This window comes from Chanodichthys erythropterus, chromosome 4 (assembly GCF_024489055.1).
Source record: "Chanodichthys erythropterus isolate Z2021 chromosome 4, ASM2448905v1, whole genome shotgun sequence".
Classification (NCBI taxonomy): Eukaryota; Metazoa; Chordata; class Actinopteri; order Cypriniformes; family Xenocyprididae; genus Chanodichthys; species Chanodichthys erythropterus.
The window spans coordinates 36,693,172-36,836,108 of record NC_090224.1 but is presented as its reverse complement, the minus strand read 5'-3'; the positions used below and the strand labels follow the sequence as shown (position 1 = coordinate 36,836,108).

The following is a 142,937-nucleotide window of genomic DNA, read 5'->3' as shown; positions in this document are numbered from 1 at the left end:
AGTGGGGAGAATAAATGAATTGTGAAGAACTCTAAGAATAGCATGTAATCAATATATATATATATATATATACATAAAAGTAGTCTGATTACTAGCACTGTCTACAGCTCACTAGTATCAGTGTAATTTCTGAAACTCAAACAAGATCATGCTGAAGTAGCAGCTTGTCAAATATACTGCAGGTGGCAGTATAGCATCTGGTAAACTGGACACAGCACTCAGTGAACACTTCAGTCCTCACTGTCAGGGAAACCCCAGAATAGACCAGATAAGGTCAGAGGAAGCTGAATGTTCTCTTTTGTTTTGGATTTTCCACAAGCCTTTCTAGAAAATCATTTAAATGCAGAAAGCACCTCGTCAAAGCAAAGGGAAGAAACGGTGTGTCACTATGCTAAAAAGTAAACAAATGACAGAATACAATAGTTTTGTTGTTTTTTTCTTGCATTTTTAAAACACAATCACAAAATAGGAATTATATTGTATGTTGGATTATTGAGCTTTTTTAATTAGTTCTAACAACTTACAGTCATTAGAGTAATATCTTATATAAATAAATTCGGCACACGATGGCATACACTGCCAATCAAAGTACTGGACAAACTTGACGGAATTGAAGTTTATGATGATGAACCTAAAAAGCCTTTTTTCCCCAATTACTTTTTTAAAAATTAGCTCTACAGACAAATGTGAATTGTGCTTATATGAGTTTCTTCACAAAACTGTACAGTAATTGTAATGATTTTTTGATGAGTGATACAAAGAAGTGGCCAACACTTGGGAACTTCTTTAATAATCTAAAGGCAGCCACTCTATAGAATATAAAATATGAGCTTGGGCTAATTGTTTTAACATTATATAATTCCCATTCTTCTATTTGTGTGTTGTTGTTGTTTTTCATAGTTTCGAAGACTTTGCTATTATTCTAAATTAAATAAATACTAAAAATTATGTTTGTGCAGACTTTTATCTGTACACTCTTAAAAATAAAGGTTACAAAAGCAGCTTTTCAAAGCGAAGACCATAGAGCTGTTTTTTGGTTCCTCGTAGAACATTTCAGTGAACAGTTCCTTAAAGAACCTTCTTTTCTTCAATTTAAATAATCTTCTAAATCATTATACTCTTGATCCACTAAAGAATCTTTAGTGGAATGGAAAGGTTTCATCCGTGGATGTTTAAGGTTCTTCATGGAACCAGTGATGCAAATAAAGAATGTGTGTATTAGATGTCATTTCAAACAAAGTAAAACAGCTTCAGTCAATTTTACTGTATCGGTCTCAAGGCAACAAAAATCAGCACAGACTCAGGTTCACACTTCCATTATAATTGATCAAAGATTCCCTTCAGTGTCACAGTCAGTGTTGAGGGAGGCACTGTTGAGTCACTGTAAACAGATCATGTTGTTTAGAATAATTTGAGTGAAGAACGTCATCGAGGCTGAGGACACTGAAGGACTGACAGTGATGAAGAGACGACACTGACACATTACATATCATGACATATCGAGCAGCCACCGAGATGATGCTGTAATACATGTCTGATACATCAGAGAAAAGAGGTTTTGTTTAGGTCTTATTAAGATCTATTTGGTGCTCTCAAAACATGCTTAATATTGCTTAATATTTTAATGGAAGCTGTGATTTTTTCCCCCCACCAGGATACTTAATTCATAAAATTCCTTTTAAATAAAATCTTACAGTCCTTAAAGGGTTAGTTCACCCAAAAATGGAAAGTGTGTCATTAATTACTCACCCTCATGCCGTTCCACACCCGTAAGACCTTTGTTGATCTTCAGAATGCAAATTAAGATATTTTTGTTGAAATCCGATGGCTCCGTGAGGCCTCCATACACTCTTAAAATGGATGTGTTAAAAACAACACAACATGTGTTATATCTTAACACACCCGTTTGTCTAGTTAAGGACAACACATTTTGTGTTACTTTTAACTCAACCAGTGTGTTATTCTTCTTAACACAGGGAGTGTGTTAAAATATTTAACACACTAATGTGTCATAAATCACACAATTTGTGTCATAGATGTGCTATTTTTGACCAGTTAAAATAAATGCAAAACAAAAAAGCATTTTTAAAAAAATATATTTATTAAAACTTAACTGCTACATTTTCACAAAGTCAACATTCGCATGTCATTTGGATTTCATAAAGACATTTTTAAACAATTTTATATCTTGGATTTACAAAAAGGTTTTCTTTGTAGGAAATCATGTGAAGAGGTTTTACATCAGCAGCATTGCTCAAATTAATCACTTTGTATTCATTTGTTCTTTGGACTGCATAGGCATACAAGTGTGGGTCAAAGTACATTTGTGATAGAACTCTAAGAAAAACTAAAACAATTTTTTTTTCACATTGTGGAACTATGTGTAAAACTCCACCAAAGAGACGCTCTTCTCTTAAGTCACAGTTTAAAGCAAGTACACAACCAGTTTGAAAAGTCTGACCGAACACACCAACAGAGTGAGAAACATGAACAGTGCTACATGTGTCAAGTTCATAGCCAAAGTCTCTCATGTTCTCAACAAAATGAACATTTTTTTCCAAAGATCCAACCATGACTGGAAAAACATTTGGGACAGTAATTTTTTCTGTTAATGGACTTCCCAGTCTCCAATGAAACATAGTCTGAACCTGACTCTTGTAGGCTAATGTCTTGCTTATATTTACAAAATTACAGACAACTTGTGCTTGCCTTTTTAGAGGACCATGCTTTGCCTCAAATCTCATGCACCAAAATTTAGACAGTGGGCCAAATTTTATCATCATTCGCCAGTAATGAGTCATAAAATGATGCTTTGGTATTAGTGATTTGTTTGGATAGAGAGTCTTAAACAAATTATGGTGATCAATAACTAGCTGCTTTAAAAATACAGCTAATCCTTTGGTAACAACTGGTGCAAAAACTATACTACAAATTTCTCTAAGGAGAAGGAACAATTTCCAGTGACTATCACCTTCACTTATAAAATTTCCAATCAGGAAAGGCAAAAAAAGAATGAGACACCACATTTGACTGGCATTTTGCTTAATGGGGTTGTCTGATGTTCTTAAATTATGAATGGCACTAGGCTTGTTTTTCTCGTTTGTCACACCATAGTCAAAGCTAATCATTCGGTCATTCAACTGTTCTAAAGTGAAAAGTTTTTGCTCATAGATGAAATGTTGCAACATTAGTTTGATCTCGAATGGAGCCACACCCTCTAAAATGTCATGCATAATGTCAACGCAGACATTATCGGTAATATGAAAGTACTTTAGAGAGTTTAGGCAAGAGTCTGCTTTTATGCCTGTTAAACTAGGATTTTTAAGCATGACATGTTCGTTGTAATTAACTTCATTGCGCAACTCCAAACAATCGTCATCAAATATACTCTGCATCTCATGTTTGTCAATCAGACAGAAATGACACGATTTGTTGGCTGCAAAACTCTCCAAATATCCTCCAAGTGAATGGCAGGCCAGATTATCAGCAGTAAATAAGCATATTGTGCCAAATAACACTGAACTTTGGCCATTTATCTTAACTTCTAACCCTCTGGTTTCAAGAAATTTAATATCATCCAACAATGGCTCAAATATTTTGTTGAAACCATAAACTTCTTTGTCAATGGAATTAAAAAGCAAACATAGGTGGATGTTTTCAAGAGACGAGTTAAATCTAGCAGGTAAATTCCTCAAACAAAAATAAACTGCTCCCATTTTGTGAACTTTGGTTTTAGAGCCTAAAGGATTTGTTGTTTCAAAATCATCAAAATAAAGTTGAATTTGTAAAGCTTGAGGAAATCTACTGTACAATTTGTGATTTTTAAAATGTGAGCCATCACAGTAATCACGCAATTTACCATGACTTTCAGTTGAATCCACAAAGAGCTTTTGCATTTCTTCATTGGTAAAAAGAAACTTCAGGGTATCAATAATAGATATGTATTGACACGTATCTGCTATTAACACTTGAGTTAATTTACCTTGCTTTCTTGCAGTGTCACCTCTGTTTCCAAGGAAGATTTCTGTTGGCTTGATAAAAGAGTGATTTTCAGCAAAATACTTGGTCATTTTGTAGGAGGTATCAACTTCCTCAAACATATTTCGTCCTCTTTCGAATTCTTTCATCAAAGTCTGCAATTCATCATTGGGTATAGAGTAACGATTAAGCAGAGATGTGGTTCTCTCTTGCAAACAGTCCAGGGTTTCACAGAGTAGTTCTTTTGTGCATGTGATGCTTCTTTGCACATCGGTCAGGGTACAATTTGAAGAGGAGTACATTTTTGCAACAAATGCTGCAGCACAGCTTTGGTAGTCAGAAGTGCTGCAATTACTGGAGCCATCAAAATTAGTCTCTAGAATATCAACAGCAGCAGAGCAAGATGCAGATGAGAAGTCCTCACTCATGCTGGTGTCAGAGTCTTGTTCTAAATGTACTGGGTTTGCAGCTTGAGCATGCTCTCTATTGAGATGTTTAGCATAAGAATTGAAGTTATGGTATGTTCGTTGACAGTTGTTTTGACTACAAACAATTGTATAATCCTGTCCATCAGAAAGTGCATGGACATGCCTAAGATGACTTAAAAGTTTCCGGATGTCTTTTGATGTTGATTTTTTGCACTTCGGACATATATACATGGCGGTACAATTTAGGAAAGTGCTTGAAGCTTTGAAATAAGCTCCACAACTTTAGATCTCTTCCCACCAGAGAAAGGAATGTCATACACATTTTCAAAGAAATGAAAGACAGATTTGAGTTGGACAGGATATTCTACATTGCAAGCCCAATACATTTTAAACAGCTTGTCGATGGCACACGTCAGACTGTTATCCTCGAGTGGAATGGTGACTTTGTCATTCTCGGCCACAATGATGTATTGCGCTGTAGAACTTGGGGCTCCTAAACAGACAATGTGGGGTTGTTGGCTTTCCACCATAGTCTGGGCATTATCCAGGAGGCTGGAGATGCTGGTTCCAGTCTGTAAAAATAAAAGTAAATTTTATAAAATCCATTATCAACACAGTTCAAGTGACTGAAGTTTCTCTTAAAGGGATTGTTCACCCAAAATTTGAAAAAAATATGCCGATATGCCTTGCAGATAATACGAAAAGCTCACATGTGCTCAGGGTGTGCTAGTGATAAAATCACATCAGCAGTGTTGTCATTCTTGAAGCAAACTTTTGCCTGAATGATGATTAGCTTTACCGTTTTGGATCACTGCAATTAATTTGAGAATGTAAATACTAGTGGTGGGCATAGATTAATTTTTTTAATCTAGATTAATCTAGATTAAAATGGCTCATTTGAATTCTGCCGAAGACATTCAGAATATGTGAGATACCCAAATTGTCCCTGCGTCCCAATGTCCGTACTATCCATCCTAAATAGTATGTGAGATTAAAATAAGTGTGTCCCAAAGCATAGTATGTTGAAAAGAGTATGCCAAAAGACCCCGGATGGTCTACTATTTCCGGTAGATTTTCAGAGTGTGGATCCGTGCACACTATAGAGGCTAATATTGCCCACAACACATTGCGCGTTGTATGAGGATTCAGTTCAGAACTACAAACACGAGTAAAAAGTGTTAAAAACTACAAAACATGGCGAATATGCACGATCGACGTTGAGAGGTTGTTTGAGTGACTAATAATCAGTTCAAACTGATAGAAAATATTTATTTAATGTTATATGTGTTATTTTTCATCTGCAAATACCAATGTGGACTTTTATAAAGATCCGAATGGCCATTAACTTTTAAATGCATCATTATGCATTAATATGAGGAGAGTTCTCCACATGAAAGACCCGCGACTGCAGATCAATGTGCTGCATTTCTCTCCGACACGGAAGGAAATTAGCTAAATGAAATGTGGAGGATGTAAGATGATTGACAGGCCAGTTTACGGTGACTGGATGCGACAGAGAGCAAAGACGCAATTGTATGGCGTGATAGTATGTCCCAAAGCTTGTCTACTCTTTTGCTACACACTCAAAAGTAAGTACTTTTTGTTCACAGAAAGAATACTTTTAGGGCGTAGTATAAGTAGGCGAATTGGGACGCAGCAAATGACTAAAAGTAATCCGCCATTTTGTCCGACAAAGCAGATAGGAGTTAGAAGATTAACCTAGGTGGAGTTAAACTTGAAAAATTGTGTATATTGACATCTTTCCGCGTTTGAAACAACATTGATTCTCATGTTCATTCATGTTTATTTGATGCTATAAATGGACTCGTAGTAAAATATGATCAGTTTACGAGCCTCTTGAGCTGAGGCGCTACAGCAATCTTTCACGATCATGGTCACGACACATTAAAGAAAACGGGTTTTATTGATTGAATTTCTTAAAAAAAAACTACACAGTTTTAAAGCTGGGACTTTGTTTAATATCATAAGTAACCTGCTCTGTCTTGTCTGTCGACGTGTTGTCAGTGTCCTCTTTGCTCCACGATGCATTTATCACTGTGTGTGGCGTGACAGCGCCACGGCTTGTCGGACAAATCAACAGTAACTAAGGGGGCCGGGTCTTTGCGAAGGGTCAATTCGGCTAGGTATACAGCTAAACTATCAAGGTGAAAGTCATCATAGCTTGCGTAGTATAGACCCAGCTCCCAACCCAACTTTGAGAATAGATTAACGGCTATATTTTTTTATCGCCCGATAAGAGTCTCACGTTAACGCCGATAACGGCCCACCACTAGTAAATACAGAATAAAACATCAGCATCCCCTGGGTCCTAATGCCCATTCGGTAATAAATAAAATGAAAATACACAAATAACCTTAAGACACTTGGCCAAAATGATTTTAAAAATATCTGCAAAAATCTAATATCATGTATACCTAAAAAACAAAACAAAATTAAAACAGTATAGTTTTATGCAAATCAGAGTCATAATTTAAAAATATCACAAAATGCTTGTACAGAAAACTGACAAACAAAAATAGAGCTAACATATAAGGACAATTAAGTTGCTTACCGGCTTAACGTCCAAGAGATAAGCAAGGGCCGACTTGGTACTGCATTTGGCCCACCCTTTGATCCTTCCTGATGCAGTTGGGGGCAGCAATGTAATAAGAGTTTGAAGAGCTCTGTAACATGAATCTGTAGTATGATAGAAAAACTAAATATAATGACATTTTTCATGGCTGGTATAATGGCTGACTTTAAACTCCAACCTTGCCTTCAGAGAACTACTAAACTAATGGTATCCACTGAAAGAACAACAACATTTTGACAAAACGAGCAAAGTAGCCTACCTTCACTCTCATTATCGGTTGGCATGACCAGAGGATTTTTCACTGTGGAAATCTTTTGCAATTTTGGAACAATATTTCCTTCCCATTTTCGAAGAAAGAGGTCAGCCTTCCCAGGAAACATTTTTCCAAACTCAGTGTCAAGCTACAACACAGGATAGAATACACAATTACAACACTACTGTGTTTCCTCAGTATGTTCACAAAATATTGAGTCTTTTCGAGTCAAGTTTATGCAATCATAACTTCAGAGAGGCATTGTGGCCTATTCCAGGTTATGAATAACAGTAAAAAACGTTTTTTTAATTTATGTGGACTTAATATCTACCAGCCATGCAAAACACAAGTCCTTACCAAGTAAGGCATGTCTACAAATCGAGGATATTCTTCAAAAATCTCTTTCAGTGTTGGGGACTTGTTTGCGACCCATAACCTGCGATTACTGTATGTTTTCTCCATGCCCACTTTGATGGTATTGAGGTTTTCTGGAGATGGTTTCATCCTTTTGATCACAGTCGTCCACTCCCGAGTGGACTCCTCCTCCCCTTCAGGAGTTAATTCCAAAGTGATAGACACTCCAGAAGAATCACTGATTCGACTACGTTTGCTCTGGTAGCGACGCTGATCATCATGAAGTTTCCTCCGTAGATTTCGAAGTCTCATCTCAATAAATCCACTGTGGGAGACTGGGTCATAGAAATGTTCCTGGATGAAAGGGGGAGGATAACAATTGTAACTTTTACAAGAACCCATGATGTGTGACGAGCAAACCAGCAGAGTGGATGTAGTTTTGGTGTTATTGTAACTGTAATATAGGTAATTTAAAAAATAAAAATAAAACCAATTACAGTCACTAAATTTTCAATTGATTTGTAACCTGTTAACTAATTAACATACCACACTTACTATTCCCATTTGCATTTATTTAAAGTGGGCTTTGTGTGTTTTAATAAGTGCAACTTACAAATCCTTCATTCTCTTCTCCAATCTTGATCTTCAGAGAAGGAAACAGTGTTACCATACTTTCTGCCAACATCCGTTTCTCTTCATTACAAGGGTAACTATAAGCAAAACAAAGACAAAACATGGAAGAATTACCCAATTCAACTCATACATAATACATTAAAATAAAATACAGGAACCAAATTCAGTCAGTTTTCTCTGCTGCTGATCAGCAGTTTGTTTTACACGTTTTTTCCACAATTAGTTTCAAATTTTTAAAAGTAATCAGTGTGTTTTCAAAGTATTCAACATCTTTATATGTTATCACATTCACAGTTATTTTAGTTAATTTCTCAACTGTAAACTTACAATCCACTTTGTTCCACCAACGCACTGACTCCTATCTTCACGAGGAGCTTTCTTGATGTCTCTGAAAGCATTCCTGAAGCTTCATAATCCTTATATATACTCGGACCTTTGCTTTCAATTAGTGCTCGCATTGTGTCTACATCAATTATAGTACGTTGATGCTGGAAATATAAAAAGCACAAAGTAGTTCTTATTAGATGACTTAGTGATTCAGTTCCTCAAAGTCACTCACTTATATTGCTCCAGAATGAATCAGCAGTTGAATGATGAATGATTCACTCACTCATGAAGACAGTCAACATCTACTAGCAAAATGTACAGATGTATTGTACAAGTGTAAAGACTATTAGTTTCTGTGGAATGGGCAAACAAATTCAAACAGTGATACAAATATTGAAAAGAGTGCTGTTATTTCAGCACTCAGTTATATATACAAACCTTTTGTTGACTACTTGGACCAGCTTCATGTGTGTTCTTTGGTGCAACCTTCCAAAAAAAAATAAAAATAAGGCAGTTAAAATATGTTCAAGTATATTACTTGTAATTATGTATACACAAGTCCTCCATGAACATACATTCTGTTGATGACTTGGACTGGCTGCATCTACATCCAATTTTTCAACCTTAAAAGGACAACAAATGTAACAAGAAGTAGAATAATAAAGATATGAAATAAAATGAAACTGCATCTACTCCTTTGTTATGCACAAAAAGGTTAAAGTAATCTTTTATCAATGGATATGTTTAATTTATAAAGTTGTCTGTTTCTGGTCCAAATAGTGCTCCTTGCAAAAAACAGATGGGCTAGATGGCATGGTGATTTTTTTATTATTATTTTGTTTTAATTGTGTTTATGAAATCAGGATTACAATGTACGTGACAAAAGTTTGATGTGCAATACTGTAGGCAAATGCTGAAGCTTTCTATGGTGGATGATCATATAATATATTCAAAGTTAAACAATCCCAAACTAGTACAGTGTGTTTACTATTGACATGTTAATATGAGTTATGTTACTGAAAAAGGAAATTACATACCAGTGCATGTGATCCACTTCTCTTTATCGCCTTAAACAAAACTTGAAACTTGTCCAAGGCTTCCACTTTCTCAGTTAGGTCGGTGTCAATAAATTCATTAAAATCAGCGTTAAATTTTAAAATTCGGTGGTACTCTGCAACACAGGGGAGGAGACATTTGGAAGCCTCAATTATTTCTGCTGCACTCTTGAGATGCTGCAATTTTTTGCATATCTCCTTTTCATCAAGTAGTACAGCCACTAGTGTTTTTGGAGTGTCCTCCATTTGAAGCTGCAAAAGGGCAAACAAAAACACCAATCTGTTATATATAATGTTACATATACTGATTAAGCATAGTATTCACATTCATAATGTAAAAGAGTAGTTAACAAGCAGTGTCAGAATGAACAATATCTATTTATTTACGAAAACATCAAGCTAGCATAATAAACTTCCAAGATAAACCTAAAGCAATCTTTTGATCTCCGAAAACCAGTCGGCCATTTTCAGTGAAGAGTCTTCCTAAATGTGGTACTTCATACTACTTTTACTATTTCTGCCATATATTGGTAAAAATATTAAAAGTAGTGTGCTAGTACGCGGTTCCGAATTCCGAATCTGTTTGTCTCCTATTACAATGCACTCTCAGTGCCAATACCGCGAGATCCTGAGCACCCCCGTGATCGGCGCTTCTCTTAAAAGGATGTTGAAAACAACACAGCCTGTGTTGAGGACAACACATTTTGTGTTACTTTTAACTCAACAATGTGTTATTCCTGCTAATTTTCTACACACCAATGTGTTATTATAACACAATCGTGTGTCAATTACGTACACGAAATGACACAAACTGTGTTAAAATAGTCAAATTGACACGTCCTTTTTGAGAGGGAGACGTTACTCGAATGTCGAAGTCAAATTTTTACCGTTACCTTGATAAATCATGTTATTTTTATGAGCATTTAATAAACATCAACACATTCTGTTGTTTAATGAAAGAGAGGCAACAGATAGCAATGAAAGTGGTACCACTTTCTCAAATTCGTTAACGAGCTGTAGCGTTTTATCAGACATCATGCCATTTGCAACAAATCAAACAAAGAAAAACATAACTCGATAAAAATTAGTTCTCTCCAGAAAGTGAGGGACAAACTTACCAAAGTGTATGAGGAGAAACAAAAATCATTTGTGAAGCACTAACGTTAACTATCAGACGCGGTTGCTGCCTTTTTCAACTGCCTCTCGCGTCAACGGAAAGTACCCATACACAGTAGAGGTCGCTAACTAAATGCACATTTTGACCGTCTAAAAAAATAACAATAATAAAATACATTTGACAATTTATATTTGACAATTTCTAGTAAAAAATAAATCAAAATACCTGACGTGTGCATCCAAGTCATCCATCGATGGAAAAAGAGGCGCGAACTTGCTGCTTGAGGCGTGGAGTGACGTTGCAGCAATGTGATTGGATGATAGTTAACACATATTGTGTTGGACACACTGTGTTGTTTCTCTCTCTCTCTTTCTTTTTCTTTTTACACATGATCAACTTAAAATTACACAAAATGTGTTAAAATAGCCATAACACAAAAAATGTGTTATTAATTAACACATCCTTTTTGAGAGTGTAGGGAGCAATGACATTTCCTCTCTCAAGATCCATTAATGTACTAAAAGCATATTTAAATCAGTTCATGTGAGTACAGTGGTTCAATATTAAAGGTCCCGTTCTTCGTGATCCCATGTTTCAAACTTTAGTTAGTGTGTAATGTTGTTGTTAGAGTATAAATAAAATCTGTAAAATTTTAAAGCTCAAAGTTCAATGCCAAGCGAGATATTTTATTTAACAGAAGTCGCTTACATCGAACGGCCAGTTTGGACTACATCCCTCTACTTCCTTCTTTAATGACGTCACTAAAACAGTGTTTTGACTAACCTCCGCCCACAGGAATACACAAGAGTTGCGTTTGTAGAGTGTGTTTGTCGCCATGTCGTCGAAACACTGTTATTTTCATCCCGCAGTCCAATCACCGGTTCTGATTCCGGCTCAAATTGATACGGTAAAATTAAAGACATGTTTACAATACCGCTGGCACAATCAGAACTCGTTACGTATTTCTGAAGGAGGGACTTCATAGAACAAGGAAGTCATCAGCCCGTTTTTATGACAGTAGAAACAGCGGTATACAGATAAGTAAATTATGTGAAAAATACTGTGTTTTTTTACACGCGAAACATGAACACATGTTATATTGCACACTATAAACACAATCAAAGCTTCAAAAAAACACGAAAAACGGGACCTTTAATATTATAAAGCCACCAGAATATTTTTGGTGCACCAAAAAAACTAAATAACAACTTATTTAGTGATGGCTGATTTCAAAACACTGCTTCAGGAAGATTCTGAGAGTTATGAATCAGCGTGTCGAATCAGCTGTTCGGAGCACCCAAGTCACGTGATTTTAGCAGTTTGACATGCAATCTGAATCATGATTCGACACAAAAGATTCATAACGCTCCGAATCTTCCTAAAGCAGTGTTTTGATATCGGCCATCACTATATAAGTCGTTATTTTTTTATTTTTTTTTTGGCACACCAAAAATATTCTCGTTGCTTTATAATATTAATATTGAACCACTGAACTCACATGAACTGATTTAAATATGTGCCATCGGATTTTAAAAAAAAAATAATAATTGTTGGTGTGGACGCAAATAGAGTTATCGTTATAGTTATTGTTCTTGTGAACGGGCCTTAAGAGCCGAGCATGAAGGTTGAATTAGCCGAGCTGTGTATGAAATATTGCAATCCACACACTATAATGTGAGACATATGAGAGTTCAAAAGAGGACTTTTTGGTGCAATTATCTCAAATTGTTGGTGCGCATATCACTGGATCATGACCAGGACAGCAAGTCTTTGTGGTGTATTGAGAGCATAGACTGTAAAAAAAGATGGACGACGCGACGTCGCTTCCTTCCATTGTATTGAACTGAAGCCAAAATGGGCTGATGAATGGGCGCTGACACGTTACGCAAAACGTCAAAAAAAAAAAAAAAGTTTGGAGCCTGGGCATGCGCAGAAGGAATCGTCAGTGGAGCCGGAGGCGGAGTCGCGACATCAAACTTCCGCCCAGACGACTGCGTCATCATTCATGTATTTTAAATAGACTATAAAAATTATACACAATTTAAAAGTCTACCTATAAAATAATAGGCTATTCTGTTTCTAGAGCAATAATATTTTTGAAACAGCAAATTCAGTAGATAAAATCAATATAATATGCCACTACTCTAAATCGTCAGAAACGGTCCTGCCATTTTAAATCAAGTTCAACTAACGTTACAGGAGATCGATTGCTGTAATTAGAGTAAGCTATCATTAGTTTTGTCCTGCTAATTATTATTTTATACCCATAAAAATAATAAGTAACTGCCAGATAACGATCACCTGCTTTTTCCCGACATGGTTAACATTAGGTGTGTTATCTTAACTAATAACATTTATTAATTAGCTTATAACGCCCACATTTGATGTTACAGAAAAAAAGTTCAATGATCCGTCAGATCCTGTAGGTCGGTTAGTACAGTTTACTGCTGAACAACTCATTTTGTTGGTGTTAAATAACAAAGAAATCGAAAATTAACAGTTAATACATCTTCAATCTCCCCTCGAAGCTCCGACAGTCCTCCAGACAACCTGTCAATCAACTTCGAATCATGACGACACGCCCCGTTTTTATAGAATCAAATTGCTAGCTAAAATCTAAATCATCACAAAAACGAACAATTGAATATATATCAGTGTGATAACAACTACCTTAAATGACCAAAACCATCTTTCAGAAAGTTTTATTTGAAGCAGAATTTATTTTTAAGTTTTCACTGAAGTCTCATTCGACTGCATTGAGAGGGCAGTGTTTATGACCTGTACTGCATCCAGCCTCCAGGGGGCGATCAAAGAGCCCGTGGCTTCACTTTTCAGAACGTATGAGACACACCCGATTGAGAGCTGCTATTCAGGGTAATGTTGGCAAACCACCATGAAGGATGAACCACACAAGAGGAAGCTGTCTGATAGCAATGTCCGGGTACTAATCTGGATTGTATCCAAAAATCATAAAACCACAGCTACCCAACTCACTGCAGAATTAAATTCAAACTTCAACCTCCTGTTTCCATCTAAACTGTTCCACAGCAGGGGCGTCACTAGGCCCTTTTTAGGGGGGCTTCAGCCCCCTAAACTTCTGCCCAGCCCCCCTAAAAAATATATTTGATTAATACATTTTTGATCGCTTCAGTCCCCTTTCGTTATGTTCGTGGATGAAAACATCCACTAAATTAAACTGCTGTAAAAATGTATCAGATAAATATTTTTTCAAAATTTTTTTGCACAAATCTGTTAATCAACCTCAGTCCTGATCAAAACTACTAAATGTTTAAAAAAAAATCCGTGATTTTTACTCTTTAATTGCCAAATTCCTAAATGATGTCACTGACTTTGGGAAAAAAACACACAAAATGACTTATTTTCAATATAAAAAATAATTGTGGACTGGATTTTTTTTTACCTTTTATCACAGTCTTGGACATGTCAAAGATTAGTACTAACATTGGTTTTGATGCATTGTTAGTTTTTGTGCAGCATCAGATTTAATTTTTTTCTCCCTCATTTGTTGTTCGTGGCTGTTTTTGCCCCATTGACTTCCATTATAACCACATTTTTTGATTGCAAAGCCGTGACACCATATAATCATGCATTCTTGATTGTTTGTGGTTTTCCCTGTTGGCAAGAGGTAAAATTTGTAATTTTTACTGTTGATCACCACGTGGCACCATTAACCCTTTAGATAGGCCTGTGCAAAAAAAGCTTAGTTTCTGGCTTTTATATGGAGTTATATGGAGTAAAACAGTATATTATAGTGTGTGTGTGTGTGTGTGTGTGTGTGTGTGTCTGAGAGAGAGTAAGACCTTTGCGCACTTACTTTGATGTGTCTGAGAAAATCAAAACATGTACCTCAGCTCTCAGAACTACATGGAGTAAACAAAAACAAAGTAAGTGTATTTATGCACCTGCTGCCTTTTGATGGTGAGAAGTACAGACGGCCTATGCGTGAAATGCTTGTCTTTTTGTGATGGTAAAGCCAGTTTAAAGCCTTAAAATCCTTCAGTGATACACTTTTCCATTTTTTTTCTGTAAAAATTTTTTTCCGGAGTGAAGAGTTGAACATGCAAGTGGTGCACAGGACAAAAAAAAAAGAACAGTCAGCACTTGCATCTGTTGTGGTGGACACATTTGCAAAGAGCACCAAGTGACATGCTGCAAGTCCTGCTGGAAAGACTGAACACACACACACACTCTAAATAGTTAGTTTAATTGTTTAGTTCTCCATCCATCCTCAACTCTTGCACCATTGTTCAGTTTATTTGAAGTTGTTGTTGCATTTTGGCTCGTAATAAATTGTTCATAAATCTGATCCAGAGTAGATTTTTTACAGAAAAAAAATGGAAAAGTGTATCACTGAAGGATTTTAAGGTTTTAAACTGGCTTTACCATCACAAAAAGACAAGCATTTCACGCATAGGCCGTCTGTACTTCTCACCATCAAAAGGCAGCAGGTGCATAAATACACTTACTTTGTTTTTGTTTACTCCATGTAGTTCTGAGAGCTGAGGTACATGTTTTGATTTTCTCAGACACATCAAAGTAAGTGTGCAAAGGTCTTACTCTCTCTCACACACACACACACACACACACACACACACACACACACACACACACACACACACACACACACACACTATAATATACTGTTTTACTCCATATAACTCCATATAAAAGCCAGAAACTAAGCTTTTTTTTGCACAGGCCTATCTAAAGGGTTAATGGTGCCACGTGGTGATCAACAGTAAAAATTACAAATTTTACCTCTTGCCAACAGGGAAAACCACAAACAATCAAGAATGCATGATTATATGGTGTCACGGCTTTGCAATCAAAAAATGTGGTTATAATGGAAGTCAATGGGGCAAAAACAGCCACGAACAACAAATGAGGGAGAAAAAAATTAAATCTGATGCTGCACAAAAACTAACAATGCATCAAAACCAATGTTAGTACTAATCTTTGACATGTCCAAGACTGTGATAAAAGGTAAAAAAAAATCCAGTCCACAATTATTTTTTATATTGAAAATAAGTCATTTTGTGTGTTTTTTTCCCAAAGTCAGTGACATCATTTAGGAATTTGGCAATTAAAGAGTAAAAATCCTGGATTTTTTTTAAACATTTAGTAGTTTTGATCAGGACTGAGGTTGATTAACAGATTTGTGCAAAAAAATTTTGAAAAAATATTTATCTGATACATTTTTACAGCAGTTTAATTTAGTGGATGTTTTCATCCACGAACATAACGAAAGGGTAGTCAATTTGCCCACAGTGTACTGTTGAGTTTTTGAAAATTTTCAAAGCATTTTCCCAAAATATGTGTAAAAATAAGATTTGTCACCAAAAATCATTCCATTTGCTGAAACACAGAGAAAGTTGTGGCCAAATTAATACTCAAAATCACCCCATAGTGGATGAAAACATCCCCAACAACACATAAGGGTTAAAAAAACTCATTTGAAACGGCTGCAAGCTGCGTCAAGTTTCGGCTCCTCCCCTTATCTGATTCTGCTTGGATTTAGCGCATTTTTCAATCTGCAGGGGCGCCAATCTGCAGAGCGAACATCAGAAAGCACAAGGTGTGTGTCGTGTGTGCGTGCATTTATTGATAGATTGCTAATGCTATTATATATGGCGTTCGGACGAGCTCATTAATATGACGTTGCAACATGCACTCGTCTCACTGAACGTCACGTCTGCGTCTGCCGAACGTGACGTCTGCGTCTGCCGAACGTGACGTCTGCGTCTGCCGAACGTGACGTCTGCGTCTGCCACATTACAGTTCGACTGCCTGGACGTGACGTCTACGTGACGTCTGCTTTGCTGCAAGGGTTTCCAGCACATTCCATACACTAATTAGAGCTTTATTATACCTATTCATTCTCTATTATTGTTTACACTTATCCTCAATTATGTTTAATTAGCAATTAAGTGCTTTTTACCTTTTTTATGTATAGCTTTTTATTCCAAAAAGTAAACATTTATACAAATGATATAAACAATTCTGTATGCAATTGCTACTTCCACATATCCACGACTTCGGTAAAGTTGGTTTTATATTCGCACATTCGCACATCCGTATTCAATAGCCTTGTTAATCACACTATATTGGACATTCAGTGGACATTCACAAGTAAATATGCCATTAAAACAATGCTTGCCTATTTTGATCGACTGTGAAAAAAATGTTGTAAGTTGACAATCGTTGGTTGTCAATATCATGTCGCTGCTTAAAATTTGCTAACATTAATTTATTGCACATTTATTGGAAAGTCTGAATTTATCAGAAGTCTGAATGTGCGAATATAAAACCAACTTTACCGAAGTATATCCACGGATGTTTTGAAGAAATCATAAAAAAGTTGTTCTAGCATGTATTCACCACTAGGAGTCTCTAGACCAACACCAAAAGAACGAATGTTTAAACACTGCTATATTATGGGCTAATTTTACTAAAATAAACAATATTTGCAATCTTTTATTTTGGAGTTGTAATATTTAGATTTATAGTTTCGCCAAAGTGATTGACAGGCGATCTGTTAGAATACTATAAAACATTTACACCTCAAAAGACAAAAGCGAGCACATTTTATTATTATTTTTTGTTTTTATTTATTTATTTTAATCAGTAGTGCACATTTATCTAGGGTAATTTTTTTTTTAATTAGTATGGTAAAATGCATGACATGTTTTTTTTTTTCTTTTTTCTTTTTTCTCATCCATAAATATTATTTTATGCAAGTCGTGTTGATTTGTGAAGAAGGCTAAATTGATCAAACATATGCTCATTGCGCTTCCTGCGGCTGGCCGCTCATTGTTCCTTAAAAAAAAAAAACTTGATTTTAACAAACATAGAATGTTCCCAAAATATTTCTAAATTAACTAAAGAAACGAAAAGAAATTGACCACCTTGCCATTAAAAACAAAACTGAAATATTGTAATGGCTGCACATCAGCTGTGTTTGGGAAAGAGAGAGAGAAAGACAGACTCAGCTAAAATATAGTCTGATTATGGTTATGGCTAAAAATCCCAGAAAATATCGAGATATCATTTTTGTCTCTATCGGACACCTTTATATAGCCTATTCAATTAATCTTTTCTTGTTTGGTACACAATCCACTGATCATAAAGCTTAAAAAAACTTATCTTTTCTCAACGATATCTGGTTGCCCTGCATCTTCAATAAACAAGTTAAAGTTAGTCCATAATGCAGCTGCTAGAATTCTTTCCAGTAGTTTTTACTTCTATTCATGACTTCTTTGTTAACTTATCTGTTTTCTTTTCTTCTTGTGGCTACTGAAACTATTTATTTATTTACATACTTGTATGAGCACCCAATCATTTATTTCTGTTGTCGGATAAAATGAATTAAACATGGGCCAACGACGCCATCTATTGGTGAGCGAGTGCCAGCGTCGTTGTTTAGCTCTATTTTCATTTCACGCAACGATAAGGATCGAGGACACGACAAATAAATAAATAAACAAACAAATAAAATTGGTGAATCATTTATATAAGGTTTTATTTATTTATATATTGAAGAGGCGGGGTCTGGTTTATAGTGTTATTATAATATTGTTACAATTTAAAATAATGGTTTTCTATTTTAATATACTTTATATTTATTTCTGAGATGCAAAGCTGAGTTCTCAGCATCATACTCCAGTCGTCTTTGACGCATGATCCTTCAATGTCAACGTCGGAAAAAATCGTGCTGCTTAATATTTTTCTGTGATATTTTTACAGGATTGATTGATGAATACTGGCAGATTATTATTCAAAATATAGAAATCTTATCAATTTAACATTATTGCTGAATAAAAGCTAACATTTTCTTTTTAAAAAGAAAGGAAAACATGATAAAATAATATTAGAATCCTAATTTATATTTTAAATGTAAAATATAAGAAGAGAGGTGCTTGAAAAACTGAACATTAATCAGGCATAATGCATTTTTCCATGTATTTTATTATTATTTACAGCAACAGTCTCAGATCTAGCAGCTGATTGCGATCGATGGGTTGGCCATCAAGCATGTAGGCTATATTAAAAATGTAAAAAGATAAAAAAAACAATAACCCCCAAATGTAAAAAATTTCAAAACGGATTTCATTAAACTAAACGACATGAGTATACCTAAGAGCAACACAAACTTCGCTTTTAGGCTTTATACTTTTTATGTTATCTTTATACTTTTACAATTTAAAAAAGTAAAAAAAAAAAAAAAAAAAAGTCTAAATTGTTATATATTAATATATGTATATTTAATATGCACGTAATTAATGTATATTGAGTTTGCCGGGGAAAAGTTGCACTAAAAACTGACAAAAAAAATTAAAAAAAAGTCAGACGCAGACGTCACGTTACAATTCAGACGGAGATGTCACGTCCATTGAGAGCAGTGAATGAAGTGCAGGTAAATACTGCATTGGCTCACACACTGCACTGAGCCGTGTGAGGACCGTGTTCTGATACGTGTTAGCGAAAAAATAAATAAATAACTTCACTGCTACACGTGAATCACGCGTGAACGTCTGACTCGACACTTCACTGCCACACGTGATTTACGTGACGTCTGCGTGACGTCTACGCCTCGTCTGCGTCTTAAAATGAATGGATTTAATAGCAAAAAATTAAGACGTCAGTGAGACGTTCAGTGAGACGAGTGCAAGTTGCAACGTCATATTTTTGACCTCGTCCGAACGCCATAATGCAGTATTTACCTGCACTTCATTCACTGCTCTCAATGGACGTGACATCTCAGTCTGAATTGTAACGTGACGTCTGCGTCTGACTTTTTTTAAATTTTTTTTGTCAGTTTTTAGTGCAACTTTTCCCCGGCAAACTCAATATACATTAATTACGTGCATATTAAATATACATATATTAATATATAACAATTTAGACTTTTTTTTTTTTTTTTTTTACTTTTTTAAATTGTAAAAGTATAAAGATAACATAAAAAGTATAAAGCCTAAAAGCGAAGTTTGTGTTGCTCTTAGGTATACTCATGTCGTTTAGTTTAATGAAATCCGTTTTGAAATTTTTTACATTTGGGGGTTATTGTTTTTTTTATCTTTTTACATTTTTAATATAGCCTACATGCTTGATGGCCAGCCCATCGATCGCAATCAGCTGCTAGATCTGAGACTGTTGCTGTAAATAATAATAAAATACATGGAAAAATGCATTATGCCTGATTAATGTTCAGTTTTTCAAGCACCTCTCTTCTTATATTTTACATTTAAAATATAAATTAGGATTCTAATATTATTTTATCATGTTTTCCTTTCTTTTTTAAAAAGAAAATGTTAGCTTTTATTCAGCAATAATGTTAAATTGATAAGATTTCTATATTTTGAATAATAATCTGCCAGTATTCATCAATCAATCCTGTAAAAATATCACAGAAAAATATTAAGCAGCACGATTTTTTCCGACGTTGACATTGAAGGATCATGCGTCAAAGACGACTGGAGTATGATGCTGAGAACTCAGCTTTGCATCTCAGAAATAAATATAAAGTATATTAAAATAGAAAACCATTATTTTAAATTGTAACAATATTATAATAACACTATAAACCAGACCCCGCCTCTTCAATATATAAATAAATAAAACCTTATATAAATGATTCACCAATTTTATTTGTTTGTTTATTTATTTATTTGTCGTGTCCTCGATCCTTATCGTTGCGTGAAATGAAAATAGAGCTAAACAACGACGCTGGCACTCGCTCACCAATAGATGGCGTCGTTGGCCCATGTTTAATTCATTTTATCCGACAACAGAAATAAATGATTGGGTGCTCATACAAGTATGTAAATAAATAAATAGTTTCAGTAGCCACAAGAAGAAAAGAAAACAGATAAGTTAACAAAGAAGTCATGAATAGAAGTAAAAACTACTGGAAAGAATTCTAGCAGCTGCATTATGGACTAACTTTAACTTGTTTATTGAAGATGCAGGACAACCAGATATCGTTGAGAAAAGATAAGTTTTTTTAAGCTTTATGATCAGTGGATTGTGTACCAAACAAGAAAAGATTAATTGAATAGGCTATATAAAGGTGTCCGATAGAGACAAAAATGATATCTCGATATTTTCTGGGATTTTTAGCCATAACCATAATCAGACTATATTTTAGCTGAGTCTGTCTTTCTCTCTCTCTTTCCCAAACACAGCTGATGTGCAGCCATTACAATATTTCAGTTTTGTTTTTAATGGCAAGGTGGTCAATTTCTTTTCGTTTCTTTAGTTAATTTAGAAATATTTTGGGAACATTCTATGTTTGTTAAAATCAAGTTTTTTTTTTTAAGGAACAATGAGCGGCCAGCCGCAGGAAGCGCAATGAGCATATGTTTGATCAATTTAGCCTTCTTCACAAATCAACACGACTTGCATAAAATAATATTTATGGATGAGAAAAAAGAAAAAAAAAAAACATGTCATGCATTTTACCATACTAATTAAAAAAAAAAATTACCCTAGATAAATGTGCACTACTGATTAAAATAAATAAATAAAAACAAAAAATAATAATAAAATGTGCTCGCTTTTGTCTTTTGAGGTGTAAATGTTTTATAGTATTCTAACAGATCGCCTGTCAATCACTTTGGCGAAACTATAAATCTAAATATTACAACTCCAAAATAAAAGATTGCAAATATTGTTTATTTTAGTAAAATTAGCCCATAATATAGCAGTGTTTAAACATTCGTTCTTTTGGTGTTGGTCTAGAGACTCCTAGTGGTGAATACATGCTAGAACAACTTTTTTATGATTTCTTCAAAACATCCGTGGATATACTTCGGTAAAGTTGGTTTTATATTCGCACATTCAGACTTCTGATAAATTCAGACTTTCCAATAAATGTGCAATAAATTAATGTTTGCAAATTTTAAGCAGCGACATGATATTGACAACCAACGATTGTCAACTTACAACATTTTTTTCACAGTCGATCAAAATAGGCAAGTATTGTTTTAATGGCATATTTACTTGTGAATGTCCACTGAATGTCCAATATAGTGTGATTAACAAGGCTATTGAATACGGATGTGCGAATGTGCGAATATAAAACCAACTTTACCGAAGTCGTGGATATGTGGAAGAAGCAATTGCATACAGAATTGTTTATATCATTTGTATAAATGTTTACTTTTTGGAATAAAAAGCTATACATAAGAAAGGTAAAAAGCACTTAATTGCTAATTAAACATAATTGAGGATAAGTGTAAACAATAATAGAGAATGAATAGGTATAATAAAGCTCTAATTAGTGTATGGAATGTGCTGGAAACCCTTGCAGCAAAGCAGACGTCACGTAGACGTCACGTCCAGGCAGTCGAACTGTAATGTGGCAGACGCAGACGTCACGTTCGGCAGACGCAGACGTCACGTTCGGCAGACGCAGACGTGACGTTCAGTGAGACGAGTGCATGTTGCAACGTCATATTAATGAGCTCGTCCGAACGCCATACTGCATTGGCTCACACACTGCACTGAGCCGTGTGAGGACCGTGTTCTGATACGTGTTAGCGAAAAAATAAATAAATAACTTCACTGCTACACGTGAATCACGCGTGAACGTCTGACTCGACACTTCACTGCCACACGTGATTTACGTGACGTCTGCGTGACGTCTACGCCTCGTCTGCGTCTTAAAATGAATGGATTTAATAGCAAAAAATTAAGACGTCAGTGAGACGTTCAGTGAGACGAGTGCAAGTTGCAACGTCATATTTTTGACCTCGTCCGAACGCCATAATTATATTACATCTGCATCGGTGCAGTTCTTTGTCATAAATGCATTGCAGTTTACATAATGTAATGTTACTGGAGCATTGGGAGCACATGGGACGGCTCGGCTTCTCATCCAATACCAATACGTTTCGCTGCGTTCACCTTCAGCCCTTGTGTGATAGTTGTTTTTTATTCCTACAAAAATGAAGTGATTAACACCCATGAAAACATACTTTAGATTCAGAAAACGATCATGATTTATTTTAATTTAGTTTTTACAATTACAGACATATTATAATGTATTTTGACATTACATTATGCAGCCATGCACAGAAATGACACACATCATTGTCTGAAAGCACTAGATGGCCCAGAGAGAGAATGAGGAGTTATTTTGTTTTGTATTATTAAATATAGTTTTGTATTAAGTAATAATGAATCAGGAGGAGTGTCATGATACATAAATTAGAGTAAGCGTAGAGTAAAGGGATTTTTGATTTTCTTGATTTATACTATTTATACTAGATTTGTACTTGATTTATAGAAGTGGCAAATTGATAATTCATGTTGTTATTTTTAATAAATAGAAATAAATATAGAACATTAATCATATTGCCAATAGACAATTACATTAATACATGGTTTGTCTATATTCTTAATGAATATTAGCTGGTTAGTTAAAATACTTAAAATGACATCAATTTTCATGGGGTGACTTTATGAATATCCAACCGTATTGTTGATTATAAAGGCTATAAAGCTAAAAAACTAAAATAATTTATATTTCATTGTAGATGGATATACAAAATTTTTTCTTGTAGTGCGGGAGTAGGTCTGCAAATGAGCAACAGTCAGTCAAACAATATTTTTTTAATCATACCCTTATTGGGGGCTGAGCCCCCCTAAAATCAAAATCCTAGAATCGCCCCTGTTCCACAGAGTCAATATTCATGGTTGTGCTGCTAAAGCCAAACCTTCGGTCCTCATGCCAACGGCAAATGTGAGTTTCATTGGTGCTAACAGTGCAAATCTGCATGTATTATTCTCTGATGAGTCCACCTTCACTGTCTTTCCCATATCTGTCAAAGTTACATTGTGGAGAAACCCCAAAGAGGCTTAAAGGGTTAATTCACCCAAAAATGAAAATTCTGTCATTTATTACTCACCCTCATGTCGTTCCACACCCGTAAGACCTTCAGAACGCAAATTAAGATATTTTTGTTGAAATCCGATGGCTCAGTGAGGCCTCCACATTTCCTCTCTCAAGATCCATTAATGTACTAAAAACATATTTAAATCAGTTTGTGTGAGTACAGTGATTCAATATTAATATTATAAAGCCATGAGAATATTTTTGGTGCGCCAAAAAAAACTAAATAATGACATATATAGTGATGCCCAATTTCAAAACACTGCTCCAGGAAGCTTTGGAGCGTTATGAATCAGTGTATCGAATCATGATTCGGATCGCATGTCAAACCGCGAAATCACGTGACTTTAGCGCTCTGAACAGCAGATTCGACACTGATTCATTTTGCTCCGATGCTCCTCGTTCCTCACAGTGCAATTATCTTAAACGGTAACCCCTTCCCTTCACTGCAGACAAGCTGAAATGGGCTAAATCCTTGATTGCAGTCTTTATGTCTCTGAATCATTAGGAGAGAATTAAAGCAATGTAAGTATTAAAATGTAATCTGGCATAATTTAGTTTACAGTTCAACTGAAATGTGTGAATATGCTGACAAAGGGTTGTTACTTACAAATATATATTCTAAAATATAGTATGTTGGGGAATAAAAACAATTTGACACTCTCTTGATCACAGGAATAAATTACATTTTAACTATATTCAAATAGAAAAGTTATTTTAAATTGTAATAATATTTTATAATATTACTGTTTTTTCTGTATTTTCTGTATCAAATTAAAGCTTTGGTGAGCAAAAGTGCTTAATATTTTACAAACTTTTGGCTGCCAATGTACATCAATCCAACAATGTTTGGAAATAAGTAGGTAGGGACGGGTTATGTGTCATGTTGCCTAATGGGGTTGAAAAGAACTGTTTTGTCCTTTGTTAAAATTGTATTGTTATATTCTGCATTGAATTTAATTATTGATATTTTATTGTAATAAATTTTGACAATAAGAAAAACAACCAATGACTTTACTTTCATTTTTTTTTCAAATGCTAACGTATTCTTTAGGATTTTAGATACCTTTTATTTAACACAATGTGCACTCTAAAAAATGCTGGGTTAAAAACAACCCAAGTTGGGTTGAAAATGGACAAACCCAGCAATTGGGTTGTTTTAACCCAGCAGTAGGGTTAAATGTTTGCCCAACCTGCTGGGTAGTTTTATTTAACCCAACTATTGTTTAAAAATGACTGTATTGCATAATTAAAATTAACCCAAAGTATGTTGGAAATTAACATTTATTAATGTTCAATGAATAATTATTAAACAATAAACATTTATTAAATTGCTTATTAATACATTTATATTAATACAATATTAAAGCTTATTAATAAACATTCACCTTTTGTCTGTTATTGTTGTCTCTAATTGCATCTGGTTTTTAATTTCCCAACTATTTTGGGTTCATTTTAAGCTATAGCAATTTTTAAATAATAGTTGGTTTAAATAAAACTACCCAGCAGGTTGGGCAAACATTTAACCCAACTGCTGAGTTAAAACACCCCAATCGCTGGGTTTGTCCATTTTCAACCCATCTTGGGTTGTTTTAACCCAGTGTGTGTAGCCAAGGATAACACAATGATACACATCTTTTACACATCTTTGTGTTAACCTTTCAGACACATTTACTGTGTTAAAATCATTAACACAACATTATCAACACAACAAACGTTGTCCCTAAACTCACCCATTGATGTGTAAGAATTTAACACAGTTTGAGTCAGTTTAACACATCCTTTCTAAGAGTGTAGGTCCACCATAAATACATGAATGCCAGTGAAACTGTGTGTTATGTGATCAAAATAACATGTCCAGTCATTTATGAGGGTGGAGCAATCGTCAAACAGGAAGCACCTTGTGTGAACACCACCCAAAGGCCAGCGATATAGAGCATGCCTGTCAAAACTCCTGTTTTTTTTCCCCAGAGTCTCCCGTATTTTACACCCATTTCCAACACTCCTTCTGTTTTGTTATTTGTCCCGGGAAACTTCAGTAATTTGTATGGTCCAAACCTCGTTATATGAATAATCACATCAATATATTATTCCAAGGTTAATCATCAATATAATATTGTCCATTTCTGTATTCAGGTTACGGAGAAAACGAACTGGCGTTGTGTCAGTTAAGCTTTTTCCCTAAGTTGAATAGGAAATAGAAAATAAACAGCAAGAGGCGTTACACATTCTTCGTAACTTGAATACAGAAGGTGGTCTGGCAGAAGCTAGATATTTTACCTCATTATTTTTGCACAAATGCATCGCTTCACTTCAGAAGGCCTTCATTAACCCCCCGGAGCCGTGTGGAGTACGCTTATGATGGATGGATGTGTCAGCTGGTATCACTCACTGCAGTATAAAGCTTGGCTGTGTCAGGATATTTATTAATTAAGTCATATACACCTACAGTAAGTTGGCTTGAGGGTGAGGAAAGCTTGGGCTAATTTTGATTTGAAAGTGAACTAATCCTTTAAGTGAAAACACCAAATGATCAAGCAATGGGATAAAATAGCTTCTCTTCTCTGCAAACGATAACATGAAGAGTGTGAATATTTAACCAAGTCAAAAACAAAAAAGGTAAGCAGATATCCATATTAATTTCAGTATCAGCAAATGCAAAACATTAATAAAGGTGACAACATAGGAAAACAGGAATTTTGAGTTTGTGATAGCGATTCCTATATAGAAAATCACCTCCAGCTGCTGTTTCTTACCCTCATGTCATTCCAAACTTGTATGCAATGTAGGGAACACACCCTAGGAAGTAAAATTAGCTCAAATGAAATAATTTATTAGGGAATTATAAAGAGTTGTAAGTTTACGGCCGAGCAACTGATTCGTCCAGCGTTCATTTGCAACAATCCTGAAAACACTGATTAAAGCACGGTAACTTAAGATCGCAGTTTAAGACATTAAATTATAGAAGCACATTATACAAGACACTTTCTTTTAAAAAACTACAAGAGATTTTATTTATTCTAACAAAAACACACACACATACATTCATGCGCGTTGCAGTAAGAAGGAAATGAGAGAGAAAGAGTTTTAAGAGAGAGAGAGAGTGATATGATTAACAGAATTCCTATCAATGCATTTCAAAGACCCGAACGAACCATGAATCATTCATTTAAATGCACCAGTTCAGTTTTCATCTGGAGGCTTGCGTTGACTTTAAATGTGAATTTCCCTCGTCGTGCAGAGAAGGGTTTCCCAAGTCGATGATTTGTCCAGGGTCAGGTCCGTGTGGAACAAAGTAATTAAGTAATTAAATCATAAATATTTTTTAAAAATAATAAAATAAAATAATAATAATAATTTTAAAATAAAAACAATCAATCAAAATAATAATAATAAAAAAAAAGATTTACCTGCATGTCATGTAACCAACATCAGAGAACCATGAAATTATTATTATTATTATTATTATTATTGACATAATTTTATCATTGACCTAACTTCTCAGGGGGTCTTCAAATAAATTATTTTGGAGGTTCAGTTGACAAAAAAGTTAGGGAATCTCTACATTGTAAATATGAAATGATGTGAATTTGACAAAAGCCTTCTAGAGACAGTAATTCATGGTTAAACGACTCACTGAGTGGTAATTCAAATAGTAATTAATGTGTTCGTCAGGAGCTGATCAGATGTTGCAATGTTGAGAAAACACTTCTTAAAAGTGAAATGATTTCCAGTGATCAAATGCGGGTCACAGTTTTCAGTGACAGTGGCTGGTCTGTGTGTGTGTGTGTGTGTGTGTGTGTGTGTGTGTGTGATTCCATAAACCTAGAAGACATTCTGAAGGCCTATATGCTGTAGGATTTTGTAGAAAAGAAAATTTAAAAGAGAAAAAAAAGTAGTAGCAGGGAGAATCAATGAATTGTGAATACTTAATAACATGTAATCAAGTCATCAATAAAAAAGTAGTATTACGAGTATTTTAAAATGTAATATGATTTAATTACAAGTACTTAATTTTTGCAATCTGATTATGTAATCCAGATTACATATAATCAGTTACTATACTGTTAACAGCTCACTATCAGTGTAATTAGTATAAAACTCAAAGAAGATCATGCTGAACACTAAAGTAGCAGCTTGTCAAATAAACTGCAGGTGGCAGTATAGCATCTGGTAAACTGATTTGGACACAGCCTGGAAACCCCACAAAAGACCAGATAAGGTCAGAGCCCACTCTCAATGAGGCACTTTTTCCTTTGGCTGGAAGTGAAACTAGAAATAAATTGAAATTGAAACTGAATGTTTGCTTTACTTTTGGGTTTTCCACAAGCCTTTCCAGGAAATAACTTGTGCATGCAGATCAGTAAAGCACCTCGTCAAAGCAAAAAGAAACGGTGCGTCACTAACAAATGACAGCATATTTTTATTTTTTACTTGTATGCTTGCAGTTTTATAATAAAATCACAAAAATAGGCATTATGTTGGATTATTGAGCATGTTTTTTTTTATTGTTTTAAATTTGTAAAATGCTACATTAACATAAACCATTTGTGTTGGGAGTACATGAATCATTTATGTTGCATTGATTGAAACTGGGCAGTGGATTTCTAGTTCCCAGCATCCTTTGCTTAGGGATAGATCGGGAGAGTAAATGTTGAAATTAAGTGCTGTTTGATGTGTTTTTTTTTTAGTAAAGGGAAAAACCTTTTAAAGTTTGATGTTCAGTTATATTGAACATTTAAAAGAGTTTATGTCGATTTTTTTTTTTTTTTTGAGGCTTCCATTAAGCTGAAGTGTAGACCTCGTGGTTAGGCTGTGGGTGGCTAAATAAAAATAATCTATGCTGTTCTCAACAAGCTTTAAAGGGTTAGATCACCCAAAAATGCTCACCAAAATTACTCACCCTCATGCTGCCTTATGATTCAGTGTGTCGAATCAGAAGAGCGCCAGTAACGTGATTTCAGCAGTTTGGCGGATTGACATGGGATCCGAATCATGATTCGACACAAAAGATTCATAACGCTCCGAAGCTTCCTGAAGCAGTGTTTTGAAATCGGCCATCACTATATAAGTTGTTATTTTTTTTTTTTTTTGGTGCACCAAAAATATTCTCGTCACTTTATAATATTAATATTGAACCACTGTACTCACATGAACTGATTTAAATATGTTTTTAGTACATTAATGGATCTTATTATCCATTGCTGGCTATGGAGGCCTCACGGAGCCATCGGATTTCAACAAAAATATCTTAATTTGTGTTCTGAAGAATAATGAAGGTCTTACAGGTGTGGAACGGCATGGGAGTGAGTAATTAATGACAGAATTTTCATTTTTGGGTGAACTAACCCTTTATTGAGTCCGGGAAGTGGGTTATGGGAAATGAAGTCCCAAAGTGTGGTAAGGAACAGTCCGGGTTGGAGTTTTTTGGAGTGCACTTCAACTGGTGATCATAAGTGGGTTGTACACTCAGAAACCCTCATTAGATGAACTGCTTGTTAAAAGTTTGCTGCTTTAGTTGTGGTGTTGATCAGATGCATTTTACATACAGTATTTGCAAAACGTAGTGAAATATTAGTGTATTAGTGTAATATTAGTATAGAAGCTTTTTTTAAACCCATTCTGTTCGTTTTTGGTGATAATTGTAATATCAATTGTATTAACTTTATGTCCTCCTCAGATTCTAATAAAGATCAGGGCACTGACAAGAATCCATGCAGACTGATGTAGATGCAATTAAAACAAATGTTTTTCTTTATTCATGCTCCAATAAACATTCTCAAAACAACTTGTTATAAGTTTTCCTTGTTCACAAACATGTATAAACAAAGTCCATATCTTGAAGACACAGAATATAATCATTCTTAAAATAAAGGAAGACCATAGAGCTATTTTTGGTTCCTCAAAGAACATTTCAGTTCAACATTTCTTCAATTAAAATAATCTTGTAAGTCATTATAATCTCTTGATCCACTAAAGAATCTTTAGTGGAATGGAAAGGTTTCATCCGTGGATGTTTAAGGTTCTTCATGGAACCAGTGATGCAAATAAAGAATGTGTGTATTAGATGTCATTTCAAACAAAGTAAAACAGCTTCAGTCAATTTTACTGTATCGGTCTCAAGGCAACAAAAATCAGCACAGACTCAGGTTCACACTTCCATTATAATTGATCAAAGATTCCCTTCAGTGTCACAGTCAGTGTTGAGGGAGGCACTGTTGAGTCAGGATTTTTGATTAATAAAAAGTTTATATTTCTTTCGAATAAAATCTTACTGACCTTAACATTTGATCATTAGTTTGCAAAACATACCAACAAATTCCAGTTACAAACAAGAGTAAATACTGATTGAAGGATTTTAATATTGTACTGTAATATATAGAAACATATATTACAGGGGTTGGACAATGAAACTGGTGAATCTTCACTGATTTTACATTCATCAGTAAAGGCCCGTTCTCACCAAAGACAATAACTATAAAGATGTAGTTCTAAAAATCGTTCTAAATATAAAGGAATAGCACTGTCCACATCACAGCTATAACGGTAGGGAAAAATATCTGTCACGATCACTGTCTGCTCCTGTCAGACTACACTTCCCATAATCCTCCCTGCCAGTCACATGTTCACTCCAAACCAATCACCTGTTGCCACATGCACACACTCCTCACTAATCACCACACCCAGCTGCAGCTCATTATCAGGACTATAAAGGACTCTCACTCACACCACCAGTTTGCGAAGTCGTGATTTCCCAGTGTGTCATTTCTGAGCGTTTCCTTGTTTCCTGTGTTTGATCTTGCCTGTTCCTGTTTATTGAGCCGTTGCTGCCTGTCCTGACTCTTGCCTTATATACTGTTCTGTGAATGATATCCGCCTGCCTCGATCTACTGCCTGTACTCTGACTACGACTCTGCCTGTTCCTTGCTGTTCCTGTTTGCCCCTGTTCGACCCAGCCTGTACGACTATGCTCACTTTGAATAAAAGCTTGCAAATGGATCTCTGCCTCAGTCCCGCTTCATTACAATATCGTTGGGATCACTTTCAGTTAACACCCAATGAAGCACGGTGGTGAATCAGTGATGGTTTAGGCTGCAAAATCATGGAATTCCCTACTGTGCATCAATGCCAAGGACTGGGTTCTGGAGGACCATGTGCACCTGATGCTTCAAACATTGTACCCTGAAGAGGGTGTTGTGTATGCATGATAATGCACCAATACACACAGCAAGACTGGCGACAGAATGGTTTGATGAATATTAGGCAATTTTATTTGTATACCACATTTCATCCACAATGGTAATTCAAAGTGCTTTACATAAAGAAGAATCAAATACATAATAATAAAAATGGAATGCATAAGAAAGTGCTGCGTCCCAATTCGCCTACTTATACTACGCCCTAAAAGTATGTACTCTTTCTGTGAACAAAAAGTACTTACTTTTGAGTGTGTAGCAAAAGAGTAGACAAGCTTTGGGACATACTATCACGCCATACAATTGCGTCTTTGCTCTCTGCCGCATCCAGTCACCGTAAACTGGCCTGTCATTTAGCTCATTTCCTACCGTATCGGAGAGAAATGCAGCACGTTGCACGTTGCAAGAATTTGCAGCATCTGCAGTCGCGAGTCTTTCATGTGGAGAACTCTCCTCATATTAATGCATTTAAAAGTTAATGGCCAATCAGATCTTTATAAAAGTCCACATTGGTATTTGCAGATGAAAAATAACACATATAACATTAAAATAAATATTTTCTATCAGTTTGAACTGATTATTAGTCACTCAAACAACCTATCAGCGTTAATCTTGCATATTCGCAATGTTTTGTAGTTTTTAACAATTTTTACTCGCGTTTGTAGTTCTGAACTGAATCCTCGTCCAAAGCGCAATGGGTTGTGGGCAATATTAGCCTCTATAGTGTGCACAAATCCACACTTTGAAAATCTACCGGAAATAGTAGACCATCCGGGGACTTTTGGCATACTCTTTTCAACATACTATGCTTTGGGACACACTTATTTTAATCTCACATACTATTTAGGATGGATAGTATGGACATTGGGACGCAGGGAGAGAATTCCTACCTGGATGGAAGAGCTAGGAAGTTTCATGGAGTTTTTTGTTGTCCGTCAGAGTGGATCTAAACAGATCTATCCGTCAGAGCGGATCTAAATGGATCTTCCTCACACGTCAGGACTGCTGTCTAGCTCTACCTGTTAAGGCACGTCAAACTGATACACAAAGTTTCAATCTCCCCTTTTGCCAAGACACCTCATATTGCGCCACACAGTCCCCAATCCCCCTTCCAGAGATATCCTAACTATGCAATGCAGTTCAAATTTCCCCTTTGGAAATTTCCTCTTTGGAAAGTGTCCTGACTGTAATCCAGAGATGTCTTAACCATGCACCACAGCTCATTAAAGTGAAGTTGGACATCTTCTATATCATGAACACTCACCAGATCTGAATATTTTTGAGCCACTTTGGAGGAGCAAGTCAGAAAATGTTTTCTTTCACCAGCATCACATAGGCCCCGTTTCTATCTGGTATTCAGATGCGTTTTGGTCGATCAGATCACAAGTTGCCAACGCTAAATACAGGTGTAAATGGGGTGTAAAATGTTTTGAGCTTGTCCACTTTCTACCACTTACAGAGGTAGTTGAAAACTCATTCGACCAGATTGCTCTTTTATAGTGTAAACGCTCATGTGGTCGAATATGTTCAAACAGCCACAAAAGACCGCCTGCTCTCCACCTACTGGCCTTATGCGTAAACATTATGGGAAACTCGCTAGCCAGACAGGATTTAAACTTTTTCGGCTGAAAACCCAAGTTTGGTTTGAAGATGAAAAATTTACCAAGCACAATGTTCTTCACCATTCCTGATTTCTAACACACACTCACAGCATTCGTCTGGTCTTAAGGCTGTCAGAGCAGAAATTAAAGCTGATGCTCTCCGTGTTTTTCCATTGTCTATGGTCAAGTTCGTATGTAAACTGTGCATGCTTATTTTGTCTATTAGATTGAAACATCTGAAAAAAACCCCCCATACATTTACTTGCCCATAGACCCTCCCCTTGAAGAAATCAGTACAGAAGTGGTGGGAACTGTACAAAAGTGACAGATTGAAACACCAGATGTAAACGGGTATGTGTCTTCCTTGTCTACTTGTGATCAGATTGACCAAAATGCCTCTTAATGCCAGGTATAAACAGGGCCCTAGTGACCTGGACACTCTTCTGGAAAGGAAATTACTCAAAATCTCTCTGGTCACTGTAAAAAACACTGATCAAAAAAAATTAATGGAACACTTTGAAAACACATCAGATCTCAATGGGGAAAAATATCATGCTGGATATATATACCCCTACAGAGGACTGAATTCAAAGACACCCCGAAAATAAAAGTGAAAAAATGATGCAGCAGGCTAGTCCATTTTGCTGAAATTTCTTTGCAGCAACTCAAAATGGTACTCAGTAGTTTGTATGGCCCCTACGTGCTTGTATGCATGCCTGACAACATTGGGGAATGATGACGGTGGATGGTGTCCTGGGGTATTTACTCCCAGATCTGGACCAGGGCATCACTGAGCTCCTGGACAGTCTGAGGTGCAACTTGGTGGCGTCCTATTGTAATGTCCCTATTTGTAGGGCTTTGGCAGTGCTCATCCTGTTCCTCCTTGCACAAAGGAGCAGATACCGGACTTGCTGATGGGTTAAGGACTTTCTACGTCCCTGTCCAGCTCTCCTAGAGTAACTGCCTCCTCAAATCAGTTTAATTTCAGTCTCATTGTCCAACCCTTGTACGTCTAGATATTTTCTTGTATTTAAACATACTTGTACACTGTCAAAAATGACCGTGATTTTAACAGTAAAATACTGTAAAAATGCTGCGGTGAAAAACTGTTGATTGGTTTACAGAAAGTTTCCGTACTATATACGGTGAATAACTGTAATAGATCTAATGGTACATTTAATGTAATTTTACGGTAAAATACCGTAATAATTCACAGGTTTTTGGAAGTGAAAAATAACAATTCATTGTAAAATTTATAGTGAAAAACCGTAAATTGACATTCCCACAATTCCCTGCGTGACACTTCACATTTGATATATTTTTGTTGAAATAACTCTGTTTCTTCTTAGTTTTTCTCATTTTTTTTCTAATCAGTTATGTACATTAGGGTTTTATGTTACATCTAAGGTTGTTAAATTAATGTTTATTGCATTTTTAAAATTTCATGCATGTTACCATGATGGTGTTTAGTGTGTGTGTGAATGACACTGTGTGCTCCTTCCATATATTAGTATTGTGCTTCTCAACTTGTGGAAAATCTGCTCGTGATGAACTTTGAATCATCATGTGACTCTCATCACCACTGTGTTTGGTGACTGTCAGTGTATTATAAAGGTACAAAACAGATATTAGTACTTCATTAGGTTGGTAAATTAACATTATATCAGTTAATGAAATACGTTATTTTACCGTAAATTTAACAGATTTAAAATGTAAAATTCACATGTAACTCCGTAAGTATGTTTACGGTTTGATGTCATTTTTACAGTATTGTTCTGGTAACCACAGTTACCGGTATTTTTCCGTAGAAACAACGGGATTTTTTTTACAGTGATGCATTTGTAGATTGTAAGAATAATGCTTATATTTAGGGGGGACATTTTTCAGTTAAATGCTGTTAACAGTAAAATATGCAAAAATATGTAAAAAGTATATAAAAATGGTCAGACAACCTCCACTGGACCACTTGAGATGGACTATACCTATGTTCTTGACCTTGGTTTGAAGAGACATGTAAAATCATTATAGAAAAGAATAATATCAATGAGTTCTCAGTTGCAGCTGTTGTAACAGAGAGTGTCCTGTTTGATGAGTACTTTAGAGAAGAAGGCAGGGGAAGACTCAGTGTCCGGCCTGCTTCTGTTTTCACTCAAACACGCTTCGATGCTGCACAAATCTGAGCTTGAAAGGTTGTTCTTCAGGTTCAGGACAGCAAGAATTTGCTGCTCACTAGTGGAGAATGACAACAAAGATCATTGATGAAACAACTCATCGTTCATTCTGCTAAAGCTATGGTTATGGCTGTGGTCTAGTATCTGCCTCTCAATAAAATAATTTTGCCCGCTCACATCTGACTCACCTAATGTCAGGATAGTCTCTTGCCAGAGTCGCAACGTCAAGTTGCAAACTCCCAAGATCCTGCAGTCTCAGAATCTCTGATAATTTGGGCAGTATTTGACAGAGCCATTCCTTGTTGGATCCCTAGAGAAAAGAATGGTACTTGATTTAGAAAACTTATTTAAATGTTATCTTTACACAAACTACTTCTGCTTTCCCACAATTCATTGTGCTCTTTCAAACAAAGAATAGTGAAAAGAAAACGCATTAAATGGGTCCATATTTTGTCTGGGACTCAATGTCTTATTGTGTCTAAAACAATACAGTGGATATAAAAAGTCTTCACACCCCTGTTTAAAAAAACAACAAAAAAAAACAGCTTTTTTTGTGATGTTTTGTGATGTAAACATTATTAAATGCCACTGAAAATCAAACTGACACATTTCAGAGAGGTAAAAAGAAAAGCTTGGAATAACTGTGCATAAGTGTGCACACCCCTGAACCTGAAAACATTTAAAGCACCCTTTGATTTTATTACAGCACCCAGTTTGGATAGGCACTATCAGCTTGGCACATATTGACTATTTGAATATTTTCCCACTCTTCTTTGCAAAAACGTTCCAGATCTGTGAAATTGCAAGGGCATCTCTTTTCTTGTGCATGTTTCACCATGCTGTGGCAGATATTTAAGAGTCAATGAGTAAATCATTATTGCTGTGATTTTTATGTTTCTAGCAGGTTATATGTTTGGCAACAGTTCTTTTAACCCTGCTTTTTGGAGTGTGTAGCTTTTCATTTCTTAAACAACCATGTAAGAAGACACATCTTGGCCATATTCCAGGATGACAATGTCAAGATTCATCAGGCTCAAATTGTGAAAGAACGGTTGGGAGGGAGCATGAAGAATCATTTTCACACATTCATTGGCACCTCTGAGTCCAGACCTTAAAGTGATCAAAAATTGATGCACCTCTTGATTGAAATTAATGCTGTGATGTTATTTCCATCAAGAGGTGCATCAGTTTTTGATCTTGTACTGACAATTGCAATTGACAACTGCAAGAGTCAAACACTCCTAAAGTAAAGTAAGTCTCCTCCAGCAAATCCCAAAGACTTTCAATGAATTTAAGAGTCTGGACTCAGAAGTGCCAATTCATGTAAGGAAATGATTCTTCATGCTCCCTCCCAACAATTTATAAACCAATATTTTCAAACAAAACTATTGTATTGGATGCCAAAACTTGTAAGTTTATACAAACCCAATTCCAAAAAAGTTGGGACACTGTACAAATTGTGAATAAAAACAGAATGCAAAGATGTGGAAGTTTCAAATTTCAATATTTTATTCAGAATACAACATAGATGACATATCAAATGTTTAAACTGAGAAAATGTATCATTTTATTTATTAATTTTATTTTATTTATTTTTTCATCATTTTAAGGGAAAAAATTATAATTTTAAGGGAAAAATAAGTTTATTTTAAATTTCATGGCATCAACACACCTCAAAACCGTTGGGACAAGGCCATGCTTACCACTGTGTGGCATCCCCTCTTCTTTTTATCACAGTCTGCAAATGTCTGGGCACTGAGGAGACAAGTTGCTCAAGTTTAGGAATAGGAATGTTGTCCCATTCTTGTCTAATACAGGCTTCTAGTTGCTCAACTGTCTTAGGTCTTCTTTGTTGCATCTTCCTCTTTATGATGCGCCAAATGTTTTCTATGGGTGAAAGATCTGGACTGCAGGCTGGCCATTTCAGTACCCTGATCCTTCTTCTACGCAGCCATGATGTTGTAATTGATGCAGTATGTGGTCTGGCATTGTCATGTTGGAAAATGCAAGGTCTTCCCTGAAAGAGAAGACGTCTGGATGGGAGCATATGTTGTTCTAGAACTTGGATATACCTTTCAGCATTGATGGTGCCTTTCCAGATGTGTAAGCTGCCCATGCCACACACACTCATGCAACCCCATACCATCAGAGATGCAGGCTTCTGAACTCAGCGCTGATAACAACTCGGGTTGTCCTTGTCCTCTTTAGTCCGGATGACATGGCGTCCCAGTTTTCCAAAAAGAACTTCAAATTTTGATTTGTCTGACCACAGAACAGTTTTCCACTTTGCCACAGTCCATTTTAAATGAGCCTTGGCCCAGAGAAAACGCCTGCGCTTCTGGATCATGTTTAGATATGGCTTCTTTTTTGACCTATAGAGTTTTAGCCGGCAACGGTGAATGGCACGGTGGATTGTGTTCACCGACAATGTTTTCTGGAAGTATTCCTGAGCCCATGTTGTGATTTCCATTACAGTAGCATTCCTGTATGTGATGCAGTGCCGTCTAAGGGCCCGAAGATCACGGGCATCCAGTGTGGTTTTCTGGCCTTGACCCTTACGCACAGAGATTGTTCCAGATTCTCTGAATCTTTGAAGTTATCATCATCTACAGTGCATAATATCATCCAAACTCTTTGCAGTTTTTCTCTGAGAAACTCCTTTCTGATATTGCTCCACTATTTTTGGCCGCAGCATTGGGGGAATTGGTGATCCTCTGCCCATCTTGACTTCTGAGAGACACTGCCACTCTGAGAGGCTCTTTTTATACCCAATCATGTTGCCAATTGAAATTGTAAAGTGCAAATTGGTCCTCCAGCTGTTCCTTATATGTACATTTAACTTTTCCGGCCTCTTATTGCTACCTGTCCCAACTTTATGGGAATGTATAGCTCTCATGAAATCCAAAATGAGCCAATATTTGGCATGACATTTCAAAATGTCTCACTTTCAACATTTGATATATCTATATTCTATTGTGAATAAAATATAAGTTTATGAGATTTGTAAATTATTGCATTCCTTTTTTATTCACAATTTGTACAGTGTCCCAACTTTTTTGGAATCGGGTTTGTAAGACAGAATGTAAAACTATGTGGAAAAAAAGCATTTAATATGCTACTCAGAGTAAACTCAACTGCAAGTCAATAATAATTAGAATATTTAATTATACTTTTAAGTACATCTCAATCAAGTACAGTCCAAATAGACTTTTCTGTCAACATAAGTCAAGTATATTTTAGTGTAATTTTAAGTATATTTCTGAGAAGTACATAGAAAGCAGACTAAAAGTATACTTTCATATTGTTTAGTTTTAAAAAAGTATACTAATAGCACACTTGAATAAACATAAATTGCAAATTAAAAAAACTTAAATAATAGTAAATCCTGACAGTATTTTCAGCCATTCATTGTTATTTTAGTTAAGCAGGGTTCAAGTTCACCATCAGGTTGATTTGTGAACTGTGATTAAACACGCATGCACATACACAAACAATCCTTCTTGTTTTTCTACATTACATACTTTTGAAACTTTCTTAAGCACAAACTAAAAAAAAAAAATTAATTTAAAACACTTCTCTATTTTTTAATACTTACAGTATGATTCAGAAAAAACAGAAATGTAGAGGAGAGAAACTACAGGTTTCTGAGAATCCAAAACATAATGACAACCACATGTGTTTATCCACATTCCTGTGACTTCCCTGAACGTTCCAGAAAGAAGTTGGATTGTGGAAGAGGAAAATATGATGATTTGTATATTTGTGCTCTATTCGAATTTGAATGAAAATGTAGAGTATTTTTCTATGCTTGTTTTGGTTGCATGTGAGTGTTTTTTCATACTGTACATGCAAATGTGTGGGTCTGGATGTGATCTCACCACTTTGGCAAACACAGAGCAGATTTTACTGTTGTCGTGGCGAATGAACTCAGCAGCTGCTTCTTGCTGTTCTTTGTCCTTCAGTTTCAGTTTTCTCTTCATCATTCGTCTCACATACTCAACCATTACTTCTATATGCAGCTCAGCCAGCAGTTCCTATACACACACACACACACACACACACACACACACACACACACATACCTACTTAACTACAATGTGAGGACGTATGACTGGATACCCTACCTTTAGGGACTACCCTTTCTGAAGGGTCTAGAGACTAAAGAAAGACATCACTGCGCTTCTGGAGAAGCCCTTATTACAGATATCACTTGATTTTATCAATAAAACACTTCCTTAAAGACCTGACACTTTACCTTCACATTGGGGACAGTATTTTATATGTCCAATTTGGGGACATACACAAACTCTGATCTAGTCATCCTTTGAGGACTGTGGAGATACACAGACTCTGGTTAAGGTACACTTTCAGGACTTTGTTGTAACTTGTAATTTTGTAAGTTATTTATCCTAAGAAGACACAGAAGTGTAATATTACAATTCAAAGTTTCAATACTGGGTACTGGAATCAAGCTAGAGCAGAGAAACTAGTGTGAGAGACTAAACTGGGCTTTTTAACTTCTTCAAGAGCACTGAAAATGGGTAGCATACATTTTCATTTGATTTGCAGCTTGAGATCGAGTGCCTTTGGATTGCTCAGTTGGGAAATGACAATTAACATTCAGAAATATTATTGATTCGACTGTATTGACTATCAGAGAACAAAAGATGAACTGAATTAAGCTGAATAATGACATTATTGTCTTCTGCAGAACTGTTTTACAACTCAAATATAAGTCATGTCAATTGTTACAATTTGCAACAGTTATTTTAAGGTGTTTTGAAGTTAACTGTATAGTATAACACACTTTAGAAATAAAGTTGTCTTGACTTCAAGGCAGAGAACACTTCCCTGACCACTGCCTGCATCCCTCTAGTTTATTTAGTATTGACTGCAAATAATCATTACCCCAAAAACATCTTAAGATGTTTTCCTCACCAGAGTCATCTCTGGCTACTCACTGGGGCCTTAAGACATTAGGCATGTTTTCTGCAAAATGTAATAATAGTCAAAAAACTATATGAATAAAAATAGTGATACACACACTCCGATAAAATGACTCTTTGGGGACTCTAGTGATACACACACTCCGATAAAATGACTCTTTGAGGACTCTAGTCATACACACACTACGATAAAATGACTCTTTGGGGACTCTAGTGATACACACACTCCGATAAAATGACTCTTTGGGGACTCTAGTGATACACACACTCCGATAAAATGACTCTTTGGGGACTCTAGTCATACACACACTCCGATAAAATGACTCTTTGAGGACTCTAGTGATACACACACTCCGATAAAATGACTCTTTGGGGACTCTAGTGATACACACACTCCGATAAAATGACTCTTTGGGGACTCTAGTGATACACACACTCCGATAAAATGACTCTTTGGGGACTCTAGTGATACACACAATCCGATAAAATGACTCTTTGGGGACTCTAGTGATACACACAATCCCATAAAATGACTCTTTGGGGACTCTAGTGATACACACAATCCGATAAAATGACTCTTTGGGGACTCTAGTGATACACACACTCCGATAAAATGACTCTTTGGGGACTCTAGTGATACACACACTCCGATAAAATGACTCTTTGGGGACTCTAGTGATACACACACTCCGATAAAATGACTCTTTGGGGACTCTAGTGATACACACACTCCGATAAAATGACTCTTTGGGGACTCTAGTGAGACAAACTGATTAAATGAGTCTTTAATATTAACAATATCAACACATTGTGGAGAATAACAGAAATTCAAAAAGATTAGAAAAAAAAACAATTTACAAAGGACAACGATGCAAATGCAAAACTGGCACTAACTTGGAGGCTTCCGTACTTCCTCCATTCATCAGTCTTTAAATTCTCTCTAACTTCCTCCTTTACCTTCACCCTCCTCCTTCCCTTTACATTCACTCGCTCTTTTCATCCCCTTTACATTCGCTCCTCCCTCTTTTCATCCCCTTTACATTCGCTCCTCCCTCTTTTCCACAACCTTTACATTCACTCCCTCTTTTCATCCCCTTTACATTCGCTCCTCCCTCTTTTCATCCCCTTTACATTCGCTCCTCCCTCTTTTCCACAACCTTTACATTCACTCCCTCTTTTCATCCCCTTTACATTCGCTCCTCCCTCTTTTCACAACCTTTACATTCACTCCTCCCTCTTTTCCACAACCTTTACATTCGCTCCTCCCTCTTTTCATCCCCTTTACATTCGCTCCTCCCTCTTTTCACAACCTTTACATTCGCTCCTCCCTCTTTTCATCCCCTTTACATTCGCTCCTCCCTCTTTTCCACAACCTTTACATTCGCTCCTCCCTCTTTTCACAACCTTTACATTCGCTCCTCCCTCTTTTCATCCCCTTTACATTCGCTCCTCCCTCTTTTCACAACCTTTACATTCGCTCCTCCCTCTTTTCACCTTTTCATTCGCTCCTCCCTCTTTTCACCTTTACATTCGCTCCTCCCCCTTATCCCCTTTACATTCGCTCCTCCCCCTTATCCCCTTTACCTCAACAATGAAAACGGAACATTGAAAATAGGGCTGGGCGATATATCGTATGCGATTGTCACGTGCATTTCGTCAGTAAAGCCGGTTCCCTGATTACCACTAAATCGCCATCACCTGCTTTCAAATGGAGCGCCATTTAATAGACAGAGCCGTAGATCACTGACAAGCTACGCAATATCGCCTTCATTATCGAAGGCGATTCATCTGCAATAATGAACGCGATATTGCGTAGCTTGTCAGTGATCTACGGCTCTGCCTATTAAATGCCGCTCCATTTGAAAGCAGGTGATGGCGATTTAGTGGTAATCAGGGAACCGGCTTTACTGACGAAATGCACGTGACAATCGCATACGATATATCGCCCAGCCCTAATTGAAAATGAACTATTCTTTCTTCATTAGCGTTCTTATACTCTGTCTTTCTTGATGTAAAATATATTTATAAGAGCTAATATGGGATTATTTTACTTGGGATAAATGGTACAGATTAAAGAAAAGTATTTTTGATTAGTTTATGCAACATCGCAGTACAGTCTTCTGCTAACAACTTTAATGTACAGCATTTTCAATGAGCTGGTCACTAGTTGAGCCACTCTCTTCACACAAATAATACTTTTAACACTTTCCACATCATATTATATTTTTACAGTATTATTATATTTTTATATATATATATATATATATATATATATATATATATATATATATATATATATATATATATATATATATTTTTATTTTTTTTTTTTTTTTTACAGTAAAGAAGTTATAAAAGGCACTGAAGTGTTTTTGTGTTTGTGCCTCCTCACAAACCACCCTTTCTTTTAAGAGTCGTGATCCTGTTCCGCACATAATTTTTCACACCAGTCCATGTTCGCTGCTTCAAAGCTTCTGGCTCTGCGTGAATGCATCTTTCACAGTCTTGCTTACCAGGAAATTTGCATGTCTTGATGAACTCCATCATGTGTCTCTCTACTGCTTTTACCTCATTGTCCTCCCATTTCTTTTTTGGAGCATTTGAAGAACCTATGGAATAATTAAAAATGTAATTCTCATAACAACTAAATCAGTGAGTATGACCAAATCATACATATGTCCTAATGTGTAGATTTTTCTGAATTTTGAAAAGCCTTTGGATGGCTATTGCTGCTTGGAGCTAATTTATGGTTATTTGATGATTATTGTGTGTGTAGTTTAGAGATTTTTCTTACCTTGATCCTCTTGTGAAACAGATTGATCAGATTGAACAGGTGGATCAGTCTCTGCTGGTGCTGTTGTCTGAGATACGTCACTGTAATCCTCCTCATCACTTGACATGGAATCACCTTGAGCCTCAAGTTGCTCTAAACAATTGATAAAAAAATCAACAGTTTATTGATTATACTTAGCATCTGTAACATATGATAATGTACAGTTTTTGCAAATATATACAGCACAGACACACACAGACCATTCAAGTATACTCATACCATTTGGGTCAATTTCAATGTTGTCAAGTTTCTTTCCTTTGAAGTCAGACAGTGTTCCTTTCTCCATGGCCATTAGGACTTTACTCATTTTTGCCAACTGCAGTGTCCCCTCTGGTAACCGGTAATACGGTGACGGTGATGAGGTCATCACAGAGGTGGACACAGCACAGGGTGGTGATGAAGAGGATGCATCAGTTGTGGACGTGACTAAGGATGACTGTAACAGTTTGAAAATATAATTTGAATAAAAACAAGGTCTACAAGCAAAAGAACTAAGGAAACTATTAATTAATATTAAAATAATTAGCTGTTAATGGACTGAGGTGTTGATCACAGAGTATTGTGATGATGTTGACATATTACTCACCAAACAATCTTTTTGTGATAGCTGTTTAGCAATCGTATTGCATTCATTTTCAATTTCTGCCCTGTTAAAACGTTCATAGCAATCTTCATGATGTTTTCTTAATTTTGCCAGTCTTGATTGAAACCGCTTCTGTGGATATATAAAGAAGTATTTAGCATAAAGGGTTAGTTCACCCAAAAATGAAAATATTGTCAATAATTACTCACCCTCATGTCGTTCCACACCCGTAAGACCTTTGTTCATCTTCAGAACACAAATTAAGATATTTTAGATTAAATCCGATGGCTCAGTGAGGCCTCTATTCAAAGCAATAACATTTCCTCTTTCAAGATCCATTAATGTACTAAAAAACATATTTATATCAGTTCATGTGAGTTCAGTAGTTCTACTTTAATATTATAAAGCAACGAGAATACTTTTTGTGCGCCAAACAAACAAAATAACGACTTCGACAATATAGTGATGGGCCGATTTCAAAACACTGCTTCGGAGCTTCACAAATCAAATCAGTGACTCGGCTCTCCTATCAAACGGCTAAACTGTTGAAATCATATGACTTTGGCGCTCCGAGTCACTGATTCAATAGGTTGTTTGCAATCACGTGGTTCTGGTGAAGCGCAAAATTCCGGTGGAGGGCAAGCAGTGAAAATTAGAATGGAAAAGATGGAGAAAAGTCCTTTCTGTGCTGGTTTAGAAAGGTTTAAACAGAAAATCACAACATATGTTGGCGATCCTTGTGTTATGAAGAGGAGAGACTTTTCCACTGAATTGAAAGACTTGATTGCCATCGAGGAGGCAGATATAGAGAATGTGAAGCTGCCGTCACGCCGCGTTCAGTTCTAGTCTGGTTTGTTTATATCGCGCTGCCTTTCTGCTAGTGAAGTCAAGTGCAGTATTTTAATTTTTGATTGTGAAAAATGTCGCCATTGTTGGTCATTTATGCTGAATCGAGAATTGTAATAGGAACTCACAGTATCGTTCGGGGAAAAAAAATGGACGGTAATACAATTTTCGCCTTGGTTGAGAAGGTGAGGAAAGACGACTTTTAGCAAATGTAATAATGTCACTAAATAAACCCACTGCCTTTCACTTAAAAAAAAACAAAAAAAACAAACATACTTTTGAGTTTTGTATTTGGTTTTTGTGCAATAATTAACATTATGTTTGCGAGTATGATCACTCGCTTGTGAATGATTGTAACTTGCACACAGCCACTTCAAAACTGTTCACAAGCTTCTATGGGTTTGATTTTGGTCATTTGTTGAAATAAATACAAAAATACAGCGTGTCGGTGTCCATCCCTGATCGTGACCCTCCGATTCTCCTTATGGGGAAAGTGAATATTTACAAAAATAACATTAAAACTAGTTACATTTACACGCTTCCAACAAAGAAATGCATCATCTTCTGTCAGCTTGTTAAATATTTATTTTATTTGGACATTTTCTACCATACGACGGCTGAAAGCAGCAGCGCGTGACACTATTCTCGTGGTAACCAGATCAACATTGTAAACAATTCTACAAAACTGAAGGGAAAACACCCAATTATAATTAAATAGGATAAAATATCTTCTCCTCCCTGCAAACGATAGCATGTAGAATGTTAATATTTAACCGAGTCAAAAACAAAAGGTAAGTATCCATATTAATTTCAGTATCAGCAGATGCAAAACGCTATAAAAAGGCGACAACTTTTAACGTTAAAAAATGAAAAGTTATAAAAAACGGTATAAGTTATGTAAACGATATAAACACCTTCTGGGTTCTCGATTTTAACGATTTGAGCAACTATAAACAATGCAAAACCTTTTGAGTTTTTGATAGGATTCCTATATAGAAACATCACTCCCTGCCCTCCAGACTCATTCGCGCTGCTGCTGTGACGTCATGTGCAAACAACCCATTCATAAAGCTCCAAAGCAGTGTTTTGAAATCGGCCCATCACTATATTGTTGAAAAGTCGTTATTTTGTTTTTTTGGTGCACAAAAATATTCTCGTCACTTTATAATATTAGGGTTGAATCACTGTACTCACATGAACCGATTTAAATTTGTTTTTAGTACCTTTATGGTTCTTGAGAGAGGAAATGTCATTGCTTTGAATAGAGGCCTCACTGAGCCATCAGATTTAATTAAAAATATCTTAATTTGTGTTCTGAAGATGAATGAAGGTCTTACAGGTGTGGAACGGCATGAGGGTGAGTAATTAATGACATTATTTGAACTAACCTTTTAAACAAACATAAAATGTACATTAACAATATTGAAAATAAAATTGTGACAATAACTAGGTAACTAGCAGAGGTGGGTAGTAAGGCGCTACATTTACATTCCATAACTTTTGGTGCTTGAGCGGTTAATAAACAGAACTGCATGTGTCTAAAGAACACTGTAGCTGGAGCTACTTCTCTCTGTTTATGTCTATGACGAGTCACACAGATACTGTGCTTCTCCGCAGTGGTTCCTTCCAGACCGGGAAGGAACCAATTTAACTTTTACAATTCTGACAGAATATTATTTTGTACCATTTGGAGCGTTTACACAAAGTGTGCTGGATGAAGTGGACACGCACCTACAATCAACTAAAAACAAACCTTCTAATGCATCCCATGGTCTGCCAGCAATAAAGATCTTTTCTAGACACCTAAACACCTGTGCATCAGCTGTTAGTAGTTGCCTGTGTTGAATAGGGTGTTCAGTATTTTGGGGGCGGAGCAATGAAGGGAGGGGTGTGGTTGTTTGGGTGTCGATTTCAAATATCAACAGTTTTTCCCAGAAATCATCTAATAGTTGTTGCATTATGAGATAGTTACCGTTTTTCTTGATGTTCTTGCTTTGCCTGACTGCTTATGTGGACCACTGCTGTTCACCTCGTCCAATCCAGGTGAAGAAACAGGAGCAGCACAATGAGGCTGGATGCCAGAAAAGGAACCAGTGAATATAAAAATCAGAAATGTTTGTATAGAACAGAAAAACTAGTAATTACTCTAGCTGTCCTACAGTAACTTTATCTATCACTCCTTTCCTTCTGTTAACACCCAGACACACTACTCACAAAAGAGTCAATAATATAGAATAATGATACAGATGTTTTAAAGTGGACTTACCGATCTCTGTGGACCCAAACTGATGGATGGCTTTTTATCAGAGGATTCAGTTGATGCTTGATTCAAAGGCTTGAGAAATATGAGACCACAATCACATGGTAACTAATCAGATAGTAAAAGATTATCCTGAATTACTGATCAATCTTTCTATCATTTTCTTGATAGTACCTTGACTCGCCATGGCCAGTCTGAGTCTCCGTGATTGAAAGTGATTTCTTCCCCTGGTAGAATGTCTCGCACAGCAAAGAGACACAGGTGAGGTTTCCTGCTCACTTCAAGGGTTCTCATTTTGCAAGTAGGATTTCTGTGTTCGTCATTTACAAGTCTTCCCAAGGAACCGTCTTCTTTAGATGCATCTATGCTATAAAGACATAAAATTATTACTCAATACTTGTAATCTTATATATGCTAGACATGTAGAGTTATTTTTAAGTGGAAACCCACCGCTCTGCATAAGTTGTATGTCTCGTTTTTAATCTACCCGATTCAGACCATCAGCTGATCATCAGGACACAGCTCTATGAACTCAACCGAGTGTGTCAGGTTAAGGAGACAAACAGAATCTGCAGAGAGGAGGGTCTGAGAACCACGGATCTATCGGACAGTGTATGGCAACATCCTCTCAGCAGACAAATGCATCTAACATTCACCATTTTGTTCTCTTTTGGGAATACGGTTAAAAACGAATATTGATGACTCAAAGAAACTGCACTCAGCACCCTTCAAGTCAGTTCATGGTTGATTTTAAGTATTAAGGGTGTGTTCACACTTGGTATGTTTGTTTAGATTAAAACGAACCCTGGTGCCATTGCTCTTTTATGGCACTTTCTCACTGTGCGGTACGACTCAACTCGGCTCGGTTTGTTCTTCCACTGCAGTTAGTACCGCTTCAAAGTGATTGGGATTATAGTCTGATCATTACAGTTGTGCTGCCACCTCGTCTACTGACCACGATAGAGGCATTTCTTTTTTCAAGTTGCATGTGATGGTCATTTAAAACAAGTCAATTAAGAAACACGAGACAGCAAACCCGCTAGAATTAAATCTTGCAGGTTTGCGATACAATATAGTGCCTCTACTACATCAATCCAACAGGTCTGTACTCACCACCAATTTCTGCCACACCACTGAAACTCAAACAGGAACGCGTTCTCGGCCTCAGTGTAGTGTTCAGCTCGGTCAAGACTCTCTTCTGAACTCAGAAGTTCACCTCTGTATTCAAGAGCAAAATCACCTCTGAAAACAGCTCTAGTGGTGAAAACTCCACGCCCTGAAGAGGAGAAATGCATTAGATTCAGCAGTTTATTAAAAGTCAACTATCATTTTGATCATTACTTAAAGTTCTCTGCCATATGATGTACATTATATGTAAAAGGGAAATTACTGAATGAAAATAGTCAATAGCCAGGCAAATTTCTAAGTATGCTGTGCTTTTTATACATTACATTATACTTTAAAGTCTTAAAATTATATAGTTAAAATTTTTATACTCTTTCATACATAAGCAATATTATCTTGGCTTTATATAGTTTAGAATAGAGTGCTGCAGCGATGACGTATTTTTGCAGGTGATCCGGTAGTTCACACACCCCTGGTTCCCTCAACTAAAACCCTATATGTTGTTTTAACTGGCTTTTGTATTGCTGCAGAAACTAAGCTTAAGTTTGCCTATTAATACACCACAGTTGCAAAACTTCATCGTCCTCATGATTAAGCTTCAAGAAATCATCTAGAACATGTTTTTGTTATATTATTTTTAAAAGAAAATTCTGTGTTTAACATGCATCGCTTCTGGATAGTTTGTCTTTGTGGTGTATGGATGTTTATGGATGGTTTTTGGCTTTAGATAAAGAGTTTTTTTGTTGTTGATAAATGTGCCTCCAGGAACTGTAAAACTTTAAAAATCCATCTCCCTGTGTAATAAGTATAATGTTTTGCATTCTTATAATGTATGTTTGAATGGTTGTGTACAGTGTACATCCCTAAATCTACCTCTAAACACAACAAGGCTGTGAAAGTGACTAGTGAGTAGATGACTTTATCTGTTCAGGTGACGATTTTTAATGTCCCAGACAAACCTCTGTCTCCCATTTAGACACTTGTTAGCAACTGCCTTTAAAGTAAAAGCTTTTTTTTTTTTTTTAAATCACAAGAGGGTATTACTGATGTATATTGTGTCTTAGAAAAAAAAAGTGAAAAAGCAGCCCTTACTTCAGGAATTTAACCAAAACCCAATAATAAAAAAAAAAATTAAAAAAAACATTGATCATGTACATGATCATGCACAACGATATACTGATAGCTGCAAAAAAAATAATCACCTTATTGAAGGTCTAACGGGTATGGAACGGCATGAGGGTGAGTAATAAATGACATTATTTGAACTAACCCTATTATAAAAATGATCCATTGTCCTGGTTTACATACAAACCAATAACCACCTAAAAGTTCAGTTCACCCAAAAATGAAATTCTGTCATTAATTACTCTCCCTCATGTCGTTTCACACCCGTAAGACCTTCATTCATCTTCAGAACACAAATTAAGATATTTTTGATCAAATTCAATGGCTCAGTGAGGCCTGCATTGAGAGCAAAATCATTTCCTTTTTCAGTGTTCAGAAAGCTACTAAAGACATATTTAAAACAGATCATGTGACTACAGCAGTTCAATACTTTTTGTGTGCCCAAAATCACCCATCACTAGATATTATTGAATAAAGTGGTTATTTTGTTTTTCTGTGCACAAAAAAATATTCTCATCACTTCATAACATTAAGGTTGAACCACTGTAGTCACATGACTGTTTTAAATATGTCTTTAGTAGCTTTAGAGGTCTCACCGAGCCATCAGATTTTATCAAAAATATCTTAATTTGTGTTCTGAAGATGAATGAAGGTCTTACAGGTGTGGAACAACATGAGGGTGAGTAATTAATGACAGAAACTTCAATTTTGAGTGAACTAACCCTTTAAACTACAAGACTTTATTTGTAAAGCAGGTTATTCTGCATTAATGACATCAAGACCAAACCATTCGTGTATCTGGTTAGTCATAAATACTTGCCTTTATATTTGCTGATGAACTGCTCTTGAAGCCCAGGCTTATCAGCTCTACGGGTCATGTGATCCTCTGCATCCTGCAGAGGTGTTTTACGCCTTTTGCTTTTCAGCATTATTTCTGGAAAAAAAGAAATAAAAAGAAATATAAGGTGAATGGATTAAATAAGCATTTTAAAAATCTTTTTGATCTTACTGGAATTGTTCACCCAAAAATGTACATAATTATTGTACTAATCCTGTACTAAAATTGTACAAACCTGTGTTGTGTTTTTCTGTGGAACACTAAAGTTTATTTTTAAATGTAATACAGAGCTCTATGCAATGACAGCACATGTGACCAGTCTGAAACAGGCATTTAGATTAAAAAAAACAGCAATATCATTGATGCCAAAAACCATTGTGACCAGATGATTTATGTCAATCCATATTCATATTAATTTAAAAGCTACAGATTTTCAGTCAGTAACCTGATAGATTCATATGGACTATTTTGTCTGCTTTGGAGCTTGACACACAGAATAAAAAATACTATAAAGTGTCTATGTACTGTCATTGTGCAAAAAAGCTCTGTGAAGATAAATAAAAAAACATGGATACTTTTGTGTTCCACTAAAAAAAAAAGTGTAAATAATGTATTACATAAAATTAAAAATGACATCAAATAATAAAAAATGAAAATTAATTATTTCAAATTACAATACATACTGTTGACATTTTACAAAAAATGAGAAAAACAGGCTACCACTGATTAAATTGTAGAATCTAAAGAGATATTATATGAAATATAACAAAATTATATTTGCTGATCAATGCCTACAAATAAGCAATAAACTGTTTTTTTCCTTATTGCAAAAAAAAAATCAAATGAGAATCAAACTCAAATACAATCGAGAAATAAAACATTAACAGAAAATAATTTAACCACTAAAGTAAACATACATCTTACTAACTTTCATATTTCACAGTGTATTTTAGTTATCATGCATTTTCGGGACAACACTTGATCTCACCTCTCCAGCGTCCATTGATGGGGGTTGTCGTCTTTTTCGCGTCAAGCAATGCCATGTGATTGCATTTCCCGGGAAAACACATCCACAGCTGACGTGCGTGCATGACGTAGTTACGTATTTGGATTTCACGTTGAAATTGTGACTACATTTATTTGACCTAATAAATATTTTGGCAAACACCTAGATCTTTGTTTGATTTATTCACAGTACTGGTTCTTCAAACTTAAATAAAAAAATAAAAAATAAAATAAAAACGGAGGCGTACGTCTTTCTAATGGACAGAGCACATGATCACTTTTAAACGATCTCTTTGGAACACATATCTTAATTTTTACTAATTCTGTTTAATCAAATGTTTGAGTTAAAATCAGGGAGATGTGTGGATTATTTCGAGGCTCTAAAATAAACTTTAACGTGCACTTTATTAACAGCATTTTCTTTCATTTTTTTTTTTAATTTATGGTATTTTATATTAAATATAAAGGAAGGAAAAGCTGCTAGATCTTGTAAAAGTGCTTTAAAAACGCATAGCCACGACAGATTATTCCATCATTTGAGCAGCACTCGTGATCTCTCCTCAGAGCTCATCTCACTCTGCACTCAAGCTGCTGCGCTGCTGCTGTGGGGGATGGGCGGGAGGCACGCGCGATCAGAGGCCGGTGGGGGAAGGGCGGCGAGTCACTCAGTGTCAGACTGTCTGCAGCTCTCAGCTAGGGCTAGGGTTAGGGTTAGGGTTAGTGTTAGGGGAGCAGGGGTTTCACATCCAGTGCCTTTTAAAATCAAAGTATGAACAAAATAAATCTGTAAACAAACATGTAAACGTCCCAGCTTGAGTCATGATTCTTTTAAACACTTTTTATACTAAACACTGTAACTGCTCTCTCTCTCTCTCTAAATATAAAACAATGTTTGCTGTAACTGCTCTCCTATTATATATTCTCATTCATATGCATCCTTAAGATGTAAACCAGTATGTGCATTTCTTAAAACAGTTCATACAAATAACAGCACACAATGGATTACATGCAATAGCCTGTAACCAGCTCATAATCCTTATATCAGTGTCATCAAAATGACAAGTCCTTGTATCATTGTTCACAAAGACACTCTGACAGTATTTTCAGAAGTAATATGGATACGATTTTGATGTCAGTGATTGAAAATACACAAGACTGCACTTTATCTGTATGGCGTACATTTCAACAGTATGAACACGTCTCTCTAGACTGGATGAGACAGGATTCAGATATACTTTCTGGTGGTCTGTCAAAAAATTACAGTAGCTACAATGTCATGTGATATAATGACAGCCAGTGGCACAGATCCTCACCAAACCATCCATTCCAGCGTGATGAATATGATCCTCAACTGGATGGAACTGGAATAAATACTTTGACTGTTGCGATCATCCCAATCGGACTTATGATAGCTGCCTGAATTATAATAATGCTCTGTTCACTGTTGGACAGAGGAGAACTGATAACAAAGAAATGTTTCAAGGGTACCCCAAACAAGTGACGAACCTGGCTGGAACATGCTTGTTCAATGAACACTTGTCAGTGGTGTTGTCGATTACCTGAAAGTTTTCATCATCATTGTATGTGTGTTGTCTGCAGCAAGTTTCTGTATTTGGGTGAATATTTGCAGCAAGTGTGTTGTCAAACTGATCAAGATGTTTTGTTCATTTTTTCTGTTTGCATGTGTTTTCTTCAGTTGTGCGCGGTGATCTCTCTCAGCCACCGTAATATTTACTGTATAATGTAAAATGCAAGTAGACTGCAGTAACATAGCATTACATCAGTCTACAGTTTATGTAGTGAACAGTACATAGTGAACATTATCTGATTTCACACCTGTTCTGTCTACAAACACATCTCCCATCATTCGGCTCTTTTGACCCGTCTCGGCCTTAAGGTCATGACTGAGAGCATGATCTACAACAGTGGCTCTTATTTCCATCAGAAACATCTCAGTCTTGGCCTCTTCTTCCTCTTCCTCTGTTCTCCTCCGTACCCTTCCACCACACATCCTTACTCCTTCTTCTGTCTGTTGACTCTGTTTGTGTCCTTGTTGTTCATTCATGTTCAGAGTGTGTAACACTATGTTGTGCTCTGTCTGTGCCTCCCAAATGAGATGGCATCTGAGATATTTTAGAGAACTGTTGAACATTGCTTGAATTACATTCCCCTTCATTATTGAAATTCAAAATTCATCCCTGAAATTTAATAATTCAGGACAAAAAATGTATAGAAAATATGCTTGACAGTTTATGACTAGTTCAACCATTTTGCATTTAATGGCTTATGAAAATAAAAACTATTCGACACCTAGTATATTTTGATGAACATGACATAAGCAAGTGATAATGTAGGAAACATCTGACACTTGTACATCAAATGCATGAATGTACCAAAGCATTTGCAATTTGTTCAGGAGAATGAGAAACTGCATTTATGATGTGAACAAGAGACTATAATGTGGATGTTGTACAAGTAAGAATTTTAGTTGTGATTGGAGAAATGCACCAAAGTGAGAGAAACTGTTATATATAATATAATATAAAATATAAAATTATGATATTATATATAATATTAATTATTATAAATATCAAATATAAATATAAATTATTATATTATATATAAAATATAAAGAGAATGTTTGCTGTAACTGCTCCTATCTATATAATATTATATTTTTTTCACATATCTTTATTTATTATGTGAACAAGAGACTATAATGTGGATGTTGAACAAGTAAGAATTTTAGTTAACTGTTAACTGCTCCTATCTATATAATATTATAATATATTTTTTTCACATATCTTCATTTATGATGTGAACAAGAGACTATAATGTGGATGTTGAACAAGTAAGAATTTTAGTTGTGATTGGAGAAATGCACCAAAGTGAGAGAAACTGTTATATATAATATAATATAAAATATAAAATTATTATATTATATATAATATTAATTATTATAAATATCATATATAAATATAAATTATTATATTATATATAAAATATAAAGAGAATGTTTGCTGTAACTGCTCCTATCTATATAATATTATAATATATTTTTTTCACATATCTTTATTATTTATTTTTTATGTTACTATTTGTGTACTGTACTTGTCTCTTGTCTCTGATACTAATGGAGGAACAGCAGAACGCAAAGTAGGAGAAAACACTTAAAGCAAATAAAATCACTCATAAAAGCAAGCGATTTTGAAGGTTTTCAAATCTTTTTGTTGCTTGTGTATTTTATTAAATAAACTCATATGTATAAATCATCATACTTGACGGATTAAAACAGTTGTCCCTCCGCTTTTGGGAGGAAATATGTATGTTTCATATTCACATGACGTAATGTCTGTCATCCCCGCGTCAAACTCGTTCGTACATTAATAAACTGTAGTTACAGTACGCGGATATAGTCTCCGTTAGGCGGGGGCGGGGCAGCGCGATCTTTACACACACATTGATGCGAGAGCAAAACTCCGAGGATTAAAAGTTAATAATACATGCCAATATAAAGCATGAGAGCTCCTGCAAATGAGTCTATTTTTATTTAAACACAAATTATTGTGAATATTTCTCAAATTAAATGTGGATTATATGTCAATTCATTCATATTCATGATAGTTTTTGCCTCCGCCATCTTTATTGGTGACGTGTTGGTCTCTGATTGGTCAGATCCCCAGTCCCGTGCTCGTAGTATCTTCCTGCGCTCTGATTGGTCAGAATCCCAAAAGTGTGTATCTTTCCGGAAGTGCAGTTCTCCTAGAGGGCGCTGTGTTATACACACTTTAGTGGGGGGGCATACACACTTTAAGTACACAAATCACATAAAAGTGAATTTTTGGGACAAATGAGATTTTAAGCCAGGAAACCATTTTAGAGCATGCTGAATGCCACTATATGGTCAAACAAATGAGGACATACAAAATGTCCCAAGTTTTTTTGGTGGTCCCCAGTTTACTGGTGTGTATCCTGGTGAATGTACCCAAAAGTGACATAAGTAGGTACACACACACACACACACACACACACACACACACACACACACACACAGACACACAGTCTCTAAAGATTATATGTCTATTTGCATCATGTTATAGAACTGTTAGCAATAAAATTTGCAGCAAAAGTGATTCTGACCTCTCGGCAGACAGGCTTTAGCTTTTTAAATTGATCCATGTTTTCCTCAAGCGCCTTCATCAGCTCCTCCACAACCTCACGATGTCCAGCAAACCAGGCTTGAGTCCACAGCTTACGGTACAGCCGCTGTACAGATAAACAAGTCTGGTTATTGCCAAAATGTAAGATTTAATTTAGAGTAAATAAGCAACACAAAACATGGAAGTAAATCACATTATGTGATCTAAGTACAGACACTTGTGTTGACCCCTGGAACAATTTTCCTTAAAGGGAACCCCTGATATTAAGACTTGTATGGGTTCATATAACATAAATTATGTCTCTTGCTGAAATATGTAGTAGAAAACCCATGAAAGATTTACGTTATTTAAAAAATCCACATCGTTTTATACATATTTTGACAATAGACGTTTTTTTTTAGGTGCACAGTGCGCTTTATGTTGATGACGTCAAATGGTTGCTCTCGGTGAGCTACTGACACTGTCATATTGCTATTTTTACCGCAACACAACTCAGAATATAATATACAATGCCACATTGTGCGCATTTGGTTGTAATTTTCAGTCGAAGGGCAAGAGAAGCAATGCAAGACTTTACTGCTTTACTAGTGATATAAGAAGAAGAAAAACGGATGGGATGTTGTGGACTGGAATAAAGCTTCCCAAAGAACTGCATCTTTGTTCTCTTTACTTTAGCCCTGATGACTGAGGCCTTTGGTTGACCACAGCTACTGAAAGAGCTTACAGTTGCCAAAAGGATATAAGTGTGTGCTTTAACCAAATGCCGTAGTGGAGACTGACGAGGGCAGCCCATAACACATCTCAATTAAAACAGACTGTCTCAGACTGCGCTGTGATGCACGAGAAATCTGTGATCACATAAAATAGGACGATTTTTGCACAGCTTCGATGTTTTCATCCTCACTAATGTTGCGCTGTGGTTCAAATTGAAAAGGCTGGTCATGTTTTAAAAGGAACCCCGGCGGTATTAAAGGATTAGTTCACTTTCAAATAAAATTTTCCTGATAATTTACTCACCCCCATGTCATCCAAGATGTTCATGTCCTTCATTCTTCAGTCAAAAAGAAATGAAGGTTTTTGATGAAAACATTCCAGGAATTTTTCCCTTTATAGTAGACTTCACTGGCCTCAAAACGGTTGAAGGTCAAATTATAGTTTCAGTGCAGCTTCAAAGAGCTTTAAACAATACCAGACGAGGAATATGTGTCTTATCTAGCGAAACGATTGGTAATTTTTCTGAAAAAAAAAAAAAAAAAAAATGTAAATGTAAATGTATATGCTTTATATAAACAAATGATCACCTTTCAAGTGGTTCCTCCAAAAATGCACTTTCGTATTCTTCAAATAGCTTACGCTATATGTCCTACGCCTTCCCTATTCTACTAGGTAGAAAACTAATAATCCTGGAATGTTTTCTTCAAAAACCTTAATTTCTTTTCGACTGAAGAATGAAGGACATGAACATTTTGGATGACATGGGGGTGAGTAAATTATCAGGAAAATTTTATTTGAAAGTGAACTAATCCGTTAAGACTTTAAGCACTAAAACATACAGATAAAAAGTATCAAAGTCATCAAGGCTAAATTGGAGAGAACAAAGACGCAGTTCTTTGGAAAGATTTATTCGTTCACATTCAATCACTTCTCTTGTGGCTCATCGACTGAAAATGACAACCAAAAGATGCACAATGTGGCATTGTATATTATATTCTGAGTTGTGCTGCGGTAAAAATAGCAATATGACAGTGTCAGTAGCTCAGTGAGTGCAACCATTTAACAAAGAATGCACTGTGCACCTAAACAAAATACCGCCGCCCATTGTCCAAAATATGTATAAAACGATGTGGATTTTTTAAATAATGTAAATCTTTTGTGGGTTTTCTACTACATATTTCAGTAAGAAAGATCCTACTTGGATAAATCAAAGTTAATTTGCTGAACTTTTCATTGTCATATCTGAATAAAATTTTCCTAAATTGGTCATCAAATTAAATATGTTTCTGTTGGTTACTAACCTTCAGTTCTGTGTGAATTCGACTGAGGAAGTATTTGTGACAGATGTTTTTGAGGTCTGCTAATGTCGACAGGCAGGCGGTTCTAGTGTCTTCTGAGAAAAGATGTTCTGGTCTTTGTACATAATCCCTGATGATATAGAGAAATAATGGTCACTACAATTTGCTAAATGATTGTATTTTGTATATTACATTTCTTTAAGTTATGCGAATTATAAATAATTACATTAAGTTGTAATGGCATATTCAAGTGGTTTTAAAAAGACAATATGAAATACATTTTGTATTTTTCTCTTTGGTACTTGAAAGATAAACTGCTGAAAAATCAATTAAACTCACCTAAAGTGGTGAATATCAACCAGATTAGCACTGAGAATTTTAGGAATGTTTTTTGGTTTTCTTTTGACAAGTTTCTCCAGACTTGTTTTATAGCTACTATTTGGGGAAAAAAGAAAAAAAAAATGTCATTATAATCATAAGAATACAATGCTGGAATGAGACGATGATTGTGACTAGTGATTTACCTTGTTAGAAAGCTGTCTAGCTGAGTTAGAAGACACCAGGCTTTACTTTCAGAGCCTAAAAGTGCTTTGACGTCACTGACAGTTATATCAACAAGCTATAAAACACAGATAGTGACACACATTCAACACAAAAGCTGGAATTCTGATCAATTTGTGCCGAACATTCATGTTGGTGTGAACATGCCTTAAGACAAAAGAAAATAATATGCAAAACTGTAAAAAGTACTTTTCAAATTGAAATTAAATTGCAATAAGTCAAATTTAGCTACTAGTTTTACATTTAATTGAGTAAAAATATTCATTTTAAATAGCTCTTAGAGTACGTCTCATGTTGTGTATGTAAACCGTTTCCCTGAGAAGTGGAACTTCGATGATGTTTTCTTGGTCGCTATGGGGAACGACATCAGTGTGACCGGTGTCTGAAGCATGTGTAAACACATGCCAGTATTCATTGGCAGATAGCAGTCTGTGCACCTGAGTTACACTCTTTTGTTATCAACTCTTTTTCTTAAGCAGGGGTGGATCTACCGGGGTGACAACTGCCACCCGACTGTCCCCTGATCTGTCACACCAGAATTATATAAAATAAAAATGTATGCAGTGTTTCCTGTGCCTGCAATTCAAGCATACCACAAAATAATGGCAAGAAAACACGTCTTTCCTAGCAGTTTACACGTGCATGCAGCTTCATTAACAAACAGGGCCGTAACCACAATAGGTCCCTCCCAATAATTAGATATGGCCAAATTGTCCCCCCAATATTTGATATTATTGATGCTGCCCTGCTGCACTCCATTATGCACTGCTGTTTGTTGTTAGGATGGTAATTTTCTTCCTTTCTATATTATCTCACCACCTTTCACACCTTTCAAATAAAAAATAGCCCAAGCTTTACTCACCCTCAAGCCATCCTAGGTGTATATGACTTTCTTCTTTCTGATGAACACAATCAAAGATATTTTAATAAATATCCTGACACATCCGAGCTTTATAATGGCAGTGAAACAACGAGTATGAAGCTGAAGAAAGTGCTTCCATCCACATCCATCCATCATAAATGTACTCCATTCGGCTCCAGGGGGTTAATAAAGGCCTTCTGAAGCGAAGCGTTGTGTTTGTGTAAGAAAAATATCCATATTTAACAAGTTATTAAGTAAAATATCTAGCTTCCGTCAGACCGCCTTCTGTATTCAAGTTACGAAGAAAGTGTAAACTGGCGCCGCTCAAAAGTTGAATAGGGAAGGCGTAGGATGTAGCTAGGGCTGTGATGGTAGGCATAATAACCGCGCCACCGCGGTGGCAATTTCAAGTGGTCGTGGAGTGTCACCGGCGGTAGTGTGATATCATATATAATAAATATATATATCTCAGAGATCGCGTTAACTGAAAATTTTTCGTCTTTGATGGAAATTGTTTAGAAAAAAATATGCAGCCCGTCCATCATTTTGACAGATTATGTATTTTGCATGTAAGCTTGTTGTAATTCCCATCCCTGTCCAGTAGGTGGCGAGTGTGCTCCAGTGTGGCAGCAGAGCGCAAGTTCAGTCTCCAGAATAAAATGAAAACGATGCACTTTATTACACACAGACGAGCACCCAGTTTAAGTAAATTGTATAATGATAAACTTACTTATGCATGCTTACTTAAGTTTTTTTATTTTTCTTGCTGACTATAAGTTTATGGTCAACGAATGGCTTTTCTGAGGTATAATGTTAGGTGACATTGTTTGCAACACTGACTGAAGTGACGTGATACAGATTTCGGTAAGCTACTGTATCTTTCATATATCTTTCACATATTTTTTTCATTTCATTCATGTTTATTTTGTTATGTACAGTAGTAAAGAGGATGATCGCATTCACTCACAATCCCTGACAAGAGTTCAAGATGAAAACTGAAAGTGATGCAGTTATATATATATATATATATATATATATATATATATATATATATATATATATAGATATACATATAGATATAAAAAAAAAAAACTCCGCCCCCCTTCGGACCCCACCACCGCAACACCTGCGGTTGTTGGTGATTTACCACCACGGTAGTAAAAATTTTCCACCGTCACAGCCCTAGACGTTACGTAAGATTTTTGAATTATAAGAGTTTTACACTTTCTTCGTTTGTTAAATATGGAAGGTGGTATGGCGGAAGCTAGATATTTTACTTCATAAATTGTTAAATATTAATATTTTTTCTAAATAAATACACCAATTCGCTTCATAAGGCCTTTATTAATCCCCTGGAGCAGTGTGGATTACGTTTATGATGGATTGATGTAGATGGAAGCACTTTCTTCAGCTCATACTCATTGGTCCCCTTCACTGCCATTCCGAAATCCAGAAGATCGCCTGAGCCGGTAAAGAAGGATTGAGAAAGCGAAACCCCTTTCTCAGATTCCTCTGCCAGCTCAACCTGAAAGCCCTACAATCGGATCCATCTGAACGCGTGTATTCCACTCCCAAGTAAACAACGCAAAGATTGTGAGTATCCTCAGGTGTCATAAATCAAGAACATGGAAGCAAGCCCTTTATAAAACTCTTGCTGCTTGACAAAATTTCTTCAGCACGCACTACAAATTATTCAGGAGCGCTACATGTATGATATCTCAGACTTCCGCATGCCAATGATTACTGGCATGTTTACACATGCTTCAGACACCGGTCATGCTGATGGCATTCCCCCATAGTGTCAACACCAAGACGCAGCATTGAAATTACCCTTCAAAAGGGAACATATCCCTCATAGTTTTACTAAGGCCAGGACACACCAAGCTGATGTCAAAGAACTAGCAGCGATTAAAACTGAATGTGCATGTTGTCACTTCTCGTTGGCTGTGTCTCGGCCAAAAAGCAGCTCTTGAACAGGTCTAAAGGACTAAAGGCGACTGTCAACTAGCATGTGCGTTCTGCATGCAAGTAAATATCTGTCTATATTAGCAAGTATCAATAGTCTATTTTTGTCATTCAAAAAGACAATCCGAAACTAGGACTGCAGATATACAAACCGTAAACAAGGCAGGGCTTGCTTAAAGGTGCCATCGAACGTTTTTTTTAAAGATGTAATATAAGTCTAAGGTGTCCCCTGAATGTGTCTGTGAAGTTTCAGCTCAAAATACCCCATAGATTTTTTTTAATTAATTTTTTTAACTGCCTATTTTGGGGCATAATTAGAAATGCAGCGATTCAGGCTGAGGGCCCTTTAAATCTCTCGCTCTCCGCCCCCGGAGCTTGGGCTTGCCTTAAACAGCATAAACAAAGTTTACACAGCTAATATAACCCTCAAAATGGATCTTTACGAAGTGTTCGTCATGCATACTGCATGTATGCATCGGATTATATGAATATAGTATTTATTTGGATGTTTACATTTGATTCTGAATGAGTTTGATAGTGCTCCGTGGCTAAAGCTAACATTACACACTGTTGGAGAGATTTATAAAGAATGAAGTTGTGTTTATGAATTATACAGACTGCAAGTGTTTAATAATGAAAATAACGACAGTCTTGTCTCCGTGAATACAGTAAGAAACAATGGTAACTTTAACCACATTTAACAGTACATTAGCAACATGCTAACGAAACATTTAGAAAGACAATTTACAAACATCACTAAAAATATCATGATATCATGGATCATGTCAGTTATTATTGCTCCATCTGCCATTTTTCACTGTTGTTCTTGCTTACCTAGTCTGATGATTCAGCTGTGCACAGATCCAGACGTTCTGCCCTTGTCTAATGCCTTGAACATGGGCTGGCATATGCAAATATTGGGGGCGTACATATTAATGATCCAACTGTTACGTAAGAGTCGGTGTTATGTTGAGATTCGCCTGTTCTTTTAAACAAATGAGATTTATATAAGAAGGAGGAAACAATGGAGTTTGAGACTCACTGTATGTAATTTCTCTAGTTATTTAACTATGCCAAGATAAATTAAATTTTTCATTCTAGGGCACCTTTAACATTTTGAATATCAATCATACTGATCACTTTCTTCACTTCAGTCGACTCATGTTACTATGAAAATATTCATGCATTTGAATGCTCAGGTAAAACTTAGAACAGACTTCTTTCTGTACCGTCTTGACTTCTTTGCTTGCTTTCATCACTTTTGCTCTTATACTCGTTCACTGACTCGTTCGCTAAGCTGAACAGCCAATTAGAGTTCTCGCTCACCAACGGCCCGACACCAATTCTACATGTTGAATCGGACAAAAAAAAAAAAAAAACCTGACGGCATCTGACTAGAGGCAACGGTGCGGAACACACTGAAAAAAATTATCCGACTAACTCTCAAAAATGGCCCGACGGCAAACTGTTGGCTTGGTGTGTCCCGGCTTTAAAGTGATAGTTCACCCAAAGATGAAAATTTTGTCATCAATTACTCTCATGTTGTTCCAAACCAATAAAACTCCTGTTCATCTTCAAAACACAAATTAAGATATTTTTAATGAAATACAAGAGATTTTTGTCCGCCCACTCAAAGTCTATTCACACAAAACTCCATTTTAATTGAGTGGTTTAATCCAAGTTATCTTCATTTGTGTTCAAAAAATTAATGAAAGTCTGAGTAATTCATGAAAGAATTGTCGTTTTTGGGTGAACTAACCCTTTCAGTATAGTAATCAGGTATTTTACACCCCTGAGGAAATAATTCAAATTCAGGTCTGACTCAATTTGATAATCCCAAAATATATAACTAAATAGATTAGAGAGTGAGTAGAGCCATTAACCTACTGGTAAAACATCTGCAGCAAGGTTACTGGAGTAGTATCCATCCATGATCTCTGGTTCGATGCCATCACTCCATTTTTTCACTTCTTTCTCAAGAGCATTAGATAACCACTTTCTGACTTCATTCTAATCAGAGAAAGTAAAAATTGGCAGCAGTAGATATGGAAGTAATTAGAATAGTATCTAACACTCTTTCTACACCAGATGCGAGAAGCACATCAGAGTTAAATTTATTATGTACTCGGAAACAGAACAAATTACTTTAAATGTTAATTCTGAAACATCTAGTTTTGGCAGCCTCAAGACGTGGAGGAGCCCAGTGTAGACAAATCTCTTATTGTGCAATTGTTATTTTGAAATTTTGCTGATTTAATCATTTGCTAATAATACTGAATGACCTCTTTGTATGAGAAATACTGTTCCCCCAATCTCTTGAGATCTTCTTCAGGTAACAAAGGTCCAAGTGATGAATTGTTGATGTGCTCCTCTAGTTCTTTGTGCTTCAATATATTTCTAAAAACAAAAACATTAAAGAATATTAACATACCTGAGTGTCTGAATACTTAATAATTTATAATAATTGAACATGCTTGTAAAAATGATATTGCTAATATGCCCTTACTTTGGATAGTAATCCACAATCCAACTCAATATATAGAGGCAATCCTCAAAATCGACACTGGCTCTGGCGAGCTCTTGGAGTCTGGTGGAGAAGGTTTGATGGTAGAGCTGAGCATATGTTCTGCAGATGTCAAAGTCTGGTGGGTAACATTCTCTCAGATTTCGGACCACTCTGAGCAGATCTTTTTGTACTTGCTTCCCCATTCGACACACTTCTCTCTTCAGGGAGGTAGAAAGCTGGTCTACTTTATTCTCCCGTTTTTCTGCAGTCTTCATTCGTTCTTCAACAACAATCTTGAGTAGTGCCTTGATCTGTCTGCACTTCACAGGACTCCATATTGGATGTTCATCCACTACTTCATTCCAGCATCTGTCCTGTGTCTCCTCCTGAAATACTGAAGCCAAAGCACTCTTGAGGGTCTCCTGATTGTCCTCATTGAAAGAGTCATGGATGGCTATTTTCAGTCGCAAAATCTCATGGGACTCGTCTTCTGCCTTGACCACTTCATTTGAATCAAAGAGATGGTCCTCAGCTTCCAGATGCTTCTCATTGAGGTTCCCTATGAAATCCAAGCCCACTGCAGTGTGTGAGGAGACAAATCATTTCTATTTACTTATCAATATGTAGCAGGGGCTTTTAAAATTTCTGTAAAACACCTGTAAATTGTTAAAAACTTGCATCTATTGTACCTGATGGAGTTTCACAGGATTTTGTATTCCTCTTCCATCTCATTAGGAATACATTTTTAATTTTGTCTGATATTTTGATTTTGTGTTTCTGACATTCTTCTTCAGGATCATCAGAAGGATCTCCTATGCCTTCACTGGTATCAAAGTCAACTTCTAAAATACAAAACAGAAATTAGAAAATAAGAAACTTCCCCTGTTTTCCCAGAAGAGAAAGACTTTAAATTAAAAAATAAATTTGTAAAGCTATATGAGCTCTACTGCTGATGTATTGATGTTCTGCTGCAGCTGGTTTGTTCACAGTAGGCTACAATACAATAAATATCTTACACAATCAAGTATAAAATGGTGTTTATAGTGCTACAAATTGCTAAATGAAAATTCAAACTGAGCTTCGCTAATTTACAGTTTCAGAAAAGAATAATGACTAGTAAAGAAGAATGAAAGAAAAAGAGGAAAAAAAGACAAAAACACATTGTCCTATTTTACCTAAAAGAGCTGTAGGGGTGAGAGGAGCTTCAAATTTTGATTTTCTCTTGAATTTATCTTTCAAGAAGTTTTTCATTTTAATTTTTTGGGGTATTTTGAGTTTGTGCTTCTGACATTCTGCTTTAGGTTTTCCAGGACGAACAGCTAGGCTCTCATCACATCTGATGTCTTCAACGACTTCAAGGTCTTCTTCTAAAAGGAGAAAGAAATCAGAAACAACCCTCATCTGAATATTTGGGTAGAAATCCCCATCAAAATATCATGTGGGCGTTGTGATAAAGAAAGCAAACACCATGCATCATTATGGGAAGCAGAAACTGTTTTCAGCTCATCCCGACAGTACTGATGGAATGTTCCACTAATCCATGATGGGGGGGCCAGCATTTGCACAGATGTAATAAAAATGTCAAAACTTATCCTGACCATATAATATATGAAAGAAAAATTAATGGTATATATGATTTATACACTCTAAAAAATGCTGGGTTAAAAACAACCCAAGTTGGGTTGGGTTGTTTTAACCCAGTGGTTGGGTTAAATGTTTGCCCAACCTGCTGGGTAGTTTTATTTAACTCAACTGTTGTATAAAAATTACTGTATTGCTTGCTTAAAATGAACCCAAAATATGCTGGAAATTAACATTTATTAATATGTTTAATAAATGAGCATTTATTAATAAGATAATGAATAATAAACAATAAACATTTATTAAATTGCTTATTAATAAATGTACACCTTTTGATTATTATTGTTGTTGCCTCTAGTAATTATGTGTCTGATTTTTAATTTCTCACCTATTTTGGATTCATTTTAAGCCTGACATATAGTCATTTTTAATCAGTAGTTGGGTTAAATAAAACTACCCAGCAGGTTGGGCAAACATTTAACCCAACCACTGGGTTAAAACAACCCAATTGCTTGGGTTGTTTTTAACCAAACATTTTTTAGAGTGTACAGGTTTCTGGGTATTTGTTGGGGCCCCCTCTTTCCCTGGGCCCTAAGTGGCCACTTACCTCACTTATTGGTTAAGTTCGCACCCTGAAAATAATCACTGGGATTGTCCCAATACCCAAACTTGGGGTCTTAAATAATAAAATTCTACACTCTAAAAAATGCTGGGTTAAAAACAACCCAAGTTGGGTTAAATATGGACAAACCCAGCAGGTTGGGTTAAAGGGCACTTGCCCTCTTTCACAAGATGTAATTTAAGTCTCTGGTTTGGTCAAGTTTCAGCTTAAAATACCCCACAAATTTCACCTATTTGTGGGTGAGCAAAAACATGCCTTTTACTATATTACTATATTACTGGCTAAAAAAATAAATCCAAAATTGGTTGAAAAAAATTGGCTGGGTAAAAACCCAATCCCTGGTTTTGTCCATATTTAACCCAACAGTTTTTAGAGTGTAAATATGCAAATAAAGCTCTGTAAAGACTATTAAAAAAATTACTGCAAATGCATCCCATTGAGTAAAGTTATACTCACTTGCGTTCTTTATGCCCACTTGAACACTTTGGCCAAACACAGGACAATACAGTACGTCATGTAAGTAGACAAGTGCTCAGGTGCAAAGAACACAACCGCAGTAAAGATAGTTTGCGGTTTGATATTCAGATTTCTTTTGGCTATAAATACGCAGTGCGCTGTCATAGACATGCAAATAATACCGAATATCGTTCTCCATGATTTGTGAATTAAGGTGACGCTGTCCTTTGGGCTGAAATCAGGTTTTTTTTTCGTAGCGACTCTTAATTTTATAATGGCTATAGCTCCAAATGTTGGACACTTAGAGGAATGAAACTGGTGTCATCTTCACCAGCTTGATCTGTGAATTTTTTCACAGCAAACCCCTTGGTAAGACCGCCAGTAAGGAATGTGAAATAAAGGCGTTCTTCATGTTTAACGTCTATTACCAATGAACAGGCAGACTGCTGGAATAAAATAACATTGTTTTAGGTCGAGCTCGATTTGTGAAAACTTTCACAATAGCATTTTATCTCGTGGTCGTGTTTCTCTTTGCTCTGCCCCCCATTTTTATATATATATATATATATTATATAAATGACCTTGTACAGATAATGTACATCACTATTCTCATTTTTGAAACTTTCACAGTTCAGTACGGGTCAGCTGACCCATCCCAGGGTCACTAACATCGCTATTTTGATCTGTGAAAACTTTCACAGTTGAGTTTTGGTCAGCTGACCCTTCCCTGGGTCACTAACATCACTATTCTGATCTGTGAAAACTTTCACAGTTCAGAAAAGTGATGCTAGTGACCCAGGGAAGGGTCAGCTGACCCGTACTGAACTGTGAAAGTTTCAAAAATGAGAATAGTGATGTACATTATCTGTACAAGGTCATTTATATAATATATATATATATATATATATATATATATATATATATATATATATATATATATATATATATATATATATATATATATATATATATTATATCATATATTCAAAAAATGGGGGGCAGAGCAAAGAGAAACACGACCACGAGATAAAATGCTATTGTGAAAGTTTTCACAAATCGAGCTCGACCTAAAACAATGTTATTTTATTCCAGCAGTCTGCCTGTTCATTGGTAATAGACGTTAAACATGAAGAACGCCTTTATTTCACATTCCTTACTGGCGGTCTTACCAAGGGGTTTGCTGTGAAAAAATTCACAGATCAAGCTGGTGAAGATGACACCAGTTTCATTCCTCTAAGTGTCCAACATTTGGAGCTATAGCCATTATAAAATTAAGAGTCGCTACGAAAAAAAAACCTGATTTCAGCCCAAAGGACAGCGTCACCTTAATTCACAAATCATGGAGAACGATATTCGGTATTATTTGCATGTCTATGACAGCGCACTGCGTATTTATAGCCAAAAGAAATCTGAATATCAAACCGCAAACTATGGTAAGAAACCGAAGTATATATGGGACCGCTACCCTAAATCACTATTCCCTGTGATGTGAATGACAACAAGTGAGCAGGACACTTAAGTATTCTCCAGCAGCTCGCTGTTCAGTGTTATGTCATTAAAGGATTGAATGTGTGCACTCGGCGTCCATTATGATGCACTTTATAAGGTTAGGCTATGGGGGCTTTTTCAGGCTGATCCTGGGTATTGGGACAGAGCCTGTTTGCTAATACCATAAATGAATGACTAGTGCTGAAGAATATTGCAATATTGCCCTTACTCCTCTTATGAAACAGATTTTTTATTTTTTTATTTTTAAACTGAAACAGGCCTTTAGCTCACTCCAAAATAAGTATTTAATGGAAAACACGTTGATGATTCTCAGTTTTTACAAAACGTCAAAACCACATCTGGTTTAATGTGATTCAAAAGCGATACTTTGTAACGTCTTGTTGTGGTCTGACTCCGCTGCAAACTAGTAAATAGGCTAGATTTGTACCTAAAGTAGCTTCTGAACCAAATTTTCCGAGAAATGAACAAAAATATACAAAAGAAAGAACTCAACACCCTGGATGCACCACATCATATGCAAGCGCGTTCATACTGTAAATCACGATTAGAGGAAAGATAAGCTTAGAAAACTGTATTTTGCTTTCCTTCTTTGTCGTTTTTTCTTCATGTTGAAGAAGTTAAGTTCAGTAATACTCGCCGTATATAAACAGCAGCAGTGGCAAGACACGAGCGCGTAGTTTTTCTTTTATATTAGCCTATATTTTATACACTTTTCCATTCCGTTTATAGATTTGTATTCAGCAGCATCTGCAGCAGGGGCAGAATATGCCAGATTTGTCTTACCTTTCACTCTCCTAAAAGCCATTATCCAAAATAGAAAGCGGACTCGTCTTTCAACTTTAAACAGTTTGAGCCCCTCACAAATGTTCAGGGGCGCCGAAAGGGGTGTAGGGGTTAATAGTTAAAACAGCCCATCTTGTAGTTTTGGTTAAAGTGATTCGATTTCTAGCTACAATAATGGATGCTTCTCTATACATAAAGTTGACAATTCTTATTTTTATGGAATATAGCAGTATAAATTATTTATCCGTGCCCATCATTATTTTATTTTATTTTTTAAAATTCATATGTCCTGCAGCTAACAAGCGTTCTCAGAACTTTGGCTAACACAAGATTCTATCAAATTTATGAACAAACATTATTTCAGTAACATTAACAGTGCATTTAATAATATTCTCAAAAAAACATTTATGCAGGGAACATGTTTTTTCCTCTGAAACGTTTTAGTTGGATGTTCTGGGTTAGTTCACCCAAAAATGAAAATTCTGTCATTAATTACTCACGCTCCTCATGTCGTTCCACACCGTAAGACCTTCATTCATCTTCAGAATACAAATTAAGATGTTTTTGATCATTAACACTTTCAGAAAGCTACTAAAGACATATTTTATACAGTTCATGTGACTACAGTGGTTCAACCTTAATGTTAAGAAGCGATGATAATACTTTTTGTGTGCCAAAAAACAAAACAAAGACTTTATTTAACAATATCTAGTGATGGGTGATTTCAAAACGCTGCTTCGAAGCTTTACGAATCTTTTGTTTTGAATCAGTTGTTCGGAGCATGTATCAAACTGCCAAAGATTTCAGTAAACTAGGCTTCATCACATCAAGTGTTTCGAAATTACAATCGTTCACCACTGGGGGGCGTGACTTTGGCAGTTTGATACACACTACGAACCACTGATTCGAAATAAAAGATTCGTAAAGCTTCTCACAAAAGTATTCTCGTCGCTTCATAACATGAACCACTGTAGTCACATGAACTGTTTTAAATATGTCTTTACTAACTTTCTGGGCATTGAAAGTGTTAATTATCTTGCCTCACTGAGCCATCGGGTTTTTATCAAAAATATCTTAATTTTTGTTCCGAAGGTGAACAAAGGTCTTAAGACAAAAGATTGCCATCATAAAACAATCGTGGCGATTTCTGTGATTGTGGCTCTTAATCGGTGGTCCTTTGTCAAACAGTGAGAGAGGTACAAAGATGGCCGTTTTCCTGGTTTCGCGACCAAAGATAGCCTACGATAGTTTTCTGACACACTCTAATAAAGCTGGGTTAAAAACAACCCAAGCTGGGTAAAATATGGACAAACCCAGCAGGTTGGGTTAAAAGGCACCTATTATGCCCTCTTTCACATGATGTAATGTAAGTCTCTGGTCTGGTCAAGTTTCAGCTTAAAATACCCCACAAATTTGCCCCTATTTGGGGGTGAGCAAAAATATGCCTTTTATTATATTAATATATTGTTGGCTAAAAAAAATAAATCCAAAATTGGTTGAAAAAAATGGCTGGGTAAAAACAACCCAATCCCTGGTTTTGTCCATATTTAACCCAGCAGTTTTTAGAGTGCAGTGTCAGAAATTCAGCATTTTCAACGAACAGAGTGTTTGCTGTCACGACCTTCATACTGACCAGCCAATAAAAATGCGACATGGTGCTAAAACTTAAAACTGTTTACTTCAAGCTCTTTTCCTTCTTTTACCGCTTCCTTTTTATTTTCAGCACACATAAAATATACAGCTGCCAAAGTGTGATTAAACTTTTTTTGTTTACCACAAGCGCATGCTGAAGACGTTTTATTCCTCTATATTGCATCATAGACTATCGCTCTGTCCAAATACCCACACTTGCGGTCTTGGCCACTTGAGAGCTCATGCACACGACAGGAAGCAAGTGCGCAAGGGTAATAAAATATGGTAGTAAAATATAAAGTGTTGCACATTTTATTGATGCAAAGACGAGTAGGCTGTGTGTATTTTTTTAAGAAGCACCATCATTTTAAAATAGTGTCTTCTGTTAGTTACATAGCGACCACTGAACAGACATTTAGAAGTGTATTTTAGAATGCAAAGTATTGAAAATAATAATTGCATTTTAATAGCCTTGCATTTTTTTTGCAAGACTGTGTGTCCCATCGGGTAATCAAAAGTTCTACACACACTTGCAGTCTTCACGCCCACTTGAACAATTGAGCCAAATACAGGAAATACGTCATGTAAGTAGACAAGTGGTCAAGAGCAAAGACCTCAAGTATGGGTATTTGTTCAGGGCTTATGAGTCAACAGGTGTCATCATTGTACAGTCTACATGCATGTCGTACCCAAGTTTAGTAGATCCATGTCACACAGTGTGATAAAGTAACGATCTTATAGGATTGCTAAAATCGTATCCAGGGCTTTACGGGTGTGGAACGACATGAGTAATTAATGACAGAATTTTAATTTTTGGGTGAACTAACCCTTTAACCTCCCACCAGTCAAGGTCCAGAAAGGTACTAAAGACATCGTTAAAACAGTCGACGTGACTACAGTGGTTCAAACTTCATTTTATGAAGCGACGAGAATACTTTTTGTGCGGAAAAACAAAACAATATCTTTTGGAACATCTGCTCAATGATGTAAGCGGGAATCCCCAGAGAGCTCTCCCGCGAGGCGCCCCAGTGCAGAGCCAGCGCCTGGGAAAGTTCATCTCTGTCGCTGTGCTAAGCGGTGATCTGGGGCCCGAGATTCGCAGGGTCAGGGCGGGGATACATCAGGAGAGAAAAGACCATGACTATCACAACTTTCATTAAATGACAACGTTAAACTAAATTTTATTCAGCTGCTATAGGTGAAATACATTTACATTGACAACAAAGGTACAAAAAACACATTTAACATACTCTGACAGTGGGATTTCTTTATATTTACCAGTTTGCATTGATGGCTTACAGTAATTGATAGTTTGTTACTGTGAAGCAAGGCATTTGCTGCATTATGAAACATGCATTGACAGAACATTTAAATAATTGTCTTTATTTTCAGAGCTTTATTGCATATATGTTATGAAAACAGTATCAGCTAACACGCTAACTTCATTCACAATGTATTCCTACAAGCCACATGTTTTCTCTCTTGCTCTCTGAATATCTTACAGTTGCTTCCCCCAGTCGATCCCCTGCATTCAATTCAGTCACTCCACACATTCATTCAAATAAAGCTAAAACACTGTACACTAAGAGATAAATATATATACACCTTTTCACATTTGATTTTGAGAAGTTTTCTCAACTGATTTTACAATGTTAGTGCTCTAAAATCATCAACACATCCATCTGAACACGTTGTGATGTTTATCGTATTGTAATACGTCACTGATTAAATACAAATTTCCAAATATATTATTCTTGACTTTAGTTTTGGGGAACAGTGTCAACCAGCTGAGAAAAATTAACAGAATAACGCCACTAAGTTTTCTTAATAATAAATACTATAATACATCAATAATATTATATAATATTAATACTGATTACGCATCAGTCAGAGGTGTAAAGCGTACCTGAAAACCATACTTAAGTAAAAGTACAGATGCATTACAGCAAAAATGACTCCATTACATGTTACCAATTCCAATACAACTTGAATAAAAGTCTTTGAGTATCTGATTTTATGCTCAAAGATATAATAGCTAAGAGACACCCCAGTGAAAAACAAGAAACAGCTGATTCACGAGGAGAGCATTTACACTCTTATACTCTAAAATCAACATAAAACTGAACTCAATATTGCAACGAATCAAGGTTGACAACAGCCTCGTAAACATCTACAAACATTCAAGTCTCAGTTAAGCTCAAGTGCTCAAAAAGAGAAAACACTATCCTTCAGAAAGGTCTCTTTAATATAACGGATACATGAAATACTGTTAAAGGGGGATATTTTAAAATCCCCTGTTTGGAAGTTAGTCGGGCCGAGTCTAATAACAAATGTCTAACCAATCAGCATAAGGGGGCGTATGACGGTTGAAGAGAGAGAATGAGCAAGAGGGAGATTTGAAAATAATTAAAAAAAACTGCAGGACGAGAAATGTGGCAATACAAAACAGCTCAAAAGAATATCACTGGAATGAAGGTTTATGCGGGGGCAAGTGCTTTAGGACCCATTTATATTAGAAATTTTGATCCCTCCCGCTTCTCATGTCAGTAACACTGGGTTTTGATTGACTGGAGCTGCTGTGCTGTATGCAACCTTAAACAAACACTTTGAATTTACTTGTGTAGTGTACCGTACGTTCATTTTTTGTGCCTCCTTGTTGTTCGTTCATCATCTATTTTTCGTGAGGCATTTTGTTGCGCGTCAGCTGCGATAAAGAGACATCCACTCGCATTGTTTGTGCAACAGCAGATACTGATAGTTGTGCAGGTAAACCACTGCACACTGACAGTCGTTAGAGAATGAGGTGTTTAGTGTCATTGGTTGTGCATTCGGTTCGAGACCGACTCTTACTGCACCTTTAGGTCGGGGTATACTTCACTGTCGAGTGAGCGAGCCTTTCAAAGTAAACTTCTTTGGCCATGAGCACAAAGAGATGCGTTCAGCTCGTGCACACTATCTATCTGCAGTTTTGAAGCGCTAAAGTCACTCGCACCTGCCTTGTTATACAAGCATCTTCCGTGCGGTCTCAAAAATTGGGCTGCACGTGGACGGGGTGTGCGGACACTCCTGATGACAAATTATGTCATGTGGACGGCCAAAGTATACTTTGGGCTTTAAGACCCTTCATTCTCCACGTTCCGCTCTGTCTTGCGCACAGCTGAACGCACAAGCTTTTCAAAGTATACTCCTTTGGCGGCAAGAGCGGAAAGACGAATTTGGCACATACACATCTAGTGGACTGCAGTTTTCAAGCACTTAGGTCACTCGCATGCACTGTTGTATGCCGAAGTATACTTTGGGCTTTAAAGTAATTGCATTACTCATCACAAATGTACTGGAGTGAAGAGTGCATATACATGATCAAAAACTTACCCAAGTAGAGAGTAAAAGTTGCTAATATCTTTGATACTCAGTAAAAGTATGCCAAAAAGACACTTAAGTACAGTAACTAATTACTTTTACTCAAATACTTTACACCACTGATCACAGTTGACAAACGTTTGATGAGTACTTTAGAGAAGAAGGCAGGGGAGTCCTGTGTAACTTGGGTTTCAATCAAACACCCCTTGATCCTACGCAGATCTGAGCTTGAAAGGTTGGTCTTCAGGTTCAGGATAGCAAGAACATGCTGCTCACTAGTGGAGAATGAAGATCACTGATGAAACAAGACACTGGAAGATTGAATGTTTAGCTTTCTTTTTGCTAATGACATCATTACTAAAATTGTGTTATAAATAGTTATTTGTATTAAAGGTGCCCTAGAACTTTTTTTAAAAAGATGTAATATTAGTCTAAGGTGTCTCCTGAATGTGTCTGTGAAATTTCAGCTCAAAATATCCCATAGATTTTTTTTTAATTCATTTTTTTTAACTGCCTATTTTGGGGCATAATTAGAAATGAGCCGATTCAGGGCTACTGGCCCTTTAATTATCGTGCTCCACGCCCCCGAGCTCGCGCTTGCCTTAAACAGTGCATAAACAAAGTTCACACAGCTAATATAACCCTCAAATTAATCTTTACAAAGTGTTCGTCATGCATGCGTCGGATTATGTGAGTATTGTATACTGTTATATTGTTTACATTTGATTCTGAATGAGTTTGATAGTGCTCCGTGGCTAAAGCTAACATTACACACTGTTGGAGAGATTTATAAAGAATGAAGTTGTGTTTATGAATTACACAGACTGCAAGTGTTTAATAATGAAAATAGCGATGACTGTTGTCTCCGTGAATACAGTAATAAACGATGGTAACTTTAACCACATTTAACAGTACATTAGCAACATGCTAATGAAACATTTAGAAAGAGAATTTACAAATATCACTAAAAATATCATGTTATCATGGATCATGTCAGTTATTATTGCTCCATCTGCCATTTTTCGCTATTGTTCTTGCTTGCTTACCTAGTCTGATGATTCAGCTGTGCACAGATCCAGACGTTAATACTGGCTGCCCTTGTCTAATGCCTCGAACATGGGCTGGCATATGCAAATATTGGGGTCATACATATTAATGATCCCGACTGTTATGTAACTGTATTGTAGTCTGTGTTATGTTTAGATTCACCTGTTATTCGAAGGTCTTTTAAACAAATGAGATTTATATAAGAAGGAGGAAACAATGGAGTTTGAGACTCACTGTATGTCATTTCCATGTACTGAACTCTTGTTATTCAACTATGCCAAGATAAATTCAATTTTTCATTCGAGGGCACCTTTAAGAACGAGACATTTGAAAATAAGATGTCTTGCTATGGTTTCTGTCTCTCAGGTAAAACATCTTGCTCACATCTAACAAACTCACCTAATGTCAGGATAGTCTCGTGCCAGAGTTGCAATCTCAATTTGCAAACTCCCAGGATCCTGCAGTCTCAGAATCTCTGCTAATTTGGAAAATATTTGATCGAGCCATTCCTCTTTGGATCCCTAGAGAAGAGAATGGTAATTGATTTAGAAAACTAATTTTATTGTTACATAAAAAATCCCCACTGCTTTCCCTCAATTCATGGCCTTTAAAACAAAGGGAATAATGTAAATATAATACACTGAAATGGTCCATAGTTTGTCTGGGACTCAATGTCATGTTGTGTCTAAAACAATTGCAACAGACTACTGTATGTTACTGTAAGCATGTCATGCACACAAATGTTTAAATATTCCAAATAATTTCAACAAATGAACCCTCCAACACTCTAAGCCTCTAAGGCTTTAATTATTATTTTAAGTTTTCCAATGCAAACACTTGGAAATGAACATTTCACTGCCATATTCACAACCAAACATAACATTGTAGTTTGCTCATTTTGAAACATTAATGTACTCATATATAATGGCTTCAATATATAAAACATTTGTAGCATTTAACATTCAGTCCAATATCAATTTACAATTCAGAGAACAGAAATGTAAAGGATCTGAAAATAACAAAAAACACATTTGTCACTTTGTTTGAGCCAGGAATTCTAGTGTTTTTTCCAAATGTTTCCACAATAAAAGTAGGCGTTGGATTGTGTTTGCAAGCAAGAGCCAAGAGATTTGTTTTTTTCTTCTAAACTTTGACTTGTGATTTGAGCTTGCTCAATTTCAATGTGGATGATAATCCCTATTGTACGTTTTATATGCATGCTTATATGTTCATTATATGCAAACGTGTGGGTCTGGATGTGATCTCACCACTTTGGCAAACAAAGAGCTGATATTACAGCTGTCATGCAACATGAACTCAGCAGCTGCTTCTTGCTGTTCTTTGTCCTTCAGTTTCAGTTTTCTCTTCATCATTCGTCTCACATACTCTGCCATTACTTCTATATGCAGCTCAGCCAGCAGTTCCTATACACACACACACACACACACACACACACACAATCTTCAAATATATATCGATAACTGCATCTTAAATAGGGATAAATAGGGTAAATTACCAGAAACTTTCCAAAAATCTGGAAATTTTCCACTCTTTTGCATCCCTTATCTTAAACACTACATTAGTGAGCAATGTAAGATTATATGTCTATTTGCATCATGTTATAGGTAGAGATGCACCGATCGAGCCAGGGATTGGAATCAGTCGATATCCTGCATGGATCGGTGACCAGCCGGTCAGTCTTACGTCTTTCCAATCCGATCCGATCCATTTTGTTACCATTGGCACAGGAAATAACGTCAGCTGCACGTTCTCGCTCTCTTCTCTCAGACGGCGAAGTGACACACACCTGCATCATCTCTCTCACTTGTCTCATTTTTGCTCTGGTTGAATAGTGCTTGTATTGTGCATAATTTTAGTAATTCCCGCAGGTTTCGTGCGTACAACAAAAGCGCGCGCAACACTGATCTATATTCAGGGTTCCTACACATTTTCCATTTAAAAATTCCATACTTTTCCATACTCAAATTTCCAGACCTCCTTCCAAACGATTTCTGCCATTGGTGAGCCTCGGTCTCCCTTTCTCTGTTTTTTGGCGCACCAAAAATATTCTCGCCGCTTTATAATATTAATATTGAACCACTGTACTCACATGAACTGATTAATGGATCTTCAGAGAGGAAATGTCACTGCTTCATGTTTGTAGTCCGGGTCCTACAGCCTTTTAGTGATTTTTAAATTAGTGTTTGATTGTTGAAATAAAGTTTTGTATTTAGTATTCATGTCTAGGCCCTTCTCTTCTTAAAAACCACGTACCTGTGTAACTTTTGTTGGGGATAAAATCTACAAGTACTAATATATTCCGTTTAACAAGTTGGCATGACTTAGTTTGTTTCCCTTTCCGGCCATACCACTCGCTACATAGGCGTGAATATTTAATTTGTCTATTAATTCGATACATTTCCTTTATAGAGATCCTTCTGTGATTTATCCATCTGCTCTGTTCTCGACATTATATGTATCATATATTATCATATATCATATATACATATAATATATGAAACCTATAATGTTTCATATATTATATGTATTCAAAGTATTTTTATAGAGTAGCCTACGAGTATGAGTAGCACAAGCAGTTTCCGTAATATTTTAGAAATTCGTAACTCTATAAACATATTTGCAAATTGAAGAGAGGTGAAAAAGGTGACATGTAGAAAGTAGATAGTTGTAGGTTCTGGGGGCATCCTCCCCCAGGAGAAGATTTTTGTGATTTTAACATGTAAAGGAAGCATTCTGGTGCACTCTGAAAAGAAAATAAATGGAAAAAACAACATTTGCTTCAAGTAAAAAATAAAAAATAAAACATTTTGGCACCGGGGCTGAGCATTGACAAATTTCACAATCGAATGCGATTTTGATTCAGAAGCTTGCGATTTGATTTTGATTTGATTACCTTTGATTCAGTATTGATTAATTTGGGCCTATCAGGTACAGTACATGGCAAATTTCCTCAAAGAAAAAAATCTCTCAACTAATGCTGTAAACAATACAGGGAACCACAGCTGGTACGTCATTATAATATTAGGTTAAATTGATCGTAAGTTACTTACATATAGGCTAACTTACACATAAGGAAGTTTTTATTATAACGTTATAATAAAAGTGACAATTATTTTTCTACTCTTTTTATGTAGGCCTAAACATTTAAATGGTGACTGTCATAAAACAGATTTATGTATTCAATATAGAAGCACGTGTTAAGTACAAATACAATGAATATGTAATAGCCTATAGAGCATATATTTAGCAAAATGCTCCTCTCAAAGTTCATTTTTGTAGCTAAATGATGAGTTATTGGACATTGTAAGGCTTTTCTGAGGTAGGCTAAATGTGACATTTTTACAAGCTGTTTTATTGACGCCTTTCTGCGGTTGAAACGCTGATTAATCGATTGCATGTGACATGACAGATTTTGGTAAGTTGTACTGTATCTTTCAACATACCTTCAGATGTTCAATCATTTTGTGTTGTAACTAGTAAAGCCAAAGAGATGGCTGGTTCACGAGCGCTACAGCGAGCTGTCACGCCACAGAGCACAGATACAGATCGTGACTAACTCCAGTCTATGGAAAAATAGTAGCCCCATTTGCAATTCTTATGAGAATCTTGTGTCACACAGTCACTCACCCCGAAAAAATAACTCTTCGGATGTAAACAATTCACATAAATTATGTATTTTGATTCAAAACTGCTAATTTCGCCACAAAGTGACTAGTTTGCAGGTATAATAAATTAGAAAACTGAATAGAGGCAATAGTCTGGAAACACAAATATTTTTCCATACTCTGATTTCTTTTTTCCATACTTTTCCAGACCTGGAAAAAACTCAAATCAAATTGCATACTTTTCCATACTTTTCCAAACCGCGTAGGAACCCTGTATATTAGAGAAGCGCACAAGCCGCTTCTCAGTCTCAAACAGCTTGTGAGGCACAAGTACCAAAATTAGTGGCTTACTGTGCTTAAACGGTCAAATACATACAAAATTATGTAAAAATGACCCGCCGTCTTGGCGAGTATTCAGTTAAACAGTCAGTTTTGGAACGTTAAATAGTTGAGAAAGATATAAACAGTATATTGGATCCGTGCATAAACTCTTAAAGTGACAGCAGCCTAATAAACCTGCTGCTGTCTGTCATGTTAATCAAAGAACAAAAGACAAAAGCTGCATCCAAAATCATGTACTTTTGATTAGGTACTACATTTGAATTTAAATTTACTTCACAACCGTTGAAAAAGCATGTTCTATATAGTACGAATGCGTGTAGTATGAATGAAATCCAGACGTACTACATCCCTAATGTTGTTACTGTCACATGACCTACCAGCGTCAGTTACGTCCATTCAACTCCATTCATAAATCCTCTCCCGTGGCTTCATGGGATAGTAAAGTGTCCATCATATGCACACCTCAAAATCTCGCTGGAAGTAGTAAGCCATGAACTATGAATTCGGACATACTACTCTGTTCACATACTGCTTTTCGCGTACTATATAGTAGAGGAGTATTCGATTTCGGATACAGCGAAAGAAAATCACTTTCTGCTTTTGACTGAATCAGTTTTATAACTGTAATTGTAAGCATTAATCTGTATTTAATTTTTACAAGTGTTATTTTACATTTGATTACTTTAATTTCTGTAGTATTCTTACCTGAATATCTTTCTTTATTCTATTACATTTATTTGTGCAGTGTTAATTTTGACACCAAATTTTGATTTAGTTTTAGTCATAGTCTTTTGACTAAAATGCCATTTAGTCATATTTTAGTCATTGGAAATTGTTTTAGTTTTAGTCTAGTTTTAGTCGACTAAAATCTAATTTAGATAAATTGTAAGCATTTCATTAACAATACACAGATCCAATACACTGATAGATCAGATATTCCCCAAACTATTTATGTTCACCCAACTGTACTTTGCTCGCCAAAGCGGACGGTTTTTGACCGTTCAAGTGCAAAAATACAGAAAGAGAAAAAAATCTGGACTTTTCAGGGATTGACACACTTATCATTGAGGTACTATAATAGTTTTCGTTTAAAATTTTTACTAGATTTCATTTTTAGTTTTTCTGCTTTCATTGTAATTTTAGTTAAAAAGTTTTAGTAATTTTTTGTGTTTATGTCTTTTACTTTTTGCTTTTAAATGTCTATAAGTTTTTATTTCTGTTTGTTATTTTAATACCTCAGTTTAAGCTAAAGCTTAGAAACTAGATGAAATAAAATAAATTCACATTTTTTTATATATATTTATTTTTTATTTCAGTTAATGTTTATTTCAAGCAATGAAGATTTCTTTGTATATTGAAAAATGTGTCAAATAATGTTCTTAATCTTTCCTTCCTGTGACAGAAGATACAGTAGTTTACTCTGAATTAAATAGAAATTAAATTGAATACAGCTTATTGTGTAATAATTATAAACCATACCGAAATATAGACTCTTATTCTGAAATGTCTGCAGTCTGCACTGTAGCAGGCGGTTCATGAGGGTGATAAATATGCATTCATACAACCATCTAAAACATGCTACCATATAAACATTGTGTGGTAAACATTGTCATAATTCATCAACATTAATGTATAAGCAATCGCTTGGCATAAATGTGCGCTATTCATTAATTGCGAAGCAGTCTGAAGCGCTGCTGCTCGAGCCTGTAGAGCGCGCAACAGCGCCGCATTTTCCTGCGGTTAAAGCAGCGCGTTACACTTCAAATGTGCGCATCTTCCACACAGGACAGCAGTCCTGACTGGATATCTTCCCAAATTGTCCCTCTCTTTCATTTTCGTCTCGTTTTTATTCGTTGACGAAATTTAGAGTAGATTTTAGTCATAGTTTTAGTCATTCAAAACGCATTTTTATTTAGTTATCATCTCATTTTCATCCGTGAAAAAATGTCGTTGACGAAAATTATGACAAATATTATTCATCAACGAAATTAACACTGTATTTGTGCTCTTGTTTGCAATTTGTTTATTTGTTATTATTTTATTACTGACTTTTTACTATACTTTTTAAAATAGTAGATTTTTGTATGTATGTGTGGTCAATTATAGTTATTAGAAAGAAAATCGGAATCGGAAAGAAAAAAAAAAAATCGGTATCGGCAGGTCACGCCAACACAAAAAACGGAATTGGCCAAGAAAATCGGTGCATCTCTGGTTATAAGACTGTCAGCAATAAAATTTGCAGCAAAAGTGATTCTGACCTCTTGGCAGACAGGCTTTAGCTCTTTGAATTGATCCATGTTTTCCTCAAGCGCCTTCATCAGCTCCTCCACAACCTCACGATGTCCGGCAAACCAGACTTGAGTCCACAGCTTACGGTACAGCGGCTGTACAGATAAACAAGTCTGGTTATTGCCAAAATGTAAGATTTAATTTAAGATATTTAGAGTAAATAAGCATCACAAACATGAAAGTAATGCTATTTTCCCATAAGGACATCTGTGCTGGCCCTGGACATTCCTAAAATCAAAGTTCATGCAAACATCTAAATTGGCTGTTCCCAGACCAACAAGGATGTTGATGCAGGAAATACTTGGCTAAATCAAAGTTTATGAACTTGCTGTAGTATCAAATGCTGACCTCTACATTCTGTTATCTGGACAACTATATACTATATACTTTATATTAAACACTTCATCATTGGTCATCTAACAATAAATGAACTAGAACAGATGGGACAGAAAAATAAGATGTTGATCAGGGCAGTATCTCTAAGTAAACAAGGACTTTCAAGGATTTTGTTGTTTACTAACCTTCAGTTCTGTGTGAATTCGACTGAGGAAGTATTTGTGACAGATGTTTTTGAGGTCTGCCAATGTTGACAGGCAGGCGGTTCTAGTGTCTTCTGGGAAATTATGTTCTGGTTTTTGTATATAATCCCTGAGGATATAGAGAAATAATGGTTGCATGTTTGTACTGTACTGTAACGCTGTGTGCTCAGGCAGATGGGGACGAATCAAGTTCAAACACAATTTAATATAAAAATCCGTACAGGAATCAGAACAGGCATCAGGATACATACACGTAACTAGCTACGAGAACGGACAAAGAACAACAGAAAGGAAGGAACTTAACATTAGTGCAGATAACAAGGTGCTAAATGATACACAGCTGACAAACGTGAACTCATAATGACATTGACTATGGAGACAGGAGGGAACACAAACAAAGCAACATGTGACAAATGAAAACCAAACTGAATGTCCATGAAAACTGAAATTAACATGACAGAAACACTGTTGATATTTTGCTGCTTTCAAGTCCTCCTGTTTACGATGTCAAATGCTTTCAAGTCACTTTTTTTTTGTCTGGACAAGATGGCGGTGTACATTCCCTAAATTAACTACACAAAAATACAGCAAGGTTTAAAGGGTTCGTTCACCCAAAAATGAAAATTCTGTCATTAATTTGAAGCTTCGAAACTTTACAAATCTTTACGAATCTTTCGTTTCGAATCAGTAGTTCGGAGTGTGTATAACACTGCTAAAGTCACGCCCCCCCAGTGGTGAACCATTAAAAATTTTAAACACTTGTGATGTAACGAAGCCTCGTTTACTGAAATCACATGAATTTGGCGGTATGACACATGCTCCGAAACACTGATTCAAAACAAAAGATTCGTAAAGCTTTGAAGCTTCATGAAGCAGTGTTTTGAAATCGCCCATCATTAGATATTGTTGAATAAAGTCATTATTTTGGGTTTTTTGGCGCATAAAAGTATTCTCGTCGCTTCATAACATTAAGGTTGAACCACTGTAGTCACATGAACTGTTTTAAATATGTCTTTAGTAGCTTTCTGGGCATTGTCTTGCTGGCAACAAGGCCACACTGAGCCATCGGATTTTATCAAAAATATCTTAATTGGTGTTTTAAAGACTAACGAAGGTGGAACGACATGAGGGTGAGTAATTAATGACATTATTTTCATTTTTGGGTGAACTAACCCTTTAAATCTTCTTCTAGAAAAAGTTTTGCTTTTTTATGTTTGTTATATTACAGTGCTATCATATTTTGTGCAGGCATTTAGCTTATTTGGTCGTAAATAAAAAAGCCTCACAATGTCACTGCTAAATACCTACAAGTATCGTGGTATTCCACCATGTTTCTCACTGACACACACCCAGCTCGTAAAGATGGGGCCTCGAAGAAAATTCTATTTATTTACACAGAACTATGTACAAACACATTTTGTTCCAGCACACACAGAACAGACATCGGGCAAATATTCACAAAATTGTTTGTTCAGGTGTTGATTTAAATTTTCAACAGCGTTTCTTGTAAATCACTTACTGCACCTTTAAAAATATAGACATTTTACAACTGCTGAGGTAAGGTAGAAATATAATTAATCAGTCAAACTCACCTGAACAGGTAAATGTTAACGAGATTAGCACTGAGCGTTTTAGGAATGTGTTCTTGTTTTCTTTTGACAAGTTCCTCTAGATTTGTCTTGTAGCTGCCATTGAAATAAGGAGAGAACATGTTAGTCTTATTTTAATGCAATGAAAATGTGACAGAGATAGTGACTAATTATCTACCTGAGAAGAGAGCTGTCCAGCTGGCATAGAAGACTCCAGGCTTTACTTTCATTGCCTAAAATCGAGCTGACTTCTCTCACAGCCGCATCAACAAGCTATAAAACAAAAAAGATTTTTTGAGGAAATACGTTTGATTTTGTTTGACGATTCCAACAAAGATGATGGTTACAGAGTGAGTAGAGCCATTAACCTACTGGTAAAACATCTACAGCAAGGTTACTGGAGTAGTATCCATCCATGATCTCTGGTTCGATGCCATCACTCCATTTTTTCACTTCTTTCTCAAAAGCATTGGATAACCACTTTCTGATCTCGTTCTAGGGAGAGAAAATAAGCAACAGGAATTAGGCTACAAACTAAAGCAGTCACTGTTATGTGAGTAATAATAACATTAGCTACCATATCAGACACGAGCAGCTTGTCTGGTAAAAAGCTAATTATATAATCAATGATGCTGTCTAAATTGGATGCTCCACATATATCTGATGCACTACACGCATTTGTACTATTTCTGACAACGGGAATAATGGATTTTGTTGGCAGCCTCGAGCTGTTGTGGCGTGACATGGTATAAAAATCTATTATATCATGCAATTGTGTTATGCTGAAATAAAGTTTACTGCTGATTTAAAGGGATAGTTCACCCAAAAATGATAATTACCCCATGATACTTTTTTTTCAGATAAACACAATTGGAGATATATTTAAAAATATCCTGGCTCTTCCAATCTTTATAATGGCAGTGAATGGGGGGCCCGATTTTGAAGCCAAAAAAAAAAAAAAAAAAGAGCATCCATCCATCGTAAAAGTAATTCATACAACTCCAGGGGGTTAATAAAGGCCTTTTTGTAAGAAAAATGTCCCCATTTAAAACTTTATAATCTAAAATAACTAAACTTAAAGGCCTGTGCACACCGGGACGAATATCGCACGCGTTTATCGCCAGAGTTTTTCAAGACGTTTTTTGTGTTCACACCCAAGCGATTTTCACTGGCAATGAGCCGAGTGAACGTGCAAATTCACTCCCTGACAGTATGTGGCGCTTGTGCTTAACGGTAGTGCAATTACACATATTTATGATATTAATAAAGTTAAAGAAGATAAAAATGCAAATATTAAATGGCATATATATGCAGGGCCGTAAATTTCATCTGACAGCAGGGGGGGACAATAAGCATAAAATTTATTAAGAGCAATTTTTGAAGGGGACACAAATAACACAGCCAAAATTTTACTTATAAAGAATATATGTAATGTTACACAGAAGAAAACCTACTATTATTAGTGTAGCATGGAGACTGCCATTATGCTCATTGTTTCTCTTTGGTTCAATGAAAAAAACTGACTAAATTGGCCAAAATATATAAAATATATAATATATATATTTATTTATTTTTTATTTTTTTTAAGTTGTTTACAACCAAGTCACCAAAATACGATGAATACCAAAGTCCCTTTTAATCTTTGTGAATACACACTGAGCATAACCGAACACACAACAGAAAATCTATTAGCCTTATTACAGTTGACATATTCTTTTTACAGTTGTTGGTGTGGGTGACTTATCTTATAATATCCAACAAGCTATGGTAAACAAGCTAGGTAACATTATAATCGCTAAAATAGTGGACTCACGGGGGAAAAAATCATCAGTTATCTTTTTTTGTTGTTGTTATGACTAATTACTCAGCACCGTCAGCATTAAAGAGAAAATAATCACTTCATCCGATGTTTTTGAATAAAATAGCCTTGACAGCCGACTTACTGGAACTCATCTGTCTGTAGAACTGTGCTCTCCCGCCGGCGCCGCCGGACTTCTAGTACAGAATCTACACACACGGGAGTGTGACGTGCGCGGTGGACCAAACCACTGTGAGGCAAGGAAGGGGGACTCAAAATGTTTCTAAACTTAAAACGCCCGTTTGCGTTTGTTTTACTTACATAATTATTTTAAGTTTATATAATTTATGTACAATACTTAGCGTGCTTATTTAATTATTTAATTGGAAGCACTCAAATAGGGGGGTCCTGACCCCCCTGCCCCCCCCCCACCCCGCGATTTACGCCCCTGTATGAGAGATGATAGTCAGAAACAGTAGTGCAAATAAACATTTATGAAATAGACATTCTCAACTATATTTCTTGAATGTAAAAGAAAAAAAAAACAGCAAAAATACAGAAATAATACACATCTATTGGTATGGCCAAGAACTGGCAGAGCACCCATAGTGTGCGTCTAAATCAACTCCCTAGTTCACTAGTCAGGGCACTGATCAGGGAGTCGGCCACATTCATTTAACGGTAAATGGTATACTGATACACGACCTAGGAAGCTAGGGAGCTGTTTGAGACACAGGGATAGTTTGTAGAGGTCTTCCTCGTCTACTTACTTCCTCTTTGACGTCTTGTGTGCTTGAGCCATAAGCCGCCTTTCCACTGCACACGACAAACGACAGCCGTTGGACCGGAAGTCATTCGTTTCCAACGGAGAGTAGTACGGGGGCTGCGTGGAGTTCCGATCATATGCGAATGCGGAAATTTCGGATCCGATTTGAGCTTCAGATGCGTTGAAATATTTGAACTTCTGCGGCTAGACCGTATGCGACCGGCCGACCGGATATGATGTACTCTAGTCAAAACGATGAGCACGAAGTTAGAATTACCAATATTTTAACACTTTAACGTTATTATATAAACACTATTTCTTTAAAATGGTGGTTATCAATAATTATGTAAAACAAAAAAAGATATTTTATGATTATTAAATAATTTTTTACGTTGAAGCTCTATAAAATCTACTAGTATGTTTTTATTTCAAATGTATTGAGGGTCATTTGCTTTGTATGGATATATTCATACATGCATTAACGTTACATTCATTAAAATCGTTCAGTTTACCATGGTGGTTGCTTGGGTTGGAATAAGCCGAGGGTAACGGTTGCTTCACTACCAATTTCTAAGTTCCGTGCGACTGCCGCTAGGGGGCGAAATGCGACAATCGGATGCGAATGTCGTGTGCAGTGGAAAGGCGGCTATAGACTGTAAAAAAAAACCGCACCAAGTCGTGTTTTACTGTAACTTCAGCAGCTCCAGGCACGTGAACAAAAGCACCAAACTCATTGGTCGGCCAGTTTTTAACGTGGCGCGTCAAACCAAAAAAACGAACCCGAGGCGTTTTTTAAAAGAATTACGCTTTTACGTCTCGCGTTTTTCGCGTCGTTGTGCACACTCACATTGGCGCCCATTTGTTTAGTCACGAGGCATTAAACGTCGGCGAAAATCGTGCATGATATTCGTCCCGGTGTGAACAGGCCTTAAGGCAGACGGCAATATGCATACTGAGCAAATCGCCAAAAGATGAACCCATAATGCGATGTATGACATAGGATGTAGGAGTATCAGAAGCTTAGACGCCTCTCGCGGTTCAAACTAATAGGGCTGGGCAACAAACTCAAGCTTCTCTTATATCAAAATCCTCAGACATTTCTCTTTAAAAATTCTCATTTTAGATTTCTAATTCGGGACCGGTGCGTTGTTTTGCCTTATCCTCTGCACTTCCGCGCTTGTCAATGCGTTATGCGCCTCGTCAGAGGTTACGTTTCCACCATAACTCCATGCGTACGGCTGTCTGCCGAAAGCTAGATATTATAGTTAATAAAGTTTTAAATATGGATTTTTTTACTTTTTTTTTTTTAAGCTTCACTTCAGATGCATGGATGCACTTTTTTTGGCTTCAAAATCAGGTCCCCCATTCACTCCCATTATAAAGTTGGGAAGAGCCAGGATATTTTTTAAATATATCTCTGGTTGTGTTCATCTGAAAGAAGATAGTCATATGCACCTAGGATGGCTTGAGGGATAGTTTTCATTTTGGATAACCTATCCCTTTAACAATTTTCTAATAAGGTCAGCCATGTACTGAATCACCTCTTTATATGAGAAATACTGTTCCTCCAATCTCTTGAGATCTTCTTCGGGTAACAAAGGTCCAAGTGATGAATTGTTGATGTGCTCCTCTAGCTCTTTGTGCTTCAATACATCTCTAAGAAAAACAATATTAAAGAATATTAACATTTCTGAAACTGTGTTTGAAAATGTTGAATAATTTATGAAGAAATAGGCCATGATTTTGAAAATGCTACAGTAATTGGCCCTTACTTTGGGTAGTAATTGACAATCCAACTCAATATATAGAGGCAATCCTCAAAATCGACACTGGCTCTGGCGAGCTCTTGGAGTCTGGTGGAGAAGGTTTGATGGTAGAGCTGAGCATATGTTCTGCAGATGTCAAAGTCTGGTGGGTAACATTCTCTCAGATTTCGGACCACTCTGAGCAGATCTTTTTGTACTTGCTTCCCCATTCGACACACTTCTCTCTTCAGGGAGGTAGAAAGCTGGTCTACTTTATTCTCCTGTTCATCTCCAGTCTTCATTCGTTCCTCCACGATTGTCTGGAGTAGCACGTCATGCATCTGTCTGCACTTTGTGGGCCTCCATATTGGACGCTCATCCACAGCCACATCTGCCCAGCGTCTGTCCTGTGCCTCCTCTTGAAGTATTGAAGTCAAAGCACTCCTGAGTATCTTCTGGTTGTCCTCATTGAAAGAGTCATTGATGACTATCCTCAGTCGCACATGAAAGTTCTCATAGTCTGTCTGCAGCTTGTCCTCCTCTTCTTCTGCCCTGGCCACTTCATTTGAACCGAAGAGACGTTCCTCAGCTTCCACAAGCAGCTGCTGTGCTTTAACCAGACGGTTCTGTTCAAGGTTCCCACTGAAATCCAGGTCCACTGCAGTATGTGAGAAAACAGAAATTTAACCTCTGTTCCTGTTAATTCCCTTCCTTGTGTGTCGTATAGCAGGGGTTTTCTCTTTGATCCCAAGGACCCTCTAATATGACTCCTACTAAAATATATTTGGCTAAAATATATTCTTTTTAAAAAATATTCAATGCAAAATGAAGATAAATGTATAAATGGTAACACAGATAGTTTTTTAAAATATTGCTGGGATTTTAGAACCCAGTTTGAAAACCCTTGTACATTTTGAATACATGAAAAGATGGTCTATTACCTGATGGAGTTTCAGATGATTTTGGATTCTTCTGCCTTTTCATGAAGTCAGGAATTTTCATTCTTTCTGATATTTTGTTTTTGATTGTCTGTTTTTGACTTTCCTCTTCAGGAGAACCAAAGAAATCTGTTGTGCTGTCGTTGGCATCAAGGTCCAAAACTAAAGTGTAAATCAGAAAATGAAAGATAAGAAACTTGACTTATATTCTCTCATTTACAAGCTCTAATTAAAACGTTTGTTAATGGAGTCTTTAATAGACTTCATTTTACCTTTACAAAGAGGCTCTCACTGGCACTCCAACCCTACATAGATGCTGACCGACACGAGAGATGGTGCCACAACAGTGCAATATTGGCAGAATGTTATGATGAATTTTACTATTTTTATAGGTATTTCTGTTTTTTTTTTTTGTTGTTGTTCAGATCCAAGTATACTGTAGAGCTTTTCAATAATATTAACTTCTTTGCTCCTTTGACTTCTGTGTGCCCAGTGCATTAGTTAAAGCTACAAACAGAAAAGGTTATATATAGTGCTAATGATCTGTAAATGAAACTCCAAACTGAGCGTCACTAACTTAGAATTTCCTAAATAAAACATGTAGCAATGCAGACAACAAGATAACAAACCAACAAAAACATGAACAGAATTACCTAATACTGTTTCAGAGGTGGCAGCATCTTCAGGTTTGGCATTCTTTCTATGTTTCATAGGGTTTTTCATTTTAATTTGTTTGGGTATTTTCATTTTGTGGGTTTTTTTCTGGCTTTGTGATTTAGGATCTTCATCAGCTATGTTTTCATCACTTCTGATTTCTTCACTAATTTCAAGGTCGTCTTCTGGAAGCAGAAAGTAAACAACAGTGAATGTACAAATTAAAGGAACACCACTTTTTTTTGAAAATAGGCTCATTTTCCAACTCCCCTAGGGTTAAACAGTTGAGTTTTACCGTTTTCGAATCCATTCAGCCGATCTCCGGGTCTGGCGGTACCACTTTTAGCATAGCTTAGCATAGTTAATTGAATCTGATTAGACCGTTAGCATCTCGCTCAAAAATGACCATAGAGTTTTGATATTTTTCCTATTTAAAACTTGACTCTTCTGTAGTTAAATTGTGTACTAAGACCGACAGAAAATGAAAAGTTGCGATTTTCTAGGCTGATATGGCTAGGAACTATACTCTCATTCAGGAGATCGGCTGAATGGATTCGAAAACGGTAAAACTCAACTGTTTAACTCTAGGGGAGTTGGAAAATGAGCCTATTTTCAAAAAAAGTGGAGTGTTCCTTTAAGACATTAACATTATAAATACCTCAAAGAAATAAATCCTTGTGTCTGAATATTGGCGCGGAAGTGCCACAATGGTGGTTACCCAACTAAAACATTTTTGTTCTAAGAATGTTTTCTAAACATACAGATACATGTCCAGTTTTCTCGATGTTAGTTGAACGTTTTTTTAAGGTTAGTATAATGTTTCTGAAACATCATTTCAGCTCAATGTTTTACTAACAACTATAACATACTTTAGGAACATTGATTTGTAACATGCCAAGAACAATATCACCATGATGGGGATCAGGGTTTGCTTTAGTTGGGCTCCTGACCTGTGACTTTTGTTAACTGACCTCTCATTCAGCAAATGCAAGTGTTTTTTCAGTGAACATTTGTGCATCGCTCAAGAAAGATGAAAAAGCAGATTGACATGTTTTAATGACTATCGAGTGACTGCTTTTTCTGTTGTTTCACGATTATGGGTTCACGATTGTTTAAATGATGATTTTGAAGAATTAATGAACAAAAAAAGGTAATTCAGCCATTATAGAAAGATCATTTGTAGCACTGAGGAGATCTTCCAAAAACGTTATCTGGTGCAAAAGTTGAGATGCATTTAGCATTAAGGCTGGGTATTGACACAATTTTCATGATTCGATTCACATGCTTGAATCGATTCGATTTCAATTATTTTGGATGTAGTATTTCAGTTACAGTGCATGGCATATTTTCTAGAGGAAAAAAATCTCTCATCTAATGCTGTAAACTACACATGGGAGTCAGCTGGTACTACTATAATAATATTGAAGGTTAAATTAACTTATTTATATACAAACACTTAAATTACACTCGATGTTTAGTTTATTACAGTTTAGAATTACATAATCATATTTCTACTCCAATTCATTTTTTTTTTTGATATAAACATTTAAATCACGGTTGTCATAACTGATTTATTCAAACATGCATTAAATATTGAAGAACATTAAAAATTATAATTAATATGTAACGGTGCATATCTATATTTATCAGAATGTTGCTTTCTAGAGTCACTTTTCTAGCTGACTAATGAGTTTATGGTCACTGAATATGTTTTTCTGAGGTAAATGTGACGTTACGTGACATTGTTTACAAGCTGTTTTATTGATGTCTTTCCGAGGTTGAAACACTGAGCGATTACACGAGACATGATATGGATTTCAGTAAGTTGTACTGTATATTTTAACATACCTTCAGATGTTCATGCATGTTTATTTCACTGTAACTGTATTAAAGCGGAAGAAAGGATGATCACATGCTTCTCTTTAACTGAGGAGTTAAAGCGATCTGTCGCGCCACATTAAACAGCGCCAAAACGGTATTTATTTTTTGAATCTCATGATAAGATGGACGTCATTTGAAATCTGAGACTTTGATTCATATCAAAAGTAACAAAGCACAAAGATTATTGCGATTTATTGGATGGGAGGCGCTACATATTCTGCTCATTCATCAGCTGAAAACAGACTAGACTAATCGATTCTTGGGATCGATTCTTTTACGGTTCGTAAAAATGAGAATCGATTAAAATCGAGGAATCGATGTATTTTTTACCCAGCCCTATTTAGCATATATCAACTCTCATACATACCTCAACAATGGTGACAATCAAAAAATATTCAAATCTAAGTAGTAAAAGAATTCAGTTGCATAATTTATTTATGCTGCAATGCACGGTGGGAGACATGAATGATTTTTGTATGCTGGCATGAAGCATGTCACCATAGTTGTGTTTCTTATGCTGATTGTTGATGTCCGTGAGAGTTTAACTAACACCATAGTTATTTACTTCTTGTTCACAAAATGTTTTTTGTTTTTCAGAAAGTCTGATTTTCACAATAGTTCTGATCAGTGATTAGACTTCAGATCAGTGAAAGAGACTTCACAACGACATTAAGTAACAGTCAACATCAACTGATATATTATTCTGTCTCGACTTCCTCTGACGCAGTAAAAATATTTTCTGAACACACAATTAAAGCAGCAGAGAAAATCTAACAAAACAAACAAGAACCAAGAACCCATTTACGGGAAATACTGATAACCATAATGGTGACTTCAAATGTTTGTTCCGCTTAGTTAATGATACCTAATATTTAAAGGTTCAAATAAAGTTTTCTGCCAGCATTATGAGAAAATCATCAAATACTAATGACAATATCTGGTATTTTCACAAACATCGTTTCTAGCACTTGCATAACCTTTACATAAATTACAGAGAAAAATTAGGAACAATAACTTTTGGACAAGATAAAAAACTTTCCCAAGTTCCAATGTTCTTTTAAATGAGCAAACACAACATTATTAATTTGAAGTTAGTTTTCATTCTAAATGTTTTAAGGATGTTCTAAGAATGTTGTTCTAAGAACAGTAATGTATAAATAATGTTTTTGTGCTAACCTTTTGAGAACATTATTGAAGAACGGATAGCACTGAACAAATGTTCTATTAATGTTACTGGAAGAATGTTCGTTCATAACATTCAGAGAACCTTGACAGAAGGTTAGCCTAAGTTATGAAACCTGTTATCTGGGTATCTGTCAAGATGTGCTGCCCACTTTTGCAAATGTAAAATGTTGCGAATTTTATTAATTTATTAATGTTTTGCGATAACAAGCTATTTTGGCTATATTTAAATACAAATTAGCGATTTTTTTGGGCAGTTATACTCTCGCACTGGTTGGCTACACGTAGGGTGACCATGTGGTTATTGCATTGTTGCATGACATAGTTTTGCGGGGAAATGTGATATATATATATATATATATATATATATATATATATATATATATATATATATATATATATATATATATATATACTATGTAAATATTGATTGAGCGTATTTGCCATTACGTTGGATGATAACACGTTTTATAATAGAAAAACATGCATTGATCATTTTAACCGGCATGAACTCAATTTGCCAGGTTCGAGTATTCTCAGCCTCAGACGTCATGCCCATGGACCGTTGGCTGAATGTCTGATGCATATGGCACACTTAATTGGAAACACTTCAGGATTTTCAAAGTCGTCATCTGGTTGGTTGAATTCTACAGGATGTCCGTGAGACAGACGTGTCGCACGTGTGTCCCTCATGCCAAACCCCCTCGCAGAAGAAAAACTCCGTTTACAAATGTGATGATGAGCGCTTACCAGGATCAACTAAACTCTGGATTTTCAAAAGTATGTGAAGTAAACCCCAGTGGTGAACCATTAAAATTTTGAAGCAGTGTTTTGAAATCGCCCATCACTAGATATTGTCATAAAGTCGTTATTTTGTTGGGCTCTTTTGGTGCACAATATTATTCTCATTGCTTCATAACATTAAGGTTGAACTACTGTCACATTAAAAGGTTAGTTCACCCAGAAATTAAAATTCTGTCATTTATTACTCTCCGTCATGTCGTTTCACACCTGTAAGACCTTCTTCAGAACACAAATTAAGATATTTTTGTTGAAATCTGATGGCTCAGTGAGGCCTGCATAGCCAGCAATGACATTTCCGCTCTCAAGATCCATTAATGTACTAAAAACATATTTAAATCAGTTCATGTGAGTACAGTGGTTCAATATTTATATTATAAAGTGACGAGAATATTTCTAGTGCACCAAAAACCAAAATAACGACTTATATAGTGATGGCCGATTTCAAAACACTGCTTCAGGAAGATTCGGAGCGTTATGAATCTTTTGTGTCGACTCATGATTCAGATCGTGTGTCAAACTGCTAAAATCACGTGACTTTGGCGCTCCGAACCGCTGATTCAACACAGAAGATTCATAACGCTCCAAAGCTTCATGAAGCAGTGTTTTGAAATCGGCCATCACTATATAAGCCGTTATTTTGTTTTGTTTTTGGCACTCCAAAAATATTCTCGTCACTTTATAATATTAGTATTGAACCACTGTACTCACATGAACTGATTTAAATATGTTTTTAGTACATTAATGGATCTTGAGAGAGGAAATGTCATTGCTGGCTATGCAGGCCTCACTGAGCCATCGGATTTCAACAAAAATATCATAATTTGTGTTCTGAAGATGAACGAAGGTCTTACGGGTGTGGAACGACATGAGGGTGAGTAATTAATGACAGAATTTTTAATGACTTGTGATGAGGTCCACACTGATTCCTTTTCTCCATTTGTCATCAACAAAAATCAATCCTTTCTACACTGAACTGTATTCCCGCTCTGCGCAAATGGATTTGTAAATGTTTTACTATCTTATTTCTTAATTCTTACTGTGGTATCTTAAGGGGAAAAAATTAATATAATTAAAATAATAATATATAATTAAAATGGACACTGCTTACGTCTTGCGGGACGCTTGACAAAGCTCCCAATTTCGGGACTGGTCACCCTAGCCACACCCTGACGTGATTTTACTTTCGTTCTCATCAACCCATGGCCATGAGCATCAGTACACCTGAAGAGCCTCTCCAAATGTAGAGCTGCATGGGGGAAAAAGTTATCAGAGAGTCTGTACAGCAACTAATTAGTTAATTATTTATAAAGCGAATTTTCCCGGTCGGATATGAACACGCAGTCATGCTCTTTCTGGTTGCCATGGTAATGGTGATGATGTGGAGCACGAGAGAAATAAATTCTTTAAAAAATTCGGATAAATTATTCGGTCTAGTTTGTCATTTCGCGACGTCTGAACATACACACGCCCCTGTCACTTCTGTCGTTTCGTTCGCCACAGTTCAGCAGCGCCACAGACATGATGAGATTGCATGCATTCTTAAATACAGGGCATTAAACTACCCAGACCTCAAGAAAAACTTTAATTCATGTCAACTTGCATTTAAAGTAAAAAGAGAAGATTTCAGAGCAGGATGGTGTGTGTCGTGACGCATGCATGTTATAGATCTGTCTTACCTCTCTTCGCTCTCCCAAACGGCATTATCCAGTACTGTATGGGGCTAAAAGCAGCCCACATGTGTCTGGACTTTCTTTCAGCTGTGTGTCTGTGTCTGTATAGTGTGTGTATGAGCCCCTGACAACTCCTTTTATAGGCTGCTGATGGATAAAACTTACTGCTGCGTCATGTGACGCAAAATCTCCCTTTCTCCCGGAGAAAGACTTCATTTTTGACTCTTTATGTTCCAGTTTACTAAACATTGCATGTATTAATTATGTATGTATGTATGTACATATATATATATATATATATATATATATATATATATATATATATATATATATATATATATAAAAAATCTCTGAATATCCCTGAATATCAATATATTGATATTCAGGGCAGATATCCTGTCAATCAAAGGAGGGCAGGAAAATGCACTGAATTTGAGCTTTGTGTAAAGAAAATGTAAGAAACCAGTTTGATGTTCAATATTAATAGTAATTATATGAACTAATAACATTCAGAAAGTTATGAAATATTAATTTAATCTTCAGAATTTAGTTAGTTAATGTGTGTTCATATTAATTTGAGTAATGTGTTTGTGTTTATAACTGATAGCAGTTACTCTGATACAAGTTGATGGAATGCAGAGGATAAAGTTTTTATTTGCATTTCTTTAAAAATATTATATATATATATATATATATATATATATATATATATATATATATATATATATATATAAATATATATATATATATATATATATATATATTAGTTTAATTTATTTGACTTCAATTAAATAATGAATGCAAACAATAATAATAACCTAATTATTCTTCTGTCATGTTTGATGTACGAGTCACTAACAATGTCATTTACATGTTTTTGTTTTTCTCTCTCTTAATTTAAAATTACATTTTTTTTAATTGCATTGGCTCAATTTTCACAAGCAATTGGAAATTTTTCAAAAATCTTAGAACTAATATCACAACAGAACAGATCATCAAAAGTGCATTTTTTTCAAACATTTCTGCATGTTCTCAATTGTGTTAGTACGGCATACGAAATGACAAAGTATCCTTTTCACGATGCAAAAGAAGTGTTTCGTCTAAACATTTCATTCACAGTAACTGTCTTTCATAATGCTATTACTATCAAACTTTCATTTGCATTTGCTTCCTTATTAGTTTAATATGGTCCTCACAGGGATAGTAAAACCTAGGATTGAAAAATGACCCACATTTGGTTGTTCTATTGTACATAACGTTACAATTACGTCATAAATATATTGAGATTTTGTTCTGCAATCTCATTTAGACATCATTTTTCGACAGCATTAACAATGAAAAACACAATAGCAAACTTTAAATAGCCATGAAGAAGAAGGAGAACCGAATGAGATTAAACTTTCTTTGTTTATGTTTAGCTGTTTGACTGAATCTATAGTTAATTTACTTGTATTTTAGTTTGGGTTATAGAGATACAATGCAATCATTCTTGCAAAATCATTCTATTCGGCTACTCTAGGCTCATTGTCAGCAAAGGCTAGAGAGAGAGCATTTTCTTTGGCTTAAACTGAATCTCTTCTCTGACAGTGGGATTTATTCATAAATATTTACCCATTTGTACAATACAAATAAGTGATAGACAGTTTGTTATTGTAGAAAGGCCAGCTAATAGAGCATGTCAGAACATATAACTGTCTTTATTTTCAGAGCTATGTGTGGAGTCTTCACCCACCATGCATTCCCACAAGACACGTGGTTTCTCTTTTGCTCTATGAATATCTTACGACAAGCTGCTTCCAAATAGGTCAGTCCTGCATTGAATAAGTTATTTCACAGTGATGCTGAACTATAGTCCACAAGAAGAAAATAGCATCTTAATATAGAAAATAACCCTTTTTTCCTCAAGTTTGCATGCTTTAGTGTACAGTCTTAATAGTGTGTTGTTACCTGAATAAGCCACAACTGTTTTATGTTTTGTGATTGACAGTTGTTCATTAGTCTATTGTTTGTCCTGAGCAGTTTTTTTAGGGATGTTTCTGCAATATTTGAACCCTTTCAAGAGCTGTATGTAGATTCTGAACAGGCGATCGGTGTAAACTGTTAATATTTTGTGATCTGGGAGACATGTAAATATCTTATGTAGTGTCTGAAAGGCAATTTTTTTTTTTTTTTTTTTTTACTAAATAAAACTGCCAAAAACATTTGTCCTATAGTTTGCCCCTGTTTTGTGTCATTAGTATTGCCCATAGCCACTGCTGTTTCCTGGAAACCTCGTGGTTTCTCCAGAAATGCTCTCACTGCTGCCTCTACGGGTTCCCCAAGTGATGGGCATTCAAATGTGGAAAACATGTGCCTAGTGTAAAATAATGGGGGATTGTGATTAAGAGATTAATTTTACTTCCAACACAGAATTAGCTAATGATAGCTGAAAACTGTTATTTTGGTAAATATAATAATAATAATAATAAAAACATCCAGACTAGGTATACATTTGATTTTGAATTCGTTATACAACAAAACTGTCATTCATCCTGCATTTGGCAGGATTTATTTCAGGGCAGCTTTGGACTTCATTTAGAAATGTAAATAAAGGAGATGAGAAACAATGGCGAGTTGTTAAATGCAATCTACTTGATCAGTTGGACAGTGACATCTAGTGGATTTAAAGTGTTTGTGTAAACACGAGATCACTAGTTCACCTCAAAACCTGCAATTATAGAGGCAACAAACAGTTAAAGGTGGAGTTGAGTGTTCTGTGCAGTTAGAATAGCAAATTATTGCCACAGTATTTCTGTTTACAGTGACTCATCCACTGCAGAACATGACAATAGCCATGATTATGACTTAAAACTGTGATTTCTGACCCAGTCTATCTATAAAGTATTCTTGTTTAGTGGGTCAGGACAGCTACTGTTTCACATAACAGTTATTCCTCCTTTATGCAAGGCTCTTAAAATGGTGAGCTGAATAAATTCCAAACATACAATTTTATTTTGATTTACTGGTAGGCAATATGCTAAGTATTTTTGTGATTCATGGTTATGATTTATGCTGCCTCAGGTGCTATGGGAAATTTCATATTTCCCACTCCAGAAATCGTGATTAAGGGCATGTTCATGTTGTCAGAATGAGCAGGAATCATGGAAGACACCCGGTTTATTCTTGCCTATTTACTGGGAAAATCTTATTAAAACCAAAACTATATCAGAGAGTACAGAACCCAAGAGGCGACACGCTGACAATTTGTGGGTAACAGACACTAGAGCTGTGTCCGAAACCGCTCACTCGTTCACTCATTCACTATTCCCTATATAGTGTATGGCATTTGAGTGCACTATATCTGCATGGAGTGAACGAAATGAAGTGAGTGAATTCGGACACTGACGTATACACTGTGCGTCGGAGAGCTGGAGCTGTCGCAGAAACGGCTCGACGCGATAAAACAATTTTATCCTACATGTTACTTACATTATAAAATAATGTTAATAACAATAACAATCATAATGACTTTATTTTGTAATCATACATTCCTCCGTGCCAGCTTTGTAGTTTAATTGATTGTATAATTGGTTTGTCATGCTTAATATGGGTTCATAATCATTAAATACTATAAAATACTGTAAACAAAAAATAAACACATTAACAAGTGTACATTATTTCATGCATTTATTCTTTTTAATAAAGTTTTTTTAGTTTGTTATAAACTCTCACGCTCACAGATGAGGTGGTGTTTGAGCGCCCTCAGGCGACCGTTATGATTTGAATACGCTACTGATGATTAACGACAGTCCTCTCCGCATTGGATTTTGGGAAATAGTGCTTCAGCGAGTGTACATCGAATGTACACTCGAAATCAGAGAGAATTGTGGGTAAAAAGTAGTGAACGAATGTAGGGAATTAAGTCACTCACTTAGAATTCGGACACCACTACAAAATGGCCGACACCCGATATAGTGGACTATATAGTGGATAGGGAGCGGTTTCGGACACAGCTTAGATGGCGCTCCGGTAACGCAGCCGCCATTATGGGGTGAAAATACTAATCCATCTGAGGTAACGTTGTTAGTCTATTGAGTATTTCCATTTTATGCAACTTTACACATTTATTAATAGTAAATTAATAATTAATATATTTAAGAGCATCATGTTTGCAGCAAACAATATATTTCAGAGTGGAGTAATATAGTTCTGAATTTAAATATATATTGTACGTTTTAATGGATCACGCTACAAACATAATGATCTTATAATACATGATGCATTTCTGTGTCCGTTATCGCATAATTCACACTTTTGGACACTTTTGCTTTAACTAACATTAGACAACACTGCAAAATCAAGCTGTTATATTCATATATTTATTGTCCAGCATTCCCAATTTTTCTGATGCATGTTCCTTAATTTAATTAATTCAGTGTTTATAATGCTAATACTTGCACTTCAAAAAATGTTAACCCAAACTGACTGGGTTTCTAGAAAGCAAAGGTTTTGTGAAAAAAGTGGAAGACTTAAACACAAAGTCTGTAAAATAAACTGTAAAAAGGATTTGATGATCACTAGTTTTATTCTGTGTTGTCATCATTCAGGTTGGATTTTAGCTTTAATGTAAAAATTTTTTTTTAACAAAGCAGCTGATATTGCCACAGAAACTAGTGGACTGCGACTCGCTTTCACCCCAGAATGGCGGAAACGCAGGGCTGCTGCTGGGCGCCGGTGTTGCACTGGAACCTTCTATTGAGTGTCGCTTCGTGTTAGTGTGTATTCTTTGGTTAGGGTGTGGTTGAAACTTCTAACTCAACCCATTATGTCCAAATAGGGGGGAGCTGGACTTCACGATCCACCCTCTCTGCTGTCATGAGTTGGGTAGCCTATAACGCGTTACATAGTTACATACTTTTCCTAATAACGCAGTAATGTAACGCATTACATTTAACATTTATGTAATTTGATTACAGTTACTGATGTCAATAAAATTACGTTTCTTGCGTTACAAGAAGAAGAAAAAAAAAAGTAAAGTGCATTTCTAAAGAAATCACGTTTGGCGCGGTTGCGTCATTGAATCACTGGAGAACGCGTGGAGGAGGATAGGCTACCTGCTCCCAAGATGAGCGCGGTCCAACCTCCTAAACAAGCTAGATTGGATTTTTAGGCGATTTGTTCAGGATCGAAGGTAACTTCTGAACAATACTGTTTTCAAATATTATTATAAATGTTTTCAGCAGTTTTTTCCTGTCTTTAATGCAGTTATACAAACATAAACACAGTTAATCTACCATGCTACACACAGCAAGGAATGTTTAAGCTGTGTCCGAAACCGCACACTCGTTCTCATTCTCTAATCCCTATATAGTGTATGACATTTGAGTGCACTATATCTGCAAAGAGTGAACGAAATGAAGAGTAAATTCGGAGGCTGATGTAGCCTATAACTGTGCGTCGGAGAGCTGGACGGCTCAACACGTGATAAAACTAGGCCTGCTTTTATCCTACTTGTTATTTTATAAAATAAAATTAATAATGCTCTTAATGACTTTATTTTGTAATCATACATACCTGCCAGCTTTGTAGTTTAATAGATTGAGTGGTTTGTCATGCTTAATATGTGTTCATAATCATTTAATACTATAAAAAAACTGCAAACAAAAATAAACATTAACAAGTGTACAATATTTCATATATTTATTAGTTTATATTTCATATATTTGTGTTACTTTTATTATGTTAGAATCTCACACTCACAGATGACGTGGTCCTTGAGCGCCCTCAGGCGACTGTTGATTGCATTTGAAATGAATAAGCTACCTATAGATGATTAACGAATATTTTTAAGCCAAGTTGCTGTTTTCATACTTCTGTAATATTTTTCAGTCAATATTAAATTACAGAAAGAACTATGAGTTTCAGTTTGTTGCGTATTTTTGTAGGTTTCAAAGTAACTTGAATGTAAAGTAATTAGTAATCTGATTACTTTGTACATGCAGTAATCAGTAATGTAATCAAATTACAATTTTAATGTAGTAATTTGTAGTGGATTACTTTTTTTGAGTAACTTACCCAACACTGTCAGCAGCCCCTATGGCAAGCCGTTTTGACTTTTACTCACATCTCAGGATATGAATTCTTGATATCGACAATTCAGTTGTTGATATCAGGGATTACATTTCCACTAGTAACAATGTTAATTTGAATTTCCATTAGTAAAAACTATAATTCTTGATATCTGTAACTGTATTTTCACTAGTGAAATGTCACCATAGGCTGCCATTCAAATTCAATTGTTGATATCAAGAATTGATTTCTTACTAGTTGAAATTCCAATTTCACATATCAGAAATACATTTCTTACTAGTAAAAATCATAATTTTTGATATCATTAATTACATTGCTACTAGTAAAATGCGAATTTTTGATATCAGTAATTCAATTGTCACTAGTTGAAATGTCAGTTCTTGATATCAGCAATTGAATTAAAAATGTTCATTTTTGATATCTGAAAATGTATTTCTGATATCAATATAATTTCAGATATCTAAAATGGCTTCCTTACTAGTAACAATCACATTCATGATATCAGAAACTAACATTGCCACTAGTGAAAATCAAATTGTGGATATCAAAAATTAACATTACCAATTCATTTTTTGAAATCAATAACTGACATTTCAACTAGTGACTGACAACTGAATTATTGATATCAAAAATTATGATTTTTACTAGTAAGAATTGTATTTCTGATGTGTGAAATTGGAATTTCAACTAGTAAGAAATCAATTATTGATATCAACAATTCATGACATTTCACTAGTGAAAATACAATTACAGATATCAAGAATTATAGTTTTTACTAATGGAAATGTAATTCTTGATATCAAAAATTAGCATTTAAACTAGTGAAAACTTAATTGTTGATATCAAAAATTAACTTTGTTACTAGAGGAAATGTAGTTCCTGATATCAAGAATTAGCAGTTTAACTAGTGAAAATTGAATTGTTGATCTCAAGAATTCATATCCTGAGAATGAATAAAAGTCAAAACGGCTTGCTATAAGCCTCTCTGTTGTGATTATAAGACTTTATAGGCTACTTCTTAGCTTTATACTTTCACATTTGAGATTTTGTGTTATAGCACTGCTAATTGATGGCTGACAGTTGTTTCATCATTTGTAAGCAAGGGAGAAATAATGTACAGTTGTTACTGAATTATATTTTTTGTCAGTTAGACAGCGACATCTAGTGGTCACACAAAACGTGTATTTATTTTATTTTGGCCTACCACATGAGGTCACTGTTCACTTTAAAACATCAGATGAACATGTAATTATGATCAAATAAAGCCACAGAAAGGTTTTATGAACTGTGTTGAAGTGCTTTAATAAAACAACAAATAATGTCAAAGCATTTTTCTGTATTTGTCACTTAAATGCTATATAGTTTACACTATTGCACAGATTTCAAATGCTCTGCCTTTGTCGTATGTCTGAAAGACTGTTTTTATTAAATGTAAGCCTATGTTAAATTGTTCCCTTTCAGACGTCATTGAATCGGGGCACCTGGGGAGTCCGTCATGAGCAAACATGACACGTGCATTTCACCTCCATGTGGATCGGCCAGCTTACAGTCATCCTCAGACCCCGTCCACAACCGATGACGAATGGTTTTGGCGCGCTTGAAGGCTGCTGCACATGTTAGCTAGCGGGGGCTAATCTGCATTTGTTCTCATCATCTGCTCGCTCGCGTTCAGCAGCAAACACGCCAACAACAGTTATTGTCTTACAGAATCAAACAGTGATATTTAAGGGCACCTGCTGCCACAACATCAGTGGGCGCTTGATGAATAAAATTAATGAGTAATTCACAAGATGCTGATCTAGTCATTTTCAACAGAGTTACTGTTTTGTCCACACTTGTGTAAAAGACATACACCTAGAGTAGCCTTCTTATTACAGAAATAATAGGCTGCTTTAAAAGAATATAGGATACTTAACTCAATGTAATGTTTCCAGACACTTAATGCCTGTTGCAATTTAATCAAAATTAACTATAAATGCAATTAGCTGAATTTTAGAGTGATTTTTTTACTCACTTATAGGACTTAAGTACATCTTTATATGTGATTTCATAATTATATTGTCTTTTAAATAAAGTGTATTGCCGAGAGTTATAAACTAAAATATAAATGACAAATTATGACTTTTTATTTCAGTTTTGACTTTTGTCATAATTTGACTTTTTTTTGCCATACTTAAGACGTTTTATCTCACAATCATTATTTTTTATGTCATAATTACGATTTATTTGTGCCAGGATTATGATTTACCAAAGCATTTTTCTCCTTATGTGATAGAAATGGTCACATGTTGGGTTCCAAAAAAGTTGCTTTCTTACCAAAGGAGATATATGAGTGAAGTGACTAACAATAAATTTCCCAAATGCAGGCACTTACCAAGATGGGTAACACTGAAAACACATGAAATAGCAGATCGAATTTCCCCAGAAAAATTCTATAACAATTGACTATATGCACGGAGCGTTCTTTAGAACTTCCGCATTAATATAAGCCAGCTCGAAAACTTCCGGTGAGATGTCATCTGCTGGTGTGTTGAGCATAAGTAGTGTAATACTTAGTTTATTATCAGATTATAGTCACTTAAATAGACAGGCATAGCATTAATTTAGTTATTCAAACGTAACACGCATAAAAAATAAATAAAGACATACCTCAGTGTTCCTCGGCTAAATTCAGTTCGACTATCAGTTTTCACACTTCTATGTGAAAAAAAGCTTCAAAAATTAAATATTTATTGTGCACTTTAGTTAGATTCATTGAATAAAATGTGTGTTTTTATAAGTGTGCTGAAATCATTGATCTTGTGCTGCATTAAGCTGCTGTGATTACAAGGTAAAAGTGCAGTACTCACTTTCTGTTTAATTAATTCACTTTAAAAGTTATTGTTTTTCTTAAGATTTTGTAAGTATTTCATACTTCACATTGACAAAATGTATTTGTAAACCTAGTTATTTTATAATATTTAATATTTAGTCGAAAAACGATTAGAGGAAATGGCTCACAAATGCGCAAATACATGCTACTTTGCCGCCACCTGCTGGTTAAAGTGGTAATATTGTCTTTTTTTATTTTTAAATAAGTGTTTTCTATCAAATTATGAATTTATTACATTTTTAAACGATCGGTTTTACAATGGGGACAATCTCAGAAGGATGAACGAGTAATGTTTGTGGTCACCACATTAAAAATAACATTTGAAGTGCTGAGAAAAAAAATGTGTGTGTCTCTAATTACAGACACGGCGTTTTTAAACGGTCTGAATAGCTTTGTCTTTATTGCAATCAATACAACTGGTTTATTGGCAAATTAGATAAATGTGATAACTGCATTAAAATATGAATACAACATTAACGATTTACGATCAATTTAACGATCAACCAGGAAGTAACCGTGCATATAGTCCATTATATTGATAATCTCATGCTTTCATCTTGTGAAGAAATTTGTCCAATTAATCCAAAGTTTAGAAAGCTTAATTTTGCACATCTATGATCATAAAATCCTTATGCAAAATTAAGCTTTCTGAACTTTGGATTAATTGGACTCTTCCTCTTATCATGGTGGCCACCATGTAGATATCGCTTAAAGTTCCCCATAATAATTTTATCCCTTATAACTCATCTTTGATCATCAAAATGTGAATGTTCATGCCTTAAAATAGCTTGAATGTAACTCTACACCCATTGCTTCATTATTTATACACGGATCTATGAATATGCTAATTAGCTCCACCTCCACTCAGGCGATCCACTCGGTCAACTTACTGATGTAAATGCTGCACAATGGTATCACTTTTTACAATGTCGGACACATAACAGTAATTAAAATGATTAGTCTTCTGCTTGACTACATTATCAAACAGTTAATAATGTGCTGCTAATGTTACATAAACCATGTTCCCGTTCAAGAGTCAGCTGTTTTCTAAAAATCAGTATCCTCAGAAAGATTTGAACACCTCAGAACGTCAGTGGAGAAAGAATAAATTCATTTGGCATTTCTCCAACTTTTTCTTTTGTGTTTTGCTGCATTCATACACATAGATATCAGTAACTAACACCTCTGTTCTTTATTTATTTATGTTTGTTGTTGTTGTTGTTGTTGTTGAAATAGATTTTTTTTGTAACATTATAAATGACTTTATTGTCACGTTCAATCAATTTAATGAATCCTTGCTGAAAAAATTATACTGACCCCAAACTTTTGAACAGTAGGCTAGTACATTTCTTTTTTCTTTTTTCTTTTTTTTTAGGGCACTTAAAAGCATGAAATGGATGGAAATTCCCGAATGAATGGAAGGGAATGCTAATTGATATCCAGGTGCAGCATTATAGACCTCCTTTCTAGTCTGTGAGTCTTTCGGGACTTTTGGATGCATTCAGGTCACTCTCTGTCTCATTAGCTGTTATTGCCCCATGGATTTTGTCTCTCTGCAGATCGCTCCACTCTTCCAAGAGAGCCCAGGAGTCTGTCGTTAGAAATCCTGTGACTCAATAAGAATAATAATCACCTTGCTAACCAGAGGGCAATTCCTAATCAGGCTCCCCGAGGCTCATCTGCATGTAATGTAAATGTGCTCATTATCGCTCCTCAGTCACCTCCAGTCATTCCCTCAGCCCAAATGCCACAACAATATTAGGCAAGCAAAGTTTTTTCTCAGGATCCTTTTTAAACTAATTTAGTTTTTAACATGTGCTGTACTTACTTGTGATCATAAACTCTATCATATGATCCTAAACTCTAATCTTGTAATAATATAATGTCACGAGTTAATGGACTGGTGCTTCTTAACTGAACCAACAAATGATCATTCGAAAAAAAAAATGAAAAGAAAGAGAAAATGAGAGAAATTCACAGCAATCACATCAGGCTTCCCTATGCAATCATTGTGATGGAAGAAAAAGGAAAGTCCGATACAGGTTATTTAAGAAATTGAGGTCACTGCGACTTCTCAGTAATTCCATGTAAAGGAAATTAAAGTTAACAGGAAGCGACCCCTATGGAAATGAACTACTCGCTATCTTGATTATTTGAATGAACATCAAGATCTATTATCATTTAGAGGAACATTATTCAGGGACTCTTGGCCTCTGACATGTTGTAATTGCTAATGACATGAAATGCTTTAGGTAAAAGAAGAAAGAGTCATCTTTCTGACAGAAAAACTATATTTTATATATATGCCAATGCAATAAGTGGTAATTTCTGAGAAGGGACAAAGAGGCAGAAGATGAGAGGTCAACTTGCCTTGTCTTGTCTGTCTGTCTGTCTATCTATCCATCTATCCATCCATCCATCCATCCATCCATCGGCAGAAATGCTCTTAACGGGAGTTTTATGTTGTTTTTCCATGTTGACAGGGTGAGGTTGTGGAGCATTTGTGTTGTGTGGTAGTTTTGTTATATGGTGGTTTAGATTAACCTTTATTTGCTTTGTAAAATTAGTTATCTTGTGCTTCTGTAATGTACATCTTCCTCAAAAACATCTTTCGAAGAAACAATTTGTGTTGAAGTTGAGTTTAATACCAACAGTGTTGGGGGAAGTTACTTTTAAAAGTAATGCATTACAATATTGCACTACTCCCTAAAAAAGTAACTAAAACTGCACTACTTAGTTACTTTTTATGGAAAGTAATGCATTATATTACTTTTGCGTTACTTTTTCTCACTTGAGTTGGGCTTGTTTGTTTTTTTAATAGCAAAAAGAAAATAAAAGTTGTATTTTTGGCAAATAGGCCCTTCACACCAAGGGCCCTATCATACACCCGGCGTAATGCGGCGCCAGGCGAGGCGCTAGTTTCAGCCCGACACAGTAATCATTTTCACATCCAGCGCCACATTGTTTAAATAGCAAATGCATTTGTGCCCACTTGTGTGCCCATGGGTGTGCTGGTCTGAAAACGAGGTGTGTTCAGTTGCATTGTTGGCGTGTTGCTATTTATAGGAACTGAAGCATGCTCTAAAGTCAATAATTTTATTTTTATTCAAAGAGCGCATTAGTAACATGCGCCGCGGATGCACAACGCACGTACACTATGCTTATTACACACACAGGGATGATTTTACAAATAAAAGGATTACAATATAAAGGATTATTATTGTGTGCATAAAGATAAAAATGCTTTGGTTTGTAATAAATAGTTTGTAAATTTCGCCATGTAAATAGTGAATCCACCATGGCGCGAGCGCAACTGGCTTTTAAAGGGAATGGGAGATGAGACTCTGATTGGTTTATTGCACATTATGCCCAAAACACACCCATTACCCAGGTGAAAAAAAAGTACATTTCTATAATGTACTTAAAGTGCTCTATGTTCGTGCCCTAACTTTGTACACTGAAAAAAGTGAAACTACTGTGTTGTTCATTTAAAGTGCATTTTTACATTGGACTAAGTGAAAATCATGGTTTCTGGTTTAAACCTGTTTTTTTCAGTTTGCCTTAAAGCAAATAACGAAGCCCCTAGAAAAAATTAAAAACAACAATTTGACTTAAGTAGTATTTTTACTTTAAACCAGATGTTTTCATGTCACGTGACCACATGACGTCACATCATCTAACTGCTCGCGCCACCAGCCAGCATTTTGCCATCCGCCATTATCGCTTCGAGTCTGAAGACGGTCCGTTGCCCAGGAAATCTTTTTAGACAAGGTAAGCATTCGAAAATGTGTTATTTTAACGAAAATAAGTGTTTTTCATTCACATTTATGGTTAGTGGCAGGATGGACAATTAGGTTATTTCTTTACAGACAACTGTGTTTGTGCACATGTTAGCTAAAGCTAGCCAAACCAAACCATGCTATCGCAATACGCATGTTGCCTCAGTGTGACAAATACAAGGTTAATTTAATTTTTATTTCACTGTGATGTGAGGAAAATATAATTGTAATTTAGTGTGATAAGGCTCGTTTGTCTCTAACAAAGTTAGTGCTCGAATAAACTACAACAGCTTTCTCACATACACTGCAGCCGTCAAATAATCTAACGTTGGTTAAACATTGACCGCGGGAGCTGTAACGTTATATGAGACGTTAATTGTAATGTCGGAATCAGTTAATGTTCGTTTGAGCCTATTTGTGTATAGAGTCGGTAATTGTTTTTTTTTTTTTTTAAAAGGAAAACAATTATTCGGATTTCACATAGGCAAACGGCTGAAGCGGTGCCAGTTGTTGGAGGTGCGTTTCCCAAAAACATTGTTACATCGTCCAACTAACATCGCAAGTTCTGTCGTTACTAACTTAGTTAAATGATTCTGTGTTTCCCGAAACCATAGTTCAAACGAACATTCACAAAAAGCATCGCAAACTTGTGTGGTTGGAACGACAGCTTTCTTGTTTTTTACGACATATGGACTTAATCATTATCTTGAGCAAAATAAGCAAGCTCTCATTAAGTACAATGTATATCTTTTATTTTGAATATATACAAATGTCATTTACATATTTTAGTTTGTCAAGAGATTTTAAGCACCGTTTTTGAAGAGTGCGCATGTGTGTACGTGCTCTTTACGCAAGTAACGTTAAGAGATTAAATCTGGAAAGCAAAATGACTAAGAAAAATGAAAGTTATTAATAAAACTTACTGAATTAGAAAATGAGTTCTGATTGACAAGGAAGAATTCATATTCCATTGTTTCTCCTGTCAGCATAATGCAGTTTAGTACAATATCACTACAAAAGTAGGGACTAATTAATAATTACAGTCTAGTGATTATGGATAGTGCTAATTGCCCCAACAAAAAACTAAGATGTGAAATCTCAACTTTTCCTTTGTTTTACAGGTTGGATTTTGTTCCCTGGAAATTCCAGAATTTTGCCCTAATTGCTGAATTTGGTGAGTACCAATGTAAACATCTGTGAACATTATTTTTATGTTGTAAATAGGAATCACTAACACTAGAGAATAGCTTTTAAATGACCACAGAGTAGTGTCGTCACGGTACAAAAATTCCAGTAGTCGGTACCGATACCATGAAAATTTTATGGTTCTCGGTACCAATTTCGGTACCACAGTAAAATTTATTGGAACTATTTTACTATTTTATATAGCCTATTTTAAAAACATTAAATATGATTTGGATTGTGTGTGTATATAGGCTACCTCAATTAAATAAATTTTGAAATATAAAAATAAATAAATAAATAATTAAATGCTCAAACATCCATTGTGTACTGTTGAAAAAAACAGCATATGCTGGTAAGGTAGGTTTTAAAGCTGTATGCTGGTCAAACGCTGGTCCTAAACTGGTCTTGCTGGTCCATACTAGTCCTAAGCTGGTCCTGGACCAGCATAAACCAGCTCAAACCACCATACCAGCTTCAAAACCTACTTTACCAGCATATGCTCGTTTTTTCAACAGGGGTAAAAGACGAATTTGTGAATATGAATTTAAATTTGTTTAAAATAAACACATTAACAACTCTATTTTGACAATTCTGGTTAAAAAAAAACTGCTAAGACAGCATAAGGCCTTATCAATTTGACTTAAACAAATATTCAGAATTTACTAAATAATATTGACTGTGAAATTTCTTTTCTTTTTTTAACCAGAATTGTCAAAAGACAGTGTTGTTAATCATTTAATTTGTGAATATGAATTTAATGTAAGTTATGACCAATTTTGTACTGCAACTAATATTATTGTTTTCTTGTTTTGACTAGATCCTTTTGGATGGGCAGACATGGCAGTCAAAAGGCCAGCCAAGTTGCGTGTTATTCTGAATCCTGATGACACCAGGAAGCTAGTTTTGCCTGGTGGAATTCCAGAGTCAATGGAGCAGCTTATGGATGAAGTTAGGAAAGTGTGTGGGTTAAATGGCAATTTCAGACTGCAGTACCAAGACAGAGATTTTGGAGATGCACTAGTGAACTTGACATCTACTGTGGAACTTGAGGATTTGACAACTGTCAAGGTCATCCCAATATTTGATGTTAGATGTTTTATTGTGCTTTATTGTGTGTAGTCTAAGTGTGAAGCTCTAAATATTGGAGAAATTTGGATACAGGATGTTTTATTGTGTTAGATCTTGTATTCAAAAACCTTTTTAAAACCATTTTATTTTAATGTTTTTTCCATCTATTGTTGATAAAGGCTAGTCTAACTGGCAGCAAAAGTCATTTGGCTTTATTTATTTTTATTTTTGTATGTTTTTATTATTTTTTATTTTTTGACTGAGAAACTGATGCATATTTTAAAGACATCACAATAAACAGGTCTATTGAAGAGAATAATCATGTCTTTATTTAAGTAACATTTTGTCTTGTGACTAAAGAGAATAAATTGATTTAGGTGTTATTAAAAATCTAGTTTGTACTGAATCAGAAATTTAACTTGAGTAAACTTAATAAAATTCCTTGTAACAAAATTACAGCAATTTTTTTAGTTTAGTCCAAAGTAAAAATTATACTTGGATGTTACGGTAAAAAGTAAGTTTTTCCAAAGTAAACATTTTAAGCTGTACTAAAGTAAAAATAATGATTTGGTCTCCATAAAAACCAATATTTTAACTTTGTTTCAATGTATTTTTTTTACCTTGGGCTGAAGAACTATTTTGATTGATATTAAAATAAAATTTAAAGTTTTAACCAAATTAAAAATATAGTTTGAGAAAAACTAATAAATTTAGCTGTAACAAATTACAGCAATTTTTTTAAGTTGGTCCAAAGTATCATTTTTTTCAGTGTACTTAATATACAAAAAAATCTTCTTTAGTACTTCTTAAGATGATCTTAAGGACATCTAAGTGTGCTCAACTGCTATTTTGAGGCAGCATGAAATATGAACTAAAATGTGCTTTTAATATACTATCTCTGTATTTAAAAAATGTATTTAGATACTGTATACATTTTGAACCCATACTCTACTACAAGTGGTATCTAAATAAATTTTTTAAATACAGAGATAGTATATTAAAAGCACATTATTTCATGCTGTCTCAAAATAGCACAGTTGAGCATAATTTTAGATGTTCTTAAGAAGTACTAAAGAAGAATTTTTAGTATATTAAGTACAAAATTAGTGTGCAGAAATAGAGCATTTTAAGAACATTATAGAAGTGTACTTTTTTCCACCTGGGTACTCATTAAGAGAATAGGGAAACCCCTTTTAGACCATGCGCCGGGTACGCGACCATTTTTCCCGCCGTTAAACTAGCAAAAGTGTGCACTTTCGCTGTGCGCTTAGATTGTTAAAATAGGGTCCCAAAAGTGAAATTTCAGCCTCAGGCTGAAAGAAATGCAATTCACGGCTGTACAGTAGAGGGCGCAGCTCAAACAAATCTTTCAGCTGTACTGCCGTTCTGGAATACAGAAGAATAGGATGCAGCAGAAGTAAATGAGTAAATGTATGTTAAAGGTCCCGTTTTTCATGTTTTTTTGAAGCTTTGATTGTGTTTATAGTGTGCAATATAACATGTGTTCATGTTTCGCATGTAAAAAAACACAGTATTTTTCACATAATTTACTGTGAAAAAACGGGCTGATGACTTCCTTGTTCTATGAAGTCCCTCCTTCAGAAATACGTAACGAGTTCTGATTGTGCCAGCGGTTCCTGTGTTGTGATTCGACAGCAGCTTAGCGCACCCAGAGCCATAGAAAGCGCACCTTGCCCGGAAAGGTCACGCCTCTTACCATAACGTGTGCCGCACATAGTTTTACATGTGGATTATTGTGGTGTTGTGCCGAATGAACACAAAAGACAATAATTCCCGAGAGACTGAACTCTTTAATCTCCACAAGCAGCGACAGAAAATGTACAACGTTAGCACTCACTCAGAAGAGAACCTCATACGGAAAACAGCCATATACATAAACATAGTCCCCTCTTGTGGCCATTATGTGCACTGCAGTCCAACATAAACTATTTCAGTAAGGATACCACAATTATAATTTCCGGGAACCGAGTTAAACATAAATTGTAACCATTGATCTCTAAGTACAGCGTCCCTGGGAAGGCCAAACAAAGGTGATTGGACTGTGGGATGAAAATAACAGCTTTTCGACGACAAACACACTCTACAAACGCAACTCTTGCTCTTCTCCGTGGGAGTGCGACAAGACCACGCCCCCTTTTTTGTGTATTCCTGTGGGCGGAGGTTAGTCTGTTTTAGTGACGTCTAAAGAAGGAAGTAGAGGGATGTAGTCCAAACTGGCCGTTCGATGTAGGCGACTTCTGTTAAATAAGATATCTCGCTTGGCATTGAACTTTGAGCTTTAAAATTTTACAGATTTTATTTATACTCTAACAACAACATTACACACTAACTAAAGTTTGAAACATGGGATCACGAAGAACGGGACCTTTAACATTTAGTCTAGAACTACAATAACCATCATGTTCGCACTTACTCACGTTTTCTCTCAACATGGGAGACAGAAGAGCTGTCAATCATTAAATGTGAAAACAAAGTAACTTGAGTTAACAGATTATTTTGTAGTAAATTGAAAAGTAATGCGTTAGTTACTTGAAAAACTAATCTGATTACACTCTTAGCCCAGATTTTATATTAACTTAAAAATATAAATACAATATACTTAAAATATTTAAGTTTGGTTGCTTTACTTATAAAATATAAGTATATTCTACTAATTTGTGGGTGTATTTGAATGTGTTAATAAATGTATGTTAAATGCACTTAAATTATGAATTTTTTTTCCTGGCCACGCCTCCTACACACTGGTTTGCGGCAGGTAATGACGCCATTTTGTCCTGGTGTGTGTGAATTCAAGGAGCTGTTGATGAGCAGTTGGAACATTTGTTTTGGCCGTTCTACAGACATTTTTTCCAAACATTTACCTTTTTATACTGTAGTTTTTCACCAAATGAGAAACTCTCAATTTTTAAGTTACCACCATTGAGATCTTGGTTTGTTTTAGTTGAGCTCTTGACCCTTGACTTTTTAATATTAAATTTTGTTTGGGCAGTTCTAACTGCATTAAAACTAACCAGACAAGTGAAGCTATAAGATGATCAGGTGGTGTTGATTATGTTTTCACATAATCATTATTTAAATCACTGAACTCATTTAGAGCTCAATCTCTGATAAGCAACATATTCTGATTAACAGATCAACTCTGAACATTTGAAAACAAGCTACTAAAAAGTCACAGAAAAACAGCAAAACTTAAATAGTGAGAATAAAGAAAATTACTAAAACAATTCAGCTCATAATTTATTCATGCAGCAATGCATGATGGGAGGCCTGGATGCATTTTGATTGGTGGCAAGTTAACTTGCTTAGTACATTAAACTTAAATATACTATGTATAATAACTACAAAGTAATTAATATTACAAAACATTTTAAGTTAAATGAACTCAAATTATTAAGTTAACATTACTTAAAACTTTTAAGGCAACGAGTTACCTCGGTTTTTTTAAGTAGATTCTACTTATCCGGGTTTACAGTGTACGCAACTAGCGTTACTTGTAATGCGTTACCCCCAACACTGAATATCACCCACACATTATTTCCATGAAATCATAATGCTTTTGGCAGTTTCCTCATTTGTATATCATACCTCTGATATAAAAACAAAGCTTTTGTGCCTCACTCTAATGTGGGGGAATAAAATAGCAGCATTAACATAATCAGCATTGCACATGTGATATGAATTTAATCAGCTGCGGTCAAGAGATATGAATGCGTAATATTGTTCATGTGAGGTCTCGTTAATAGGTGGAGCATTGCTGAACCCAGTCTTTGCTTTGAACGATAGCAGGGCAAGGTGGTAGTGTGTGTGTGTGTGTGTGTGTGTGTGTGTGTGTGGGAACAGAATAGAAGTCTAGCTGACAAGGTTAAATTTAGCGGCTGATTAGACTGTATGAATTTTAATCTGCCTCTGACAAAGGCTCAACAGCACCCTCTGCTCACCAAATCTCATTCTTCCTCATCCTGTCCTTCTCCCCCTCTCATCCCCTCTCTCTCACTACATCTATCTCTCTCGCTCCTCTTCACTAACCCGGCTCCTCTTTCTCCTGGTCTCTCTCTATCTGTCTGTACATATGTGCCTGGGGTTATAATGATAAGAGGGGATAGAGCTGATTTGAATGTGACTCAGGTGGGGGACTCGGCTCTCTCCATCTCTCTCTTCCTTGATGAGATTGTAATGGATGAGGATGATTGTGAATGCATATTCATCGACCATAGACAGCAGCTCAGAAGCGTGACCCAGAGTTTGCGATGAGTTTATTTTCCTCCCCAGTTAACAGGTGGGCTCCTCTGGAAGCTCATGTTGAATCACTGCACACCTCCACAAGATTTAAGTTGTCACCTACAAGATTTAAACTGTCACAAATCGTTTCGCTGGCAGCGAGAAGGACATCCGTGGGTTTTGGGTATCCTCCTCTGCACCATGTTACATCACGGAGGATAAATACTAATTAATTAAATCTGAGAACACCGTGGAAATGAAAGGTGAAGTGTTTAATTTGTGAGTTACTAACGACAGCGGTGTATTGGTGACTGAAGTTGTGGGCGTACTGGGACACATCTGTAGTAAAAGGTTTTCTATTTCATCGCATGAAATTGAAGTATTCATTGACTAAAATGTCTTGAAGGGATCTGTAGAAATCTTTAAAAATGCACACTCTAAAAAAATGCTGGGTTAAAAACAACACAAGTCGTGTTGAGAACAGACAAACCCAGCGACTGGGATGTTTTAACCCAGCGGTTGGGTTAAATGTTTGCCCAACATGCTGGGTAGTTTTATTTGACTCAACTATAGTTTAAAAATGACTATATGACAGGCTTAAAATGAACCCAAAATATGTTGGAAAATAAAAATCAGACTCATAATTACTAGAGGCAATAATAATAAACAAAAGGTGAACATTTATTAATAAGCAATTTAATAAATGTTTATTGTTTATTATTTATTAAACTTATTAATAAATGTTAATTTATTAAACATTAATAAATGTTAATTTCCAACATACTTTGGGTTCATTTTAAGTAAGCAGTACCGTCATTTTTATACAATAGTTGAGTTAAATCAAACTGCCCAGCAGGTTGGACAAACATTTAACCCAACCGCTGGGTTTGTCCATTTTCAACCCAACTTGGGTTGTTTTTAACCCAGCATTTTTTAGAGTGTAGAAAATGTTACTATAATTGAATATAATCAATTATTATATTATAATTCAAATATTATATTATAATACAGTGTTGTAATAAAAGCAAATTATTTTAAGTTAAAACTATATACATAGTCCAATAGGTTGTTGTGTATTTACACTCTAAAAAATGCTGGGTTAAAAACAATCCAAGTTGGGTTAAATATGGACAAACCCAGCAGGTTGGGTTAAAGGGCACGTATTATGCCCTCTTTCACAAGATGTAACATAATTCTCTGGTCTGGTAAAATTCCAGCTTAAAATACCCCACAAATTTCACCTCTTTGGGAGTGAGCAAAAACATGCCTTTTTCGATATTACTATATTGCTGACTAAAAAAATAAATCCAAAATTGGTTGAAAAAGATGGCTGGGTGAAAACAACCCAATCCCTGGGTTTGTCCATATTTAACCCAGCATTTTTTAGAGTGTACAGATAATTGGTCTATACTTTTCTTTTTTTAATCCACAACCCACAAAATCCTTAGGCAAAATAGGTGGAAATATTTGTGCATGCATTCAATTAAACTAGTGGCAATGTATGGAATTGCAAAAATAATGATTATTCCCAATCTGGTTTCTCAAACACTCCCTCCAGCAGTAGATGTGCCATTTTTGGATAAATGTGTCTGTCTGCTCTCTCAGGCTGACTGGTTGCTGAATATGGCCATCATAGATGATGCCTGCACAGCCACTAATTGAGGCCAGTCTATCTATTCAGTCCATTTCATGGGTCAGACACCCAGGATGAAATTGTGTGAGGAGACAGACATCCTGAGAGAAGGGACTGAATATTTAACCATGACCAGCCATTCATCCACATGGGGCTCCTCTCACTGAACTACTGATTTAAAGAAATTGACAATGGCATGAATGGAGAATGATCTAAAGAGCATTTTAAGTTTCAGTGGAAGCAAGAACGTCTGTACAAACCCTTAAAAAATGTTTTAAAAGAGAAAGAAAATACTTTCAAAGATTATTAAGTGCAAACTGAGTGTACTGTTTTTGGACAATCAATTGCATGTTATTTATAATTAAAGGGAACCTATAATGCCCCTTTCACAAGATGTAATATAAGTCTCTGGTGTCTCCAGAATGTGTGTTTGAAGTTTCAGCTCAAAATACCCCACAGATCATTTATTATAGCTTGACCTATTTGCCCCTATTTGGGTGTGAGCAAAAACACACCGTTTTTGTGTGTGTCCCTTTAAATGCAAATGAGCTGCTGCTCCCGCCCCCTTTCCAGAAGAGAAACTTTGACAGGAGTAAGACATACATAAGCTTTTTGAAGAATACAGAAAGTAGAAGCACATGCAAGGCGATAATATGTGTTTATAAAGCATATACATTTGTATTTTTTTTTTTCGAAAATGACTGATCGTTTCTCTAGATAAGACTCTTATTCCTCATCTGGTATCGTTTAAAGCTCTTTGAAGCTGCACTGAAACTGTAATTTTGACCTTCAACCGTTTGGAGACCATTGAAGTCCACTATAAGGAGAATAATCCTGGAATGTTTTCATCAAAAACCTTCATTTCTTTTTGACTGAAGAAAGAAAGACATGAACATCTTGGATGAGTAAATTATCAGGAAAATTTTATTTAAAAGTGAACTAATCCTTAAAGGAATATTGTCATGAAAATGTAGTTTAAGTTCACTTAAGTAGATTTTTATTTCATTTGTATTCAATTATCTGCAAGTACAGTTAAAAAAAAATATACATTTAAGATTTGAAGTACACTACAAATGCGCAATCAATACAATCAAGCACAGACTTTTTTACAACGGAAGAGTCACATGATTAATGTGACAAATTTATTTTAAAATTACTAAACTTTTTTGTCTTACCTTTATTTGCTAACATTCCCATGAAGTTATAGTATCTGAATTATCTGAATCTGAAATTAATTTTAAACATTCAGAAACAAGTAGTGCCATTTAAAAAATGTTAGATGAACATTTCAGAAAAAAACATTCCAGAAACGATGTATGAATAATTTGTTTGTGCTTAAAATCATTAAATACCACATAACGTTTGAGCGAACATTCTATTACCGTTGCTGGAATAATGTTCTGAGAACGTTAGGTTATTGCCTACATAGAAAGTTGCTGCCCAATATGCCGAGTGAACAGACTTGGCTTAAGTGGACTTTCAATATGCAGGTAAGGAAATAATGGCACCTAGACCTTCATAAATGCATATATACACAAACAAACCGAGACATGTCAGTACAAGTGACTAAGCATGTTCTGGCCTTTACTTAAACCCACTCTGAACCCACTCTTTATTTTTATCTCCTGAAAATGGCAGGCAGTTTTATTGTAAGAGGCAGGAAGCTCAGGCTATGAACAGGAGAGAGCTGCTGAAGAGAGAATAAATGAAAGAAAGAGCGAGACAGACAGGAAGTGAGAGCAAAATGATTGTGACTAAAGGAGTGCTGCTGTTCAGTGGTAATTGGATTTGTAATACTCAAAGGAGACATAGCTCAGCACTGGACATCAATGTTTATTCATGGAAAGAGGTTTCATATCCTGTCGAGACGCAGTTGACCACTCAGGTGTGAAGGATTAGAAAGTGATGAGAGCAAGTGTGTGTGTGTGTGTCTTCTTGTTTCTGAAATCTCCTTTGAGCATTCATCCAGATTTCACTCCAGCCAAGCATATCGCGAGTTTGATGTGATGATAATTGATCTCATTAAGTACCATACAACTGACGATGCAGTGATTTAATTCACATGTTGCTCTGTAAAAATGACATTACCATGGTTATTTGGAGATGTATCATAGTAGTATTATGAATTTATTCCTTCAACTGTAGTAAAATACATTTATCAATATAACGTAGATTATTATTTTGTTTAGTGTTTAAAGCAGATCTACAATGTCCCTATTACAAGATGTAATATAAGTCTCTGGTGTCTCCAGAATGTGTCTGTGAAGTTTCAGCTCAAAATACCCCACAGATCATTTATTATCGCTTGTCAAATTTGCCCCTATTTGGGTGTGAACAAAAACACGCCAATTTTGTTTGTGTCCCTTTAAATGCAAATGAGCTGCTGCTCCCGCCCCCTTTCCAGAAGAGGGTGGAGCTTTAACAGCTCAACAACAACAAAGCTGGAGAATCTCACGCAGACAAAATGAGGATTGTCAGTAACGGTGTTCAGCCTTACATTGTTCAAACTGGAGTCGACTCTGATGGAGAGACTCAGGAAGAAGTTACAACTTTTAGAATGAAACTGGACGTTTCTGAATAGTTGGTGGATAAATTTATGTAGTTTCTGTGGAGCTGATTCAACTCATGTGTCTTCATGTTCATCTTTTGTGTTGAATTGACCCTCGTTTGTGAAGCAGTCCGTGGTAAATGACGGCAGGTCAACAACACTCTACTACAACAACTCTTCCTCTTCTCTAAAGCAGCCCAACATGGCCCCGCCCCCTTTGTTGAGTGTTCTCGGGGGCGGGGTTTATGTAAATTTAAGGGTTAGTGATGTCACCAACCCAGGAAGAAGCTCATTGTAGTCCCTCTATCAGCCGTTTGTTGTAGTCCTTAAAAAGTGATTTCTGTAAGAAAATATCTCTGTTTGAATTTAACTTTTAAGTGTTGTAAGTTTGCAGATGTTGTTTATGATCTAACAGCAACATTACACACTAACTAAGGTTAAAAAAGTTAAATCATAATCAATCACCCCTTTAGGAACCGATATGCAGAACCTATTTTTAATTATTTTATTTCTACTTTTTGAAACAACAATTGAATGACTTCAACAATAATAATAATAATACTGATCATTTAACAATACTTATTATTAATATAAAATTTTATTGCATTAATCCAGTGATCATTTTACATATTGTTTAAAAAAAATACAATTATTAAAAATAGGTTCTGCATATTGGTTATTGAACACTAAACATTGAGTTTTCTTTGCTTTTATCTATATTAAATTACATTGTGTGTGTGCTTTCATCTGGGCTTGACATGTACTTTTTGTTTACCAGTCACTGTGGCTAGTGGTTTTCCAAAGTTACTAGCCACTCAGCATTTGAACTGGCCACAATTTTGACATTGATACCATGAGGAAAAAAATGCCATATAGATATTTTTAACATCATCTCATAATTTGGCAGCAGGTTTATTAGGCTGCTGTCACTTTAAGACCTGACGCACGGATCCATTATACTGTTACACATGCGCTTTCTTTCTCAACTGTTTACGTTCACTTAAAACAAACTTTACAAACAATATTCATCTGGAGCAAATTAAACGAGTGAGTGAGAGGAGGAGGGTTTGTGTATTGACCTGCTGTCAGAGAGATGAGAGAGAGAGAGAGAAAGAGCAGCTGGTATCGTGTGTCTATTCTGAGGAAAATGAGAATTGGAAGCATTTCAGATATTTCAATATCAATATGTATTGAAAAATCAATATTTTTGACATTAACACTAGATTGCAACTGTCATTATATATATATATGACTATAGTTTAACAAATGGGACAATGCAATAATGTACTTCAATATGCCTAAAATGACATTACATATTTCTAATTGTGTGCATGTGTGTAAGGAAACCAAACCAGCCAGTGCTCAGCTCAGCAAGAAGAAACAACTGGGTTTGACATTTCCACTGTAAATATCAGCTGTTATTTTAGTGTGGCATCTGGGTGGCTGGCAGGTAGCAGGCTGAACTTTGGCTCAGTGTGAGCGCTCTGATCCCAGCTGGGCTGCACACTACGGAGCGCTGCAGTCCCATGGAGAAGAGGAACCGCCTGAGAACCCTCCACACCCAACCGGACTCATACATACCTGATGTCAAGATGGTTCTTACAGCTCTATTCACTCTGTTGACGTGGGTGTGAATATGGAACGTGTTTTAGATTCACTGGCACCTGAATTGCTCTGACATCTTCTCTCATTTTCCTATTGTTCATCCACCATCTGACCTCGGCAGAGAAATCAAGGAGCACTGCCCAATAGGAGCTGGATTTACAATAGAAGACTGCACCACACAAGAAAGGAAAACTGTGAAATAATTTCACATGCTGACATTTCACCTCAGGCTATTTATTTCTGCAGCTTAGCAGACAGAACAAAGAACATCATCAGTTCCCTTTTGGTGTTTTTGAACCTTCTCTCATCCAATCTCACCTCTCTCTCTGTCTCATTCTCTCTGCAAATCATGGATCCACGGCTTGGCTTGTATCTTTCCCATTTAAATTACTCTTCGAAATTGCCCCTCTTGTGTCGTCAGTGGGTGCCAGATTGAAAATGAAGGATTTTATTATGCTGTCCAAATCACTAATAGTAAAATCGTTCTTCAGACCGCAAACATTGGCCTCAGTGTTTTGCAAAATGCTCCATGGCAGATCAGTGATGTGAGCATCTGCATTGAGCTTAACTGCTGGAAAACTTCTGGCTCGTCTCCACACATGATTGTACTTCTGGAGAACATTGAACAGTGTTAAATGAGCCACAAGAATTGAATTTTCATGATAGTGAAAGCTGGTTTATGCTGGTTTGGTGCTAGTCTAGCTCAGGGGGTTTAAAACAATGCCAAGTATATAGATTAATATAGTAACATCACTTCACTTTTATAAATACGGTTTCATGGCTAACATGGGTTAATTACATTAGTTAACATGAGCTAGCAAAGAAAAATACTTCTAAAGCATTTGTAAATCTTAGTTAAAGTTAAAGAATTAGTTCACTTTAAAATGAAAATCACCCCATGACTTACTCACACTCAAGCCATCCAAGGTGTATATGACGTTCTTCTTTCTGATGAACACAATCGGAGTTATATTAATAAACACCTTTATAATGGCAGTGAACAGGAGTCACGAGTTTGAAGCTCAAGTAAGTACATCCATCCATCATAAACATATACTCCACATGCCCCCGGGGGGTTAATAAAGGCCTTCTGAAACGAAGCAATGCGTTTATGTAAGAAAGGTATCCATATTTAACATTTTATAAAGTAAAAAAACTAGCTTATACGGAAAATACAGCCATACGGATTCTACTTACGTCTAAAGCGTAACTTACACAACATATAACTGTCAAGTTTTGAGTTTGCATCTGTTTCCCTGTTATGTTCATGTATTAGTTTGTTTTTCTTTGGTCACATGTTCTCCCACCACTTGTTTGTTGTCATAGTTGATTAGTGCAAAGACTATAGACCTTATTTTCCACAGAAACATGCGCGCCGCCAACTTTAGAATATTGTCTTTGAACTTCCGTTTTCGCGGTAGCCCTATATATTTCTATGGCATCGCTGTTGAAGAATAATTAGCTGGTGAAGTGGATTTACGTGTTGTAGTTAACAAAAGTTATCATGAGCATTGTTATGTTTAAAGCGGGTGTCTTAACAAACGTCAGTAGAACGGGAAGATTTTAAAATGAGCAGTTCATTCATAAATACATAAGATCGCTGTGGAAATACAAGCCGGAAGTCAAAAGACGAGCGCAGCGCTGAAAAGGGGCGGGGCTACATAAGAGCTGTGTCTGAAACCGCTCCCTATCCACTATCCACAAGTTTCCTACGCCCCATGAGGCCTTGCGTCAAACGTGGGAGCGTCTTCCGGTTCGAAGTAAACAAGCTGGACATGACACTCATTCATTCAACAGTTGACAGTCATTCAAGATTTAACGATCCAAACTTGCGAACGTTTGTTTTTTACTTAAAGATTTTTATTTAAGATTCTGGCATCAATATTTGAACAATGTTTTACAATAAAAAATGTTACAGTAATAGTAATGTATTCATTTATGTCAGGAGTGCACATCAATCATGCTAAATCTAACTGATATTTATAATGACATAAAAAGAAAACACGGACCTATTCAGTTGCGCCTGCTTCCATTTATTTGCGATCACAAGAACGCAAAATACTCAACTAAGGCTTACACATTTAGAAATGTATTGATAACATACCCTATGTTTACGTAACTTTTCTGAGCATTTCTATTTATTTTCCTCTAAATTATGCGATGATTGCTATCCGAGGATGTTTGCACGATCTCTCCGTCTATCTATCCTGATCCTTTCAGCCAGAGCAACAGAGGGAGCTCATGAGAAGACAAGGAGTTATGAGTTATACGAGTTAACCGGAGTGTGTGAATCTGTGAAAGATATGCATTTGTCAGGAATCAACAGGGACAGCCCAGCAAACACAATAACGTTGTAAAAACGTTTTTTTCACGTTGTGAAAAGGTCGTGATAACGTTTTAATCGGACGTATTTAATACAACAGATGTCGGGTTTTTTTTACGTTATAAATACGTTTTTTCACAACATTGCAGAAAAGTCTTTATAACGTTTTTATCACGTCTGAATGTCTCCTTGCAACGTTTTAAAAACGTACTTGACACGTCCAAACTGGTACTTCATATGCTGCCATCAAAATGTTTTTTTTAGTGTTATCTTTCCAGATAAAATGACTAAAACCATATAAAACAAATATATAAAACATAAATGTATAGTAAGATAAATACATTAAGTGGTGTATTTTATATTTCTTTATAATTCATCATAAGCTATTATGTCAGTTTACAACATTTCTGTAAATCTGAATATTCAGCAGAACTTTTTTACATTGCACTACCTTACCTGTAGAGCAGACCTCTGGTTGTTGTCCATTGTATAAGCCTACATTAACATATATGTAGGCCTAATAATTTATACTACACACAAATTTTGTCACTCATATTTATTCACAAAATGTAAAAAAAGTAACATGATATGGAAAAAAGGTAAATATGTAAATAAATAAAACACATGAAAATTATGCAATGACTGGCGAATTTAAATATGGGGTCATTAACAAATTCCAAGAAATTTCAGAGGACAGATGTTTTTACAGAAGAAAAAAACATTTAATTTGTAAATTGTAAAGTATTTCATTTTAAATAGATACAAATTATTTTATTGCGATTATAATAATTATATTTTAATCACTTGTTTGCAGTAAAACTAATGCTTATATTTTAAGGATTTTTTTCAACACAAATTACAGATATATAGGCATCGGAACTTAAATAATATATATTAAATAAGAAGTTTATTGTTCAATAAATACCTGATTTTGAGAAACTATGTTAGCGATTTCTCGATTTTTCAGCGCTTTCATTGCAGGTTACATTGTTATGCCAGTAGGTGGCAGCTAGGAGCTGTCTTAATGACATAGTAAACCCAAAAATGAAAATTATGTCAATATTATTACTCACCCTTGTGCTGTTCTACAATATTAAGACCCAATACTAATATTAGTAGGCCCGCTGTACTGTTTTAAACGTTTTAGTACCTCTCTGGGCACTGAAAGTGTAAATTAAAGGATTAGTTCACTTTCTGAATGACAATGTCCTGATAATTTAGTCACCCCATGTCATCCAAGATGTTCATGTCTTTCATTCTTCAGTCGAAAAGAAATGAAGGTTTTTGATGAAAACATTCCAGGATTATTCTCCTTATAGTGGTCTTCAATGGATCCCAGATGGTTGAAAGTCAAAATTACAGTTTCAGTGCAGCTTAAAAGGGCTTTAAATGATACCAGACAAGGAATAAGAATCTTATCTAGTGAAACGATCAGTCGTTTTCGAAAAAAAAAAAAAAAAACTGTATATGATTTATAAACACAAATGATCGCCTTGCGAGTGCTCCTGTGTTGTGTATGCTTCAAAAAGCTTACGCTGTATGTCCTACGCCTTCCCTATTCAACTTACGGAACGAACCCGGCACCAGTTCAGTTTTTTTCCGTACGTAGAATAGGGAAGGCATTGGATATACAGCATTTGAAGAATACGGAACATGAAAGCACTCGCAAGGCGATCATTTCTGTTTATAAAGCATATGCAGTTGTATTTTTAAAAAAACGGCTGATCGTTTTGCTAGATAAGACCCTTATTCCTTGTCTGGTATCACTGAAAGCCTTTTAAGTTGCACTGAAACTGTAATTTTGACCTTCAATCGTCTGGAGTCCACTGAAGTCCACTATAAGGAGAATAATCCTGGAATGTTTTCATCAAAAACCTTCATTTCTTTTTGACCAAAGAAAGAAAGACATGAACATCTTGGATGACATGGGGTGAGTAAATTATCAGGACATTGTCATTCAAAAAGTGAACTAATCCTTTAACTTGCTGGCAATGGAGGCCTCACTGAGCCATCAGATTTCAGCAAAAATATCTTAATTTGTGTTCCGAAGATCAACGAAGGTCTAACGGGTGTAGACTGACACAAGGGTGAGTAATTAATGATATTATTTTCATTTTTGGTTGAACTAACCCTTTAATTGCTGATCCAAACAGTTATAATGCCGAATTCTGTAACCCACTAAATTATGTGACCCTAGTAGGTTATAAGGTGTAGGTTATGGAAATTTATCATGGTTTTACCATGATTAAAAGCAAAAAAATATAGTCATTGTAGTAATTCCATGGTTACCACAAATGAACCATGGTTCTGCTAGAAAAACAGTTTTAACTATGGTATTTGTGTGATTATACAAATGGTAATCAATACGTCAAAAAAACAACAACAACAACAAAAAAAACAACAACAAGATTTTACTATAGTAAAACCATGGTTAATTATCAAAAGGGTAGGATTAGGGTTAGGTTTAGTCAGATTAGGTCAATGCAATGCCTATAGTCATATGATTTGGTAGGTCACAGAATTCGACACAACACCAGAAAGAAAGAATGTTATAAACATTTGTCTGCATGCACCCAATTCTGAAGCGAATAATAATATGCTAGTATACAGCAATCCATATGAGAAGTCTGGTGTTGAAGGTGGATCTGGAACTGACTTCTGTCCAGGTTGTCACAGCATCTTGTCTTCACAAACTGCCCTGAAATGCAATTCACACACCAACAATGATTGTTATTAATATAATGTGAGGCTCTTACATTCACAATGCTCAGTACTTTTTTTATTATCATCTGTCTCATTTTGAATTATGTTGGACCTTACTGTAGGTTGCTAACTCTATACCAAGTGTCCTCAATGCAGAGTTAAACAAGATGGCCATAGAGGACTCAAAAAATATTTGATGAATTTTTTGAAAACTTGATAAACTTTTGATCAAACTTTAACATGGAAGAATCTAGGAACATAAACAAGTTGTCACAGGGCCAACAAAATGTAGTATTCAATGTCAGGTTTATTAAAAAAAATAAATAAAAATAGAATAGAGGTGAAATGCAGAAATGAGAAAGAATAATATACAGAACATATATATGTGTGTATATATATGTGTATATATATATATACATATATGTGTATATATATATATATACATATATATGTATATATAGGCTATGTGTGTTTGTCTGAGTGTGTGTGTGTGTGTGTGTGTGTGTGTGTAAAAAAAAGTCTTAAGATGCCAGCATTTACATTTGTAGCTTTACTTATTTAGTATTCCTCATACAATGTCACTTAATTATGTTTGGACGCAATAAATATAAATTATTCATATATCTGACGTTCCTGAAATCACAGTGCAATTTTAATCAATATTTATTTACCATGAAATATCAAAACATGTTTGAAATAACGTTAGTTTCACCCCATTTTCACGCTCCATATAAGTGACGTCACCGATTAACAGTACACCGCATACTTTTAAGTTATATTTTCTAATCATCCATTGACAAATTGCCAGAAAATCATTTACAAAACTATCAAAACCTCTAATCTACACATAAAATGTGATTAAAAGCCCAAACTTTCATAAATAAGAGTTTAAGTCAAGTTAGTCTACCTCTTAAAGTTAGCCTAACGGTTGAGATTCTAACGATCTTTTTCCAAAGACAACAAACCTTTTCTATGAAGAAAATATTCAACAGAAGCTTGTCAATTACATGTATGAACGTGTCAAGAACAGTTGTATGTATTATTTGTGTAATTTTAGGCACTAAACTTACCTGAAAGCAGTGAAAATAACAGTGACAGACGGTCGTGCTCTTGCTTGACACTTGTCAGTTGGTTGAGTTGCCGCCTGGTTGCCGCCCCGTTTCCATGGTGACTCCAATCCGATTGCTCACGGGACTCGAAATGTTAAATGCGCACGCCAATTAAACATGTCAAAAGTTAAGCAGCTATCGTTTACATTACAGCGTTAAAACAATAGGCTACTGATGGAGTCAAGGGCGTAGATTTGGTTTCAACATTGGGGGGGTTGAGCGTTGGTATGCTGCCTGTTTTTTGTTTTTTTTTAATAATAAAAAAAAAATCTGTTTTATGTGTAGCGTTATTGGATAATTTATTTCTTCTCTATCTATCTATCATAACTTTATGGAATATAACTATTCATCAAATTCTAACATAACGGAGTGATTCTAAAAATAAATAAATTATGTTATATATTGAAACCGCCAGTAGGTGGCAGCGATTCGACGTTTTAATGAGTGAGCTACTTAAATCGTTCATTCAGCCAATTCATTCAAAAATCAGATTAATTAAGGAAGAAAACAAACACCGATTTGAATACTTTTGTCACTAAGACGCTATTGAAAAATGAAGTAACAAAATAGATGGCTGTTTTAGTAATTGGTTACAGTTACACTGATAGTTATGGCTAAATTGCAATGGATTAGCTAGCTAAAATATATGTGGAGTGTACTTAACTATTACAATGTTTTCATACCTCCTTCTCAGTACATGCTTTATTCTTTTTAACGTCCCTCTTTGAACAGAAGTTTAATATAGTCGGCTGGGCAGCGGTTCTCTTCTTTTTTGGTGCTACCCGCTCTCATTCATTCAAACAGTAGAGCGCCACTGGCGTTGTTTTGGTGAAAATGCGATGCGCATTGGTTGGGCGTTACCAATCGGTTCAATGGAGGGGGGGTATTTTTTTTACTAATTTATTATGACAAACACATATTCGATTATAAACAAAATTATTGTTACAAAATAAATGAATTATACATATTTTAGTATAGATCTACTGTGATTTTCATGTTGAAATATTGGGGGGGATTGTAACTGATGGATTTGAATATGGGGGGGGGGGGGGTTAATATAATATAATATAATATAGCTTTAGAATACTTACGTTTTCTTTTTCTTTTCTTTTTTTCTTTTTGACTAAAGAAAACATATGTTTTATATACCAGAAATGATCAACGTGGTAATAAAAGTAGGCTATAGGCTATTGCACAACAAATAATAAAAAAAACAGAATGTATGTGTTTTGGCCCTAGCATAGTCTTTGTTTTGACATGGTTGTATTTTGGTACTGTCATGACGTTTTTTAAACGTCGTATTCCAACGTGCAGATTACGTTATTTTAACACCTGAATAAAACGTCTCCCAAAAGTTGCAATTTGGTATAGTTTCGTTTTCGTAGTAGACAAACGTGATATTAACGTTTTTTTGGCTACTTAAAGAAAACATACCAGCTTGGTATTTTCACAACGTTTTTAAAACGTTTTATTTTGGTTACATTATTTTTTTATTTTAAAAAACGTTTTTAAAACGTTTTTAAAACGTTGTACTACAACATTACCTAATTGCAACCAAAATACAACGTTGTGAAAAGTTGTAAAAACGTTTTGTGTTTGCTGGGAGGGAAGAGACAGATAAAACATTAAACCAAATAAATACACGATTATAATATAAGAATTGTCTACGTTCCTCAAGCAGTCTCTAATATTTTCCATAAACGTGTGTATTTATTATCGCAGTGGTTACCATAAGTAGCTTTTAGCATCGCATACAGTGGAAACGTGACTCTGGCACGCACGACACGTTAGGAGTAAAATATCACATCATAAGGCTTTGGTGCATCAGTGACAGGTGAAGTACAGACAGCATGTTGTTCATGTATTGCAGGGTCAGGATGCTCTAGTCATGCAGCAGCACTTTTGTGGAAGGTCAGTAAAGTAAAGAGCAATTAAGGGCACGAAAACTGTTTAATGTATTGTTATATTATTAACTAATAATGTAGTAAACTGAGACGTTATCCCTGAGCACCGTAACGACATCTCTCATAAAGATTTGCAACTTTACAAAGTAAACAATGATCCAAAAACACTTTGCCTCTTCGCTAATTAGCACACAAAATACCATTGGTATGCTACTTCCGCCGCCTCACCGGAATTTGTACCCACGTTCTCTTTTACAGTAGCGCCCCGCGGAAACAGGTGGATATAGTCCACTATATCGGGTGTCGGCCATTTTGTAGTGGTGTCCGCGAATTCTGAGTGAACGACTTCATTCCATAGACTGTAAAAAAATATTCATTCCCTACATTCGTTCACTACTTTATACCCACAATTCTCTCTGATTTCGAGTGTAACTTATGGTGCGTTCAAGTCATGTCGGAAAGATCGTATTTACGAGCAGAACCGACATGAACGCCACCATAATGTCGTAAATACCAGTGGGAAGCTCGTAATTTTCTTTAAGCTCCGATCTGTACGAGTTGGGGGCGTGTCAGTCAGAAACATAGCGAAATACCACAATACCTGCAGGTATTTTGCAGTGACATTGTCAGGCTTTTCTATTTACAACGAAGTAAGCTGATTCCCAGCAAAAAATATGATAGCATCACAGTATAAAAATGTAATATGTAACAATAAAGTTTACAATGGCTTCATAAATGAATTAAAAAACATAAAAAAGCAACATACAACTAATGCACACAAGTGTTATTTTGTGTAATTCATTTAGAGAAGGCACACCGCCATTATACTCCGAGGAAAGTGACTTGAACGCACCTACCGTCGTACACACGACTTCCCACCTCGTAAATACGAACTTCCCAAGAGGACTTGAACGCACCAATACATTCCACACTTGCTGAAGCACTGTCCCAAAATCCAATTTTTTTTTTTACTTTTTTTTTTTCTCACCACTTGAATAAAACCTACTAAAATGTAGGGGGACATTATTATATAGATGAATTAAAAAAATGAAATTATATTAATAAAAAGATTATTTTTATTATTAAAATATTATGTAGGCATTAAATCAATTTAATGTGTTTTACTAACAGCAATGTGTTTTAATAATTTGTGGCACTGTTAACTCATTAAACTTTAAAAGGTGATAATTTAGTGGATGATTTAAAAAAATTCAAATCATAACGGTCGCCTGAGGGCGCTCAAAGACCACGAGTTTCTAACAGCTTTATTAAAAAGGATAAATACATGAAATGATGTACACTTGTTAATGTGTTTATTTTTGTTTGCAGTATTTCATAGTATTAAATGATTATGAACACATTAAGCATGACAAAAAAATTATACAATCGATTAAACTACAAAGCTGGCACAGAGGCATGTATGATAACAAAATGAAGTCATTATGATTGTTATCGTTATATAATGTAAATAACATGTAGGATAAAATTATCGCGTGTCGAGCCGTTTCTGAGATCTCCGACGCACAGTGTATATACGTCTCCGAAGAGACGTGCATTTAGGTCTGCGCATGCGCATTAGCTTGATCCAGCATGAAAAATACAGTTTTTCTGTCATGATTCGAGCGTTTAGAAACTAAATTTATGAGCCGGTTGTTCTTTCATTGGTGTTTTTAAATATGAAATTTAATCGTAAAGTTGGTGAACAGTTTTGGAGAATTTGATGTTTCCCCATTTAAAGAGATTGCATGATGCCCAGGATGCCCGAGAGGCGTTTCAAAGATGGCCGCCGAGTGAAATGACTTGTCTTAAAGGGACTAGTGTCCTCAGTTTAGGTGTGTCTTATTAATTAGCGTTTAAATGCATTTGAATACTACACCACCATCCATGACAATAACGTAGGACGCCGCGTAATACACCGTGGTGTAGCATGATAAGTAACTACATCACGTAAGTTACGCCTCGGTACCCCTCTGTATTTCCTGAAACCATAGTGCCAACAAACATTCAGAAAGTTGTGTGGTTGGAACGACAGCTCTTGAGCTGTGGTTAGAAGCATATAGTTTCTTGTTTGTATGACATTTGTATGGACTTAATAAATCATTATCTTGAGCAAAATAAGCAGGCTGACATTCAGTACAATCTATATCTTTTATTTTGAATATGTACAAATGTCATTTACATCTTTTAGTTTGTCAAGAGATTTAAAGCACCGTTTTTGAAGAGTGTGTATGTGCTCTTGTGTCTAAGAATGAGCCTATGATTGAATCTGGAAATAAAGCAAAATAACTGAGAAAAATGAGAATTAGCGTCAGTTTTTCGACAATATGGTTTCGGGAAACAGTTGTGACTAGCTACTTGATTTCTTCAATGATGCATCTTGGTAGTTAAATAGTGGCTGTGACCCTAATCACATACTCTTTCGAGTAGGTACTTATTTTGAATAGGTAATTACTTTTCAATCAAATAAACTATGTACTAGGCATGTGACGGTATCAAATATTCATGTTGCGATTAATTGCTGAAGCTTTTATCACAGTATACGGTATTATCACGATATTGAAATAAGTTGCAAAAAAGAAAGTGTTGTCATAGTATAATAGGTTTAAGAACTCTTTTTGTAATAACAAAAATAACTCTGAATGTTTAAATACAATAATACAATGCACACACAAAAAATATAAAGTCAAATTTTCAAACAGATTAAAGTGCAGAAGAATTAGGCCATAAAGAACAACAGGAAACACTTTACAATAAGTTCTCGTTATTTAATGCATTAACTAAAATTGAGCAACAGCTACATTTGTTACAGAAAGTATTATTTTTTGTTAATGTTAGTTAAGAAACACAACTGATCATTGTTAGTTTTCTCTCAGGTCCATTAAATAAGTTATTTTGATTTTACTAATGTTATTAAACAGTAACTAAGAAATTAACATTAACTAAGAATAATTAATGCTTTATAATTATTTTTTATTGTCAGTTTGGTAATAATGAATTAACTTGTTAATTAATGAAGCCGTATGTCTTCAGTTTTACTGAACCATAACAAATAATCAGAACATTTTTAATCATTAGGGCATGTTGTAGTCCTGATTAAAATATATGTTTGAGGCATTTTAAAAACATCACCAGCGCAGTTGCTTTGTTTATGGGGTTTCCGGGGTAACCGCTGCACTCTGCTGTTCCATCAGCGCCCTCTTCTGTCAGAGAATAAACGCGCACTTTCATTCAGCGCGTCTCGTTCCGCCATGTGCTTCTCGTGCACGTTGGGCTTGTTTACATCTGAGCGCGTGTTCTTTTGACGCAGAATACAGCGGTGTTGTGCATTTTATTCGGTTGATGGGGAAAGTATTCTTATATGCATTATAAAAATGGTAATAAATTATTATTTACGGTATTTTGAAATGCCCACAATAACAATACCGTGCATATTCATTATCACGATATATCGCATTACCGAATATCGGCACAAGTCTACTATGTACTATCTAGTATGAATGTAATACTGCATTCACCATGCTGGATTAACATAAGGGCTTCATTACAAATACCATAGTTTATTCTTAGTAATATTAAACTGAGTAAATTATCAGAAAAATTTTATTTGAAAGTGAACTAATCCTTTAATCCGGGCCTGGCCATGCTGTCATTATCACATGATCTACCAGCATCAGTTGCGTTGCTTCACTGCTATTCACAAATCCTCTCCCGTGGCCTCATGGGATAGTAAAGTGTCCTTCGCATGCACCCTCAGAATCTCGCCGGAAAAAGTTGGTCATCTGGGTACTTTTTGCCTACTCTTTCTTTAGTTCTTTTGTCATGTACAGTTTTCCCCCTACTATATAGTAGGGAAGAATGCGATTTCAGATGCAGCCAACGAGTTATGTCATTGTACGGGAAACGCACCCCTGCATGGCTTGGTTCAGCATCCAAAACACATCATAAGATGGCCACCAGCAATGCAGGTCTTTTAAAAGGGTGGAAAAATGGTGACCTGAATGATACCTAAGAAATATGTATGCAAGTGTGCACGCGCACACACACATTTATGCATAACAGTCTGCATCAGGAGGCACATTCAAGTAAACAAACACATTACAGTGAGTGCCACAAAAGGCTTCCCACACCGATCCAATAAAAAAAAGCCATCAAAGAAACATACTGTTTTCCGCCTCCCCTCTGATTAATAGCGCCACTAATATAGCACTAAAAATGTATTATGATAAAGTCAAATGATGTGAGTGGGTCAGTGGGGAGGAGCGCTCAGCGGTGCGTTGCCGACGGAGAAAGACATGACACTGATGCCTGCTTGACAAGGTGGTTGCTATGGTAACACCACCACTCAAAGTCCTAAAGGACAAGCACATCAGAAGAGCTCTCCAGCAGACGAGAGACAGAGAGGGGATGAAATGATAAATAAAAGAAGGATGGAAATGGAGGTGGGTGGTGTGGGAGTGAGTATTAGGGCAGGTGTGCAGCACACTCACTTTATAATGGGTAGATGCCACGCGTCCCGCTGCTGCCGATACATGCTTCACATCCCGCCGATTGACATATTATGAAGCCCAGCCACGGACCGCAGCGGCGTGGGCTTGAAACTCCTTTTTATCACCAAGTCAAAGGGGCTGTATCAATCTGAAAGAAGGAGAGCATGAAATACTAGGCTAATTTAAGAACTAATGGAGACTCTGGAGGTAGCTACACATCATTTTAAAAAATTGCCTCGGATTCAAGAACTCTGAAAGCTTTAGTCTTCAAAATAACACGACATGTTTGGTCCACCTACGGTTCCAACCTTCATTATTCACAGAGGCACGGGAAAAAGCCTTTAAGAATGCTGAAGTGTGTTGGCTGCACTGTAGTTGTGTATTTCTGCGCGTGTGGGTGCAGGAGCATGCGTAGGAACACTTATAAATCAGAGCCGCCGACTCATACCGACAGCTTCCGTCATGGGGAACTGTAATACCTCTCACTCGAGCGAGCTTTAGTGTATCTTTGAGATCATTTGAGAGAGACGTGTTTATTTTCGGAAACCCGCGGCTCCAAAACAAGGTCACTCTGCCAGCAGCATTCAGTGGCAGAAAATGAGTGGAAATCATCTCCGGCCTGTCAGGTCGCCGCTCTCGCTGGAGGTGGCTGAACTCGACAGTGGCTCATTTCCCAGGAGCCACCTGACGATGTGCTTTTAGTGCTCTGTCCGGGGAGAGTCAGTCTCCACTGGAGAGCACAAACCAGACGTGACAGCTCTCTCTACCTAAACATGCATGGTCCTCTGCTTTGTTCAGAGAGAATATGGCGATGTTGAGTCTGTGAAAGGACAGAATTGTGCATTCTGTGAAATGAAGGAGCCGATCTTTGAATAGAGTAAAACTGATATTAAGCAGATCAATGTAGAGCCATTTTAAAGGGCTTCAGTGAAAATTCTGTCATCATTTAAGGCCGATAAACATGATGATAAAAACGTAGTTTTGAAAAAAATTGTGTATTGTGAATGTCAAAACATTTGGTAACTAAACAGAATTTCAACGTATTAAAATGTTTACATGGTAGGCTACTGTTTTTATTAGTGCTTAAAGCAAAGTTCACAATTTCATTTCATAAGCTTACGATATGATTCTGATCTTCGATATTGATTCATTTGGATATATATCAGGCACAGTAGCTACATGTTCATTTTTTTTAATGGAAAGAAATCTCTCAACTAATGCTGTAAACACGGGGAGCCCTGTCAGCTGGTGTTATTATTATTAAGGTTAAAATGAACAACTCAAATATAATGCAGTTTTTATAATAATCATTAATTCCTTTTTTTTATTGATATGAGTAAAAATATAATAAATATGTAATATAGTGCATACACTTAGCAAAAATACTCCTCTAGTTAATTTTTTTTTTTAGCTAACTAACATGCTATGCTTTTCTGAGGTAAATGTAATGTGATATATTGTTCTCTAGCTGTTTTATTGACGTCTTTCCATGGTTGAAACACAGACTGAGTGATTACATCACATGATATATTTCGGTAAGTTGTACTGTATCTTTTAACATACCTTCTAATGTTCATTCATGTTTATTTACTATTAACTAATAATAAAGAGAATGATCAGTTCAAGTACAGCTTGAACTTAGGCAAAAGTACAGCGATCTGTCACGTCACATTTAAGAGTGCCAAATCTATATTTATTGTTTGAATTTCATAATTAAATTGACAGAAATTGAAAGCTGAGACTTTGTTCATATCAAAAGTAACCTGCTAGGTCTTGTCTGTCAGTGTAGGTGTCCTCTTCCTTCGCGATTTTTCACTGCTTGAGAAAATGGATGTGTAGCATGAGAACAGTGTCAATTGCACGAATGTGCGAGAGTTGGCAATGCTGCTTAAAGTTTGAGTTAGAATAGTAGTTTATAAGAACGCGATTATACGCATAACGAGGCTGTTAAATCAGACTGAGCTTACCTGTTTGGCGGGATGATGCTTAACGTAGCTTTTGTAGTCCCATTTAGCCACTAGCAACCTCCATTTTGATGAATTTTATCTTGTAGAATAAAACATGAAAGTATATTGAACTTGTGTTCACCACAGACCTTATTTCAGCCCTTTAACTAAAAACCCACTCAAAAAACCCATTGACTTCAGGAAAATGGAACCGGAATAACCTGAAATACTAACTAGTTTATCTACTCCATACAATGGGTGAATTCCAAACAGAATTGACGGGCACTTCAGGAAGAGGACGCCATATGTTGGGGCGTTCCGAACGAAAGTGAACAACTGAATCCCTTCACGAAGGGCCCTTCCACAAGTTCATTAGCGAACGGAACATACCATGGTCACTTCAAGGAATTAAAACGTTTATGGTTATGTGGGTGACAAGCACTCGCGAATCATTTTAAATCTAGATATGGTGGGAGAGTTGGAGTTAAAGGTGCCCTAGAACGTGTTTTCACAAGATGTAATATAAGTCTAAGGTGTCCCCTGAATGTGTCTGTGAAGTTTCAGCTCAAAATACCCCATAGATTTTTTTATTTTGGGGCATCATTATAAATGCGCTGATTCAGGGCGCTGCCCCTTTAAATCCTCGCGCTCCACACCTACGGAGCTCGTGACTGCCTTAAACAGCATAAACAAAGTTCACACAGCTAATATAACCCTCAAAATGGATCTTTACAAAGTGTTCATCATGCATGCGGCATGCATGCATCAGATCATGTGAGTATAGTATTTATGTGGATGTTTACATTTGATTCTGAATGAGTTTGATAGTGCTCCGTGGCTAAAGCTAACATTACACACTGTTGGAGAGATTTATAAAGAATGAAGTTGTGTTTATGAATTATACAGACTGTAAGTGTTTAAAAATGAAAATAGCGACGGCTCTTGTCTCCGTGAATACAGTAATAAACGATGGTAACTTTAACCACATTTAACAGTACATTAGCAACATGCTAACAAAACATTTAGAAAGACAATTTACAAATATCACTAAAAATATCATGATATCATGAATCATGTCAGTTATTATCGCTCCATCTGCCATTTTTCACTATTGTTCTTGCTTGCTTACCTAGTCTGATGATTCAGCTGTGCACAGATCCAGACGTTAATACTGGCTGCCCTTGTCTAATGCCTTGAACATGGGCTGGCATATGCAAATATTGGGGGCGTACATATTAATGATCCCGACTGTTACGTAACAGTCGGTGTTATGTTGAGATTCGCCTGTTCTTCGGAGGTCTTTTAAACAAATGAGATTTATATAAGGAGGAGGAAGCAATGGAGTTTGAGACTCACTGTATGTCATTTCCATGTACTGAACTCTTGTTATTCAACTATTCCAAGGTAAATTCAATTATCGATTCTATGGCACCTTTAATGTATAAACACGTATAAACATTTCGTTTTGTTGTGATATTACACATTTTCATCATGCTTTTCATATTAAGTTTAAAAGAGTTTCATAGGTAAGAAATGTGTTTAATGTTTAATTTATAATGTTAATAGCAGATCGGCAACACATAAATGTACATTTATTTGTATATATCATATTAACAGCAATAATAAGATATTCCTTTTGTTGAAGCCTAGCATTGTCATGGCAATAATGCTAATGAGGAAATTGCATGGTCTTTCATTGTTCCCTTTGCCAAGTGCATTCCAAATAGCTTCATTATCCACAAGTGCCCTACTCCCTCCAAAGTCTCCACTTCAAGCACTCTGCCCTTTTGAGTGAGTATGGCATAGGGATGCTCACTTCTGATTGGAATTTGCCCAATGTCAATGGGCTAAAATTTTATTTTGGATTCTTTATAGTGCACTATACTTGAGGCACAGCCATTTGTATAGATCATATGGATAATACAGAGTGCACTCATTCAATCCTGAAATGCACCTCAATAACAAGCGTACAACCGATGTTTAACCAATAATTAAACTCCCGCGTCTCACCAAAAGATGTCGTACCCGGCACTTCCGGTGCGCTCTGTGTCTAAATTCGCTGACTCATTTTCATTCACTCATTCAATGCACTAGTCATGTAGGGAAAATGAATGGGGAAATCAACCAGGGATTCAAAGTGAATAAAAATGCATCTTGACTGAAAAAAAAAAAATACCTTTGAATATTGTTGTGAACAAAGGGGTTATTTTAATGTAAGAGCAGACACATTTTTAACTTGAATGTGCAAGATGATTGCAGTGATTTTAGTTGTAGAAAAACAGCCCATAATGCTGCTTGTTGTTGCATTTTATTTTATTTTTTTGTATTTGTTATCATATGCGACCTTGGACCACAAAACCAGTCATAAGTCACACGGGTATATTTGTAGCAATAGCCAACAATACATTGTATGGGTCAAAATTATCGATTTTTCTTTTATGCCAAAAATCATTATGATATTAAGCAAAGATCATGTTCCATGAAGATATTTTGTAAATTTCCTACTGTGAATATATCAAAAAATTATTTTTGTGAGTAGCTAAGGACTTAATTTGGACAACTTTAAAGGTGATTTTCTCAATATTCCGATTTTTTTGCACCCTCAGATTCCAGATTTTCAAATAGTCGTATCTCGACCAAATATTGTCCTACAAACCATACATCAATGGAAAGATTATTTATTCAGCTTTCAGATGATTTCAAAAAATTGACCCTTATGACTGGTTTTGTGGTCACATATTATTTTCATTTAATCACAAACACATTGGTTTGTAGCGCAAGTAGTTTCACCATTTTGCTGCACTTTGTTATTCTTAGTTATTTTCCAGCTAATGAATCGGAAGTCTCACACATTCGCAGGAAATAGCTTACTTCCGTGTTGAAAAACCTTCGAGTCTCAGTCTCAGCTCATGATCCTTTCCGATCCTGTCTGCTCTTTTAGTGTACTCAAATAACCCCCAATAGGAAAGTTTGTCAAGTTGAACTTCGAATATGGCCTTGTTTGAAACTAGTTAAAAAGTTAAAAGATTGTTTACTGCAGCCGCTGTTTTCTGCAGCCTTAAAGAGCGATCACATTATAACCGATTTAAAAGGGGCCTGACAGTTAATCAAAACATTTTTAGGAGGGTTGATATTTTAGGAGCAGTCTGAAAGACTGCTCAGAGCTGCGAATGCTGTCAAGTTAGAATAACTGTTTCTCGTGTCAACTTAAAGCGCCGTTGGCTAGTACTTGACATCTACCCACAAGAATCAACAGAGCGCAGATGTAGAAACAACTGCCTTTAATGCTAAGTGATACTGTGCTGCATTCATTCCCATTCCCAGACAGATTATTAATATTTTAAAACTAATACTCAAACATCAAAAGAATAGCAGTATATTTGTAATATGTTTAACAGACTCTGAAGCACCAAAGAGTTTCGCCTTAGGAAGGTAACAGATACATATGATGGAGAAAAGAAGGAGGGTTCAAACATATACATACAAACGGTAACACGTCGTTTAAATCATGATGTAAATACAGTGTAAGTACAAATAAATGTCTAAGGCAAAGAAAGCTACATTTACAGCAGCTCTGACGAACACTCTTAAATAAGCAGCAGAGAATGGCAAAGAATATGTGCAAATGTTGATATCTGGAAAGCATGTTAAAAAGGAAACCCTATTAGTAGAGTGTGAATGTGTAAACACACTGAGATCTACTGTACACTGTGTAGGGTTTAATGTTTCATTATGCACTCTAGTTATCTGAAATCCATTTTCACCTAAAGTATGCTGATATTCTACAACAAATTAAGATCCTTTTGATATGCAGGAATGAAAGACTTTGGTCCAAAGCAAATCAATACATAAGTGAATGCCAATCTATAATTTAGCAGGCATACAGGGTGGGTGACTTCTAACGGGTATCGTGATGTTATTGGAGATAATTTAAAACTCACAGCAGCTGACTACCACTAGAGTTTGGCACATGAGCTAGTTCGGTGAAGACAGTCTCTCAGGCCTCGGCTCCACCTAGGGGAGTGGAGGTCAACAGGTGGGCGGCTCTAGTGTGGATGATAGGCAGACCTAACTGGTGGAGTCTCCCATTCACTCCTGTCCGTAATGAAGACATTCACAGTGATTGGCTGGATTAGTGCCAACCATCGCCTCTTAGATTTCCGTCCCCGTTTCGACCTCTTGGCTGTCTTCTGTGAGCTTGTCACCTGAAATACAAACGCAATATATATTCAGACATCCCTGCAAATGCATTCGCATCTGATGCTGCAACAGGGCGAAACACTCTGGAATTCCCATATTGTGCATTTCAAAATGTGTTGTTGTTTTTTTTAACTAAGACTGCTCTAGTCAGTAAAGTTTTTATTTAAGAAATGGATACTTTTATTTTGCAAAGGCATTAAACTGATCAAAAGTGACAGGAAATACATTTATAATGTTACAGAAAAGTATTTTAAATAAATGCGGTTCTTCTGAACTTTCTAGTCATCAAATAATTCTGAAAAAAATGTATCGCAGCTTCCACAAAAATATTAAGCTGTTTTTGACATTGATAATAATCAAAAATGTTTCAGCAAATCAGCACATTAGAATGATTTCTGAGTAATGGTGCTGAAAATTCAGCTTTGATCACAGGAATAAATGACATCTAAAGTTATTTTAATAATTGAATTCAACCCTCTGGCAGTTCATGTCTCGGTCAGAAATGACCAAGCTTTTTTTCTTTTAATTTCAAGGAAATGATTGTACTATATTTTAGTTTGATAATGTTTTTTTATTTAATATTTTGTATTTTTAGGGTCCTAAATTATATTTATGCAGTAGTTATAATCCATTTATTCACTTTTTGAGCATGGACCTGAAAATGAAATGAATAAATCTGACATAAATATTGAATGCTTTGTAGCACAGCCTGAAGTTTGGTCTCTTTTTAAAGATGACACTTAGCAGATTATTGCTGAAGTGATAAAAGATTTACAATAAAATACCATTTTAAATTTTTCAATGAAATATATAATTTCCAAAACACATTTTACTCTAAAACTGTGAGAAAATCAGCCATAAATATAAACAATCTGTGTTCCAAATTTGAGGAACACAAAAAATTAGTTTTCAGTAAGAATTTATTTGGGCGCAGTACCAAACATTTCCACTAGATGAAATTCATTTCCCATTCCTTTCCAATGCAGCCATTTTGTGTGTGTGTGTGTGTGTGTGTGTGTTCTTGTTTATATTACATCGTGGGGACCAAATGGCCCCACAATGTAATAAAAAGCTGAGATCACCTACATTGTGGGGTCCAGCCAGCGGTCCCCACGAGGAAAATGGATTAATAAACATACTAAAAGACGTTTTTTTGAAAATGTAAAAATGCAGAATGTTTCCTGTGATGGTTAGGTTTAGGGATAGGGGTAGGGTAGGAGGATAGGAAGTACGGTTTGTACAGTATAAAAACCATTACGCCTATGGAGAGACCCCACTAAGATAGGTGCGCCTGTTTGTGTGTGTGTGTGTGTGTTCACACAGCAAGTGACAAAACCTTTCCACAAGTGATAAAGTTTCGTACCATTTCTGATGAAGTAAAAAAAAAACAAAATTTAAATATAAACTTTATTGGTCAAAAATGACCGAACAGCACTGGGTTAATATTTCACAATATTTTAACTCATTTTGCATTTGTTTTGATCAAATAAATGCAGCTTTGGTGAGCATAAAAAGATTTATTTCAAAAACATTAAAAAAGATGACTAATCCCAAACATTTGGTATAAATAAGTATTGCATACAGTATGATAAAGTCTTACTAGCATATTAAAATAAAATAAAAATCTATGATCAGAATTACATAAATAAGTTGTAATGTATTGAGACTAATCTCATAATTGCCCTTTTAAGATAATAAGTCAAAGTTTTTAGATTAAAGATTGAAGCAGTAGTATTTTGAAAAACTAAATGAGATAAGTGATTAACGGCACCGGTGAAAGACATGACTAATTAGATAGACAGGGGAAAACTTGGTCACACTAAGAAACACAAAACAGCAAACATGTGACAAGTGTAGTACTATGAGAATAAAGTTGCAAAATTTACATTTACATTTATTCATTTGGCAGATGCTTTTATCCAAAGCGACTTACAAGTGAGGAATACAACAAGCGAGTCGCCATGACGAGGCAAAAAGACAAGAAGTGCTCATAATACAAGTTATAGGCAGTGCTCAGATACAATAGAGAGGGATTAAAGGAAGTGAAAGGATAGGAATAAGAAGGGTTTTTTTTTTTTTTTTTTTTTTTTAAGATGAGGTTAAGTGCTCACGAAAGAGCACTTAATCTCATCTTAAAAAAAACAAAAACTTCTTATTCCTATCCTTTCACTTCCTTTAATAAAGGATGTTGTTTTAATGCATGAACATGAGCTTACATGCAGCCTGGGCCTGTTTGTCTCTGGGGTCGTCTGTAGGGCTCAGATCATCAGGAGGCCAGCGCAGTTCCCCGCTCTCTACCTCCCCGCTCTCAGTGGGCTCCACCACGATCGATGGCAAGCGTTTGGAAAGCTTAGGGAACCTTTCATGGGAGTCTGGGAAGATCTATACCAGGGGATCATAAGAGGCCACGTTACACGACAGTTCGGTGAGCAGTGTGCTAAGATATATCAAAGTCTGAAAGTCTCCAAAATTGTCTTGACAGTTTTCATGAAACAGCAAGATTTGACATTTACTTCTTTTCAAGATCTGGGTACCTTGCTAAACCGTCAGATTGGAAGCAGTAGTTCTATCATAAACTTGACAAAACTTAGATTTGTGCTTGAAAGAAAAAATACAGAAAAAAAAAAAAATATATATATTTTGATAGTCCACTTTAGACATTCTACATTGCAACTATATGTCAACTAGCAGTCATTAGAGGATAAGTATCTGTTAACACTGTATTTTGATAACATTGCAACTACATGTCAATTTATTCGACTCATCTGAACCCTAACCAAACAGTCTACTAAAACTCTAATGAGAGTTAGTTGACATGTAGTTGCAAAGTTACTTATAGTTTGTCTAAAGTGGATCATCAAATTAAAGTGTTACTAAATTAAATCATTCATGAAATATTATTTAAAAACTTTAAACTTAATAAATGTACTGTGTTTATATGCTTAGGAAAATCTACTTGCAAACAAGAAAAAAGTAGGCTACAACAGGGAGGCCTTTTACCCCACAGACACACAGGGTAAAACCAGGCAAAAGACACACAGTATTGATACAAATATTTTAGCTAAAATAATGTTTTTTTAATAATGTTAATACGTGTTCTAAACAATCACTTTAGCAAAGTTTGTACTATTTTCTGTTTATTTTGATAAATATGAACATTTTTGTTCAATAAATGTACTGTTAGAAACAAATTTATTTAAAGAAAAAAAATGAAGATTCTGAAAGCACTGAATAGAATAGAATAGTCTATAGCTTTACAGTAGTAACAATAAATATACCATATTTTAAATATAATGATTTCATCATGACTTGATTATCTCTAAGGTGGACGTGCAAGTTAATATATTTCATGTCAACAAATGGAAAAGTCAGTCATCTATTTATCATCACGTTCATTATTGTGCCTTTTGCCCCAACAGCAGGGGTGCTTTTTACCCCAAATACCATACTTTTACCATACTTTTTTTCTTTCTTCCATTGTCGAAAGACTGTTGCTTTAATTACCTTGAACAAAACTGAAAATCATTAACAAGACCTTTGTCTCAAAATATATTCAATAATTTTAGCGATTCTCATTTGCTACTTACATCTACAACATTTTAAAAGTGCAGCGGCTATTTACACTAAGTGAAACTAGCATATTTTCTTAGCAATAGAAGCTATTTAAACTAAGTGAAAATAGTGATATATTGAAAAATAGCAATATATTTGAACAGTTAAGCCCTCCCTACACCTACCCTAACTCTAACCCTATTTTTAAACACACGTTAGGCACTTTATTTCCACTTTTCAAATATTTTCTTCATTTTTATTGAAAACAAATGCCTTTCCGATATGATTTGTGATGGGAAACAGTTCAGCAAAAGGCAGATTCGACTAGGGATCGATCGCGTCAAAAGCTACTTCATCACACCATACTACCTACAGCCTACTCCACTGTAGACTTTGAGTGGCATGCGTCTTTTTTAATCGTGTGTGGCCCAACCAGACATTAGTGGGCGGAGTTAGTGTAAATAGCCTTTGTCAACAAGACAGGCTATTTACACTTAGTATAAATAGACACTCTGTTTTAAAAACATAAATTATTAGATAAATCAGGACAGAATTAACTCTGCGCTGCTGCCGGCGATCGCGTCAAGGATCAGCCGAATTTCCACGTGCATCTTGAAAAGCGGATGTTTAAAGGGGCTCTATGTAATAATGACACCCAGTGTTCAAAATAAGTACTGCGGTCCAAATTCAAAATATTGTTTGGCCCGCCCCCACGTTCAAAGACGCGGGTTGCCAGCAACAATAGGGAGCGCAATTCACAATGAAAGCTGAAGAGACTTACACACTGTAAGCTGATGAGTTGATTTATCTATTTTAATATGCTGTCTTTCATAGAGATATTTAGATTGATGCAAAGGCTTTTTAGCTCAAGTAGAATCTGCGATTCTCTGACCCAGTTTGTTTGCTGGTTTCCATGGTTGCAATATGCGGTGATCTCCACCAACTGGCAACCTGTGATGTCGAAATACTATTGGATAACTGGAAGCACATGGTTTCACACAGACCAAAACAAAGACAGAAGTTGCGTCCCAAATGACGCACTATACACTATGTACTTGTGCACTATGCACTCATCCATGTAGTGCGTCAATTATATAAGGTTATTTTGTCATTTAACAACAGAGTCGGATCCTCCGTTCCCCTCCACTACGTAATTAAAGCTGCGACAGTCGAGTGCACGAAGTGTCCAACATTCCACACTTCGTTTTTTCCGTTAATTTAGTGCATCATCCGGGTATTTAAAGTGCACTTTTTCTTTATGGAATTTTCTGTGTGAACGCACTACTGCACTATTTATACTTAAAAACGTCATAGAATAGTGCACAAGTACGCGAATTGGGACGCACCTAGACATTCCAACAAGGAACACACATTTTCAAAGTAGAATATCTGGCTGTAGCTTATTTTTTCTGAGAAACAAGTAGGTGAACTTAACATGTTCCCTAAATATCTCCAAACATATAGGGGTATTTTTATGCTTTATTCAAGTAAAAATCTTACTATTAAGAAAGTGCTGCGACAAGTTTTTGTGCCATCTAGTGGTTTAGAGGAGAATAAAATCAAAGGCGCCTTTTACCCCGGTGCTCCATTAGCCTCGTTGTATCCCAACATCAGAAAGTCTGGTCTGTGTTGTTTTATTCTTGTAAGCATTCAGCACTAAAGCCTACTTGAGATTTTCAGCGCATTCCCATTATAAGCAATCACAGAGGAGAACGAAATCTGTTTTTTTTGTGGACAATCACTTATAATATGAGTGTGTTTACAAATCTTCCCCCCAGCAATTTCATCAAAAAATCCTTGATGGGTTTGTATTAACGAGGTGTTTGGCATTCACCTCATGTGTTGCGTGAGTTCTATTGCCATAGCGCAGCCTTGTTTAGAGTTCATGAGAGCAGGATGTGACTCATGTTGTGTATATGCAGTGAAGTGTGAACAAGAGCATCTTGAGTGTGCATCCGTGTGTTTGCAACATGTCGGGTATGGAGTCTAAAAGCATCTGTACCAACTGTGCACTGGCATGCTGGTTTCCACAGCACAGAAATGAGTGAATGACAGATTCAGACAGGGTTCATTCAGCTGGCATATAATGGCACTGCTCATCCTGTGGTAAAGAACGGGTAATGATGATTGTTTCCTGGAAAGACTGTGACCTTTTGAGCCTCTCTCGAGTATCTGAGAGGAATCTGAATTCATCCAGCATCAGGCTGTATGAACGAGCATGCATCCGATTGGCTTTTCGTAGCGATGGGAGCAAAATAAAGGGACTCCAATCAGGCTGAAATGATGGAGCTCGAAATTGATCCAAAGAGACCCATCAAAGCCATCTATCAGGTAACCAGAAAAGCACTCAGTGTGTACGTCTGCGTGACCATGCCTTAAAATAATACCTAGTATTTACCTGGCTCTCTTATTTTGATTGGTCAATCGTGTAAAATGCTGCTTAATGCATACACAATAACTATAACACTCTTAAAAATAAAGGTTCTTTATTGGCATTAATGATTCCATGAAGAGCCTTTAACATTCATGGAATCTTTCCATTGCACAAAAGGTTCTTTAGATTATTAAAATGTTCTTTAAACTAATTCTTTTAAGAACTATTCGCTGAAAGATTATTTGGGGAACCCAAAATGGTTCTTCTATGTCATCACTGTGA

At 35.8% G+C, this 142,937-nt stretch overlaps 3 protein-coding genes and 1 long non-coding RNA gene across 6 annotated transcripts in view; 1 reads left to right on the top strand and 3 right to left on the bottom strand.

Moving 5' to 3' along the window:
* Nucleotides 1-34,499: 34,499 nt before the first annotated feature.
* LOC137018310 (tumor necrosis factor alpha-induced protein 2-like) lies at nucleotides 34,500-67,219 on the bottom strand. Its single transcript, XM_067382914.1, has 13 exons — nucleotides 67,198-67,219; nucleotides 63,422-63,613; nucleotides 62,936-63,088; nucleotides 62,247-62,823; nucleotides 62,023-62,137; nucleotides 61,628-61,750; nucleotides 56,877-56,971; nucleotides 56,692-56,784; nucleotides 56,356-56,482; nucleotides 54,321-54,446; nucleotides 38,498-38,653; nucleotides 34,808-34,929; nucleotides 34,500-34,677 (listed from the first exon to the last, which is right to left on the bottom strand). Exons 1-13 carry the CDS (start codon nucleotides 67,217-67,219, stop codon nucleotides 34,500-34,502), a joined length of 2,079 nt encoding a protein of 692 aa, XP_067239015.1.
* Nucleotides 67,220-70,002: 2,783 nt separating this feature from the next.
* LOC137019416 (tumor necrosis factor alpha-induced protein 2-like) lies at nucleotides 70,003-93,157 on the bottom strand. 3 transcript variants are annotated; one of them, XM_067384857.1, is made up of 14 exons: nucleotides 93,066-93,153; nucleotides 92,498-92,635; nucleotides 87,522-87,707; nucleotides 86,872-87,030; nucleotides 85,958-86,588; nucleotides 85,727-85,841; nucleotides 81,994-82,116; nucleotides 81,800-81,894; nucleotides 81,625-81,717; nucleotides 80,015-80,141; nucleotides 79,463-79,588; nucleotides 74,505-74,660; nucleotides 73,636-73,757; nucleotides 70,003-72,464 (listed from the first exon to the last, which is right to left on the bottom strand). In XM_067384857.1, the coding sequence occupies exons 1-14, from the start codon at nucleotides 93,124-93,126 to the stop codon at nucleotides 72,278-72,280; spliced, it is 2,319 nt and encodes a 772-aa protein (XP_067240958.1). In that variant the 5' UTR covers nucleotides 93,127-93,153; the 3' UTR covers nucleotides 70,003-72,277. The 3 variants fall into 3 exon arrangements, with proteins under 3 accessions (XP_067240958.1, XP_067240959.1, XP_067240960.1); XM_067384858.1 differs by lacking the exon at nucleotides 92,498-92,635 and having other exon boundaries at nucleotides 93,066-93,157; XM_067384859.1 differs by lacking the exon at nucleotides 74,505-74,660.
* Nucleotides 93,158-105,620: 12,463 nt separating this feature from the next.
* On the top strand, nucleotides 105,621-108,359 carry LOC137018774 (uncharacterized). The gene is made up of 3 exons (XR_010894940.1): nucleotides 105,621-105,771; nucleotides 106,901-106,953; nucleotides 107,782-108,359. It is a non-coding gene; the product is annotated as an uncharacterized lncRNA (long non-coding RNA).
* Nucleotides 108,360-135,814: 27,455 nt separating this feature from the next.
* si:dkeyp-72h1.1 (uncharacterized protein LOC799956 homolog) overlaps nucleotides 135,815-142,937 on the bottom strand; it is a 16,997-nt gene continuing 9,874 nt past the window's right edge. Inside the window, exons 3-4 of the mRNA XM_067383495.1 lie at nucleotides 138,946-139,111; nucleotides 135,815-136,734 (exon numbers count right to left, since the gene is read on the bottom strand). Of these exons, the coding sequence (XP_067239596.1) occupies nucleotides 136,682-136,734; nucleotides 138,946-139,111 (219 nt within the window). The 3' untranslated portion in view covers nucleotides 135,815-136,681. The remainder of the gene's footprint in view (nucleotides 136,735-138,945; nucleotides 139,112-142,937) is intronic.

Excerpts from the sequence above, each read along its gene's own strand:
- LOC137018310 (XM_067382914.1), bottom strand. The coding sequence starts at position 67,219 with ATGGCTTTTAGGAGAGTGAAAG. Across the intron at positions 63,614-67,197 it reads GGCTTTTAGGAGAGTGAAAG|AAGAAGACCTTGAAGTCGTT; the intron begins GTAAGACAAATC and ends TTCTCCTTTTAG. Across the intron at positions 62,138-62,246 it reads ATTGTGGATTACTATCCAAA|AAATATATTGAAGCACAAAG; the intron begins GTAAGGGCATAT and ends TTTTGTTTTTAG.
- LOC137019416 (XM_067384857.1), bottom strand. The coding sequence starts at position 93,126 with ATGTGGGCTGCTTTTAGCCCCATACAGTACTGGATAATGCCGTTTGGG. Across the intron at positions 86,589-86,871 it reads ATCATCTGAAACTCCATCAG|TGGACCTGGATTTCAGTGGG; the intron begins GTAATAGACCAT and ends CACATACTGCAG. Across the intron at positions 81,895-81,993 it reads TTGCTGTAGATGTTTTACCA|CTTGTTGATGCGGCTGTGAG; the intron begins GTAGGTTAATGG and ends TTTGTTTTATAG.